This window comes from Phyllobates terribilis, unplaced genomic scaffold, assembly GCF_046119375.1.
Source record: "Phyllobates terribilis strain yellow unplaced genomic scaffold, ASM4611937v1 Scaffold_106__1_contigs__length_5700502, whole genome shotgun sequence".
Lineage (NCBI taxonomy): Eukaryota > Metazoa > Chordata > Amphibia > Anura > Dendrobatidae > Phyllobates > Phyllobates terribilis.
Genome location: NW_027362866.1, coordinates 468198 through 612376, shown reverse-complemented (window position 1 = coordinate 612376; position 144179 = coordinate 468198).

Sequence of the window (144179 nt, the reverse complement as noted above, 5' to 3'; positions counted from 1 at the left end):
GCGTATCGCTCTGGAACTGAAATCGAAACGCTCACTGACATTTTCCCTATCTGAAAGTCTGATAAACGCCGGAAAAATGACTAAGTACAAAAAAAATTTTTTTTCAACTTTTTTCAATTTTACCCCCGTGGGATATATATTCTACCCACACACATTTGGAACTCTCCTGGGGTACCCTCACACATATTATTCCCTCATTTAGTGGATATTTTCACAAAAAAGTGAAATTTTCAAAAATCCCGAAAATTGGCTGAAAACGACTATATATCAAGGACTCATTGGGCGAATCGCTCTGGAACTGAAATCGGAATGCTGACTGACATTTGCCCTATCTGAAAGTCTAATAAACGCTGGAAAAATGACTAAGTCCAAAAAAAAAATTTTTTCAACTTTTTTCAATTTTACCCCCGTGGGATATATGTTCTACCCACACACATTTGGAACTCTCCTGAGGTACTCTCACACATATTATTCCCTCATTTAGTGGATATTTTCACAAAAAAGTGAAATTTTCAAAAATCCAAAATATTTGCTAAAAACGACTAAATATCAAGGACTCATTGGGCGTATTGCTCTGGAACTGAAATCGGAACGCTCACTGACATTTTCCCTATCTGAAAGTCTAATAAACGCCGGAAAAATGACTAAGTCAAAAAAAAAAAATTTTTCAACTTTTTTCAATTTTACCCCCGTGGGATATATATTCTACCCACACACATTTGGAACTCTCTTGGGGTACCCTCACACATATTATTCCCTCATTTAGTGGATATTTTCACAAAAATGTGAAATTTTCAAAAATCCAAAATATTTGCTGAAAACGACTAAATATCAAGGACTCATTGGGCGTATTGTTCTGGAACTGAAATCGGAACGCTCACTGACATTTTCCCTATCTGAAAGTCTAATAAACGCCGGAAAAATGACTAAGTCCAAAAAAAATTTTTTTTCAACTGTTTTCAATTTTACCCCCGTGGGATATATATTCTACCCGCACACATTTGGAACTCTCCTGGGGTACCCTCACACATATTATTCCCTCATTTAGTGGATATTTTCACAAAAAAGTGAAATTTTCAAAAATCCAGAAAATTGGCTGAAAACGCCTAAATATCAATGCCTCATTGGGCGAATCGCTCTGGAACTGATATCGGAATGCTCACTGACATTTGCCCTATCTGAAAGTCTGATAAACACCAGAAAAATTACAAAGTCCAAAAAAAAATTTTTTTCAACTTTTTACAATTTTACCCCCGTGGGATATATATTCTACCCACGCACATTTGGAACTCTCCTGGGGTACCCTCACACATATTATTCCCTCATTTAGTGGATATTTTCACAAAAAAGTGAAATTTTCAAAAATCCAGAAAATTGGCTGAAAACGACGAAATATCAAGGCCTCATTGGGCGAATCGCTCTGGACCTGAAAACGGAATGCTCACTAACATTTCCCCTATCTGAAAGTCTGATAAACGACGAAAAATGACTAAGCACAAAAAAAAAATGTTTTCAACTTTTTTCAATTTTACCCCCGTGGGATATATATTTTACCCACACACATTTGGAACTCTCCTGGGGTACTCTCACACATATTATTCCCTCATTTAGTGGATATTTTCACAAAAATGTGAAATTTTCAAAAATCCAAAATATTTGCTGAAATCGACTAAATATCAAGGACTCATTGGGCGTATCGCTCTGGAACTGAAATCGAAACGCTCACTGACATTTTCCCTATCTGAAAGTCTGATAAACGCCGGAAAAATGACTAAGTACAAAAAAAATTTTTTTTCAACTTTTTTCAATTTTACCCCCGTGGGATATATATTCTACCCACACACATTTGGAACTCTCCTGGGGTACCCTCACACATATTATTCCCTCATTTAGTGGATATTTTCACAAAAAAGTGAAATTTTCAAAAATCCAAAATATTTCCTGAAAACGACTAAATATCAAAGACTCATTGGGCGTATCGCTTTGGAACTGAAATCGGAACGCTCACTGACATTTTCCCTATCTGAAAGTCTAATAAACGCCGGAAAAATGACTAAGTCCAAAAAAAAAATGTTTTCAACTTTTTTCAATTTTACCCCCGTGGGATATATATTCTACCCACACACATTTGGAACTCTCCTGGGGTACCTTCACACATATTTTTCCCTCATTTGGTGGATATTTTCACAAAAAAGTGAAATTTTCAAAAATTCAGAAAATTGCCTGAAAACAACGAAATATCAAGGACTCATTGGACGAATCGCTCTGGAACTGAAATCGGAGCGCTCACTGACATTTCCCCTATCTGAAAGTCTGATAGACGCCGGAAAAATGACTAAGTCCAAAAAAAAAAATGTTTTCAACTTTTTTCAATTTTACCCCCGTGGGATATATATTCTATCCACACACATTTGGAACTCTCCTGGGGTACTCTCACACATATTATTCCCTCATTTAGTGAATATTTTCACAAAAAAGTGAAATTTTCAAAAATCCAGAAAATTGGCTGAAAACGACGAAATATCAAGGACTCATTGGGAGAATCGCTCTGGAACTGAAATCGGAGCGCTCACTGACATTTCCCCTATCTGAAAGTCTGATAAAGGCCAGAAAAATAACTAAGTCCAAAAAAAAATTTTTTCAACTTTTTTCAATTTTACCCCGTGGGATATATATTCTACCCACACACATTTGGAACTCTACTGGGGTACTCTCACACATATTATTCCCTCATTTAGTGAATATTTTCACAAAAAAGTGAAATTTTCAAAAATCCAGAAAATTGGCTGAAAACGACGAAATATCAAAGACTCATTGGTAGAATCGCTCTGGAACTGAAATCGAAGCGCTCACTGACATTTCCCCTATCTGAAAGTCTGATAAACGCCGGAAAAATGACTAAGTCCAAAAAAAAAATGTTTTCAACTTTTTTCAATTTTACCCCCGTGGGATATATATTCTACCCACACACATTTGGAACTCTCCTGGGGTACCTTCACACATATTATTCCCTCATTTGGTGGATATTTTCACAAAAAAGTGAAATTTTCAAAAATTCAGAAAATTGCCTGAAAACAACGAAATATCAAGGACTCATTGGACGAATCGCTCTGGAACTGAAATCGGAGCGCTCACTGACATTTCCCCTATCTGAAAGTCTGATAGACGCCGGAAAAATGACTAAGTCCAATAAAAAAAATGTTTTCAACTTTTTTCAATTTTACCCCCGTGGGATATATATTCTACCCACACACATTTGGAACTCTCCTGGGGTACTCTCACACATATTATTCCCTCATTTAGTGAATATTTTCACAAAAAAGTGAAATTTTCAAAAATCCAGAAAATTGGCTGAAAACGACGAAATATCATGGACTCATTGGGAGAATCGCTCTGGAACTGAAATCGGAGCGCTCACTGACATTTCCCCTATCTGAAAGTCTGATAAAGGCCAGAAAAATAACTAAGTCCAAAAAAAATTTTTTTCAACTTTTTTCAATTTTACCCCCGTGGGATATATATTCTACCCACACACATTTGGAACTCTCCTGGGGTACCTTCACACATATTATTCCCTCATTTGGTGGATATTTTCACAAAAAAGTGAAATTTTCAAAAATTCTGAAAATTGGCTGAAAACGACGAAATATCAAGGCCTCATTGGGCGAATCGCTCTGGACCTGAAAACGGAATGCTCATTAACATTTCCCCTATCTGAAAGTCTGATAAACGACGAAAAATGACTAAGCACAAAAAAAAAATGTTTTCAACTTTTTTCAATTTTACCCCCGTGGGATATATATTCTACCCACACACACTTGGAACTCTCCTGGGGTACCCTCACACATATTATTCCCTCATTTAGTGGATATTTTCACAAAAAAGTGAAATTTTCAAAAATCCCGAAAATTGGCTGAAAATGACTATATATCAAGGACTCATTGGAAGTATCGCTCTGGAACTGAAATCGAAACGCTCACTGACATTTTCCCTATCTGAAAGTCTGATAAACGCCGGAAAAATGACAGTACAAAAAAAATTTTTTTTAAACTTTTTTCAATTTTACCCCCGTGGGATATATATTCTACCCACACACATTTGGAACTCTCCTGGGGTACCCTCACACATATTATTCCCTCATTTAGTGGATATTTTCACAAAAAAGTGAAATTTTCAAAAATCCCGAAAATTGGCTGAAAACGACTATATATCAAGGACTCATTGGGCGAATCGCTCTGGAACTGAAATCGGAATGCTGACTGACATTTGCCCTATCTGAAAGTCTAATAAACGCTGGAAAAATGACTAAGTACAAAAAAAAATTTTTTTCAACTTTCTTCAATTTTACCCCCGTGGGATATATATTCTACCCACACACATTTGGAACTCTCCTGGGGTACCCTCACACATATTATTCCCTCATTTAGTGGATATTTTCACAAAAAAGTGAAATTTTCAAAAATCCAAAATATTTCCTGAAAACGACTAAATATCAAAGACTCATTGGGCGTATCGCTTTGGAACTGAAATCGGAACGCTCACTGACATTTTCCCTATCTGAAAGTCTAATAAACGCCGGAAAAATGACTAAGTCCAAAAAAAAATGTTTTCAACTTTTTTCAATTTTACCCCCGTGGGATATATATTCTACCCACACACATTTGGAACTCTCCTGGGGTACCTTCACACATATTATTCCCTCATTTGGTGGATATTTTCACAAAAAAGTGAAATTTTCAAAAATTCAGAAAATTGCCTGAAAACAACGAAATATCAAGGACTCATTGGACGAATCGCTCTGGAACTGAAATCGGAGCGCTCACTGACATTTCCCCTATCTGAAAGTCTGATAGACGCCGGAAAAATGACTAAGTCCAAAAAAAAAAATGTTTTCAACTTTTTTCAATTTTACCCCCGTGGGATATATATTCTATCCACACACATTTGGAACTCTCCTGGGGTACTCTCACACATATTATTCCCTCATTTAGTGAATATTTTCACAAAAAAGTGAAATTTTCAAAAATCCAGAAAATTGGCTGAAAACGACGAAATATCAAGGACTCATTGGTAGAATCGCTCTGGAACTGAAATCGAAGCGCTCACTGACATTTCCCCTATCTGAAAGTCTGATAAACGCCGGAAAAATGACTAAGTCCAAAAAAAAAATGTTTTCAACTTTTTTCAATTTTACCCCCGTGGGATATATATTCTACCCACACACATTTGGAACTCTCCTGGGGTACCTTCGCACATATTATTCCCTCATTTGGTGGATATTTTCACAAAAAAGTGAAATTTTCAAAAATTCAGAAAATTGCCTGAAAACAGCGAAATATCAAGGACTCATTGGACGAATCGCTCTGGAACTGAAATCGGAGCGCTCACTGACATTTCCCCTATCTGAAAGTCTGATAGACGCCGGAAAAATGACTAAGTCCAAAAAAAAAAATGTTTTCAACTTTTTTCAATTTTACCCCCGTGGGATATATATTCTACCCACACACATTTGGAACTCTCCTGGGGTACTCTCACACATATTATTCCCTCATTTAGTGAATATTTTCACAAAAAAGTGAAATTTTCAAAAATCCAGAAAATTGGCTGAAAACGACGAAATATCATGGACTCATTGGGAGAATCGCTCTGGAACTGAAATCGGAGCGCTCACTGACATTTCCCCTATCTGAAAGTCTGATAAAGGCCAGAAAAATAACTAAGCACAAAAAAAAAATGTTTTCAACTTTTTTCAATTTTACCCCCGTGGGATATATATTCTACCCACACACACTTGGAACACTCCTGGGGTACCCTCACACATATTATTCCCTCATTTAGTGGATATTTTCACAAAAAAGTGAAATTTTCAAAAATCCCGAAAATTGGCTGAAAATGACTATATATCAAGGACTCATTGGGCGTATCGCTCTGGAACTGAAATCGAAACGCTCACTGACATTTTCCCTATCTGAAAGTCTGATAAACGCCGGAAAAATGACAGTACAAAAAAAATTTTTTTTCAACTTTTTTCAATTTTACCCCCGTGGGATATATATTCTACCCACACACATTTGGAACTCTCCTGGGGTACCCTCACACATATTATTCCCTCATTTAGTGGATATTTTCACAAAAAAGTGAAATTTTCAAAAATCCCGAAAATTGGCTGAAAACGACTATATATCAAGGACTCATTGGGCGAATCGCTCTGGAACTGAAATCGGAATGCTGACTGACATTTGCCCTATCTGAAAGTCTAATAAACGCTGGAAAAATGACTAAGTCCAAAAAAAAAATTTTTTCAACTTTTTTCAATTTTACCCCCGTGGGATATATATTCTACCCACACACATTTGGAACTCTCCTGAGGTACTCTCACACATATTATTCCCTCATTTAGTGGATATTTTCACAAAAAAGTGAAATTTTCAAAAATCCAGAAAATTGGCTGAAAACGACGAAATATCAAGGACTCATTGGGAGAATCGCTCTGGAACTGAAATCGGAGCGCTCACTGACATTTCCCCTATCTGAAAGTCTGATAAAGGCCAGAAAAATAACTAAGTCCAAAAAAAAATTTTTTCAACTTTTTTCAATTTTACCCCGTGGGATATATATTCTACCCACACACATTTGGAACTCTACTGGGGTACTCTCACACATATTATTCCCTCATTTAGTGAATATTTTCACAAAAAAGTGAAATTTTCAAAAATCCAGAAAATTGGCTGAAAACGACGAAATATCAAGGACTCATTGGTAGAATCGCTCTGGAACTGAAATCGAAGCGCTCACTGACATTTCCCCTATCTGAAAGTCTGATAAATGCCGGAAAAATGACTAAGTCCAAAAAAAAAATGTTTTCAACTTTTTTCAATTTTACCCCCGTGGGATATATATTCTACCCACACACATTTGGAACTCTCCTGGGGTACCTTCACACATATTATTCCCTCATTTGGTGGATATTTTCACAAAAAAGTGAAATTTTCAAAAATTCAGAAAATTGCCTGAAAACAACGAAATATCAAGGACTCATTGGACGAATCGCTCTGGAACTGAAATCGGAGCGCTCACTGACATTTCCCCTATCTGAAAGTCTGATAGACGCCGGAAAAATGACTAAGTCCAAAAAAAAAAATGTTTTCAACTTTTTTCAATTTTACCCCCGTGGGATATATATTCTACCCACACACATTTGGAACTCTCCTGGGGTACTCTCACACATATTATTCCCTCATTTAGTGAATATTTTCACAAAAAAGTGAAATTTTCAAAAATCCAGAAAATTGGCTGAAAACGACGAAATATCATGGACTCATTGGGAGAATCGCTCTGGAACTGAAATCGGAGCGCTCACTGACATTTCCCCTATCTGAAAGTCTGATAAAGGCCAGAAAAATAACTAAGTCCAAAAAAAAATTTTTTCAACTTTTTTCAATTTTACCCCCGTGGGATATATATTCTACCCACACACATTTGGAACTCTCCTGGGGTACCTTCACACATATTATTCCCTCATTTGGTGGATATTTTCACAAAAAAGTGAAATTTTCAAAAATTCTGAAAATTGGCTGAAAACGACGAAATATCAAGGCCTCATTGGGCGAATCGCTCTGGACCTGAAAACGGAATGCTCACTAACATTTCCCCTATCTGAAAGTCTGATAAACGACGAAAAATGACTAAGCACAAAAAAAAAATGTTTTCAACTTTTTTCAATTTTACCCCCGTGGGATATATATTCTACCCACACACACTTGGAACTCTCCTGGGGTACCCTCACACATATTATTCCCTCATTTAGTGGATATTTTCACAAAAAAGTGAAATTTTCAAAAATCCCGAAAATTGGCTGAAAATGACTATATATCAAGGACTCATTGGGCGAATCGCTCTGGAACTGAAATCGGAATGCTGACTGACATTTGCCCTATCTGAAAGTCTAATAAACGCTGGAAAAATGACTAAGTCCAAAAAAAAAATTTTTTCAACTTTTTTCAATTTTACCCCCGTGGGATATATATTCTACCCACACACATTTGGAACTCTCTTGGGGTACCCTCACACATATTATTCCCTCATTTAGTGGATATTTTCACAAAAATGTGAAATTTTCAAAAATCCAAAATATTTGCTGAAATCGACTAAATATCAAGGACTCATTGGGCGTATCTCTCTGGAACTGAAATCGAAACGCTCACTGACATTTTCCCTATCTGAAAGTCTGATAAACGCCGGAAAAATGACTAAGTACAAAAAAAAATTTTTTTCAACTTTCTTCAATTTTACCCCCGTGGGATATATATTCTACCCACACACATTTGGAACTCTCCTGGGGTACCCTCACACATATTATTCCCTCATTTAGTGGATATTTTCACAAAAAAGTGAAATTTTCAAAAATCCAAAATATTTCCTGAAAACGACTAAATATCAAAGACTCATTGGGCGTATCGCTTTGGAACTGAAATCGGAACGCTCACTGACATTTTCCCTATCTGAAAGTCTAATAAACGCCGGAAAAATGACTAAGTCCAAAAAAAAAAATGTTTTCAACTTTTTTCAATTTTACCCCCGTGGGATATATATTCTACCCACACACATTTGGAACTCTCCTGGGGTACTCTCACACATATTATTCCCTCATTTAGTGAATATTTTCACAAAAAAGTGAAATTTTCAAAAATCCAGAAAATTGGCTGAAAACGACGAAATATCATGGACTCATTGGGAGAATCGCTCTGGAACTGAAATCGGAGCGCTCACTGACATTTCCCCTATCTGAAAGTCTGATAAAGGCCAGAAAAATAACTAAGTCCAAAAAAAAATTTTTTCAACTTTTTTCAATTTTACCCCCGTGGGATATATATTCTACCCACACACATTTGGAACTCTCCTGGGGTACCTTCACACATATTATTCCCTCATTTGGTGGATATTTTCACAAAAAAGTGAAATTTTCAAAAATTCAGAAAATTGCCTGAAAACAACGAAATATCAAGGACTCATTGGACGAATCGCTCTGGAACTGAAATCGGAGCGCTCACTGACATTTCCCCTATCTGAAAGTCTGATAGACGCCGGAAAAATGACTAAGTCCAAAAAAAAAAATGTTTTCAACTTTTTTCAATTTTACCCCCGTGGGATATATATTCTATCCACACACATTTGGAACTCTCCTGGGGTACTCTCACACATATTATTCCCTCATTTAGTGAATATTTTCACAAAAAAGTGAAATTTTCAAAAATCCAGAAAATTGGCTGAAAACGACGAAATATCAAGGACTCATTGGGAGAATCGCTCTGGAACTGAAATCGGAGCGCTCACTGACATTTCCCCTATCTGAAAGTCTGATAAAGGCCAGAAAAATAACTAAGTCCAAAAAAAAATTTTTTCAACTTTTTTCAATTTTACCCCGTGGGATATATATTCTACCCACACACATTTGGAACTCTACTGGGGTACTCTCACACATATTATTCCCTCATTTAGTGAATATTTTCACAAAAAAGTGAAATTTTCAAAAATCCAGAAAATTGGCTGAAAACGACGAAATATCAAAGACTCATTGGTAGAATCGCTCTGGAACTGAAATCGAAGCGCTCACTGACATTTCCCCTATCTGAAAGTCTGATAAACGCCGGAAAAATGACTAAGTCCAAAAAAAAATGTTTTCAACTTTTTTCAATTTTACCCCCGTGGGATATATATTCTACCCACACACATTTGGAACTCTCCTGGGGTACCTTCACACATATTATTCCCTCATTTGGTGGATATTTTCACAAAAAAGTGAAATTTTCAAAAATTCAGAAAATTGCCTGAAAACAACGAAATATCAAGGACTCATTGGACGAATCGCTCTGGAACTGAAATCGGAGCGCTCACTGACATTTCCCCTATCTGAAAGTCTGATAGACGCCGGAAAAATGACTAAGTCCAATAAAAAAAATGTTTTCAACTTTTTTCAATTTTACCCCCGTGGGATATATATTCTACCCACACACATTTGGAACTCTCCTGGGGTACTCTCACACATATTATTCCCTCATTTAGTGAATATTTTCACAAAAAAGTGAAATTTTCAAAAATCCAGAAAATTGGCTGAAAACGACGAAATATCATGGACTCATTGGGAGAATCGCTCTGGAACTGAAATCGGAGCGCTCACTGACATTTCCCCTATCTGAAAGTCTGATAAAGGCCAGAAAAATAACTAAGTCCAAAAAAAATTTTTTTCAACTTTTTTCAATTTTACCCCCGTGGGATATATATTCTACCCACACACATTTGGAACTCTCCTGGGGTACCTTCACACATATTATTCCCTCATTTGGTGGATATTTTCACAAAAAAGTGAAATTTTCAAAAATTCTGAAAATTGGCTGAAAACGACGAAATATCAAGGCCTCATTGGGCGAATCGCTCTGGACCTGAAAACGGAATGCTCATTAACATTTCCCCTATCTGAAAGTCTGATAAACGACGAAAAATGACTAAGCACAAAAAAAAAATGTTTTCAACTTTTTTCAATTTTACCCCCGTGGGATATATATTCTACCCACACACACTTGGAACTCTCCTGGGGTACCCTCACACATATTATTCCCTCATTTAGTGGATATTTTCACAAAAAAGTGAAATTTTCAAAAATCCCGAAAATTGGCTGAAAATGACTATATATCAAGGACTCATTGGAAGTATCGCTCTGGAACTGAAATCGAAACGCTCACTGACATTTTCCCTATCTGAAAGTCTGATAAACGCCGGAAAAATGACAGTACAAAAAAAATTTTTTTTAAACTTTTTTCAATTTTACCCCCGTGGGATATATATTCTACCCACACACATTTGGAACTCTCCTGGGGTACCCTCACACATATTATTCCCTCATTTAGTGGATATTTTCACAAAAAAGTGAAATTTTCAAAAATCCCGAAAATTGGCTGAAAACGACTATATATCAAGGACTCATTGGGCGAATCGCTCTGGAACTGAAATCGGAATGCTGACTGACATTTGCCCTATCTGAAAGTCTAATAAACGCTGGAAAAATGACTAAGTACAAAAAAAAATTTTTTTCAACTTTCTTCAATTTTACCCCCGTGGGATATATATTCTACCCACACACATTTGGAACTCTCCTGGGGTACCCTCACACATATTATTCCCTCATTTAGTGGATATTTTCACAAAAAAGTGAAATTTTCAAAAATCCAAAATATTTCCTGAAAACGACTAAATATCAAAGACTCATTGGGCGTATCGCTTTGGAACTGAAATCGGAACGCTCACTGACATTTTCCCTATCTGAAAGTCTAATAAACGCCGGAAAAATGACTAAGTCCAAAAAAAAATGTTTTCAACTTTTTTCAATTTTACCCCCGTGGGATATATATTCTACCCACACACATTTGGAACTCTCCTGGGGTACCTTCACACATATTATTCCCTCATTTGGTGGATATTTTCACAAAAAAGTGAAATTTTCAAAAATTCAGAAAATTGCCTGAAAACAACGAAATATCAAGGACTCATTGGACGAATCGCTCTGGAACTGAAATCGGAGCGCTCACTGACATTTCCCCTATCTGAAAGTCTGATAGACGCCGGAAAAATGACTAAGTCCAAAAAAAAAAATGTTTTCAACTTTTTTCAATTTTACCCCCGTGGGATATATATTCTATCCACACACATTTGGAACTCTCCTGGGGTACTCTCACACATATTATTCCCTCATTTAGTGAATATTTTCACAAAAAAGTGAAATTTTCAAAAATCCAGAAAATTGGCTGAAAACGACGAAATATCAAGGACTCATTGGTAGAATCGCTCTGGAACTGAAATCGAAGCGCTCACTGACATTTCCCCTATCTGAAAGTCTGATAAACGCCGGAAAAATGACTAAGTCCAAAAAAAAAATGTTTTCAACTTTTTTCAATTTTACCCCCGTGGGATATATATTCTACCCACACACATTTGGAACTCTCCTGGGGTACCTTCGCACATATTATTCCCTCATTTGGTGGATATTTTCACAAAAAAGTGAAATTTTCAAAAATTCAGAAAATTGCCTGAAAACAGCGAAATATCAAGGACTCATTGGACGAATCGCTCTGGAACTGAAATCGGAGCGCTCACTGACATTTCCCCTATCTGAAAGTCTGATAGACGCCGGAAAAATGACTAAGTCCAAAAAAAAAAATGTTTTCAACTTTTTTCAATTTTACCCCCGTGGGATATATATTCTACCCACACACATTTGGAACTCTCCTGGGGTACTCTCACACATATTATTCCCTCATTTAGTGAATATTTTCACAAAAAAGTGAAATTTTCAAAAATCCAGAAAATTGGCTGAAAACGACGAAATATCATGGACTCATTGGGAGAATCGCTCTGGAACTGAAATCGGAGCGCTCACTGACATTTCCCCTATCTGAAAGTCTGATAAAGGCCAGAAAAATAACTAAGCACAAAAAAAAAATGTTTTCAACTTTTTTCAATTTTACCCCCGTGGGATATATATTCTACCCACACACACTTGGAACACTCCTGGGGTACCCTCACACATATTATTCCCTCATTTAGTGGATATTTTCACAAAAAAGTGAAATTTTCAAAAATCCCGAAAATTGGCTGAAAATGACTATATATCAAGGACTCATTGGGCGTATCGCTCTGGAACTGAAATCGAAACGCTCACTGACATTTTCCCTATCTGAAAGTCTGATAAACGCCGGAAAAATGACAGTACAAAAAAAATTTTTTTTCAACTTTTTTCAATTTTACCCCCGTGGGATATATATTCTACCCACACACATTTGGAACTCTCCTGGGGTACCCTCACACATATTATTCCCTCATTTAGTGGATATTTTCACAAAAAAGTGAAATTTTCAAAAATCCCGAAAATTGGCTGAAAACGACTATATATCAAGGACTCATTGGGCGAATCGCTCTGGAACTGAAATCGGAATGCTGACTGACATTTGCCCTATCTGAAAGTCTAATAAACGCTGGAAAAATGACTAAGTCCAAAAAAAAAATTTTTTCAACTTTTTTCAATTTTACCCCCGTGGGATATATATTCTACCCACACACATTTGGAACTCTCCTGAGGTACTCTCACACATATTATTCCCTCATTTAGTGGATATTTTCACAAAAAAGTGAAATTTTCAAAAATCCAGAAAATTGGCTGAAAACGACGAAATATCAAGGACTCATTGGGAGAATCGCTCTGGAACTGAAATCGGAGCGCTCACTGACATTTCCCCTATCTGAAAGTCTGATAAAGGCCAGAAAAATAACTAAGTCCAAAAAAAAATTTTTTCAACTTTTTTCAATTTTACCCCGTGGGATATATATTCTACCCACACACATTTGGAACTCTACTGGGGTACTCTCACACATATTATTCCCTCATTTAGTGAATATTTTCACAAAAAAGTGAAATTTTCAAAAATCCAGAAAATTGGCTGAAAACGACGAAATATCAAGGACTCATTGGTAGAATCGCTCTGGAACTGAAATCGAAGCGCTCACTGACATTTCCCCTATCTGAAAGTCTGATAAACGCCGGAAAAATGACTAAGTCCAAAAAAAAAATGTTTTCAACTTTTTTCAATTTTACCCCCGTGGGATATATATTCTACCCACACACATTTGGAACTCTCCTGGGGTACCTTCACACATATTATTCCCTCATTTGGTGGATATTTTCACAAAAAAGTGAAATTTTCAAAAATTCAGAAAATTGCCTGAAAACAACGAAATATCAAGGACTCATTGGACGAATCGCTCTGGAACTGAAATCGGAGCGCTCACTGACATTTCCCCTATCTGAAAGTCTGATAGACGCCGGAAAAATGACTAAGTCCAAAAAAAAAAATGTTTTCAACTTTTTTCAATTTTACCCCCGTGGGATATATATTCTACCCACACACATTTGGAACTCTCCTGGGGTACTCTCACACATATTATTCCCTCATTTAGTGAATATTTTCACAAAAAAGTGAAATTTTCAAAAATCCAGAAAATTGGCTGAAAACGACGAAATATCATGGACTCATTGGGAGAATCGCTCTGGAACTGAAATCGGAGCGCTCACTGACATTTCCCCTATCTGAAAGTCTGATAAAGGCCAGAAAAATAACTAAGTCCAAAAAAAAATTTTTTCAACTTTTTTCAATTTTACCCCCGTGGGATATATATTCTACCCACACACATTTGGAACTCTCCTGGGGTACCTTCACACATATTATTCCCTCATTTGGTGGATATTTTCACAAAAAAGTGAAATTTTCAAAAATTCTGAAAATTGGCTGAAAACGACGAAATATCAAGGCCTCATTGGGCGAATCGCTCTGGACCTGAAAACGGAATGCTCACTAACATTTCCCCTATCTGAAAGTCTGATAAACGACGAAAAATGACTAAGCACAAAAAAAAAATGTTTTCAACTTTTTTCAATTTTACCCCCGTGGGATATATATTCTACCCACACACACTTGGAACTCTCCTGGGGTACCCTCACACATATTATTCCCTCATTTAGTGGATATTTTCACAAAAAAGTGAAATTTTCAAAAATCCCGAAAATTGGCTGAAAATGACTATATATCAAGGACTCATTGGGCGAATCGCTCTGGAACTGAAATCGGAATGCTGACTGACATTTGCCCTATCTGAAAGTCTAATAAACGCTGGAAAAATGACTAAGTCCAAAAAAAAAATTTTTTCAACTTTTTTCAATTTTACCCCCGTGGGATATATATTCTACCCACACACATTTGGAACTCTCTTGGGGTACCCTCACACATATTATTCCCTCATTTAGTGGATATTTTCACAAAAATGTGAAATTTTCAAAAATCCAAAATATTTGCTGAAATCGACTAAATATCAAGGACTCATTGGGCGTATCTCTCTGGAACTGAAATCGAAACGCTCACTGACATTTTCCCTATCTGAAAGTCTGATAAACGCCGGAAAAATGACTAAGTACAAAAAAAAATTTTTTTCAACTTTCTTCAATTTTACCCCCGTGGGATATATATTCTACCCACACACATTTGGAACTCTCCTGGGGTACCCTCACACATATTATTCCCTCATTTAGTGGATATTTTCACAAAAAAGTGAAATTTTCAAAAATCCAAAATATTTCCTGAAAACGACTAAATATCAAAGACTCATTGGGCGTATCGCTTTGGAACTGAAATCGGAACGCTCACTGACATTTTCCCTATCTGAAAGTCTAATAAACGCCGGAAAAATGACTAAGTCCAAAAAAAAAAATGTTTTCAACTTTTTTCAATTTTACCCCCGTGGGATATATATTCTACCCACACACATTTGGAACTCTCCTGGGGTACTCTCACACATATTATTCCCTCATTTAGTGAATATTTTCACAAAAAAGTGAAATTTTCAAAAATCCAGAAAATTGGCTGAAAACGACGAAATATCATGGACTCATTGGGAGAATCGCTCTGGAACTGAAATCGGAGCGCTCACTGACATTTCCCCTATCTGAAAGTCTGATAAAGGCCAGAAAAATAACTAAGTCCAAAAAAAAATTTTTTCAACTTTTTTCAATTTTACCCCCGTGGGATATATATTCTACCCACACACATTTGGAACTCTCCTGGGGTACCTTCACACATATTATTCCCTCATTTGGTGGATATTTTCACAAAAAAGTGAAATTTTCAAAAATTCTGAAAATTGGCTGAAAACGACGAAATATCAAGGCCTCATTGGGCGAATCGCTCTGGACCTGAAAACGGAATGCTCACTAACATTTCCCCTATCTGAAAGTCTGATAAACGACGAAAAATGACTAAGCACAAAAAAAAAATGTTTTCAACTTTTTTCAATTTTACCCCCGTGGGATATATATTCTACCCACACACACTTGGAACTCTCCTGGGGTACCCTCACACATATTATTCCCTCATTTAGTGGATATTTTCACAAAAAAGTGAAATTTTCAAAAATCCCGAAAATTGGCTGAAAATGACTATATATCAAGGACTCATTGGGCGAATCGCTCTGGAACTGAAATCGGAATGCTGACTGACATTTGCCCTATCTGAAAGTCTAATAAACGCTGGAAAAATGACTAAGTCCAAAAAAAAAATTTTTTCAACTTTTTTCAATTTTACCCCCGTGGGATATATATTCTACCCACACACATTTGGAACTCTCTTGGGGTACCCTCACACATATTATTCCCTCATTTAGTGGATATTTTCACAAAAATGTGAAATTTTCAAAAATCCAAAATATTTGCTGAAATCGACTAAATATCAAGGACTCATTGGGCGTATCTCTCTGGAACTGAAATCGAAACGCTCACTGACATTTTCCCTATCTGAAAGTCTGATAAACGCCGGAAAAATGACTAAGTACAAAAAAAAATTTTTTTCAACTTTCTTCAATTTTACCCCCGTGGGATATATATTCTACCCACACACATTTGGAACTCTCCTGGGGTACCCTCACACATATTATTCCCTCATTTAGTGGATATTTTCACAAAAAAGTGAAATTTTCAAAAATCCAAAATATTTCCTGAAAACGACTAAATATCAAAGACTCATTGGGCGTATCGCTTTGGAACTGAAATCGGAACGCTCACTGACATTTTCCCTATCTGAAAGTCTAATAAACGCCGGAAAAATGACTAAGTCCAAAAAAAAATGTTTTCAACTTTTTTCAATTTTACCCCCGTGGGATATATATTCTACCCACACACATTTGGAACTCTCCTGGGGTACCTTCACACATATTATTCCCTCATTTGGTGGATATTTTCACAAAAAAGTGAAATTTTCAAAAATTCAGAAAATTGCCTGAAAACAACGAAATATCAAGGACTCATTGGACGAATCGCTCTGGAACTGAAATCGGAGCGCTCACTGACATTTCCCCTATCTGAAAGTCTGATAGACGCCGGAAAAATGACTAAGTCCAAAAAAAAAAATGTTTTCAACTTTTTTCAATTTTACCCCCGTGGGATATATATTCTATCCACACACATTTGGAACTCTCCTGGGGTACTCTCACACATATTATTCCCTCATTTAGTGAATATTTTCACAAAAAAGTGAAATTTTCAAAAATCCAGAAAATTGGCTGAAAACGACGAAATATCAAGGACTCATTGGTAGAATCGCTCTGGAACTGAAATCGAAGCGCTCACTGACATTTCCCCTATCTGAAAGTCTGATAAACGCCGGAAAAATGACTAAGTCCAAAAAAAAAATGTTTTCAACTTTTTTCAATTTTACCCCCGTGGGATATATATTCTACCCACACACATTTGGAACTCTCCTGGGGTACCTTCACACATATTATTCCCTCATTTGGTGGATATTTTCACAAAAAAGTGAAATTTTCAAAAATTCAGAAAATTGCCTGAAAACAACGAAATATCAAGGACTCATTGGACGAATCGCTCTGGAACTGAAATCGGAGCGCTCACTGACATTTCCCCTATCTGAAAGTCTGATAGACGCCGGAAAAATGACTAAGTCCAAAAAAAAAAATGTTTTCAACTTTTTTCAATTTTACCCCCGTGGGATATATATTCTACCCACACACATTTGGAACTCTCCTGGGGTACTCTCACACATATTATTCCCTCATTTAGTGAATATTTTCACAAAAAAGTGAAATTTTCAAAAATCCAGAAAATTGGCTGAAAACGACGAAATATCATGGACTCATTGGGAGAATCGCTCTGGAACTGAAATCGGAGCGCTCACTGACATTTCCGCTATCTGAAAGTCTGATAAAGGCCAGAAAAATGACTAAGCACAAAAAAAAAATGTTTTCAACTTTTTTCAATTTTACCCCCGTGGGATATATATTCTACCCACACACACTTGGAACTCTCCTGGGGTACCCTCACACATATTATTCCCTCATTTAGTGGATATTTTCACAAAAAAGTGAAATTTTCAAAAATCCCGAAAATTGGCTGAAAATGACTATATATCAAGGACTCATTGGGCGTATCGCTCTGGAACTGAAATCGAAACGCTCACTGACATTTTCCCTATCTGAAAGTCTGATAAACGCCGGAAAAATGACAGTACAAAAAAAATTTTTTTTCAACTTTTTTCAATTTTACCCCCGTGGGATATATATTCTACCCACACACATTTGGAACTCTCCTGGAGTACCCTCACACATATTATTCCCTCATTTAGTGGATATTTTCACAAAAAAGTGAAATTTTCAAAAATCCCGAAAATTGGCTGAAAACGACTATATATCAAGGACTCATTGGGCGAATCGCTCTGGAACTGAAATCGGAATGCTGACTGACATTTGCCCTATCTGAAAGTCTAATAAACGCTGGAAAAATGACTAAGTCCAAAAAAAAAATTTTTTCAACTTTTTTCAATTTTACCCCCGTGGGATATATATTCTACCCACACACATTTGGAACTCTCCTGAGGTACTCTCACACATATTATTCCCTCATTTAGTGGATATTTTCACAAAAAAGTGAAATTTTCAAAAATCCAAAATATTTGCTGAAAACGACTAAATATCAAGGACTCATTGGGCGTATTGCTCTGGAACTGAAATCGGAACTCTCACTGACATTTTCCCTATCTGAAAGTCTAATAAACGCCGGAAAAATGACTAAGTCCAAAAAAAAAAATTTTTCAACTTTTTTCAATTTTACCCCCGTGGGATATATATTCTACCCACACACATTTGGAACTCTCTTGGGGTACCCTCACACATATTATTCCCTCATTTAGTGGATATTTTCACAAAAATGTGAAATTTTCAAAAATCCAAAATATTTGCTGAAAACGACTAAATATCAAGGACTCATTGGGCGTATTGTTCTGGAACTGAAATCGGAACGCTCACTGACATTTTCCCTATCTGAAAGTCTAATAAACGCCGGAAAAATGACTAAGTCCAAAAAAAATTTTTTTTCAACTGTTTTCAATTTTACCCCCGTGGGATATATATTCTACCCGCACACATTTGGAACTCTCCTGGGGTACCCTCACACATATTATTCCCTCATTTAGTGGATATTTTCACAAAAAAGTGAAATTTTCAAAAATCCAGAAAATTGGCTGAAAACGCCTAAATATCAATGCCTCATTGGGCGAATCGCTCTGGAACTGATATCGGAATGCTCACTGACATTTGCCCTATCTGAAAGTCTGATAAACACCAGAAAAATTACAAAGTCCAAAAAAAAATTTTTTTCAACTTTTTACAATTTTACCCCCGTGGGATATATATTCTACCCACGCACATTTGGAACTCTCCTGGGGTACCCTCACACATATTATTCCCTCATTTAGTGGATATTTTCACAAAAAAGTGAAATTTTCAAAAATCCAGAAAATTGGCTGAAAACGACGAAATATCATGGACTCATTGGGAGAATCGCTCTGGAACTGAAATCGGAGCGCTCACTGACATTTCCCCTATCTGAAAGTCTGATAAAGGCCAGAAAAATAACTAAGTCCAAAAAAAAATTTTTTCAACTTTTTTCAATTTTACCCCCGTGGGATATATATTCTACCCACACACATTTGGAAGTCTCCTGGGGTACCTTCACACATATTATTCCCTCATTTGGTGGATATTTTCACAAAAAAGTGAAATTTTCAAAAATTCTGAAAATTGGCTGAAAACGACGAAATATCAAGGCCTCATTGGGCGAATCGCTCTGGACCTGAAAACGGAATGCTCACTAACATTTCCCCTATCTGAAAGTCTGATAAACGACGAAAAATGACTAAGCACAAAAAAAAAATGTTTTCAACTTTTTTCAATTTTACCCCCGTGGGATATATATTCTACCCACACACACTTGGAACTCTCCTGGGGTACCCTCACACATATTATTCCCTCATTTAGTGGATATTTTCACAAAAAAGTGAAATTTTCAAAAATCCCGAAAATTGGCTGAAAATGACTATATATCAAGGACTCATTGGGCGTATCGCTCTGGAACTGAAATCGAAACGCTCACTGACATTTTCCCTATCTGAAAGTCTGATAAACGCCGGAAAAATGACAGTACAAAAAAAAATTTTTTTCAACTTTTTTCAATTTTACCCCCGTGGGATATATATTCTACCCACACACATTTGGAACTCTCCTGGGGTACCCTCACACATATTATTCCCTCATTTAGTGGATATTTTCACAAAAAAGTGAAATTTTCAAAAATCCCGAAAATTGGCTGAAAACGACTATATATCAAGGACTCATTGGGCGAATCGCTCTGGAACTGAAATCGGAATGCTGACTGACATTTGCCCTATCTGAAAGTCTAATAAACGCTGGAAAAATGACTAAGTCCAAAAAAAAAATTTTTTCAACTTTTTTCAATTTTACCCCCGTGGGATATATATTCTACCCACACACATTTGGAACTCTCCTGAGGTACTCTCACACATATTATTCCCTCATTTAGTGGATATTTTCACAAAAAAGTGAAATTTTCAAAAATCCAAAATATTTGCTGAAAACGACTAAATATCAAGGACTCATTGGGCGTATTGCTCTGGAACTGAAATCGGAACTCTCACTGACATTTTCCCTATCTGAAAGTCTAATAAACGCCGGAAAAATGACTAAGTCCAAAAAAAAAAATGTTTCAACTTTTTTCAATTTTACCCCCGTGGGATATATATTCTACCCACACACATTTGGAACTCTCTTGGGGTACCCTCACACATATTATTCCCTCATTTAGTGGATATTTTCACAAAAATGTGAAATTTTCAAAAATCCAAAATATTTGCTGAAAACGACTAAATATCAAGGACTCATTGGGCGTATTGTTCTGGAACTGAAATCGGAACGCTCACTGACATTTTCCCTATCTGAAAGTCTAATAAACGCCGGAAAAATGACTAAGTCCAAAAAAAATTTTTTTTCAACTGTTTTCAATTTTACCCCCGTGGGATATATATTCTACCCGCACACATTTGGAACTCTCCTGGGGTACCCTCACACATATTATTCCCTCATTTAGTGGATATTTTCACAAAAAAGTGAAATTTTCAAAAATCCAGAAAATTGGCTGAAAACGCCTAAATATCAATGCCTCATTGGGCGAATCGCTCTGGAACTGATATCGGAATGCTCACTGACATTTGCCCTATCTGAAAGTCTGATAAACACCAGAAAAATTACAAAGTCCAAAAAAAAATTTTTTTCAACTTTTTACAATTTTACCCCCGTGGGATATATATTCTACCCACGCACATTTGGAACTCTCCTGGGGTACCCTCACACATATTATTCCCTCATTTAGTGGATATTTTCACAAAAAAGTGAAATTTTCAAAAATCCAGAAAATTGGCTGAAAACGACGAAATATCATGGACTCATTGGGAGAATCGCTCTGGAACTGAAATCGGAGCGCTCACTGACATTTCCCCTATCTGAAAGTCTGATAAAGGCCAGAAAAATAACTAAGTCCAAAAAAAAATTTTTTCAACTTTTTTCAATTTTACCCCCGTGGGATATATATTCTACCCACACACATTTGGAAGTCTCCTGGGGTACCTTCACACATATTATTCCCTCATTTGGTGGATATTTTCACAAAAAAGTGAAATTTTCAAAAATTCTGAAAATTGGCTGAAAACGACGAAATATCAAGGCCTCATTGGGCGAATCGCTCTGGACCTGAAAACGGAATGCTCACTAACATTTCCCCTATCTGAAAGTCTGATAAACGACGAAAAATGACTAAGCACAAAAAAAAAATGTTTTCAACTTTTTTCAATTTTACCCCCGTGGGATATATATTCTACCCACACACACTTGGAACTCTCCTGGGGTACCCTCACACATATTATTCCCTCATTTAGTGGATATTTTCACAAAAAAGTGAAATTTTCAAAAATCCCGAAAATTGGCTGAAAATGACTATATATCAAGGACTCATTGGGCGTATCGCTCTGGAACTGAAATCGAAACGCTCACTGACATTTTCCCTATCTGAAAGTCTGATAAACGCCGGAAAAATGACAGTACAAAAAAAAATTTTTTTCAACTTTTTTCAATTTTACCCCCGTGGGATATATATTCTACCCACACACATTTGGAACTCTCCTGGGGTACCCTCACACATATTATTCCCTCATTTAGTGGATATTTTCACAAAAAAGTGAAATTTTCAAAAATCCCGAAAATTGGCTGAAAACGACTATATATCAAGGACTCATTGGGCGAATCGCTCTGGAACTGAAATCGGAATGCTGACTGACATTTGCCCTATCTGAAAGTCTAATAAACGCTGGAAAAATGACTAAGTCCAAAAAAAAAATTTTTTCAACTTTTTTCAATTTTACCCCCGTGGGATATATATTCTACCCACACACATTTGGAACTCTCCTGAGGTACTCTCACACATATTATTCCCTCATTTAGTGGATATTTTCACAAAAAAGTGAAATTTTCAAAAATCCAAAATATTTGCTGAAAACGACTAAATATCAAGGACTCATTGGGCGTATTGCTCTGGAACTGAAATCGGAACTCTCACTGACATTTTCCCTATCTGAAAGTCTAATAAACGCCGGAAAAATGACTAAGTCCAAAAAAAAAAATTTTTCAACTTTTTTCAATTTTACCCCCGTGGGATATATATTCTACCCACACACATTTGGAACTCTCTTGGGGTACCCTCACACATATTATTCCCTCATTTAGTGGATATTTTCACAAAAATGTGAAATTTTCAAAAATCCAAAATATTTGCTGAAAACGACTAAATATCAAGGACTCATTGGGCGTATTGTTCTGGAACTGAAATCGGAACGCTCACTGACATTTTCCCTATCTGAAAGTCTAATAAACGCCGGAAAAATGACTAAGTCCAAAAAAAATTTTTTTTCAACTGTTTTCAATTTTACCCCCGTGGGATATATATTCTACCCGCACACATTTGGAACTCTCCTGGGGTACCCTCACACATATTATTCCCTCATTTAGTGGATATTTTCACAAAAAAGTGAAATTTTCAAAAATCCAGAAAATTGGCTGAAAACGCCTAAATATCAATGCCTCATTGGGCGAATCGCTCTGGAACTGATATCGGAATGCTCACTGACATTTGCCCTATCTGAAAGTCTGATAAACACCAGAAAAATTACAAAGTCCAAAAAAAAATTTTTTTCAACTTTTTACAATTTTACCCCCGTGGGATATATATTCTACCCACGCACATTTGGAACTCTCCTGGGGTACCCTCACACATATTATTCCCTCATTTAGTGGATATTTTCACAAAAAAGTGAAATTTTCAAAAATCCAGAAAATTGGCTGAAAACGACGAAATATCATGGACTCATTGGGAGAATCGCTCTGGAACTGAAATCGGAGCGCTCACTGACATTTCCCCTATCTGAAAGTCTGATAAAGGCCAGAAAAATAACTAAGTCCAAAAAAAAATTTTTTCAACTTTTTTCAATTTTACCCCCGTGGGATATATATTCTACCCACACACATTTGGAAGTCTCCTGGGGTACCTTCACACATATTATTCCCTCATTTGGTGGATATTTTCACAAAAAAGTGAAATTTTCAAAAATTCTGAAAATTGGCTGAAAACGACGAAATATCAAGGCCTCATTGGGCGAATCGCTCTGGACCTGAAAACGGAATGCTCACTAACATTTCCCCTATCTGAAAGTCTGATAAACGACGAAAAATGACTAAGCACAAAAAAAAAATGTTTTCAACTTTTTTCAATTTTACCCCCGTGGGATATATATTCTACCCACACACACTTGGAACTCTCCTGGGGTACCCTCACACATATTATTCCCTCATTTAGTGGATATTTTCACAAAAAAGTGAAATTTTCAAAAATCCCGAAAATTGGCTGAAAATGACTATATATCAAGGACTCATTGGGCGTATCGCTCTGGAACTGAAATCGAAACGCTCACTGACATTTTCCCTATCTGAAAGTCTGATAAACGCCGGAAAAATGACAGTACAAAAAAAATTTTTTTTCAACTTTTTTCAATTTTACCCCCGTGGGATATATATTCTACCCACACACATTTGGAACTCTCCTGGGGTACCCTCACACATATTATTCCCTCATTTAGTGGATATTTTCACAAAAAAGTGAAATTTTCAAAAATCCCGAAAATTGGCTGAAAACGACTATATATCAAGGACTCATTGGGCGAATCGCTCTGGAACTGAAATCGGAATGCTGACTGACATTTGCCCTATCTGAAAGTCTAATAAACGCTGGAAAAATGACTAAGTCCAAAAAAAAAATTTTTTCAACTTTTTTCAATTTTACCCCCGTGGGATATATATTCTACCCACACACATTTGGAACTCTCCTGAGGTACTCTCACACATATTATTCCCTCATTTAGTGGATATTTTCACAAAAAAGTGAAATTTTCAAAAATCCAAAATATTTGCTGAAAACGACTAAATATCAAGGACTCATTGGGCGTATTGCTCTGGAACTGAAATCGGAACTCTCACTGACATTTTCCCTATCTGAAAGTCTAATAAACGCCGGAAAAATGACTAAGTCCAAAAAAAAAAATTTTTCAACTTTTTTCAATTTTACCCCCGTGGGATATATATTCTACCCACACACATTTGGAACTCTCTTGGGGTACCCTCACACATATTATTCCCTCATTTAGTGGATATTTTCACAAAAATGTGAAATTTTCAAAAATCCAAAATATTTGCTGAAAACGACTAAATATCAAGGACTCATTGGGCGTATTGTTCTGGAACTGAAATCGGAACGCTCACTGACATTTTCCCTATCTGAAAGTCTAATAAACGCCGGAAAAATGACTAAGTCCAAAAAAAATTTTTTTTCAACTGTTTTCAATTTTACCCCCGTGGGATATATATTCTACCCGCACACATTTGGAACTCTCCTGGGGTACCCTCACACATATTATTCCCTCATTTAGTGGATATTTTCACAAAAAAGTGAAATTTTCAAAAATCCAGAAAATTGGCTGAAAACGCCTAAATATCAATGCCTCATTGGGCGAATCGCTCTGGAACTGATATCGGAATGCTCACTGACATTTGCCCTATCTGAAAGTCTGATAAACACCAGAAAAATTACAAAGTCCAAAAAAAATTTTTTTTCAACTTTTTACAATTTTACCCCCGTGGGATATATATTCTACCCACGCACATTTGGAACTCTCCTGGGGTACCCTCACACATATTATTCCCTCATTTAGTGGATATTTTCACAAAAAAGTGAAATTTTCAAAAATCCAGAAAATTGGCTGAAAACGACGAAATATCAAGGCCTCATTGGGCGAATCGCTCTGGACCTGAAAACGGAATGCTCACTAACATTTCCCCTATCTGAAAGTCTGATAAACGACGAAAAATGACTAAGCATAAAAAAAAAATGTTTTCAACTTTTTTCAATTTTACCCCCGTGGGATATATATTCTACCCACACACATTTGGAACTCTCCTGGGGTACTCTCACACATATTATTCCCTCATTTAGTGGATATTTTCACAAAAAAGTGAAATTTTCAAAAATCCCGAAAATTGGCTGAAAACGACTATATATCAAGGACTCATTGGGCGAATCGCTCTGGAACTGAAATCGGAATGCTGACTGACATTTGCCCTATCTGAAAGTCTAATAAACGCTGGAAAAATGACTAAGTCTAAAAAAAAAATTTTTTCAACTTTTTTCAATTTTACCCCCGTGGGATATATATTCTACCCACACACATTTGGAACTCTCTTGGGGTACCCTCACACATATTATTCCCTCATTTAGTGGATATTTTCACAAAAATGTGAAGTTTTCAAAAATCCAAAATATTTGCTGAAATCGACTAAATATCAAGGACTCATTGGGCGTATCGCTCTGGAACTGAAATCGAAACGCTCACTGACATTTTCCCTATCTGAAAGTCTGATAAACGCCGGAAAAATGACTAAGTACAAAAAAAATTTTTTTTCAACTTTTTTCAATTTTACCCCCGTGGGATATATATTCTACCCACACACATTTGGAACTCTCCTGGGGTACCCTCACACATATTATTCCCTCATTTAGTGGATATTTTCACAAAAAAGTGAAATTTTCAAAAATCCAAAATATTTCCTGAAAACGACTAAATATCAAAGACTCATTGGGCGTATCGCTTTGGAACTGAAATCGGAACGCTCACTGACATTTTCCCTATCTGAAAGTCTAATAAACGCCGGAAAAATCACTAAGTCCAAAAAAAAAATTTTTTCAACTTTTTTCAATTTTACCCCCGTGGGATATATATTCTACCCACACACATTTGGAACTCTCCTGAGGTACTCTCACACATATTATTCCCTCATTTAGTGGATATTTTCACAAAAAAGTGAAATTTTCAAAAATCCAAAATATTTGCTGAAAACGACTAAATATCAAGGACTCATTGGGCGTATTGTTCTGGAACTGAAATCGGAACGCTCACTGACATTTGCCCTATCTGAAAGTCTGATAAACACCAGAAAAATTACAAAGTCCAAAAAAAATTTTTTTCAACTTTTTACAATTTTACCCCCGTGGGATATATATTCTACCCACGCACATTTGGAACTCTCCTGGGGTACCCTCACACATATTATTCCCTCATTTAGTGGATATTTTCACAAAAAAGTGAAATTTTCAAAAATCCAGAAAATTGGCTGAAAACGACGAAATATCAAGGCCTCATTGGGCGAATCGCTCTGGACCTGAAAACGGAATGCTCACTAACATTTCCCCTATCTGAAAGTCTGATAAACGACGAAAAATGACTAAGCACAAAAAAAAAATGTTTTCAACTTTTTTCAATTTTACCCCCGTGGGATATATATTCTACCCACACACATTTGGAACTCTCCTGGGGTACTCTCACACATATTATTCCCTCATTTAGTGGATATTTTCACAAAAAAGTGAAATTTTCAAAAATCCCGAAAATTGGCTGAAAACGACTATATATCAAGGACTCATTGGGCGAATCGCTCTGGAACTGAAATCGGAATGCTGACTGACATTTGCCCTATCTGAAAGTCTAATAAACGCTGGAAAAATGACTAAGTCCAAAAAAAAAATTTTTTCAACTTTTTTCAATTTTACCCCCGTGGGATATATATTCTACCCACACACATTTGGAACTCTCCTGAGGTACTCTCACACATATTATTCCCTCATTTAGTGGATATTTTCACAAATAAGTGAAATTTTCAAAAATCCAAAATATTTGCTGAAAACGACTAAATATCAAGGACTCATTGGGCGTATTGCTCTGGAACTGAAATCGGAACGCTCACTGACATTTTCCCTATCTGAAAGTCTAATAAACGCCGGAAAAATGACTAAGTCCAAAAAAAAAAATTTTTCAACTTTTTTCAATTTTACCCCCGTGGGATATATATTCTACCCACACACATTTGGAACTCTCTTGGGGTACCCTCACACATATTATTCCCTCATTTAGTGGATATTTTCACAAAAATGTGAAATTTTCAAAAATCCAAAATATTTGCTGAAATCGACTAAATATCAAGGACTCATTGGGCGTATTGTTCTGGAACTGAAATCGGAACGCTCACTGACATTTTCCCTATCTGAAAGTCTAAGAAACGCCGGAAAAATGACTAAGTCCAAAAAAAATTTTTTTTCAACTGTTTTCAATTTTACCCCCGTGGGATATATATTCTACCCGCACACATTTGGAACTCTCCTGGGGTACCCTCACACATAATTTTCCCTCATTTAGTGGATATTTTCACAAAAAAGTGAAATTTTCAAAAATCCAGAAAATTGGCTGAAAACGCCTAAATATCAATGCCTCATTGGGCGAATCGCTCTGGAACTGATATCGGAATGCTCACTGACATTTGCCGTATCTGAAAGTCTGATAAACACCAGAAAAATTACAAAGTCCAAAAAAAAATTTTTTTCAACTTTTTACAATTTTACCCCCGTGGGATATATATTCTACCCACGCACATTTGGAACTCTCCTGGGGTACCCTCACACATATTATTCCCTCATTTAGTGGATATTTTCACAAAAAACTGAAATTTTCAAAAATCCAGAAAATTGGCTGAAAACGACGAAATATCAAGACCTCATTGGGCGAATCGCTCTGGACCTGAAAACGGAATGCTCACTAACATTTCCCCTATCTGAAAGTCTGATAAACGACGAAAAATGACTAAGCACAAAAAAAAAAATGTTTTCAACTTTTTTCAATTTTACCCCCGTGGGATATATATTCTACCCACACACATTTGGAACTCTCCTGGGGTACTCTCACACATATTATTCCCTCATTTAGTGGATATTTTCACAAAAAAGTGAAATTTTCAAAAATCCCGAAAATTGGCTGAAAACGACTAAATATCAAGGACTCATTGGGCGTATTGCTCTGGAACTGAAATCGGAACGCTCACTGACATTTTCCCTATCTGAAAGTCTGATAAACGCCGGAAAAATGACTAAGTACAAAAAAAATTTTTTTTCAACTTTTTTCAATTTTACCCCCGTGGGATATATATTCTACCCACACACATTTGAAACTCTCCTGGGGTACCCTCACACATATTATTCCCTCATTTAGTGGATATTTTCACAAAAAAGTGAAATTTTCAAAAATCTAAAATATTGGCTAAAAACGACTAAATATCAAGGACTTATTGGGCGAATCGCTCTGGAACTGAAATCGGAATGATCACTGACATTTGCCCTATCTGAAAGTCTGATAAAAGCCGGAAAAATGACTAAGTCCAAAAAAAAATGTTTTTCAACTTTTTTCAATTTTACCCGCGTGGGATATATATTCTACCCACACAAATTTGGAACTCTCCTGGGGTACCCTCACACATATTATTCCCTCATTTAGTGGTTATTTTCACAAAAAAGTGAAATTTTCAAAAATCCAAAATATTTGCTGAAAACGACTAAATATCAAGGACTCATTGGGCGTATTGCTCTGGAACTGAAATCGGAACGCTCACTGACATTTTCCCTATCTGAAAGTCTAATAAACGCCGGAAAAATGACTAAGTCCAAAAAAAAAAATTTTTCAACTTTTTTCAATTTTACCCCCGTGGGATATGTATTCTACCCACACACATTTGGAACTCTCCTGGGGAACCCTCACACATATTATTCCCTCATTTAGTGGATATTTTCACAAAAAAAGTGAAATTTTCAAAAATTCAGAAAATTGGCTGAAAACGACCATATATCAAGGACTCATTGGGCGAATCGCTCTGGAACTGAAATTGGAACGCTCACTGACATTTGCCCTATCTGAAAGTCTAATAAACGCCGGAAAAATGACTAAGTCCAAAAAAAAAAATTTTTCAACTTTTTTCAATTTTACCCCGTGGGATATATATTCTACCGTCACACATTTGGAACTCTCCTGGGGTACCCTCACACATATTATTCCCTCATTTAGTGAATATTTTCACAAAAAAGTGACATTTTCAAAAATCTAAAATTTTGGCTGAAAACGAATAAATATCAAGGACTTATTGGGCGAATCGCTCTGGAACTGAAATCGGAATGATCACTGACATTTGCCCTATCTGAAAGTCTGATAAACGCCGGAAAAATGACTGAGTCCAAAAAAAAATGTTTTTCAACTTTTTTCAATTTTACCCGCGTGGGACATATATTCTACCCACACAAATTTGGAACTCTCCTGGGGTTCCCTCACACATATTATTCCCTCATTTGGTGGTTATTTTCACAAAAAAGTGAAATTTTCAAAAATCCAGAAAATTGGCTGAAAATGACTAAATATCAAGGACTCATTGGGAGAATCGCTCTGGAACTGAAATTGGAACGCTCACTGACATTTGCCCTATCTAAAAGTCTGATAAACGCAGGAAAAATGACTAAGTCCAAAAAAAAAATTTTTTCAACTTTTTTCAATTTTACCCCCGTGGGATATATATTCTACCCACACACATTTGGAACTCTCCTGGGGTACTCTCACACATATTATTCCCTCATTTAGTGGATATTTTCACAAAAAAGTGAAATTTTCAAAAATCCAAAATATTTGCTGAAAACGACTAAATATTAAAGACTCATTGGGCGTATCGCTCTGGAACTGAAATCGGAACGCTCACTGACATTTTCCCTATCTGAAAGTCTAAAAAACGCCAGAAAAATGACTAAGTCCAAAAAAAAATGTTTTTCAACTTTTTTCAATTTTACCCCCGTGGGATATATATTCTACCCACACACATTTGGAACTCTCCTGGGGCACCCTCACACATATTATTCCCTCATTTAGTGGATATTTTCACAAAAAAGTGAAATTTTCAAAAATCTAAAATATTGGCTAAAAACGACTAAATATCAAGGACTTATTGGGCGAATCGCTCTGGAACTGAAATCGGAATGATCACTGACATTTGCCCTATCTGAAAGTCTGATAAAAGCCGGAAAAATGACTAAGTCCAAAAAAAAATGTTTTTCAACTTTTTTCAATTTTACCCGCGTGGGATATATATTCTACCCACACAAATTTGGAACTCTCCTGGGGTACCCTCACACATATTATTCCCTCATTTAGTGGTTATTTTCACAAAAAAGTGAAATTTTCAAAAATCCAAAATATTTGCTGAAAACGACTAAATATCAAGGACTCATTGGGCGTATTGCTCTGGAACTGAAATCGGAACGCTCACTGACATTTTCCCTATCTGAAAGTCTAATAAACGCCGGAAAAATGACTAAGTCCAAAAAAAAAAATTTTTCAACTTTTTTCAATTTTACCCCCGTGGGATATGTATTCTACCCACACACATTTGGAACTCTCCTGGGGAACCCTCACACATATTATTCCCTCATTTAGTGGATATTTTCACAAAAAAAGTGAAATTTTCAAAAATTCAGAAAATTGGCTGAAAACGACCATATATCAAGGACTCATTGGGCGAATCGCTCTGGAACTGAAATTGGAACGCTCACTGACATTTGCCCTATCTGAAAGTCTAATAAACGCCGGAAAAATGACTAAGTCCAAAAAAAAAAATTTTTCAACTTTTTTCAATTTTACCCCGTGGGATATATATTCTACCGTCACACATTTGGAACTCTCCTGGGGTACCCTCACACATATTATTCCCTCATTTAGTGAATATTTTCACAAAAAAGTGACATTTTCAAAAATCTAAAATTTTGGCTGAAAACGAATAAATATCAAGGACTTATTGGGCGAATCGCTCTGGAACTGAAATCGGAATGATCACTGACATTTGCCCTATCTGAAAGTCTGATAAACGCCGGAAAAATGACTGAGTCCAAAAAAAAATGTTTTTCAACTTTTTTCAATTTTACCCGCGTGGGACATATATTCTACCCACACAAATTTGGAACTCTCCTGGGGTTCCCTCACACATATTATTCCCTCATTTGGTGGTTATTTTCACAAAAAAGTGAAATTTTCAAAATTCCAGAAAATTGGCTGAAAATGACTAAATATCAAGGACTCATTGGGAGAATCGCTCTGGAACTGAAATTGGAACGCTCACTGACATTTGCCCTATCTAAAAGTCTGATAAACGCAGGAAAAATGACTAAGTCCAAAAAAAAAATTTTTTCAACTTTTTTCAATTTTACCCCCGTGGGATATATATTCTACCCACACACATTTGGAACTCTCCTGGGGTACTCTCACACATATTATTCCCTCATTTAGTGGATATTTTCACAAAAAAGTGAAATTTTCAAAAATCCAAAATATTTGCTGAAAACGACTAAATATCAAGGACTCATTGGGCGTATTGCTCTGGAACTGAAATCGGAACGCTCACTGACATTTTCCCTATCTGAAAGTCTGATGAACGCCGGAAAAATGACTAAGTCCAAAAAAATTTTTTTTTAAACTTTTTTCAATTTTACCCCCGTGGGATATATATTCTACCCACACACATTTGGAACTCTCCTGGGGTACCCTCACACATATTATTCCCTCATTTAGTGGATATTTTCACAAAAAAGTGAAATTTTCAAAAATCCAAAATATTTGCTGAAAACGACTAAATATTAAAGACTCATTGGGCGTATCGCTCTGGAACTGAAATCGGAACGCTCACTGACATTTTCCCTATCTGAAAGTCTAAAAAACGCCAGAAAAATGACTAAGTCCAAAAAAAAAATTTTTTCAACTTTTTTCAATTTTACCCCCGTGGGATATATATTCTACCCACACACATTTGGAACTCTCCTGGGGCACCCTCACACATATTATTCCCTCATTTAGTGGATATTTTCACAAAAAAGTGAAATTTTCAAAAATCCCGAAAATTGGCTGAAAACGACTAAATATCAAGGACTCATTGGGCGAATCGCTCTGGTACTGAAATTGGAATGCTGACTGACATTTGCCCCTATCTGAAAGTCTAATAAACGCTGGAAAAATGACTAAGTCCAAAAAAAAAATTTTTCATCTTTTTTCAATTTTACCCACGTGGGATATATTCTCTACCCACATACATTTGGAACTCTCCTGGGGTACCCTCACACATATTATTCCCTCATTTAGTGGATATTTTCACAAAAAAGTGAAATTTTCAAAAATCTAAAATATTGGCTGAAAACGACTAAATATCAAGGACTTATTGGGCGAATCGCTCTGGAACTGAAATCAGAATGATCACTGACATTTGCCCTATCTGAAAGTCTGATAAACGCCGGAAAAATGACTAAGTCCAAAAAAAAATGTTTTTCAACTTTTTTCAATTTTACCCGCGTGGGATATATATTCTACCCACACACATTTGGAACTCTCCTGGGGTACCCTCACACATATTATTCCCTCATTTAGTGGTTATTTTCACAAAAAAAGTGAAATTTTCAAAAATCCAGAAAATTGGCTGAAAACGACTAAATATCAAGGACTCATTGGGCGAATCGCTCTGGAACTGAAATCGGAATGCTTACTGACATTTCCCCTATCTGAAAGTCTGATAAACGCAGGAAAAATGACTAAGTCCAAAAAAAAATTTTTTTCAACTTTTTTCAATTTTACCCACGTGGGATATATATTCTACCCACACACATTTGGAACTCTCCTGGGGTAGCCTCACACATATTATTCCCTCATTTAGTGGATATTTTCACAAAAAAAGTGAAATTTTCAAAAATTCAGAAAATTGGCTGAAAACGACTAAATATAAAGTACTCATTGGGAGAATCGCTCTGGAACTGAAATTGGAACGCTCACTAACATTTTCCCTATCTGAAAGTCTAATAAACGCAGGAAAAATGACTAAGTCCAAAAAAAAAAATTTTTCAACTTTTTTCAATTTTACCCCTGTGGGATATATATTCTACCCACACACATTTGGAACTCTCCTGGGGTACTCTCACACATATTATTCCCTCATTTAGTGGATATTTTCACAAAAAAGTGAAATTTTCAAAAATTCAGAAAATTGGCTGAAAACGACTAAATATAAAGTACTCATTGGGAGAATCGCTCTGGAACTGAAATTGGAACGCTCACTGACATTTGCCCTATCTAAAAGTCTGATAAACGCCGGAAAAATGACTAAGTCCAAAAAAAATTTTTTTTCCACTTTTTTCAATTTTACCCCCGTGGGACATATATTTTACCCACACACATTTGGAACTCTCCTGGGGTACCCTCACACATATTATTCCCTCATTTAGTGGATATTTTCACAAAAAAGTGAAATTTTCAAAAATCCAAAATATTTGCTGAAAACGACTAAATATCAAAGACTCATTGGGCGCATCGCTCTGGAACTGAAATTGGAACGCTCACTGACATTTTCCCTATCTGAAAGTCTAATAAACGCCAGAAAAATGACTAAGTCCAAAAAAAAAAATTTTTCAACTTTTTTCAATTTTACCCGCGTGGGATATATATTCTACCCACACACATTTGGAACTCTCCTGGGGTACTCTCACACATATTATTCCCTCATTTAGTGGATATTTTCACAAAAAAGTGAAATTTTCAAAAATCCAGAAAATTGGCTGAAAACGACTAAATATCAAGGACTCATTCGGCGAATCGCTCTGGTACTGAAATTGGAATGTTGACTGACATTTGCCCCTATCTGAAAGTCTGATAAACGCTGGAAAAATGACTAAGTCCAAAAAAAAATTTTTTCATCTTTTTTCAATTTTACCCACGTGGGATATATACTCTACCCACACACATTTGGAACTCTCCTGGGGTACCCTCACACATAATATTCCCTCATTTAGTGGATATTTTCACAAAAAAAGTGAAATTTTCAAAAATTCAGAAAATTGGCTGAAAACGACTAAACATCAAGGACTCATTGGGCGAATCGCTCTGGAACTGAAATCAGAATGCTCACTGACATTTGCCCTATCTGAAAGTCTGATAAACGCCGGAAAAATGACCAAGTCCAAAAAAAAATTTTTTTCAACTTTTTTCAATTTTACCCCCGTGGGATATATATTCTACCCACACACATTTGGAACTCTCCTGGGGTACCCTCACCCATATTATTCCCTCATTTAGTGGATATTTTCACAAAAAAGAGAAATTTTCAAAAATCCGGAATATTGGCTGAAAACGACTAAACATCAAGGACTCATTGGGCGAATCGCTCTGGAACTGAAATCGGAATGATCACTGTCATTTGCCCTATCTGAAAGTCTGATAAACGCCGGAAAAATGACTAAGTCCAAAAAAAAATGCTTTTCATCTTTTTTCAATTTTACCCACGTGGGATATATACTCTACCCACACACATTTGGAACTCTCCTGGGGTACCCTCACACATAATATTCCCTCATTTAGTGGATATTTTCACAAAAAAAGTGAAATTTTCAAAAATTCAGAAAATTGGCTGAAAACGACTAAACATCAAGGACTCATTGGGCGAATCGCTCTGGAACTGAAATCAGAATGCTCACTGACATTTGCCCTATCTGAAAGTCTGATAAACGCCGGAAAAATGACCAAGTCCAAAAAAAAATTTTTTTCAACTTTTTTCAATTTTACCCCCGTGGGATATATATTCTACCCACACACATTTGGAACTCTCCTGGGGTACCCTCACCCATATTATTCCCTCATTTAGTGGATATTTTCACAAAAAAGAGAAATTTTCAAAAATCCGGAATATTGGCTGAAAACGACTAAACATCAAGGACTCATTGGGCGAATCGCTCTGGAACTGAAATCGGAATGATCACTGTCATTTGCCCTATCTGAAAGTCTGATAAACGCCGGAAAAATGACTAAGTCCAAAAAAAAATGCTTTTCAACTTTTTTCAATTTTACCCGCGTGGGATATATATTCTACCCACACACATTTGGAACTCTCCTGGGGTACCCTCACACATATTATTCCCTCATTTAGTGGATATTTTCACAAAAAAAGTGAAATTTTCAAAAATTCTGAAAATTGGCTGAAAACGACTAAACATCAAGGACTCATTGGGCGAATCGCTCTGGAACTGAAATCAGAATGCTCACTGACATTTGCCCTATCTGAAAGTCTGATAAACGCCGGAAAAATGACCAAGTCCAAAAAAAAATTTTTTTCAACTTTTTTCAATTTTACCCCCGTGGGATATATATTCTACCCACACACATTTGGAACTCTCCTGGGGTACCCTCACCCATATTATTCCCTCATTTAGTGGATATTTTCACAAAAAAGAGAAATTTTCAAAAATCCGGAATATTGGCTGAAAACGACTAAACATCAAGGACTCATTGGGCGAATCGCTCTGGAACTGAAATCGGAATGCTTACTGACATATCCCCTATCTGAAAGTCTGATAAACGCAGGAAAAATGACTAAGTCCAAAAAAAAATTTTTTTCAACTTTTTTTAATTTTACCCCCGTGGGATATATATTCTACCCACACACATTTGGAACTCTCCTGGGGTACCCTCACCCATATTATTCCCTCATTTAGTGGATATTTTCACAAAAAAGAGAAATTTTAAAAAATCCGGAATATTGGCTGAAAACGACTAAACATCAAGGACTCATTGGGCGAATCGCTCTGGAACTGAAATTGGAACGCTCACTGACATTTGCCCTATCTAAAAGTCTGATAAACGCCGGAAAAATGACAGTCCAAAAAAAATTTTTTTTCAACTTTTTTCAATTTTACCCCCGTGGGACATATATTTCACCCACACACATTTGGCACTCTCCTGGGGTACCCTCACACATATTATTCCCTCATTTAGAGGATATTTTCACAAAAAAGTGAAATTTTCAAAAATCCAAAATATTTGCTGAAAACGACTAAATATCAAAGACTCATTGGGCGCATCGCTCTGGAACTGAAATCGGAACGCTCACTGACATTTGCCCTATCTGAAAGTCTGATAACCGCCGGAAAAATGACCAAGTCCAAAAAAAAATTTTTTTCAACTTTTTTCAATTTTACCCCCGTGGGATATATATTCTACACACACACATTTGGAACCCTCCTGGGGTACCCTCACCCATATTATTCCCTCATTTAGTGGATATTTTCACAAAAAAGAGAAATTTTCAAAAATCCGGAATATTGGCTGAAAACGACTAAACATCAAGGACTCATTGGGCGAATCGCTCTGGTACTGAAATTGGAATGTTGACTGACATTTGCCCCTATCTGAAAGTCTGATAAACGCTGGAAAAATGACTAAGTCCAAAAAAAAATTTTTTCATCTTTTTTCAATTTTACCCACGTGGGATATATACTCTACCCACACACATTTCGAACTCTCCTGGGGTACCCTCACACATATTATTCCCTCATTTAGTGGATATTTTCACATAAAAAGTGAAATTTTCAAAAATTCAGAAAATTGGCTGAAAACAACTAAACATCAAGGACTCATTGGGCGAATCGCTCTGGAACTGAAATTGGAACGCTCACTGACATTTGCCCTATCTAAAAGTCTGATAAACGCCGGAAAAATGACTAAGTCCAAAAAAAATTTTTTTTCAACTTTTTTCAATTTTACCCCGTGGGATATATATTCTACCCACACACATTTGGAACTCTCCTGGGGTACCCTCACACATATTATTCCCTCATTTAGTGGATATTTTCACAAAAAAAGTGAAATTATCAAAAATCCCGAAAATTGGCTGAAAACGACTAAATATCAAGGACTCATTGGGAGAATCGCTCTGGAACTGAAATCAGAATGCTGACTGACATTTGTCCTATCTGAAAGTCTAATAAACGCCAAAAAAATGACTAAGTCCATAAAAAAAAATTTTTCAACTTTTTTCGATTTTACCCGTGTGGGATATATATTCTACCCACACACATTTGGAACTCTCCTGGGGTACCCTCACACATATTATTCCCTCATTTAGTGGATATTTTCACAAAAATGTGAAATTTTCAAAAATCCAAAATATTTGCTGAAAACGACTAAATATCAAGGACTCATTGGGCGTATTGCTCTGGAACTGAAATCGGAACGCTCACTGACATTTTCCCTATCTGAAAGTCTAATAAACGCGGGAAAAATGACTAAGTCCAAAAAAAAAATTTTTTCAACTTTTTTCAATTTTACCCCCTTGGGATATATATTCTACCCACACACATTTGGAACTCTCCTGGGGTACCCTCACACATATTATTCCCTCATTTAGTGGATATTTTCACAAAAAAAGTGAAATTATCAAAAATCCCGAAAATTGGCTGAAAACGACTAAATATCAAGGACTCATTGGGCGAATCGCTCTGGTACTGAAATCAGAACGCTCACTGACATTTGCCCTATCTGAAAGTCTGATAAACGCCGGAAAAATGACCAAGTCCAAAAAAAAATTTTTTTCAACTTTTTTCAATTTTACCCCCGTGGGATATATATTCTACCCACACACATTTGGAACTCTCCTGGGGTACCCTCAGACATATTATTCCATCATTTAGTGGATATTTTCACAAAAAAGTGAAATTTTCAAAAATCCCGAAAATTGGCTGAAAACGACTAAATATCAAGGACTCATTGGGCGAATCGCTCTGGTACTGAAATTGGAATGCTGACTGACATTTGCCCCTATCTGAAAGTCTAATAAACGCTGGAAAAATGACTAAGTCCAAAAAAAAAATTTTTCATCTTTTTTCAATTTTACCCACGTGGGATATATACTCTACCCACACACATTTGGAACTCTTCTGGGGTACCCTCACACATATTATTCCCTTATTTAGTGGATATTTTCACAAAAAAAGTGAAATTTTCAAAAATTCAGAAAATTGGCTGAAAACGACTAAACATCAAGGACTCATTGGGCGAATCGCTCTGGAACTGAAATCAGAACGCTCACTGACATTTGCCCTATCTGAAAGGCTGATAAACGCCGGAAAAATGACCAAGTCCAAAAAAAAATTTTTTTCAACTTTTTTCAATTTTACCCACGTGGGATATATACTCTACCCACACACATTTCGAACTCTCCTGGGGTACCCTCACACATATTATTCCCTCATTTAGTGGATGTTTTCACAAAAATAGTGAAATTTTCAAAAATTCAGAAAATTGGCTGAAAACGACTAAACATCAAGGACTCATTGGGCGAATCGCTCTGGAACTGAAATCAGAACGCTCACTGACATTTGCCCTATCTGAAAGTCTGATAAACGCCGGAAAAATGACCAAGTCCAAAAAAAAATTTTTTTCAACTTTTTTCAATTTTACCCCCGTGGGATATATATTCTACCCACACACATTTGGAACTCTCCTGGGGTACCCTCACCCATATTATTCCCTCATTTAGTGGATATTTTCACAAAAAAGAGAAATTTTCAAAAACCCGGAATATTGGCTGAAAACGACTAAACATCAAGGACTCATTGGGCGAATCGCTCTGGAACTGAAATCGGAATGATCACTGACATTTGCCCTATCTGAAAGTCTGATAAACGCCGGAAAAATGACTAAGTCCAAAAAAAAATGTTTTTCAACTTTTTTCAATTTTACCCGCGTGGGATATATATTCTACCCACACACATTTGGAACTCTCCTGGGGTACCCTCACACATATTATTCCCTCATTTAGTGGATATTTACACAAAAAAGTGAAATTTTCAAAAATCCAAAATATTGGCTGAAAACGACTAAATATCAAAGACTCATTGGGCGTATCGCTCTGGAACTGAAATCGGAATGCTGACTGACATTTGCCCTATCTGAAAGTCTAATAAACGCCAGAAAAATGACTAAGTCCAAAAAAAAAATTTTTTCAACTTTTTTCAATTTTACCCCCGTGGGATATATATTCTACCCACACACATTTGGAACTCTCCTGGGGTACCCTCACACATATTATTCCCTCATTTAGTGGATATTTTCACAAAAAAGTGAAATTATCAAAAATCCCGAAAATTGGCTGAAAACGACTAAATATCAAGGACTCATTGGGCGAATCGCTCTGGTACTGAAATCAGAACGCTCACTGACATTTGCCCTTTCTGAAAGTCTGATAAACGCCGGAAAAATGACCAAGTCCAAAAAAAAATTTTTTTCAACTTTTTTCAATTTTACCCCCGTGGGATATATATTCTACCCACACACATTTGGAACTCTCCTGGGGTACCCTCACACATATTATTCCATCATTTAGTGGATATTTTCACAAAAAAGTGAAATTTTCAAAAATCCTGAAAATTGGCTGAAAACGACTAAATATCAAGGACTCATTGGGCGAATCGCTCTGGAACTGAAATCGGAATGCTGACTGACATTTGCCCTATCTGAAAGTCTAATAAACGCTGGAAAAATGACTAAGGCTGAGTTCACACGATGCGTATTTCATGCGTTTCCGCGGCGTTTTTGCAGTTGCGGAAACGCTGCGGAAACGCATGAAAAACGCATGGTAGTAGTGAAGCAATGTTCCCCAATGGAAATCCGCATGTGCTGTGGCCATGATGCTGATTTTTCCGCAGCGTGAACGTTGCGGTCAAAAATCCGCATCATGTCAATTAATTTTGCGGAAACGCGGCGATTTCGCCGCCATTGACTTGCATTAGAACGCGCCAATTCCGCAAGACAGCATCTGTACTTGCGCTATTGGCGCATTCTAATATGCGGATGGTACCCGAGTGTGGAGGAGAGGAGAGTCTCATCCACACCCAGGTACCATTAAAAAAGCTGTAAAAAAAGAATAAAATAAAAAATAAATGTATTCTTACCTTCTGTCGGCCCGCGCACCGCTCCCGCTTGGTTCCCGGCACTTGCAGTGAGTTGTAGGACCTGCGCTGACGTCAGAGTCATGTGACGGGTCACGTGACGCTGACGTCGGCAGGTCTTTCAATTCAAAGTTGCCGGCAGCCGGGAACTTTGTAAAGTAGGACAGCGCGGGCCATCGGAGGTAAGTATATACACTCTCTCGGGTCACACTATATAAATCCATGCTGTTTGCATGGATTTATATAGTGTGACCTAGTTGTCAAGCACTTTCCAACTGATGCTAAAATCGCCTGGAAAGCGCTTGTCAATCTGCATGCGGAAACGCATGTGAATCTGCATGTGGATCCACATGTATTATGCAGGAAAAACGCATGCACAATCTGCATGCGTTTTTTCTGCCAGGGAGATGCAGAAATGATGCAGAAATTTTCTGCTTCATTTCTGCATCGTGTGCACATACCCTGAGTCCAAAAAAAAAATTTTTCAACTTTTTTCAATTTTACCCCCGTGGGATATATATTCTACCCACACACATTTGGAACTCTCCTGGGGTACCCTCACACATATTATTCCCTCATTTAGTGGATATTTTCACAAAAAAAGTGAAATTTTCAAAAATTCAGAAAATTGGCTGAAAACGACTAAATATAAAGTACTCATTGGGAGAATCGCTCTGGAACTGAAATTGGAACGCTCACTGACATTTGCCCTATCTAAAAGTCTGATAAACGCCGGAAAAATGACTAAGTCCAAAAAAAAATTTTTTTCAACTTTTTTCAATTTTATCCCCGTGGAATATATATTCTACCCACACACATTTGGAACTCTCCTGGGGTACCCTCACACATATTATTCCCTCATTTAGTGGATATTTTCACAAAAAAGTGAAATTTTCAAAAATCCAGAAAATTGGCTGAAAATGACTAAATATCAAGGACTCATTGGTCGAATCGCTCTGGTACTGAAATCGGAATGCTGACTGGCATTTGCCCTATCTGAAAGTCTAATAAACGCCGGAAAAATGACTAAGTCCATAAAAAAAAATTTTTCAACTTTTTTCAATTTTACCCGCGTGGGATATATATTCTACCCACACATTTGGAACTCTCCTGGGGTACCCTATGTAACGGGTCTGGGAGGCGGAACCTCTGAGCTGCTATACAAGGGGGCGGTCCTTGTAAGGGAGCAGGTGGCGACCAGGGAAGACGGGCAGGCAGTCACAGCAGGTGACCGGGACAGTCTCTGAGTGAACGGGCTGGAGGTCACGGCAAGTGACCAGGGCAGTCTCTGGATGAACGGGCCGGAGGTCACGGCAAGTGACCGGGGCAGTCTCTGGATGAACGGGCAGGAGGTCACGGCAAGTGACCGGGGCAGTCTCTGGATGAACGGGCAGGAGGTCACGGCAAGTGACCGGGGCAGTCTCTGGGTAAAGGGTAGGTACGACCTGTGATACCAGAGCCTCCAGGTAGGCTAGCAGGCAGATGGTAGATGTGTGTTCCCAGGTGAGCAAGCGAGAGTCTCTGGAATGGCAGGTGGTCACAGCACGTGACGGCGGAGCCTCCAGGTAGGCTAGCAGGCAGGTAGCAGGTGTGCGCTCCCAGGTGAGCGGGCAGGAGTCTCTGGAATGGCAGGTGGTCACAGCACGTGATGGCGGAGCCTCCAGGTAGGCTAGCAGGCAGGTAGCTGATGTGCGCTCCCAGGTGAGCGGGCAAGCTGGTCCTTAGACAGACTGACAGGAGTCGGTAGGCAGACCGTCGGACCTCAGGCTAGCAGGTAAGCAGAATATCAGGCATTAATCAGACAGCAAACTGGCAGGAATCTGGCAGGTAACTGGCAACGGGACCTGAGCGCTGAAGCAGAGTAGTGAACAGTGCAACAACATTGCTCGGGCACCTCCATTTTGGAGGAGGTGCCTTATATATGGTGAAGTCCTCCGGCCATTGGCCGGGGACTCCTTAGGACGGCGCGCGTGGCCCCTTTAAGAGGGAGGGAGCGCGCGCCCGCGCGCCCTAAGCACAGTGACCGGGAAGGAGCGCGCGCTGCCAGCAGAGCGGGAGGAGGACGCCGGGCTCGGAGCAGAGGGGTGAGGGGAACAGCGTCCCTGTCTAGCAGAGGGCAGGGACGCCGGCGCTACAGTACCCCCCCTTTAGCCCCCCCTTTTTTAGGCCAGAGAGAAATTTAGCTAGGATGAGAGGGGCATGGATGTTCTCCAGGGGCTCCCACGTTCTCTCTTCAGGACCAAACCCCTTCCAATCTACTAGAAAAAAGGTCCTCCCTCTTACCCTTTTGGTTGCCAGAATGTTCTCTACCTCAAATTCGTTTTCAGCGGAAACCGGAGCAGGAGGCGTACCTGTAGACTTGGAAAAAGAGTTAAGTACCACAGGTTTGAGGAGAGATACATGGAAGGAGTTAGGGATCCGCAAGTTGGCCGGGAGTTTCAATTTATAGGCCACCGGGTTGATCTGACTGATGAACTCCAGAGGACCGATGAACCGAGGCCCTAACTTATAGGAAGGAATCTTGAGCCGGACATACTTTACGAGAGCCAGACCTTATCCCCTGGATGGAATTGAGGAGGAACCAGACGTTTTTTGTCAGCATGTCTTTTCATACGCTCGGATGACAGAAGGAGTGCGGATCGGGTACTCTCCCATATGGAGGAAAATTTGTTAACAAGAGATTCCGCAGCCGGATTGTCCACCGAGGTGGAGACGGGAAATGGGATCCGAGGATGCTGACCGAAGACAACAAAAAACGGGGATTTGGAGGAAGATTCGCTCTCGTGATTGTTGTAAGAAAATTCAGCCCATGGCAGGAGATCCACCCAGTCTGAATGGTGGGCATTAACGAAGTGCCGGAGGTAACTGGTCAGGTTCTGATTGATCCGCTCCACTTGACCATTAGACTGTGGGTGGTAAGCGGAGGAGAAGTCCAGGGTGACGTCTAGCAGCTTACAAGTGGCTCTCCAGAAGCGTGAGGTGAACTGTACCCCACGATCCGACACGATGTGGAGGGGCAGGCCATGAAGACGGAAGATGTGGCGGATAAAGTCTTTAGCCAGCTTGGGTGCAGACGGGAGGCCTGGCAGGGGAACGAAATGAGCCATCTTGGAAAAGCGGTCAGCGACCACCCAAATGACCGTACAACCGGCAGAGACGGGGAGATCAGTTATAAAGTCCATTGCTATGTGCTGCCAGGGGGCAGCAGGTACTGGGAGCGGAAGGAGGCGACCGGCTGGCAGATGTCTCGGAACCTTGTTGCGGGCGCAGGACACACAGGCAGAAACAAAGTCTATTACGTCCTTGTGCAGGGTAGGCCTCCAGTGGTGCCGGGTAATAAGCTGGAGGGTCTTTTTCTGACCGGCGTGGCCAGCTAGTTTAGACGAGTGACCCCAGTGTAGGATCTTCTCCCGATCAGGTACTGATACGAACGTCTTACCGGGAAGGAGACGATTTAGACTCACGGGAGCCACCTGCATTACTCTGGCGGGATCGATAATGTGTTTCGGTTCCTCCTCGAGATCAGACACCAGAAAGGATCGGGACAAGGCGTCCGCCTTGATGTTTTTGTCAGCCGGGCGAAAATGAAGAATAAAATCAAAACGAGCTAAAAACAAGGACCACCGAGCTTGGCGCGGGTTAAGTCTCTGGGCATGCTGGAGGTAAGCCAGGTTCTTGTGGTCAGTGTAAATTATTACCGGGTGAAGAGCCCCTTCGAGCAGGTAACGCCACTCCTCCAATGCCAGCTTGATGGCCAATAACTCTCGATCTCCTATGGAATAGTTGCGCTCAGAAGAGGAGAAGAGTTTGGAGAAGAAGCCACAAGTTACCATTCTCCCGGAAGATGATTTTTGGGTAAGTACCACTCCGGCTCCAGAGGAGGAGGCGTCAACCTCCAGGAAGAACTGCTTGTTGCCATCTGGGCGATGCAGCACCGGGGCGGACGAGAAGGCCTGTTTTAAGGAAAGAAAGGCCTCCTCTGCTTCGGGCGGCCACTCTCTGGGATTAGTGCCCTTACGGGTGAGCGCGGAAATTGGGGCAGTCCGGGAAGAGAAATGCGGTATGAAGAGGCGGAAGTAGTTGTCGAAGCCCAGGAACCGCTGAATGGCCTTCAACCCCTCCGGTCGGGGCCATTTCTCGATGGCAGACAGTTTCTCTGGATCCATTCGAAGGCCGGTCTGAGAAATAATGTAGCCCAAAAACGGAAGCGAGGTCTGCTCAAAGAGGCACTTCTCATATTTAGCGAAGAGGTGATTCTGCCTGAGCCTGAGCAGGACCTGACGAACGTCTCTCCGGTGAGTCTTGAGATCCGGAGAGAAGACCAAGATGTCGTCCAGGTACACCACTACGCAGGAGTAGAGAAGGTCCCGGAAGATGTCATTGACCAACTCTTGAAAGACGGCAGGAGCGTTACAGAGACCAAAGGGCATTACCAGATATTCATAGTGGCCGTCCCGGGTGTTGAATGCAGTCTTCCATTCATCCCCTTGACGGATATGGACCAGGTTGTACGCCCCACGGAGGTCCAGTTTGGTGAAGATTCTAGCCCCCCTCAGACGATCAAATAATTCTGGAATGAGCGGAAGGGGGTACTTATTCTTCACCGTGATCTGGTTAAGGCCTCTATAGTCTATACAGGGACGGAGAGAGCCGTCCTTCTTTTTTACGAAAAGAAGCCTGCTCCCACCGGGGAGGTAGACTTCCGGATGAATCCCCTGGCCAAATTCTCCTCAATATATTCGGACATCGACCGGGTCTCAGCTGCGGACAATGGGTAAATACGCCCATGGGGAGGCGTAGTACCGGGTAACAGGTCGATAGGACAGTCGTATGGTCTATGAGGGGGTAATGTCTCTGCCTCCTTTTTATTAAAGACATCAGCAAATGACCAATAGGGAATCGGAAGTCCAGGTAGATTAGTTGGGGTAGGAGAAGGACGGGCGGGATGAACAGGAACCAAACAAGTCTTATGACAGTCCTGTCCCCAGCGAAGGACTTCTCCGGTCTGCCAGTCAAGCACGGGTGCATGTCTCTGGAGCCAAGGTAGACCTAGTAAGAGTGCGTGAGAGAGTCCAGGCAGAACATGAAAAGAGATGCTCTCAGAATGCAGCATTCCCACCTGCAGAGTTACGGATTCGGTGATGAGTTGGATGGGACGTGGTAAGAGGCCCCCATCCACAGCAGCGACAGATAATGGTATAGCCAGAGGTTTGGTGGGAATGCGGTATTTTTCTACCAGGGCCTGTGAAATAAGATTCCCGGCCGCTCCAGAGTCAAGTTGGGCTAGTTCGAAATAACGATTCTCCCCGCAGATAATTGAGACTGACAGCAGCAGAGATGGAGAGGATTTATTCTTGTCTAGGTCGACCTCTCTGAGCGAACCTAGACACAGGCGTTTCCCGACCTCTCCGGGCAGGTACGGATCCGGTGCTCCTTACTGCCACAGTAGAAGCAGCTCCCCTCGGCATGGCGTAAATCCTGACGGGTTTTGACCATCTTGGTCTGGTCGACCTGCATAGGCTCAGGAGAGTGTACCTGGGGAGAAACGGAGGGAGTGACGGATCTCTGAAAAGTAGGAGCTAGACGTGGAAACCTCCTCTCACGGGTGACTTCTTTGGCACGCTCCTGGAACCGTAGGTCAATCCGGGTGGCAAGAGTTATTAGGTCATCGAGAGTGGTAGGAATGTCTCGACCAGCAAGTTCATCTTTAATACGGCCAGACAGACCCTCCCAGAAGACAGATACCAGAGCGTCGTTATCCCAGGCCAGCTCCGAGGCAAGGGTACGGAACCGTGTGGCATATTGGCCCACGGTGAGACTTCCCTGACAGAGGCGTAGCAGAGATGATGCGGATGAGGTCTTCCGTTCAGGTTCATCGAAGACTTTCCGGAAAGACGTGAGAAAGGCAGGCAAGTTGGACACCAGGGGGTCTCCTCTCTCCCATAGAGGATTTAGCCAGGCCAGGGCCTCCCCGGTGAGATGGGACATGATGAAGGCAATTTTGGCCCGGTCGGAGTTAAACTGGTGGGACAGGAGTTCAAAGTGCAGGGTGCACTGATTTATAAAGCACCGAGCCTGAGCGGAGTCGCCTCCGAAGCGAGGAGGTGCAGAAAGCCGGGGTCCGGGGTAGGATACCATAGTATTGGTGGGCAACGGAGCTGCCGGATTGCGAGACATGGCTCTGGCGGTGGTTGCTGGTGGAGCAGTCAGAGTGTCCAGGCGAGTATTGACATTCCGCAGGTGACCCAGGATGGACTCCTGTTGGGACCTCTGACGGGACAGTTCATGACACAGGTCCGAGAGTGAGGGAGCTTGGGTGCCACTGGGTTCCATGGCCCGAGCAAACTGTAACGGGTCTGGGAGGCGGAACCTCTGAGCTACTATACAAGGAGGCGGTCCTTGTAAGGGAGCGGGTGGCGACCAGGGAAGACGGGCAGGCAGTCACAGCAGGTGACCGGGACAGTCTCTGAGTGAACGGGCTGGTGGTCACGGCAAGTGACCGGGGCAGTCTCTGGATGAACGGGCAGGAGGTCACGGCAAGTGACCGGGGCAGTCTCTGGGTAAAGGGTAGGTACGACCTGTGATGGCAGAGCCTCCAGGTAGGCTAGCAGGCAGATGGTAGATGTGTGCTCCCAGGTGAGCAAGCGAGAGTCTCTGGAATGGCAGGTGGTCACAGCACGTGACGGCGGAGCCTCCAGGTAGGCTAGCAGGCAGGTAGCAGGTGTGCGCTCCCAGGTGAGCGGGCAGGAGTCTCTGGAATGGCAGGTGGTCACAGCACGTGACGGCGGAGCCTCCAGGTAGGCTAGCAGGCAGGTAGCAGATGTGCGCTCCCAGGTGAGCGGGCAAGCTGGTCCATAGACAGACTGACAGGAGTTGGAGGGCAGACCGTCGGACCTCAGGCTAGCAGGCAGGTAGCAGAGGAGTGCTCCCAGGTGAGCGGGCAAGCTGGTCCTTAGACAGACTGACAGGAGTCGGTAGGCAGACCGTCAGACCTCAGGCTAGCAGGCAGGAATCAGACAGCAAACTGGCAGGAATCTGGCAGGTAACTGGCAACGGGACCTGAGCGCTGAAGCAGAGTAGTGAACAGTGCAACAACATTGCTCGGGCACCTCCATTTTGGAGGAGGTGCCTTATATATGGTGAAGTCTCCTTAGGACGGCGCGCGCGGCCCCTTTAAGAGGAAGGGAGCGCGCGCGCGCCCTAAGCACAGTGACCGGGAAGGAGCGCGCGCTGCCAGCAGAGCGGGAGGAGGACGCCGGGCTCGGAGCAGAGGGGTGAGGGGAACAGCGTCCCTGCCTAGCAGAGGGCAGGGACGCCGCCGCTACACCCTCACACATATTATTCCCTCATTTAGTGGAAATTTTCACAAAAAAAGTGAAATTTTCAAAAATCCGGAAAATTGGCTGAAAACGACTAAATATCAAGGACTCATTGGGCGAATCGCTCTGGATCTGAAATCGGAATGCTGACTGACATTTGCCCTGTCTGAAAGTCTAATAAACGCTGGAAAAATGACTAAGTCCAAAAAAAAAATTTTTTCAACTTTTTTCAATTTTACCCCCGTGGGATATATATTCTACCCACACACATTTGGAACTCTCCTGGGGTACCCTCACACATATTATTCCCTCATTTAGTGGATATTTTTACAAAAAAGTGAAATTTTCAAAAAAACAGAAAATTACCTGAAAACGACTAAATATCAAGGACTCATTGGGCGAATCGCTCTGGAACTGAAATCGGAACGCTCAATGACATTTGCCCTATCTGAAAGTCTGATAAACGCCAGAAAAATGACTAAGTCCAAAAAAATTTTTTCAACTTTTTTCAATTTTACCCCCGTGGGATATATATTCTACCCACACACATTTGGAACTCTCCTGGGGTACCCTCACACATATTATTCCCTCATTTAGTGGATATTTTCACAAAAAAGTGAAATTTTCAAAAAAACTGAAAATTACCTGAAAACGACTAAATATCAAGGACTCATTGGGCGAATCGCTCTGGAACTGAAATCGGAACGCTCACTGACATTTCCCTTATCTGAAAGAATGATAAACGCCGGAAAAATGACTTAGTCCCCCAAAAAAAATTTTTCAATTTTACCCACGTGGGATATATATTCTACCCACACACATTTGGAACTCTCCTGGGGTACCCTCACACATATTATTCCCTCATTTAGTGGATATTTTCATAAAAAAGTGAAATTTTCAAAAATCCAAAATATTGGCTGAAAACGACTAAATATTACGGACTCATTAGGCGAATCGCTCTGGAACTGAAATCGAAACGCTCACTGACATTTGCCCCCTCTGAAAGTCTGATAAACGCCGGAAAAATGACTAAATCCAAAAAAAAAAATTTTTCAACTTTTTTCAATTTTACCCACGTGGGATATATATTCTACCCACACACATTTGGAACTCTCCTGGGGTACCCTCACACATATTATTCCCTCATTTAGTGAGTATTTTCACAAAAAAGTGAAATTTTCAAAAATCGAGAAAATTGGCTGAAAACTACTAAATATCAAGGACTCATTGGGCAAATCACTCTGGAACTGAAATCGGAACGCTCACTGACATTTGACCTATCTGAAAGTCTGATAAACGCCGGAAAAATGACTAAGTAGAAAAAAAAAATGTTTTCAACTTTTTTCAATTCTACCCCCGTGGGATATTTATTCTACCTACACACATTTGGAACTCTCCTGGGGTACCATCACACATATTATTCCCTCATTTAGTGGATATTTTCACAAAAAAATGAAATTTTCAAAAATCCAGAAAATTGGCTGAAAACGACTAAATATCAAGGAATCATTGGGCGAATTGCTCTGGAACTGAAATCGGAACGCTCACTGACATTTTCCCTATCTGAAATTCTGATAAACGCCGGAAAAATGACTAAGTACAAAAAAAAAAAGTTTCAACTTTTTTCAATTTTACCCCCGTGGGATATATATTCTACCCACACACATTTGGAACTCTCCTGGGGTACCCTCACACATATTATTCCCTCATTTAGTGGATATTTTCACAAAAAAAGTGAAATTTTCAAAAATCCAGAAAAATACCTGAAAACGGCTAAATATCAAGGACTCATTGGGCGAATCGCTCTGGAACTGAAATCGGAACGCTCACTGAGATTTCCCCTATCTGAAAGTCTGATAAACGTCGGAAAAATGACTAAGTACAAAAAAAAAAATTTTTCCACTTTTTTCAATTTTACCCCCGTGGGATATATATTCTACCCACACACATTTGGAACTCTCCTGGGGTACCCTCACACATATTATTCCCTCATTTAGTGGATATTTTCATAAAAAAGTGAAATTTTCAAAAATCCAAAATATTGGCTGAAAACGACTAAATATTACGGACTCATTGGGCGAATCGCTCTGGAACTGAAATCGGAACGCTCACTGACATTTGCCCCCTCTGAAAGTCTGATAAACGCCGGAAAAATGACTAAATCCAAAAAAAAAAAATTTTTCAACTTTTTTCAATTTTACCCACGTGGGATATATATTCTACCCACACACATTTGGAACTCTCCTGGGGTACCCTCACACATATTATTCCCTCATTTAGTGGATATTTTCACAAAAAAGTGAAATTTTCAAAAATCCAGAAAATTGGCTGGAAATGACTAAATATCAAGGACTCATTGGGCGAATGGCTCTGGAACTGAAATCGGAACGCTCACTGACATTTCCCTTATCTGAAAGAATGATAAACGCCGGAAAAATGACTAAATCCCCCAAAAAATTTTTTTCAATTTTAACCACGTGGGATATATATTCTACCCACACACATTTGGAACTCTCCTGGGGTACCCTCACACATATAATTCCCTCAATTAATGGATATTTTCACAAAAAAGTGAAATTTTCAAAAATCCAAAATATTGGCTGAAAACGACTAAATATAAAGGACTCATTGGGCGAATCGCTCTGGAACTGAAATCTGAATGCTCACTGATATTTGCCCTATCTGAAAGTCTGATAAACGCCGGAAAAATGACTAAGTCCAAGAAAAAAAATTTTTCAACTTTTTTCAATTTTACCCCCGTGGGATATATTCTACCCACACACATTTGGTACTCTTCTGGGGTACCCTCACACATATTATTCTCTCATTTAGTGGATATTTTCACAAAAAAGTGTAATTTTCAAAAATCCAGAAAATTACCTGAAAACGACTAAATATCAAGAACTCATTGGTCGAATCGCTCTGGAACTGAAATCGGAATGCTCACTGACATTTCCCCTATCTGAAAGTCTGATAAACGTCGGAAAAATGACTAAGTAGAAAAAAAAAATGTTTTCAACTTTTTCAATTCTACCCCTGTGGGATATTTATTCTACCTACACACAATTGGAACTCTCCTGGGGTACCCTCACACATATTATTCCCTCATTTAGTGGATATTTTCACAAAAAAATGAAATTTTCAAAAATCCAGAAAATTGGCTGAAAACGACTAAATATCAAGGAATCATTGGGCGAATTGCTCTGGAACTGAAATCGGAACGCTCACTGACATTTTCCCTATCTGAAATTCTGATAAACGCCGGAAAAATGACTAAGTACAAAAAAAAAAAGTTTCAACTTTTTTCAATTTTACCCCCGTGGGATATATATTCTACCCACACACATTTGGAACTCTCCTGGGATACCCTCACACATGTTATTCCCTCATTTAGTGGATATTTTCACAAAAAAGTGAAATTTTCAAAAATCCAAAATATTGGCTGAAAACGACTAAATATTACGGACTCATTGGGCGAATCGCTCTGGAACTGAAATCGGAACGCTCACTGACATTTGCCCCCTCTGAAAGTCTGATAAACGCCGGAAAAATGACTAAATCCAAAAAAAAAAATTTTTCAACTTTTTTCAATTTTACCCACGTGGGATATATATTCTACCCACACACATTTGGAACTCTCCTGGGGTACCCTCACACATATTATTCCCTCATTTAGTGGATATTTTCACAAAAAAGTGAAATTTTCAAAAATCCAGAAAATTGGCTGGAAACGACTAAATATCAAGGACTCATTGGGCGAATGGCTTTGGAACTGAAATCTGAACGCTCACTGACATTTCCCTTATCTGAAAGAATGATAAACGCCGGAAAAATGACTAAATCCCCCAAAAAAATTTTTTCAATTTTACCCACGTGGGATATATATTCTACCCACACACATTTGGAACTCTCCTGGGGTACACTCACACATATTATACTCTCATTTAGTGGATATTTTCACAAAAAAGTGTAATTTTCAAAAATCCAGAAAATTACCTGAAAACGACTAAATATCAAGAACTCATTGGTCGAATCGCTCTGGAACTGAAATCGGAATGCTCACTGACATTTCCCCTATCTGAAAGTCTGATAAACGTCGGAAAAATGACTAAGTAGAAAAAAAAAAATGTTTTCAACTTTTTTCAATTCTACCCCCGTGGGATATTTATTCTACCTACACACATTTGGAACTCTCCTGGGGTACCCTCACACATATTATTCCCTCATTTAGTGGATATTTTCACAAAAAAATGAAATTTTCAAAAATCCAGAAAATTGGCTGAAAACGACTAAATATCAAGGAATCATTGGGCGAATTGCTCTGGAACTGAAATCGGAACGCTCACTGACATTTTCCCTATCTGAAATTCTGATAAACGCCGGAAAAATGACTAAGTACAAAAAAAAAAGTTTCAACTTTTTTCAATTTTACCCCCGTGGGATATATATTCTACCCACACACATTTGGAACTCTCCTGGGGTACCCTCACACATATTATTCCCTCATTTAGTGGATATTTTCACAAAAAAGTGAAATTTTCAAAAATCCAGAAAAATACCTGAAAACGACTAAATATCAAGGACTCATTGGGTGAATCGCTCTGGAACTGAAATCGGAACGCTCACTGACATTTGCCCTATCTGAAAGTCTGATAAACGCCGGAAAAATGACTAAATCCAAAAAAAAAAATTTTTCAACTTTTTTCAATTTTACCCACGTGGGATATATATTCTACCCACACACATTTGGAACTCTCCTGGGGTACCCTCACACATATTATTCCCTCATTTAGTGGATATTTTCACAAAAAAGTGAAATTTTCAAAAATCCAAAATATTGGCTGAAAACGACTAAATATCAAGGACTCATTGGGCGAATCACTCTGGAACTGAAATCGGAACACTCACTGACATTTGCCCTATCTGAAAGTCTGATAAACACCGGAAAAATGACTAAGTCCAAAAAAAATTTTTTTTCAACTTTTTTCAATTTTACCCCCGTGGGATATATATTCTACCCAAACACATTTGGAACTCTCCTGGGTCACCCTCACACATATTATTCCCTCATTTAGTGGATATTTTCACAAAAAAGTGAAATTTTCAAAAATCCAGAAAATTGGCTGAAAACGACTAAATATCAAGGACTCATTGGGCGAATCACTCTGGAACTGAAATCGGAACGCTCATTGACATTTGCCCTATTTGAAAGTCTGATAAACACCGGAAAAATGACTAAGTCCAAAAAAATTTTTTTTTAAACTTTTTTAAATTTTACCACCGTGGGATATATATTCTATTCACACACATTTGGAACTCTCCTGGGGTACCCTCACACATATTATTCCCTCATTTAGTATTTTCCCAAAAGTGAAATTTTCAAAAATCCAGAAAATTACCTGAAAACGACTAAATGTCAAGGACTCATTGGGCGAATTGCTCTGGAACTGAAATCGGAATGCTCACTGACATTTGCCCTATCTGAAAGTCTGATAAACGGCGGAAAAATGACTAAGTCCAAGAAAAAATTTTTTTAAACTTTTTTCAATTTTACCCCCGTGGGATATATATTCTACCCAGACACTTTTGAAACTCTCCTGGGGTACCCTCACACATATTATTCCCTCATTTAGTGGATATTTTCACAAAAAAGTGTAATTTTCAAAAATCCAGAAAATTACCTGAAAACGACTAAATATCAAGGACTCATTGGGCGAATCGCTCTGGAACTGAAATCGGAACGCTCACTGACATTTCCCCTATCTGAAAGTCTGATAAACGTCGGAAAAATGACTAAGTCCAAAAAAAAATTTTTTTTCAATTTTACCCCCGTGGGATGTATATTCTACCCACACACTTTTGGAACTCTCCTGGGGTAACCTCACACATATTATACCCTCATTTAGTGGATATTTTCACAAAAAAGTGAAATTTTCAAAAATCCAGAAAATTGGCTGAAAACGACTAAATATCAAGGACTCATTGGGCGAATCACTCTGGAACTGAAATCGGAATGCTCACTGACATTTCCCCTATCTGAAAGTCTGATAAACGCTGGAAAAATGACTAAGTCCAAAAAAAAAATGTTTTCAACTTTTTTCAATTTTACCCCCGTGGGATATATGTTCTACCCACACACATTTGGAACTCTCCTGGGGTACCCTCACACATATTATTCCCTCATTTAGTGAAAATTTTCAAAAAAAGTGTAATTTTCAAAAATCCAGAAAATTACCTGAAAACGACAAAATATCAAGGACTCAATGGGCGAATCGCTCTGGAACTGAAATAGTAACGCTCACTGACATTTCCCCTATCTGAAAGTCTGATAAACGTCGGAAAAATGACTAAGTAGAAAAAAAAAAAAATTTTTCAACTTTTTTCAATTTTACCCCCAGGGAATATGTATTCTACCCACACACATTTGGAACTCTCCTGGGGTGCCCTCACACATATTATTCCCTCATTTAGTGGATATTTTCACAAAAAAGTGACATTTTCAAAAATCCAGAAAATTACCTGAAAACGACTAAATATCAAGTACTCATTGGGCGAATCGCTCTGGAACTGAAATCGGAACGCTCACTGACATTTGCCCTATCTGAAAGTCTGATAAACGCCGGAAAAATGACTAAGTTCAAAAAAAAATTTTTTTCAACTTTTTTCAATTTTACCCCCGTGGGATATATATTCTACCCACACACATTTGGAACTCTCCTGTGGTACCTTCACTCATATTATTCCCTCATTTAGTGGATATTTTCACAAAAAAATGAAATTTTCAAAAATCCAGAAAATTGGCTGAAAACGACTAAATATCAAGGACTCATTGGGCGAATCACTCTGGAACTGAAATCGGAATGCTCACTGACATTTGCCCTATCTGAAACTGTGATAAACGCTGGAAAAATGACTAAGTCAAAAAAAAAAATTTTTTCAACTTTTTTCAATTTTACCCCCGTGGGATATATATTCTACCCACACATATTTGGAACTCTCCTGGGGTACCCTCACATATATTATTCCCTCATTTAGTGGATATTTTCACAAAAAAGTGAAATTTTCAAAAATCCAAAATATTGGCTGAAAACAACTAAATATCACGGACTCATTGGGCGAATCGCTCTGGAACTGAAATCGGAACGCTCACTGATATTTGCCCTATCTGAAACTCTGATAGACGTCGGATAAATGACTAAGTACAAAAAAAAATATTTTTCAACTTTTTTCAATTTTACCCCCGTGGGATATGTATTCTACCCACACACATTTGGAACTCTCCTGTGGTACACTCACACATATTATTCCCTCATTTAGTGGATATTTTCACAAAAAAATGAAATTTTCAAAAATCCAGAAAATTGGCTGAAAACGACTAAATATCAAGGACTCATTGGGCGAATCGCTCTGGAACTGAAATCGGAACGCTCACTGACATTTGCCCTATCTGAAAGCCTGATAAATACTGGAAAAATTACTAAGTCCAAAAAAAAATTTTTTTCAACTTTTTTCAATTTTACCTCCGTGGTATATATATTCTACTCACACACATTTGGAACTCTCCTGGGGTACCCTCACACATATTATTCCCTCATTTAGTGGATATTTTCACAAAAAAGTGAAATTTTCAAAAATCCAGAAAATTGGCTGAAAACGACTAAATATCAAGGACTCATTGGGCGAATCACTCTGGAACTGAAATCGGAACGCTCACTGACATTTCCCCTATCTGAAAGTCTGATAAACGCTGGAAAAATGACTAAGTACAAAAAAAAAATTTTTTCAACTTATTTCAATTTTACCCCCGTGGGATATATATTCTACCCACACATATTTGGAACTCTCCTGGGGTACCCTCACATATATTATTCCCTCATTTAGTGGATATTTTCACAAAAAAGTGAAATTTTCAAAAATCCAAAATATTGGCTGAAAACTACTAAATATCACGGACTCATTGGGCGAATCGCTCTGGAACTGAAATCGGAACGCTCACTGATATTTGCCCTATCTGAAAGTCTGATAGACGTCGGATAAATGACTAAGTACAAAAAAAAATATTTTTCAACTTTTTTCAATTTTACCCCCGTGGGGTATATATTCTACCCACACACATTTGGAACTCTCCTGGGGTACCCTCACACATATTATTCCCTCATTTAGTGGATATTTTCACAAAAAAGTGAAATTTTCAAAAATCCAGAAAATTGGCTGAAAACGACTAAATATCAAGGACTCATTGGGCGAATCACTCTGGAACTGAAATCGGAACGCTCACTGACATTTCCCCTATCTGAAAGTCTGATAAACGCTGGAAAAATGACTAAGTCCAAAAAAAATTGTTTTCAACTTTTTTCAATTTTACCCCCGTGGGATATATATTCTACCCACACACATTTGGAACTCTCCTGGGGTACCCTCACACATGTTATTCCCTCATTTAGTGGATATTTTCACAAAAAAGTCAAATTTTCAAAAATCCAAAATATTGGCTGAAAACGACTAAATATCACGGACTCATTGGGCGAATCGCTCTGGAACTGAAATCGGAACGCTCACTGACATTTGCCCTATCTGAAAGTCTGATAAACGCCGGAAAAATGACTATGTACAAAAAAAAAAATTTTTTCAACCTTTTTCAATTTTACCCCCGTGGGATATATATTCTACCCAAACTCATTTGGAACTCTCCTGGGGTACCATCACACATATTATTCCCTCATTTAGTGGATATTTTCACAAAAAAGTTAAATTTTCAAAAATCCAAAATTTTGGCTGAAAACGACTAAATATCAAGGACTCATTCGGCGAATCGCTCTGGAACTGAAATCGGAACGCTCACTGACATTTGCCCTATCTGAAACTGTGATAAACGCTGGAAAAATGACTAAGTCAAAAAAAAAAATTTTTCAACTTTTTTCAATTTTACCCCCGTGGGATATATATTCTACCCACACATATTTGGAACTCTCCTGGGGTACCCTCACATATATTATTCCCTCATTTAGTGGATATTTTCACAAAAAAGTGAAATTTTCAAAAATCCAAAATATTGGCTGAAAACGACTAAATATCACGGACTCATTGGGCGAATCGCTCTGGAACTGAAATCGGAACGCTCACTGATATGTGCCCTATCTGAAAGTCTGATAGACGTCGGATAAATGACTAAGTACAAAAAAAAATATTTTTCAACTTTTTTCAATTTTACCCCCGTGGGACATATATTCTACACACACACATTTGGAACTTTCCTGGGGTACCCTCACACATATTATTCCCTCATTTAGTGGATATTTAAACAAAAAAATTTAATTTTCAAAAATCCAGAAAATTGGCTGAAAACGACTAAATATCAAGGACTCATTGGGCGAATCGCTCTGGAACTGAAATCGGAACGCTCACTGACATTTGCCCTATCTGAAAGTCTGATAAACGTCGGAAAAATGACTAAGTACAAAAAAAAAAAAATTGTTTTCAACTTTTTTCAATTTTACCCCCGTGGGATATATATCCTACCCACACACATTTGGAACTCTCCTGGGGTACCCTCACACACATTATTCCCTCATTTAGTGGATATTTTCACAAAAAAATGAAATTTTCAAAAATCCAGAAAATTGGCTGAAAACGACTAAATATCAAGGACTCATTGGGCGAATCGCTCTGGAACTGAAATTGGAATGCTCACTGACATTTCCCCTATCTGAAAGTCTGATAAACGTCGGAAAAATGACTAAGTAGAAAAAAAAAATTTTTTCAACTTTTTTCAATTTTACCCCCGTGGGATATATATACTACCCACACACATTTGGAACTCTCCTGTGGTACCTTCACACATATTATTCCCTCATTTAGTGGATATTTTCACAAAAAAATGAAATTTTCAAAAATCCAGAAAATTGGCTGAAAATGACTAAATATCACGGACTCATTGGGCGAATCGCTCTGGAACTGAAATCGGAACACTCACTGACATTTGCCCTATCTGAAAGTCTGATAAACGCCGGAAAAATGACTAAGTCCAAAAAAGATTTTTTTTCAACTTTTTTCAATTTTACCCCCGTGGGATATATATTCTACCCACACACATTTGGAACTCTCCTGGGGTACCCTCACACATATTATTCCCTCATTTAGTGGATATTTTCACAAAAAAGTGAAATTTTCAAAAATCCAAAATATTGGCTGAAAACGACTAAATATCACGGACTCATTGGGCGAATCGCTCTGGAACTGAAATCGGAACGCTCACTGATATTTGCCCTATCTGAAAGTCTGATAGACGTCGGAAAAATGACTAAGTACAAAAAAAAATATTTTTCAACTTTTTTCAATTTTACCCCCGTGGGATATATATTCTTCCCACACACATTTGGAACTCTCCTAGGGTACCCTCACACATATTATTCCCTCATTTAGTGGATATTTTCACAAAAAAGTGAAATTTTCAAAAATCCAGAAAATTGGCTGAAAACGAATAAATATCAAGGACTCATTGGGCGAATCGCTCTGGAACTGAAATCGGAACGCTCACTGACATTTGCCCTATCTGAAAGTTTGATAAACACCGGAAAAATGACTAAGTCCAAAAAAAAATGTTTTCAACTTTTTTCAATTTTACCCCCGTGGGATATATATTCTACCCACACACATTTGGAACTCTCCTGGGGTACCCTCACACATATTATTCCCTCATTTAGTGGATATTTTCATAAAAAAGTGAAATTTTCAAAAATTCAGAAAATTACCTGAAAACGACTAAATATCAAGGACTCATAGGGCGAATTGCTCTGGAACTGAAATCGGAATGCTCACTGACATTTCCCCTATCTGAAAGTCTGCTAAACGTCGGAAAAATGACAAAGTACAAAAAAAAATAATTTTCATCTTTTTTCAATTTTACCCCCGTGGGATATATATTCTACCCACAAACATTTGGAACTCTCCTGGGGTACCCTCACACATATTATTCCCTCATTTAGTGGATATTTTCACAAAAAAGTGAAATTTTCAAAAATCCAAAATATTGGCTGAAAACGACTAAATAGCAAGGACTCATTGGGCGAATCGCTCTGGAACTGAAATTGGAATGCTCACTGACATTTCCCCTATCTGAAAGTCTGATAAACGTCGGAAAAATGACTAAGTCCAAAAAAAAATAGTTTTCAACTTTTTTCAATTTTACCCCCGTGGGATATATATTCTACCCACACACATTTGGAACTCTCCTGGGGTACCCTCACACATATTATTCCCTCATTTAGTGGATATTTTCACAAAAAAGTGAAATTTTCAAAAATCCAAAATATTGTCTGAAAACGACTAAATAGCAAGGACTCATTGGGCGAATCGCTCTGGAATTGAAATCGGAACGCTCACTGACATTTGCCCTATCTGAAAGTCTGATAAACGCCGGAAAAATGACTAAGTCCAAAAAAATTTTTTTTTCAATTTTACCCCCGTGTGATATATATTCTACCCAAACACATTTGGAACTATCCTGGGGTACCATCACACATATTATTCCCTCATTTAGTGGATATTTTCACAAAAAAGTGAAATTTTCAAAAATCCAGAAAATTACCTGAAAACGACTAAATATCAAGGACTCATTGGGCGAATCGCTCTGGAACTGAAATCGGAACGCTCACTGACATTTCCCCTATCTGAAAGTCTGATAAACATTGGAAAAATGAGTAAGTACCAAAAAAAAATTGTTTCAACTTTTTTCAATTTTACCCTCGTGGGATATATATTCTACCCACACACATTTGGAACTCTCCTGGGGTACCCTCACACATATTATTCCCTCATTTAGTGGATATTTTCACAAAAAGGTGAAATTTTCAAAAATCCAGAAAATTGGCTGAAAACGACTAAATATCAAGGACTCATTGGGCGAATCGCTCTGGAACTGAAATCTGAACGCTCAATGACATTTGCCCTATCTGAAAGTCTGATAAACGTCGGAAAAATGACTAAATACAAAAAAAAAAAAAATTCAACTTTTTTCAATTTTACCCCCGTGGGATATATATTCTACGCACACACATTTGGAACTCTCCTGGGGTACCCTCACACATATTATTCCCTCATTTAGTGGATATTTCCACAAAAAAGTGAAATTTTCAAAAATCCAAAATTTTGGCTGAAAACGACTAAATATCACTGACTCATTGGGCGAATCGCTCTGGAACTGAAATCGGAACGCCCACTGATATTTGCCCTATCTGAAAGTCTGATAGACGTCGGAAAAATGACTAAGTACAAAAAAAAAATGTTTTCAACTTTTTTCAATTTTACCCCCCGTGGGGTATACAGTACAGACCAAAAGTTTGGACACACCTTCTCATATAAAGATTTTCCTGTGTTTTCATGACTATGAAAATTGTACATTCACACTGAAGGCATCAAAACTATGAGTTAACACATGTGGAATTATATACTTAACAAAAAAGTGTGAAACAACTGAAAATATGTCTTATATTCTAGGTTCTTCAAAGTAGCCACCTTTTGCTTTGATGACTGCTTTGCACACTCTTGGCATTCTCTTGATGAGTTTCAAGAGGTAGTCACCGGAAATGGTTTTCACTTCACAGGTGTGCCCTGTCAGGTTTAATAAGTGGGATTTCTTGCCTTTTAAATGGGGTTGGGACCATCAGTTGTGTTGTGCAGAAGTCTGGTGGATGCACAGCTGATAGTCCTACTGAATAGACTGTTAGAATTTGTATTATGGCAAGAAAAAAGCAGCTAAGTAAAGAAAAACGAGTGCCCATCATTACTTTAAGAAATGAAGGTCAGTCAGTCCGAAAAATTGGGCAAACTTTGAAAGTGTCCCCAAGTGCAGTTGCAAAAACCATCAAGCGCTACAAACATACTGGCTCACATGAGGACCGCCCCAGGAAAGGAAGACCAAGAGTCACCTCTGCTTCTGAGGATAAGTTTATCCGAGTCACCAGGCTCAGAAATCGTAGGTTAACAGCAGCTCAGATTAGAGACCAGGTCAATGCCACACAGAGTTCTAGCAGCAGACACATCTCTTCAACAACTGTTAAGAGGAGACTTTGTGCAGCAGGCCTTCATGGTAAAATAGCTGCTAGGAAACCACTGCTAAGGACAGGCAACAAGCAGAAGGGACTTGTTTGGGCTAAAGAACACAAGGAATGGACATTAGACCAGTGGAAATCTGTGCTTTGTTCTGATGAGTCCAAATTTGAGATCTTTGGTTCCAACCACCGTGTCTTTGTGCGACGCAGAAAAGGTGAACGGATGGACTCTACATGTCTGGTTCCCACCGTGAAGCATGGAGGAGGAGGTGTGATGGTGTGGGGTGCTTTGCTGGTGACACTGTTGGGGATTTATTCAAAATTGAAGGCATACTGAACCAGCATGGCTACCACAGCATCTTGCAGCGGCATGCTATTCTATCCGGTTTGCGTTTAGTTGGGCCATCATTTATTTTTCAACAGGACAATGACCCCAAACACACCTCCAGGCTGTGTAAGGGCTATTTGACCAAGATGGAGAGTGATGGGGTGCTACGCCAGATGACCTGGCTTCCACAGTCACCAGACCTGAACCCAATCAAGATGGTTTGGGGAGAGCTGGACCGCAGAGTGAAGGCAAAAGGGCCAACAAGTGCTAAGCATCTCTGGGAACTCCTTCAAGATTGTTGGAAGACCATTTCCGGTGACTACCTCTTGAAGCTCATCAAGAGAATGCCAAGAGTGTGCAAAGCAGTCATCAAAGCAAAAGGTGGCTACTTTGAAGAACCTAGAATATAAGACTTATTTTCAGTTGTTTCACACTTTTTTTTTAAGTATATAATTCCACATGTGTTAATTCATAGTTTTGATGCTTTCAGTGTGAATGTAGAATTTTCATAGTCATAAAAACACAGGAAAATCTTTATATGAGAAGGCGTGTCCAAACTTTTGGTCTGTACTGTATATTCTACCCACACACATTTGGAACTCTCCTGGGGTACCCTCACACATATTATTCCCTCATTTAGTGGATATTTTCACAAAAAAGTGAAATTTTCAAAAATCCAAAATATTGGCTGAAAATCACTAAATATCAAGGACTCATTGGGCGAATTGCTCTGGAACTGAAATCGGAATGCTCACTGACATTTCCCCTATCTGAAAGTCTGATAAACGTCGGAAAAATGACTAAGTCCAAAAAAAAATAGTTTTCAACTTTTTTCAATTTTACCCCCGTGGGATATATATTCTACCCACACACATTTGGAACTCTCCTGGGGTACCCTCACATATATTATTCCCTCGTTTAGTGGATATTTTCACAAAAAAGTGAAATTTTCAAAAATCCAAAATATTGGCTGAAAACGACTAAATATCACGGACTCATTGGGCGAATAGCTCTGGAACTGAAATCGGAACGCTCACTGACATTTGCCCTATCTGAAAGTCTGATAAACGTCGGAAAAATGACTAAGTACCAAAAAAAAATTTTTCAACTTTTTTCAATTTTACCCCCGTGGGGTATATATTCTACCCACACACATTTGGAACTCTCCTGGGGTACCCTCACACATATTATTCCCTCATTTTGTGGATATTTTCACAAAAAAGTGAAATTTTCAAAAATCCAAAATATTGGCTGAAAACGACTAAATATCAAGGACTCATTGGGCGAATCGCTCTGGAACTGAAAGCGGAACGCTCACTGACATTTGCCCTATCTGAAAGTCTGATAAACAACGGAAAAATGACTAAGTCCAAAAAAAAATTTTTTTCAACTTTTTTCAATTTTACCCCCGTGGGATATATATTCTACCCACACACATTTGGAACTATCCTGGGGTACCCTCACACATATTATTCCCTCATTTAGTGGATATTTTCACAAAAAAGTGAAATTTTCAAAAATCCAGAAAATTACCTGAAAACGACTAAATATCAAGGACTCATTGGGCGAATCGCTCTGGAACTGAAATCGGAACGCTCACTGACATTTCCCCTATCTGAAAGTCTGATAAACATCGGAAAAATGAGTAAGAACCAAAAAAAAATTGTTTTCAACTTTTTTCAATTTTACCCCCGTGGGATATATATTCTACCCACACACATTTGGAACTCTCCTGGGGTACCCTCACACATATTATTCCCTCATTTAGTGGATATTTTCACAAAAAAGTGAAATTTTCAAAAATCCAAAATATTGGCTGAAAACGACTAAATAGCAAGGACTCATTGGGCGAATCGCTCTGGAACTGAAATCGGAACGCTCACTGACATTTGCCCTATCTGAAAGTCTGATAAACGCCGGAAAAATGACTAAGTCCAAAAAAAAATTTTTTTCAACTTTTTTCAATTTTACCCCCGTGTGATATATATTCTACCCAAACACATTTGGAACTATCCTGGGGTACCATCACACATATTATTCCCTCATTTAGTGGATACTTTCACAAAAAAGTGAAATTTTCAAAAATCCAGAAAATTACCTGAAAACGAATAAATATCAAGGACTCATCGGGCGAATCGCTCTGGAACTGAAATCGGAACGCTCACTGACATTTCCCCTATCTGAAAGTCTGATAAACATCGGAAAAATAACTAAGTACCAAAAAAAAATAGTTTTCAACTTTTTTCAATTTTACCCCCGTGGGATATATATTCTACCCACACACATTTGGACCTCTCCTGGGGTACCCTCACACATATTATTCCCTCATTTAGTGGATATTTTCACAAAAAAATGAAATTTTCAAAAATCCAGAAAATTGGCTGAAAACGACTAAATATCAAGGACTCATTGGGCGAATCGCTCTGGAACTGAAATGGGAATGCTCACTGACATTTCCCCTATCTGAAAGTCTGATAAACGTCGGAAAAATGACTAAGTCCAAAAAAAAAATTTTTTCAACTTTTTTCAATTTTACCCCCGTGTGATATATATTCTACCCAAACACATTTGGAACTATCCTGGGGTACCATCACACATATTATTCCCTCATTTAGTGGATATTTTCACAAAAAAGTGAAATTTTCAAAAATCCAGAAAATTACCTGAAAACGACTAAATATCAAGGACTCATTGGGCGAATCGCTCTGGAACTGAAATCAGAACGCTCTCTGACATTTCCCCTATCTGAAAGTCTGATAAACATCGGAAAAATAACTAAGTACCAAAAAAAAATTGTTTCAACTTTTTTTTAATTTTACCCCTGTGGGATATATATTCTACCCACACACATTTGGAACTCTCCTGGGGTACCCTCACACATATTATTCCCTCATTTAGTGGATATTTTCACAAAAAAGTGAAATTTTCAAAAATCCAGAAAATTACCTGAAAACGACTAAATATCAAGGACTCATTGGGCGAGTCACTCTGGAACAGGAATCGGAACGCTCACTGACATTTCCCCTATCTGAAAGTCTGATAAATAGTGTTGAGCCACCCCCGTAGTGTTCGAGTTCGGTTCGGTTCGTCGAACACCCGTGTGTTCGCCGAACTGTTCGTCGAACTGTTCGTCGAACACCTTCGAACACCGTTAAAACCAATGGCAGGCAAACAAAAACACATAGAAACACATAGAAAACACCTTCAAAGGTGTCCAAAAGCTGACAAACTGCTCAGAAGACACAACTAACACATGGAAAAGTGACAAGTACATATAGTCATGCGAAAAGAAAAGAGGTGGAGGAGTAAAAGGAGGGGGAGACACAGATATAGGCATGTCATGCCCTTCTAAAATCCAAAAAGTGAGAAGCCGAGACGGCCAGTCCGCTCCTGCCCGTGCCACCTCCGTGTCGCCGGGTTTGTGCCAGAGCCGCGGTGAACCCTGACGGCCAGCCCCCCTCTCCCAATACTGGTGCCTGTCCGCTGGTGGGTCGAGAGAGCCCCCCTGTGGTGGAGGCAGCTCTAATCTTTTTAATTTAAATTGTCCCTCTAATTTGAATGAATACACTTTAAATCCATTTACAAGGATCTATTGGAGGGCAAGTCTCATGCCAGCAGCCGCGTAATTCCAGCTCCAGTAGCGTCCACTAAAGCTGCTGCAGTTAAAAAGCTTTTATAAGGATCGAGCTCGGCTGTCCACCGCAAGGCATCCTAGTGCCAGTCCCAGCCCCTATGCCTTGGGGTGCCTCCTGATGCTCTTCACTGAGTATCCCGTGGTCCCGAAGCATTTCCTTTGAAAAAATTAAGTGTCCAAACTACAGGTGGTGTAGCTTGCTTAACAGCCGGGATTATCCGCTGACTAGCAGACACTGCTACTAGGCACAAAGTATTTCCTGGGCTAGATGCAGTTAAAAATTTGTAAGTAGATACTCTCGTTGGATGCTGAGAAAGCATTCCATAGAGTCTCCTGGCACGCCATATATGATTCTCTTAAAAAGCTTGGGGTAGGGGTCTAGGGGACCCTTTTATAGCCAAAATCACGGCCCTGTATCACAATACGTCACCTAGGCTGAAGATAAATGGAACTGTAGCACCGAGGGCTCGGTTGCTACAGACGTATTGCACCTCACCCAGAGGTGTGATATCTCACTCTCAGATAAGGATGGAGTGTGGATCAGGACCCGACACCTGCATGCATTACACCACATTGCCATGGGGCAGGGCGACCAATATGCCCCTGAGATGGGCACGACAGTCCCTGTGCCTGGCTGGAGTGGGGGGAGGGAACACTGAGGAAGGGGAACCCTGCAGTGCAGGAGCAGGGAGGAAGCAGTTTCTGGGTGCATTGAGAAGGGAGTATAAAAGGTGGGCACCATCTTAGTTCAGTGCAGAGAAGTCTGAGCAGAAGTGGCAGGGAGCAGGGGCTCTGCATGAGCTCTGCTCCGGAGGCGGGCCTAGTAACAGAGGCCCAGGCCTGCAAGAGGGAGAAGGAAGGAAGAGGAGCGGAGAAGGCTCCAGGAACGAGGAATGAAGGGATCCCAGGGGTGCGGACGGGCGAGTCGCCACCGCACGCCCGAATCCACCTGCGTGGAGGGGTCAGGCCAAAGGGGGAGACCGGTCCCCGAACTAGTGGAGGCAGGAAACGACCCTCAGCTAGAAACCGGAGGCTCTAACATTTTATGTGGCGCAGCCCCTTGCTCCACCCGCTAGGAAGGCACCACATAGGGTCAGGGAAACTGGCGCCAAGTTTACCAAGAGGAGGCCCGAGGCAGCCGGACAGAAGTGTTGGTAAGAAAGGCCAGACAAAGGACACACAAAGGGGGTCCTGTGAAGCGCTCCAAAGTTATCTGGGAGTTGTCTGAGCCCCTCACCTGGTGAGCACAGTACGACGTGGGCAGCCGTTACCTGCAGACGTGGTCTGGATAATAAGAACTGTGAGTAAAGGCCCTGAACTGCATCACTGACTCCGTGTCGTTACTGCTGCTGCCCTGCACCATCACCCCCATCCTCCGCATACACTGCCCTGAGGCTATACTCCTCCCGTGGGGAGTTATGCTACGCTCTGCTGCACCCACAACACCAGCCTTAGCGGTCTGCCCTGTGGCGCGGTTCACTCTGACCGCAATCCACGGGTGGCGTAGTCGGACATTTAAACATCAAAACCACATAAATAGTTCCGCCACTGGTTTGACCGCCCTGAGCCACGGAACCGGATCGCCGCCACGAAGACTACAACCACCAGCATCCACCAAAAAGGGTCCGGCTCCGGGTGTCCCAAGGCCCAGGGGGTGCGTCAGAACATTTTCATCACCTTTCACAATCACCAATGGGACAAGGCAGGGATGTCCTCTGTCCCCTCTCTTATACATCCTAGTGACGGAGCACCTGCTCTCATCAATTCGCCATAACCCCAATATTAGGTGGATTGAGGTGGGAGGCACCGAGTACAAGTGCTCTCTATTTGCTGATGATGTCCTAGTATATATCACTCAATCACATATATCCATCCCTGCTGTTATGGCTGAAATAGATCACTTTGTTACATGGTAAAATTTTAAAATCAATGCAGCGAAGTCTGAGGCCCTCGATGTCTCCCTCCCTAAATCCATATAGGATTCCATCCAGTCCAACTTTCCCTTTGCCTGGCCCTCACAGGGTATCAAATACTTAGGAATTCCTATTCATAGAGACCTCTCCCATCTATGTTATCTTAATTTTGGGCCCTTTATTGAACAATTCCATACAGACCACGGTTGGCAAGTTAGAACTGTAAGATTCACTACGTGAACCACTGGTGCTTTGTGGAAAAGCACATGTACACCGCGTTCCAAATTATTATGCAAAAAGTGTTTAGGAGTGATAAGGGAAGAATTTGTTTGTTTGTCAGTTAAACTCATTGATGGTGATGTGTGTCAGGGCTCTTTATATCACTGTAAGCAATTGCAGACACCTGTGCTAATTAGTTTGGCAGGTGTGTCCAATGAAAGGCAAGACTACTTAAGAAGGCTCTCTCACATTATTAAGCAGCCTACATTTTCTGCCAAAATGGGAAAGAAAAAGGATGTGTCGGCTGCTGAGAAGCAACAAATTGTGGAGTGTTTAGGTCAAGGCATGACTACAATCAACATTGTGCGATGATCAGGATGAAGTGTCTTGGCAATCAAGAAGTATGTAGCTGATTCACAGTACACAAGTGTGCGTGCTGATAAGGGCAAATTGAGGACTCTTTCCTACAGGCAATTACGTCAGGTTGAAAGAGCAGCGGCAAAAAAGCCTTGTCATAGCAGCAGACAAGTTTTTGAAGCTGCTTGTGCCTCCAACGTCCCCCGAGCAACAAGATGCAGGGTCCTTCAGAGGTTTGCAGCTGTGCATACGCCATCCTGTCGACCTCCTCTATCCACTTCACACAAGCAGAAACGGCTCCAGTGGGCCAAACATTACATGAAGACTGATTTCAAAACTGTTTTGTTCACGGATGAGTGCCGTGCAGCGCTCGATGGTCCAGATGAATGGAGTGGAGGATGGCTGGTTGATGGACACCCCACGCAAACACGGCTACAGCGCCAACAAGGAGGAGGTGGAGTAATGTTTTGGGCTGGAATCATGGGGAGAGAGATTGTCGGCCCCTTTAGGATCCCTGAAGGCGCTAAAGATGAACTCCATAATGTATGTGGATTTTCTCAAACAGCACTTCCTGCCATGGTTCAAGAAGAAGAACCGTGTATTTCACAGCAAGATCATTTTTCTGCATGATAATGCACCATCTCATGCTGCACATAAAACATCTGCATCTCTGGCTGATATGGGCATAAAAGGGGACAAACTTATGGTGTGACCCCCATGCTCCCCTGACCTCTACCCCATTCAGAACCTTTGGAGCATCATTAAAAGGAGTGTCTATGATGGCGGGAGGCAGTTCACATCTAAGCAACAGCTCTGGGAGGGTATTCTGTCCTCATGCAAAACAATTGAAGCAGAAACCATCCAAAACCTGACAAATTCAATGGACGAGAGAGTTCAGAAGCTCCTTTCGAACAAGGGGTCCTATGGGAAAATGTAACATCACCTAGAATAAAGTTTTGAGTTGAAAACTGTTTGATTTCAGTTTCTAACAACCTGCTAATGCTTATAATTTCAAAAATGACCATTTTTTTGGTCTTTATTAAAATGAAAAGGTTGATCGAAAAGTTTGGGGGATCTAAGAGTGTGGCAACCCAGTAGTCATGAATACTTCGAATTCTGACAATATGAGGGTCATGCTGCAGGTAGTGCAGCAAGAAGGCACTTATGTGTCTTGCGCATCTCGGAGCCCCAAAATTATTTTCCGGGCTAGATGCAGCTAAAAATTATTTTTAATTTTAAATCTGGTGAAGCTTATTATAGATGGCCTAATAGGATCAGTGCTGCACACTGCTACAAAGCCCAAATTATTTTCCAGTCAAGATACAGATAAACATGATTAGTAATTTGAAAGCTTAAAACGGTCGGTAGGGTGATTTTAACCAATCATCAAGCTTTTACTCTCCCCAGGATGACACAGGGGTAGAAAAGTCGTTTTGGATCCATGATTTGTTCATCTTTATGAACGTGAGTCTGTCTACATTATCAGTGGAGAGCCGCGTGCGCTTATCTGTCAGCACACCACCAGCAGCGCTGAACACACGTTCAGACAGAACGCTGGCTGCGGGGCATGACAAGATCTCCAAGGCGTAAGTGGCTAGCTCCGGCCATTTATCCAGATTGGAAGCCCAAAAAGAGCAAGGGTCCAGTGACACAGTCGTGGCTTCAATGTTTACTTGGAGATACTCCTGTACCATCGTCTCTAGGCGTTGACTATGTGTCAGACTTCTTGTCTCCTGTGGCCTTGCAAAGGATGGGCTAAAAAAGTGGTGAAATGATTCCGCAAAATTGATGTTACCAGCAGATACTGTGGTTCTGTTACGGTTTGAGTGCTGAACACTTGACGGTCCCACGGTTGGCAAGTTGGAACTGTGAGATTCACTACGTGCACCACTGGTATTTTGTGGAAAAGCACATGTAAGATTCTGCAACAGTCTCTGCTGATACTCCTGCATGCGTGCATCCCTTTCTATGGCAGGAATAATTTCTGCAAATTTACTTTTGTACCGGGGATCTAACAGTGTGGCAACCCAGTAGTCAGGATTATTTCTAATTCTCACAATTCGAGGGTCATGTTGCAGGTAGTGCAGCAAGAAGGCAGTCATGTGTGTTGCGCATCCAGGAGCACCAAGTCCCTGTTGTGTTGGTGGCGAGGTAACAATCATGCTTCCTTCCTCTGTCCTCTCCCCCCAACCTCGCACAACAGAAATGTGATCAAGGTCTCCCTCATCTGATGAGTCTTCCATCAGTTCGTCCTCCACTTCTTCCTGGGCTCCTGCACCTTCCTCACTAGTTTGGCTGCTACCATGCGCCCTGGTAAAATCATGTCCCCCAACCTCACATGCCTGCCGCCTTGGTGCTGACGACCATCTGGACCTTGCAGATGTTAGCCCTTCCGCATACAACTCCTCCTCCTCTACTTCCTCCACCTCCTCTTGTGCCACCACCTGACTCCGAATTCTGTTTAACATGTGCTCCAGCATGTAAATCACCGGAATAGTCATGCTGATAATGGCATCGTCAGCACTAAACATCTTCGTCGCCATTTCAAAACTGTGCAGAAGGGTGCATAGGTCCCTGATCTGAGACCACTCCTCCAGCGTGATTTGCCCCACCTCTGAATCTCGTTGGCCCAGGCTATACGTCACAACGTATTGCACCAGGGCTTGTCGGTGCTGCCACAGTCGCTGCAACATGTGCAGAGTTGAATTCCACCGGGTAGGCACATCGCATTTTAGCCGGTGAAGTGGCAGGCCCAACGACTTCTGTAGAGATGTAAGTCGCTGAGCTGCGGGATGCGAACGGCGGAAGTGAGCACACAGCGACCGTGCCCTCTGCAGAAGGCCATCTAGTCTGGGATAGTGGGCTAAAAATTGCTGGACAACCAGGTTCAACACGTGAGCCATACAAGGCACGTGTGTGACATTGCCCCGGCGAAGGGCCGCACCCAGGTTTGCAGCATTGTCGCACACGGCCTTCCCTGGTTTCAGGTCCAGTGGAGACAACCATTCATGAAATTGGTTCTCCAGAGCTGACCACAACTCCTCAGCTGTGTGACTCACATTTCCCAGACATTTCAATGTAAAAACCGCCTGATGACGTTGAGCCCTACTGCCAGCATAGTAAGGAGGTGTGCAGGATCCCTTCTGCGCAGTTAGAAAGCTTGTGGCATGACCAGACAGGCTTTGGGTGCAGGTGGAAGACCGAGAGGAGGTTGAGGAGGCAGAAGCAGTGGAGGAACTTTGACATAAAGAGGATTGACGCACAACTCGTGGGGACGGCAAGACTTGGACAGCAGCCCCTTGTCCTGCTGTCACCATAGTTACCCAGTGCCCAGTCAGCGACATGTAACGCCCCTGTCCATGCCTACTCGTCCAAGTGTCTGTGGTGAAATGCACCCTGTCACACACAGAGTTTCTCAAAGAAGCGGTGATGTTGTGTGCGACATGCTGGTGGAGCGCAGGCACACCTTTCTTTGAGAAGTAGTGCCGACTGGGCATCTGGTACTGGGGCACTGCGACGGACATAAGGTCTCGAAAATCCTCTGTGTCCACCAGGCGGAAAGGCAGCATTTCTGTAGCCAAGAGCTTGCAGATGGTGAAATTCAACCTCTTAGCTTTCTCATGGCTAGGAGGAAATGGTCTTTTACTTGTCCACATCTGAGGGACCGAGGGCTGGCTATTGTGCTTAGACGGGGTTGATAAGGGTGTCCCCGGCAAACTGCCGGTCTGTGAGGAAGATGCAGGCGGACATGTTAGGTTGCCTTGATCCAAAGGTGGTGCTATCGATGTCGGACAGCGCTCAAGACCAGCTGGTGTTACCACCTCCAAAGAAAATGATGACCTGCCAATCACGCTGGCTGTTGCGGGTAAAGAGGTGGCAGGTCTGCGCCCCAAAACAGGTGTGACTGCTGTCCCCCCAGTCACAGAGGATGAAGAGGCCGCGGATGCACAAAATATGGCAGACGGTGGTTGGCCCGGCTGGCTAGGCCGCATTGTAGCACACTGAGCTTCCCACTGCAACTTATGCTTCATGTCCATGTGCCGGTTCATGCATGAAGTACTCAAACTATGTATTTTTTGGCCTCTACTTAGCTTTTGCTGACAAATGTTACAGATAACACGAGTTGGGTCATCTTTATCGATCTGAAAAAATGCCCAGGCTATGCAAGGCTTAGCACCCATGCGACCTGAAGAGCCACCACGACTTGTGGTGAGAGGCAGAGTTGTGTTTGAGGATGCAGTTGTTGACGTGCTTCCAGTACTACGTCTCTGTCCAGGAAGGCGCAACCTGACCTCGTCGTCACTAGCATCTTCCTCCACCTCCTCTGCTGACCTCATCTCTTGGCTGACTGTGGGTTGACAGTAAGTGGGATCTCCGACCTCATCATCATCACCCTGTGCGTTATCACACCCGTCGTCCTCAGAGCCAACCTGTTCCTGCCCTGACAAAAAACTAAAGTTGTCGCTCCAATCAGGTATTTGAGTCTTATCATCGTCTTCCTCATTGTCTCCACCAACAGGAGTTACAGTTTGGGAATGAGGGTCTACATTATGGTCAGAACCTTCTGCGTCTGGTCCTGGATCCGACTCATAAAGATTCTGGGCATCAGTGCAGATCATTTCCTCGTCTGGATTCACAGAAGCGCTGGAGTCGACCTCTGATTCCCAGGCTATAGTATGAGTAAACAGCTCTGCAGACTCAACCATCTGTTCTACCTCATACTCAGACGGGCAGCTGGAGATTTGGGAGCTGTGAGGAAGCAAGTGCGATTTGGGTGACACCTTTGAGGACTGGAGTATTTGTGATGTTGAAGTTGATGTGGAGGAGAGCCCACTTAAAGGAGCACTTGATATCCGTTGAAGCACCTGCTGTTTTTGTGCCTCATCTGGAATTTGTAGCGATTGGCGTGGCCGTAAGAAAGGGATCTTATCACATTGTCCGCTAAAAGAAGTAGACATTTTAATTTGGCTGGAAGATGGTCTTTCTTCTGCACCTACCCCACGGACACAACCTTTTTTCCCCTTCCCAACACGCCTATTCCCCTTTCCACCAGCAGCAGGCCTTTTTCCACTCATTTTGGTGGTTAACTAATTCACAACTCTGGAGTTGTTTGCACAAAAAAACAATGGATGGTAACCGAGCAGAGCTGAGTGGCCAAACTGTGGTATTAGGCCAAAACTATTGGCTGGGTTAGATGCAGAAAAAAATTATTTTTAATTTGCAACCTGATGGAGGTCAGTATAGATGGACTAATAGACCAAGTCCCACACACCGCTAGAAGCCCAAATATTTTTTCAGAGCTAGATGCAGAAAATTTTTTTATTCAATTTGCAACCTGATGGAGGTCAGTATAGATGGACTAATAGACCAAGTCCCACACACTGCTAGAAGCCCAAATATTTTTTCAGAGCTAGATGCAGAAAAAAATTATTTTTAATTTGCAACCTGATGGAGGTCAGTATAGATGGACTAATAGACCAAGTCCCACACACCGCTAGAAGCCCAAATATTTTTTCAGAGCTAGATGCAGAAAAAAATTATATTCAATTTGCAACCTGCTGGAGGTCAGTATAGAAGGACTAATAGAACAAGTCCCACACACTGCTAGAAGCCCAAATATTTTTTCAGAGCTAGATGCAGAAAAAAATTATTTTTAATTTGCAACCTGATGGAGGTCAGTATAGATGGACTAATAGACCAAGTCCCACACACTGCTAGAAGCCCAACTATTTTTTCAGAGCTAGATGCAGAAAAAAATTATTTTTAATTTGCAACCTGATGGAGGTCAGTATAGATGGACTAATAGAACAAGTCCCACACGCTGCTAGAAGCCCAAATATTTTTTCAGAGATAAAGGAAGAAAAAAATTATTTTTAATTTGCAACCTGATGGAGGTCAGTATAGATGGACTAATAGACCAAGTCCCACACACTGCTAGAAGCCCAAATATTTTTTCAGAGCTAGATGCAGAAAAAAATTATTTTTAATTTGCAACCTGATGGAGGTCAGTATAGATGGACTAATAGACCAAGTCCCACACACCGCCAGAAGCCCAAATATTTTTTCAGAGCTAGATGCAGAAAAAAATTATATTCAATTTGCAACCTGCTGGAGGTCAGTATAGAAGGACTAATAGAACAAGTCCCACACACTGCTAGAAGCCCAAATATTTTTTCAGAGCTAAATGAAGAAAAAAATTATTTTTAATTTGCAACCTGATGGAGGTCAGTATAGATGGACTAATAGACCAAGTCCCACACACTGCTAGAAGCCCAAATATTTTTTCAGAGCTAGATGCAGAAAAAAATTATTTTTAATTTGCAACCTGATGGAGGTCAGTATAGATGGACTAATAGACCAAGTCCCACACACCGCTAGAAGCCCAAATATTTTTTCAGAGCTAGATGCAGAAAATTTTTTTATTCAATTTGCAACCTGATGGAGGTCAGTATAGATGGACTAATAGACCAAGTCCCACACACTGCTAGAAGCCCAAATATTTTTTCAGAGCTAGATGCAGAAAAAAATTATTTTTAATTTGCAACCTGATGGAGGTCAGTATAGATGGACTAATAGACCAAGTCCCACACACTGCTAGAAGCCCAAATATTTTTTCAGAGCTAGATGCAGAAAAAAATTATTTTTAATTTGCAACCTGATGGAGGTCAGTATAGATGGACTAATAGAACAAGTCCCACACGCTGCTAGAAGCCCAAATATTTTTTCAGAGATAAATGAAGAAAAAAATTATTTTTAATTTGCAACCTGATGGAGGTCAGTATAGATGGACTAATAGACCAAGTCCCACACACTGCTAGAAGCCCAAATATTTTTTCAGAGCTAGATGCGGAAAAAAATTATTTTTAATTTGCAACCTGATGGAGGTCAGTATAGATGGACTAAAAGAATGATGCTATGCCCAAAAGATTTTACTTCACTAGGTGCAGTAAAAAAATTGGTATTCTATACACAGGTGGTATATCTTGCAACACAGATAGGCTACTCCACTGACTAACACACTCTGCAATAGGCCAAAAAGGATTAGCTTTGCTAGATTCAGCCAAATGCTGTGAAAAAAACTTGCACAGCACTGGCACAGACCTGCCTGGCAAAAACTGATAGGAACTGATGTAACCTAGTCCTGAAAAGGACTCCAATTACAATTAGTCTTTACTCCCACAATCTATCTATTTAAGAGCACAGACGTGCTTGATAAAAGTCGTAGGAAATTCTGTAACCTAGTCCTTAAAAGGACTGCAATCACAACTATTCCCTACTCCCAAGCTATCTGTATATTTGTGCGAAAATTGGCTTGAAATTAACAAGGTATAGCGCACACAGCAACAGCGGTGCCGTCTAACACGCAGCTGCAGCAGTGAGAAAATGGTGGCGACGGGGAAAATGGCTTGGTCTTATAGGGCAAGGACATGTGACATACACTGCCAATCACACATGCCCTTGCTTGTGTGAAAAAAAGCACTTCGCTCCGTGTGTGCGCTGCTGATAGGCTGACAGATTGCACCTCCCCACTGCAAATGCGGGAAAGAGAAAAAAAAATGGAGATCTTCATTGTTCCTGCAGAGATCCATCCCCTGCCCCTCCCCCCGCCCCGCTGTACACTCAAACTGCGTATTAACATTAATTTTCATCATTACTGAGAAAAAATCCAGTTATGATTTTGGTGCACGAACAGTTATCGAACATAACCTCGAACAGCCGAATTTTTCTCAAATTGTTCGTGTTCGCCGACCGGCTCGAACACCGCCCAAAACAGCTCGAATTTGAGATTGGCGAACAGTTCGAGTAGAACAACGCTCATCTCTACTGATAAACGTCGGAAAAATGACTAAGTCCAAAAAAAAATTGTTTTCAACTTTTTTCAATTTTACCCCCGTGGGATATATATTCTACCCACACACATTTGGAACTCTCCTGCGGTACCCTCACACACATTATTCCCTCATTTAGTGGATATTTTCACAAAAAAGTGAAATTTTCAAAAATCCAGAAAATTGGCTGAAAACGACTAAATATCAAGGACTAATTGGGCGAATCGCTCTGGAACTGAAATCGGAACGCTCACTGACATTTCTCCTATCTGAAAGTCTGATAAACATCGGAAAAATGACTAAGTACCAAAAAAAATAGTTTCAACTTTTTTCAATTTTACCCCCGTGGGATATATATTCTACCCACACACATTTGGAACTCTCCTGGGGTACCCTCACACATATTATTCCCTCATTTAGTGGATATTTAAACAAAAAAATGAAATTTTCAAAAATCCAGAAAATTGGCTGAAAACGACTTAATATCAAGGACTCATTGGGCGAATCGCTCTGGAACTGAAATCGGAATGCTCACTGACATTTCCCCTATCTGAAAGTCTGATAAACGTCGGAAAAATGACTAAGTACAAAAAAAAATTTTTTTCAACTTTTTTCAATTTTACCCCCGTGGGATATATATTCTACCCACACATATTTGGAACTCTCCTGGGGTACCCTCACATATATTATTCCCTCATTTAGTGGATATTTTCACAAAAAAGTGAAATTTTCAAAAATCCAAAATATTGGCTGAAAACGACTAAATATCACGGACTCATTGGGCGAATCGCTCTGGAACTGAAATCGGAATGCTCACTGACATTTCCCCTATCTGAAAGTCTGATAAACGTCGGAAAAATGACTAAGTACAAAAAAAAATTTTTTTTCAATTTTACCCCCGTGGGATATATATTCTACCCACACACATTTGGAACTCTCCTGTGGTACCCTCACACATATTCTTCCCTCATTTAGTGGATATTTTCATAAAAAAGTGAAATTTTCAAAAATCCAAAATATTGGCTGAAAACGACTAAATATCACGGACTCATTGGGCGAATCGCTCTGGAACTGAAATCGGAACGCTCACTGACATTTGCCCTATCTGAAAGTCTGATAAACACCGGAAAAATGACTAAGTCCAAAAAAAAATTTTTTCAACTTTTTTCAATTTTACCCCCGTGGGATATATATTCTACCCACACACATTTGGAACTCTCCTGGGGTACCCTCACACATATTATTCCCTCATTTAGTGGATATTTTCACAAAAAAGTGAGATTTTGAAAAATCCAGAAAATTACCTGAAAACGACTAAATATCAAGGACTCATTGGGCGAATTGCTCAGGAACTGAAATCGAAACGCTCACTGACATTTCCCCTATCTGAAAGTCTGATAAACGTCAGAAAAATGACTAAGTACAAAAAAAAAAAATGTTCAACTTTTTTCAATTTTACCCCCGTGGGATATATATTCTACCCACACACATTTGGAACTCTCCTGTAGTACCCTCACACATATTCTTCCCTCATTTAGTGGATATTTTCACAAAAAAGAGAAATTTTCAAAAATCCAAAATATTGGCTGAAAACGACTAAATATCACGGACTCATTTGGCGAATCGCTCTGGAACTGAAATCGGAACGCTCACTGACATTTGCCCTATCTGAAAGTCTGATAAACACCGGAAAAATGACGAAGTACAAAAAAAAAATTTTTTTCAATTTTACCCCCGTGGGATATATATTCTAACCACACACATTTGGAACTCTCCTGTGGTACCCTCACACATATTCTTCCCTCATTTAGTGGATATTTTCACAAAAAAATGAAATTTTCAAAAATCCAGAAAATTGGCTGAAAACGACTAAATATCAAGGACTCATTGGGCGAATTGCTCTGGAACTGAAATTGAAACGCTCACTGACATTTCCCCTATCTGAAAGTCTGATAAACGTCGGAAAAATGACTAAGTATAAAAAAAAAAAATTTTTTCAACTTTTTTCAATTTTTACCCCCGGGGGATATATATTCTACCCACACACATTTGGAACTCTCCTGGGGTACCCTCACATATATTATTCCCTCATTTAGTGGATATTTTCACAAAAAAGTGAAATTTTCAAAAAATCCAAAATATTGGCTGAATACGACTAAATATCACGGACTCATTGGGCGATTCGATCTGGAACTGAAATCGGAAAGCTCACTGACATTTGCCCTATCTGAAAGTCTGATAAACGCCGGAAAAATGACTAAGTCCAAAAAAGATTTTTTTTCAACTTTTTTCAATTTTTCCCCGGTGGGACATATATTCTACCCAAACACATTTGGAACTCTCCTAGGGTACCCTCACACATATTATTCCCTCATTTAGTGGATATTTTCACAAAAAAATGAAATTTTCAAAAATCCAGAAAATTGGCTGAAAACGACTAAATATCAAGGACTCATTGGGCGAATTGCTCTGGAACTGAAATCGAAACGCTCACTGACATTTCCCCTATCTGAAAGTCTGATAAACATCGGAAAAATGACTAAGTACAAAAAAAAAAAATTTTCAACTTTTTTCAATTTTACCCCCGTGGGATATATATTCTACCCACACACATTTGGAACTCTCCTGTAGTACCCTCACACATATTATTCCCTCATTTAGTGGATATTTTCACAAAAAAGTGAAATTTTCAAAAATCCAAAATATTGGCTGAATACGACTAAATATCACGGACTCATTGGGCGAAACGATCTGGAACTGAAATCGGAAAGCTCACTGACATTTGCCCTATCTGAAAGTCTGATAAACATCGGAAAAATGACTAAGTACAAAAAAAAAAATTTTTCAACTTTTTTCAATTTTACCCCCGTGGGATATATATTTTACCCACGCACATTTGGAACTCTCCTAGGGTACCCTCACACATATTAATCCCTCATTTAGTGGATATTTTCACAAAAAAATGAAATTTTCAAAAATCCTAAATATTGGCTGAAAACGACTAAATATCACGGACTCATTGGGCGAATCGATCTGGAACTGAAATCGGAAAGCTCACTGACATTTGCCCTATCTGAAAGTCTGATAAACATCGGAAAAATGACTAAGTACAAAAAAAATAATTTTTCAACTTTTTTCAATTTTACCCCCGTGGGATATATATTCTACCCACACACATTTGGAACTCTCCTGGGGTACCCTCACACATATTATTCCCTCATTTAGTGGATATTTTCACAAAAAAGTGAAATTTTCAAAAATCCAGAAAATTGGCTGAAAACGACTAAATATCACGGACTCATTGGGCGAATCGCTCTGGAACTGAAATCGGAACGCTCACTGACATTTCCCCTATCTGAAAGTCTGATAAACGTCAAAAAAATGACTAAGTACAAAAAAAAAAATTTTCAAATATTTTCAATTTTACCCCCGTGGGATATATATTCTACCCACACACATTTGGAACTCTCCTGGGTACCCTCACACATATTATTCCCTCATTTAGTGGATATTTTCACAAAAAAGTGAAACTTTCAAAAATCCAAAATATTGGCTGAAAACGACTAAATATCACGGACTCATTAGGCGAATCGCTCTGGAACTGAAATCGGAACGCTCACTGTCATTTGCCCTATCTGAAAGTCTGATAAACGTCTGAAAAATGACTAAGTACAAAAAAAAATTTTTTTCAACTTTTTTCAATTTTACACCCGTGGGATATATATTATACACATTTAGAACTCTCCTGGGGTACCCTCACACATATTATTCCCTCATTTAGTGGATATTTTCACAAAAAAGTAAAATTTTCAAAAATCCAGAAAATTTCCTGAAAACGACTAAATATCAAGTACTCATTGGGCGAATTGCTCTGGAACTGAAATCGGAATGCTCACTGACATTTCCCCTATCTGAAAGTCTGATAAACATCGGAAAAATGACTAAGTACAAAAAAAAAATTTTTTTCAACTTTTTTCAATTTTACCCCCTTGGGATATATATTCTACCCACACACATTTGGAACTCTCCTGGGGTACCCTCACACATATTATTCCCTCATTTAGTGGATATTTTCACAAAAAAGTGAAATTTTCAAAAATCCAAAATATTGGCTGAAAACAACTAAATAGCGAGGAATCATTGGGCGAATCGCTCTGGAACTGAAATCGGAACGCTCACTGACATTTGCCCTACCTGAAAGTCTGATAAACACCGGAAAAATTACTAAGTCCAAAAAAATAAATTTTTTCAAATGTTTTCAATTTTACCCTCGTGGGATATATATTCTACCCACACACATTTGGAACTCTCCTGGGTACCCTCACACATATTATTCCCTCATTTAGTGGATATTTTCACAAAAAAGTGAAATTTTCAAAAATCCAAAATATTGGCTGAAAACGACTAAATATCACGGACTCATTAGGCGAATCGCTCTGGAGCTGAAATCGGAATGCTCACTGACATTTGCCCTATCTGAAAGTCTGATAAACACCGGAAAAATGACTAAGTCCAAAAAAAATTTTTTTCAACTTTTTTCAATTTTACCCCCGTGGGATATATATTCTACCCTCACACATTTGGAACTCTCCTGGGGTACCCTCACACATATTATTCCTTCATTTAGTGGATATTTTCAAAAAAAAGTGAAATTTTCAAAAATCCAGAAAATTGGCTGAAAACGACTAAATATCACGGACTCATTGGGCGAATCGCTCTGGAACTGAAATCGGAACGCTCACTGACATTCCCCCTATCTGAAAGTCTGATAAACGTCGAAAAAATGACTAAGTACAAAAAAAAAAATTTTTCAACTTTTTTCAATTTTACCCCCGTGGGATATATATTCTACCCACACACATTTGGAACTCTCCTGGGGTACCCTCACACATATTATTCCCTCATTTAGTGGATATTTTCACAAAAAAGTGAAATTTTCAAAAATCCAAAATATTGGCTGAAATCGACTAAATATCACGGACTCATTGGGCGAATCGCTCTGGAACTGAAATCGGAATGCTCACTGACATTTGCCCTATCTGAAAGTCTGATAAAAGCCGGAAAAATGACTAAGTCCAAAAAAAATTTTTTTTCAACTTTTTTCAATTTTACCCCCGTGGGATATATATTCTACCCACACACATTTGGAACTCTCCTGGGGTACCCTCACACATATTATTCCCTCATTTAGTGGATATTTTCACAAAAAAGTGAAATTTTCAAAAATCCAAAATATTGGCTGAAAACAACTAAATAGCGAGGACTCATTGGGTGAATCGCTCTGGAACTGAAATCTGAACGCTCACTGACATTTGCCCTATCTGAAAGTCTGATAAACACCGGAAAAATGACTAAGTCCAAAAAAATAAATTTTTTCAAATGTTTTCAATTTTACCCCCGTGGGATATATATTCTACCCACACACATTTGGAACTCTCCTGGGTACCCTCACACATATTATTCCCTCATTTAGTGGATATTTTCACAAAAAAGTGAAATTTTCAAAAATCCAAAATATTGGCTGAAAACGACTAAATATCACGGACTCATTAGGCGAATCGCTCTGGAACTGAAATCGGAACGCTCACTGACATTTGCCCTATCTGAAAGTCTGATAAACGCCGGAAAAATGACTAAGTCCAAAAAAAATTTTTTTTCAACTTTTCTCAATTTTACCCCCGTGGGATATATATTCTACCCACACACATTTGGAACTCTCCTGGGGTACCCTCACACATATTATTCCCTCATTTAGTGGATATTTTCACAAAAAAGTGAAATTTTCAAAAATCCAAAATATTGGCTGAAAACGACTAAATATCACGGACTCATTAGGCGAATCGCTCTGGAACTGAAATCGGAACCCTCACTGACATTTGCCCTATCTGAAAGTCTGATAAACGCCGGAAAAATGACTAAGTCCAAAAAAAATTTTTTTTCAACTTTTCTCAATTTTACCCCCGTGGGATATATATTCTACCCACACACATTTGGAACTCTCCTGGGGTACCCTCACACATATTATTCCCTCATTTAGTGGATATTTTCACAAAAAAGTGAAATTTTCAAAAATCCAAAATATTGGCTGAAAACGACTAAATAGCAAGGACTCATTGGTCGAATCGCTCTGGAACTGAAATCGGAACGCTCACTGACATTTGCCCTATCTGAAAGTCTGATAAACGCCGGAAAAATGACTAAGTCCAAAAAAAAATTGTTTTCAACTTTTTTCAATTTTACCCCCGTGGGATATATATTCTACCCACACACATTTGGAACTCTCCTGGGGTACTCTCGCACATATTATTCCCTCATTTAGTGGATATTTTCACAAAAAAGTGAAATTTTCAAAAATCCAAAATATTGGCTGAAAAAGACTAAATAGCAAGGACTCATTGGGCGAATCGCTCTGGAACTGAAATCGGAACGCTCACTGACATTTGCCCTATCTGAAAGTCTGATAAACGTCTGAAAAATGACTAAGTACAAAAAAAAATTTTTTTCAACTTTTTTCAATTTTACACCCGTGGGATATATATTATACCCATACACATTTTTAACTCTCCTGGGGTACCCTCACACATATTATTCCCTCATTTAGTGGATATTTTCACAAAAAAGTGAAATTTTCAAAAATCCAGAATATTTCCTGAAAACGACTAAATATCAAGTACTCATTGGGCGAATTGCTCTGGAACTGAAATCGGAATGCTCACTGACATTTCCCCTATCTGAAAGTCTGATAAACATCGGAAAAATGACTAAGTACAAAAAAAAAATTTTTTTCAACTTTTTTCAATTTTACCCCCGTGGGATATATATTCTACCCACACACATTTGGAACTCTCCTGGGGTACCCTCACACATATTATTCCCTCATTTAGTGGATATTTTCACAAAAAAGTGAAATTTTCAAAAATCCAAAATATTGGCTGAAAACGACTAAATAGCAAGGACTCATTGGTCGAATCGCTCTGGAACTGAAATCGGAACGCTCACTGACATTTGCCCTATCTGAAAGTCTGATAAACGCCGGAAAAATGACTAAGTCCAAAAAAAAATTGTTTTCAACTTTTTTCAATTTTACCCCCGTGGGATATATATTCTACCCACACACATTTGGAACTCTCCTGGGGTACTCTCGCACATATTATTCCCTCATTTAGTGGATATTTTCACAAAAAAGTGAAATTTTCAAAAATCCAAAATATTGGCTGAAAAAGACTAAATAGCAAGGACTCATTGGGCGAATCGCTCTGGAACTGAAATCGGAACGCTCACTGACATTTGCCCTATCTGAAAGTCTGATAAACGTCTGAAAAATGACTAAGTACAAAAAAAAATTTTTTTCAACTTTTTTCAATTTTACACCCGTGGGATATATATTATACCCATACACATTTTTAACTCTCCTGGGGTACCCTCACACATATTATTCCCTCATTTAGTGGATATTTTCACAAAAAAGTGAAATTTTCAAAAATCCAGAAAATTTCCTGAAAACGACTAAATATCAAGTACTCATTGGGCGAATTGCTCTGGAACTGAAATCGGAATGCTCACTGACATTTCCCCTATCTGAAAGTCTGATAAACATCGGAAAAATGACTAAGTACAAAAAAAAAATTTTTTTCAACTTTTTTCAATTTTACCCCCGTGGGATATATATTCTACCCACACACATTTGGAACTCTCCTGGGGTACCCTCACACATATTATTCCCTCATTTAGTGGATATTTTCACAAAAAAGTGAAATTTTCAAAAATCCAAAATATTGGCTGAAAACAACTAAATAGCGAGGACTCATTGGGCGAATCGCTCTGGAACTGAAATCGGAACGCTCACTGACATTTGCCCTACCTGAAAGTCTGATAAACACCGGAAAAATTACTAAGTCCAAAAAAATAATTTTTTTCAAATGTTTTCAATTTTACCCCCGTGGGATATATATTCTACCCACACACATTTGGAACTCTCCTGGGTACCCTCACACATATTATTCCCTCATTTAGTGGATATTTTCACAAAAAAGTGAAATTTTCCAAAATATTGGCTGAAAGCGACTAAATATCACGGACTCATTGGGCGAATCGCTCTGGAACCGAAATCGGAACGCTCACTGACATTTGCCCTATCTGAGAGTCTGATAAACACCGGAAAAATGACTAAGTCCAAAAAAAAAATTTTTTTCAACTTTTTTCAATTTTACCCCCTTGGAATATATATTCTACCCACACACATTTGGAACTCTCCTGGGGTACCCTCACACATATTATTCCTTCATTTAGTGGATATTTTCACAAAAAAATTGAAATTTTCAAAAATCCAGAAAATTGGCTGAAAACGACTAAATATCAAGGACTCATTGGGCGAATCGCTCTGGAACTGAAATCGGAACGCTCACTGACATTTCCCCTATCTGAAAGTCTGATAAACGTCTGAAAAATGACTAAGTACAAAAAAAAAATTTTTTCAACTTTTTTGAATTTTACCCCCGTGGGATATATATTCTACCCACACACATTTGGAACTCTCCTGGGGTACTCTCACACATATTATTCCCTCATTTAGTGGATATTTTCACAAAAAAGTGAAATTTTCAAAAATCCAAAATATTGGCTGAAAACGACTAAATAGCAAGGACTCATTGGGCGAATCGCTCTGGAACCGAAATCGGAACGCTCGCTGACATTTGCCCTATCTGAAAGTCTGATAAACACCGGAACAATGACTAAGTCCAAAAAAAAAATTTTTTTCAACTTTTTTCAATTTTACCCCCGTGGGATATATATTCTACCCACACACATTTGGAACTCTCCTGGGGTACCCTCACACATATTATTCCCTCATTTAGTGGATATTTTCACAAAAAAGTGAAATTTTCAAAAATCCAAAATATTGGCTGTAAATGATTAAATATCACGGACTCATTGGGCGAATCACTCTGGAACTGAAATCGGAACGCTCACTGCCATTTGCCCTATCTGAAAGTCTGATAAACACCGGAAAAATTACTAAGTCCAAAAAAAAAATTTTTTTCAACTTTTTTCAATTTTACCCCGGTGGAATATATATTCTACCCACACACATTTGGAACTCTCCTGGGGTACCCTCACACATATTATTCCCTCATTTAGTGGATATTTTCACAAAAAAGTGAAATTTTCCAAAATATTGGCTGAAAGCGACTAAATATCACGGACTCATTGGGCGAATCGCTCTGGAACCGAAATCGGAACGCTCACTGACATTTGCCCTATCTGAGAGTCTGATAAACACCGGAAAAATGACTAAGTCCAAAAAAAAAATTTTTTTCAACTTTTTTCAATTTTACCCCCTTGGAATATATATTCTACCCACACACATTTGGAACTCTCCTGGGGTACCCTCACACATATTATTCCCTCATTTAGTGGATATTTTCACAAAAAAATTGAAATTTTCAAAAATCCAGAAAATTGGCTGAAAACGACTAAATATCAAGGATTCATTGGGCGAATCGCTCTGGAACTGAAATCGGAACGCTCACTGACATTTCCCCTATCTGAAAGTCTGATAAACGTCTGAAAAATGACTAAGTACAAAAAAAAAATTTTTTCAACTTTTTTGAATTTTACCCCCGTGGGATATATATTCTACCCACACACATTTGGAACTCTCCTGGGGTACTCTCACACATATTATTCCCTCATTTAGTGGATATTTTCACAAAAAAGTGAAATTTTCAAAAATCCAAAATATTGGCTGAAAAAGACTAAATAGCAAGGACTCATTGGGCGAATCGCTCTGGAACTGAAATCGGAACGCTCACTGACATTTGCCCTATCTGAAAGTCTGATAAACGCCGGAAAAATGACTAAGTCCAAAAAAGATTTTTTTTCAACTTTTTTCAATTTTACCCCCGTGGGATATATATTCTACCCACACACATTTGGAACTCTCCTGGGGTACCCTCACACATATTATTCCCTCATTTAGTGCATATTTTCGCAAAAAAGTGAAATTTTCAAAAATCCAAAATATTGGCTGAAAACGACTAAATATCACGGACTCATTGGGCGAATCACTCTGGAACTGAAATCGGAACGCTCACTGACATTTGCCCTATCTGAAAGTCTGATAAACGCCGGAAAAATGACTAAGTACAAAAAAAAATTTTTTTCAACTTTTTTCAATTTTACCCCCGTGGGATATATATTCTACCCACACACATTTGGAACTCTCCTGGGGTAACCGCACACATATTATTCCCAGATTTAGTGGATATTTTCACAAAAAAATGAAATTTTCAAAAATCCCGAAAATTGGCTGAAAACGACTAAATATCAAGGACTCATTGGGCGAATCGCTCTGGAACAGAAATCGGAATGCTCACTGACAATTCCCCTATCTGAAAGTCTCATAAACGTCGGAAAAATGACTAAGTACAAAAAAAAAAAAGTTTCAACTTTTTTCAATTTTACCCCCGTGGGATATATATTCTACCCACACACATTTGGAACTCTCCTGGGGTACCCTCACACATATTATTCCCTCATTTAGTGGATATTTTCACAAAAAAGTGAAATTTTCAAAAATCCAAAATATTGGCTGAAAACGACTAAATAGCAAGGACTCATTGGGCGAATCGCTCTGGAACAGAAATCGGAATGCTCACAGACAATTCCCCTATCTGAAAGTCTCATAAACGTCGGAAAAATGACTAAGTCCAAAAAAAAATTTTTTTCAACTTTTTTGAATTTTACCCCCGTGGGATATATATTCTACCCACACACATTTGGAACTCTCCTGGGGTACTCTCGCACATATTATTCCCTCATTTAGTGGATATTTTCACAAAAAAGTGAAATTTTCAAAAATCCAAAATATTGGCTGAAAAAGACTAAATAGCAAGTACTCATTGGGCGAATCGCTCTGGAACTGAAATCGGAACGCTCACTGACATTTGCCCTATCTGAAAGTCTGATAAACGCCGGAAAAATGACTAAGTCCAAAAAAGATTTTTTTTCAACTTTTTTCAATTTTACCCCCGTGGGATATATATTCTACCCACACACATTTGGAACTCTCCTGGGGTACCCTCACACATATTATTCCCTCATTTAGTGGATATTTTCACAAAAAAGTGAAATTTTCCAAAATATTGGCTGAACGCGACTAAATATCACGGACTCATTGGGCGAATCGCTCTGGAACCGAAATCGGAACGCTCACTGACATTTGCCCTATCTGAGAGTCTGATAAACACCGGAAAAATGACTAAGTCCAAAAAAAAAATTTTTTCAACTTTTTTCAATTTTACTCCCGTGGGATATATATTCTACCCACACACATTTGGAACTCTCCTGGGGTACCCTCACACATATTATTCCCTCATTTAGTGCATATTTTCGCAAAAAAGTGAAATTTTCAAAAATCCAAAATATTGGCTGAAAACGACTAAATATCACGGACTCATTGGGCGAATCACTCTGGAACTGAAATCGGAACGCTCACTGACATTTGCCCTATCTGAAAGTCTGATAAACGCCCGAAAAATGATGAAGTCCAAAAAAAAATATTTTTTCAACTGTTTTCAATTTTACCCCCGTGGGATATATATTCTACCCACACACATTTGGAACTCTCCTGGGGTACCCTCACACATATTATTCCCTCATTTAGTGGATATTATCACAAAAAAATGAAATTTTCAAAAATCCAGAAAATTGGCTGAAAACGACTAAATATCAAGGACTCATTGGGCGAATCGCTCTGGAACTGAAATCGGAATGCTCACTGACATTTCCCCTATCTGAAAGTCTGATAAACGTCTGAAAAATGACTAAGTACAAAAAAAAAATTTTTTCAACTTTTTTCAATTTTACCCCCGTGGGATATATATTCTACCCACACACATTTGGAACTCTCCTGGGGTACCCTTACATATATTATTCCCCCATTTAGTGGATGTTTTCACAAAAAAGTGAAATTTTCAAAAATCCAAAATATTGGCTGAAAACGACTAAATAGCAAGGACTCATTGGGCGAATCGCTCTGGAACTGAAATCGGAACGCTCACTGACATTTGCCCTATCTGAAAGTCTGATAAACGCCGGAAAAATGACTAAGTCCAAAAAAGATTTTTTTTCAACTTTTTTCAATTTTACCCCCGTGGGATATATATTCTACCCACACACATTTGGAACTCTCCTGGGGTACCCTCACACATATTATTCCCTCATTTAGTGGATATTTTCACAAAAAAAGTGAAATTTTCAAAAATCCAGAAAATTGGCTGAAAACGACTAAATATCAAGGACTCATTCGGCGAATCACTCTGGAACAGAAATCGGAACGCTCACTGACATTTCCCCTATCTGAAAGTCTGATAAATGTCGGAAAAATGACTAAGTACAAAAAAAAAATTTTTTCAACTTTTTTCAATTTTACCCCCGTGGGATATATATTCTACCCACACACATTTGGAACTCTCCTGGGGTACCCTCACACATATTATTCCCTCATTTAGTGGATATTTTCAAAAAAAGTGAAATTTTCAAAAATCCAAAATATTGGCTGAAAACGACTAAATATCACGGACTCATTGGGCGAATCACTCTGGAACTGAAATCGGAACGCTCACTGACATTTGCCCTATCTGAAAGTCTGATAAACGCCGGAAAAATGACTAAGTCTAAAAAAGATTTTTTTTCAACTTTTTTCAATTTTACCCCCGTGGGATATATATTCTACCCACACACATTTGGAACTCTCCTGGGGTACCCTCACACATATTATTCCCTCATTTAGTGGATATTTTCACAAAAAAGTGAAATTTTCAAAAATCCAAAATATTGGCTGAAAGCGACTAAATATCACGGACTCATTGGGCGAATCGCTCTGGAACCGAAATCGGAACGCTCACTGACATTTGCCCTATCTGAAAGTCTGATAAACGCCGGAAAAATGACTAAGTACAAAAAAAAATTTTTTTCAACTTTTTTCAATTTTACCCCCGTGGGATATATATTCTACCCACACACATTTGGAACTCTCCTGGGGTAACCTCACACATATTATTCCCTCATTTAGTGGATATTTTCACAAAAAAATGAAATTTTCAAAAATCCCGAAAATTGGCTGAAAACGACTAAATATCAAGGACTCATTGGGCGAATCGCTCTGGAACAGAAATCGGAATGCTCAATGACAATTCCCCTATCTGAAAATCTCATAAACGTCGGAAAAATGACTAAGTACAAAAAAAAAATGTTTCAACTTTTTTCAATTTTACCCCCGTGGGATATATATTCTACCCACACACATTTGGAACTCTCCTGGGGTACCCTCACACATATTATTCCCTCATTTAGTGGATATTTTCACAAAAAAGTGAAATTTTCAAAAATCCAAAATATTGGCTGAAAACGACTAAATAGCAAGGACTCATTGGGCGAATCGCTCTGGAACTGAAATCGGAACGCTCACTGACATTTCCCCTATCTGAAAGTCTGATAAACGCCGGAAAAATGACTAAGTCCAAAAAAGATTTTTTTTCAACTTTTTTCAATTTTACCCCCGTGGGATATATATTCTACCCACACACATTTGGAACTCTCCTGGGGTACCCTCACACATATTATTCCCTCATTTAGTGGATATTTTCACAAAAAAGTGAAATTTTCAAAAATCCAAAATATTGGCTGAAAGCGACTAAATATCACGGACTCATTGGGCGAATCGCTCTGGAACCGAAATCGGAACGCTCAATGACATTTGCCCTATCTGAAAGTCTGATAAACACCGGAAAAATGACTAAGTCCAAAAAAAAAATTTTTTTCAACTTTTTTCAATTTTACCCCCGTGGAATATATATTCTACCCACACACATTTGGAACTCTCCTGGGGTACCCTTACATATATTATTCCCCCATTTAGTGGATGTTTTCACAAAAAAGTGAAATTTTCAAAAATCCAAAATATTGGCTGAAAACGACTAAATATCACGGATTCATTGGGCGAATCGCTCTGGAACTGAAATCGGAATGCTCACTGACATTTGCCCTATCTGAAAGTCTGATAAACGCCGGAAAAATGACTAAGTACAAAAAAAAATTTTTTTCAACTTTTTTCAATTTTACCCCCGTGGGATATATATTCTACCCACACACATTTGGAACTCTCCTGGGGTAACCTCACACATATTATTCCCTCATTTAGTGGATATTTTCACAAAAAAATGAAATTTTCAAAAATCCCGAAAATTGGCTGAAAACGACTAAATATCAAGGACTCATTGGGCGAATCGCTCTGGAACAGAAATCGGAATGCTCACTGACAATTCCCCTATCTGAAAATCTCATAAACGTCGGAAAAATGACTAAGTACAAAAAAAAATGTTTCAACTTTTTTCAATTTTACCCCCGTGGGATATATATTCTACCCACACACATTTGGAACTCTCCTGGGGTACCCTCACACATATTATTCCCTCATTTAGTGGATATTTTCACAAAAAAGTGAAATTTTCAAAAATCCAAAATATTGGCTGAAAACGACTAAATAGCAATTACTCATTGGGAGAATCGCTCTGGAACTGAAATCGGAACGCTCACTGACATTTCCACTATCTGAAAGTCTGATAAACGTCTGAAAAATGACTAAGTACAAAAAAAAAATTTTTTAAACTTTTTTCAATTTTACCCCCGTGGGATATATATTCTACCCACACACATTTGGAACTCTCCTGGGGTACCCTCACACATATTATTCCCTCATTTAGTGGATATTTTCACAAAAAAGTGAAATTTTCAAAAATCCAAAATATTGGCTGAAAGCGACTAAATATCACGGACTCATTGGGCGAATCGCTCTGGAACCGAAATCGGAACGCTCACTGACATTTGCCCTATCTGAAAGTCTGATAAACACCGGAAAAATGACTAAGTCCAAAAAAAAAATTTTTTTCAACTTTTTTCAATTTTACCCCCGTGGAATATATATTCTACCCACACACATTTGGATCTCTCCTGGGGTACCCTCACACATATTATTCCCCCATTTAGTGGATGTTTTCACAAAAAAGTGAAATTTTCAAAAATCCAAAATATTGGCTGAAAACGACTAAATATCACGGATTCATTGGGCGAATCGCTCTGGAACTGAAATCGGAACGCTCACTGACATTTGCCCTATCTGAAAGTCTGATAAACGCCGGAAAATTGACTAAGTACAAAAAAAAATTTTTTTCAACTTTTTTCAATTTTACCCCCGTGGGATATATATTCTACCCACACACATTTGGAACTCTCCTGGGGTAACCTCACACATATTATTCCCTCATTTAGTGGATATTTTCACAAAAAAATGAAATTTTCAAAAATCCCGAAAATTGGCTGAAAACGACTAAATATCAAGGACTCATTCGGCGAATCGCTCTGGACCTGAAATCGGAACGCTCACTGACATTTCCCCTATCTGAAAGTCTGATAAATGTCGGAAAAATGACTAAGTACAAAAAAAAAATTTTTTCTACTTTTTTCAATTTTACCCCCGTGGGATATATATTCTACCCACACACATTTGGAACTCTCCTGGGGTACCCTTACATATATTATTCCCCCATTTAGTGGATGTTTTCACAAAAAAGTGAAATTTTCAAAAATCCAAAATATTGGCTGAAAACGACTAAATATCAGGGATTCATTGGGCGAATCGCTCTGGAACCGAAATCCGAACGCTCACTGACATTTGCCCTATCTGAAAGTCTGATAAACACCGGAAAAATGACTAAGTCCAAATAAAAAATTTTTTTCAACTTTTTTCAATTTTACCCCCGTGGAATATATATTCTACCCACACACATTTGGAACTCTCCTGGGGTACCCTTACATATATTATTCCCCCATTTAGTGGATGTTTTCACAAAAAAGTGAAATTTTCAAAAATCCAAAATATTGGCTGAAAACGACTAAATATCACGGATTCATTGGGCGAATCGCTCTGGAACTGAAATCGGAACGCTCACTGACATTTGCCCTATCTGAAAGTCTGATAAACGCCGGAAAAATGACTAAGTACAAAAAAAAAATTTTTTCAACTTTTTTCATTTTTACCCCCGTGGGATATACATTCTACCCACACACATTTGGAACTCTCCTGGGGTAACCTCACACATATTATTCCCTCATTTAGTGGATATTTTCACAAAAAAATGAAATTTTCAAAAATCCCGAAAATTGGCTGAAAACGACTAAATATCAAGGACTCATTGGGCGAATCGCTCTGGAACAGAAATCGGAATGCTCACTGACAATTCCCCTATCTGAAAATCTCATAAACGTCGGAAAAATGACTAAGTACAAAAAAAAAATGTTTCAACTTTTTTCAATTTTACCCCCGTGGGATATATATTCTACCCACACACATTTGGAACTCTCCTGGGGTACCCTCACACATATTATTCCCTCATTTAGTGGATATTTTCACAAAAAAGTGAAATTTTCAAAAATCCAAAATATTGGCTGAAAACGACTAAATATCACGGACTCATTGGGCGAATCGCTCTGGAACTGAAATCGGAATGCTCACTGACATTTGCCCTATCTGAAAGTCTGATAAACGCCGGAAAAATGACTAAGTCCAAAATAAAAAATTTTTCAACTTTTTTCAATTTTACCACCGTGGGATATATATTCTACCCACACACATTTGGAACTCTCCTGGGGTACCCTCACACATATTATTCCCTCATTTAGTGGATATTTTCACAAAAAAGTGAAATTTTCAAAAATCCAAAATATTGGCTGAAAACGACTAAATAGCAAGGACTCATTGGGCGAATCGCTGTGGAACTGAAATCGGAACGCTCACTGACATTTGCAATATCTGAAAGTCTGATAAACGCCGGAAAAATGACTAAGTCCAAAAAAGATTTTTTTTCAACTTTTTTCAATTTTACCCCCGTGGGATATATATTCTACCCACACACATTTGGAACTCTCCTGGGGTACCCTCACACATATTATTCCCTCATTTAGTGGATATTTTCACAAAAAAGTGAAATTTTCAAAAATCCAAAATATTGGCTGAAAGCGACTAAATATCACGGACTCATTGGGCGAATCGCTCTGGAATCGAAATCCGAACGCACACTGACATTTGCCCTATCTGAAAGTCTGATAAACACCGGAAAAATGACTAAGTCCAAAAAAAAAAATTTTTTCAACTTTTTTCAATTTTACCCCCGTGGAATATATATTCTACCCACACACATTTGGAACTCTCCTGGGGTACCCTCACACATATTATTCCATCATTTAGTGGATATTTTCACAAAAAAAGTGAAATTTTCAAAAATCCAGAAAATTGGCTGAAAACGACTAAATATCAAGGACTCATTGGGCGAATCACTCTGGAACTGAAATCGGAACGCTCACTGACATTTCCCCTATCTGAAAGTCTGATAAACCCTGGAAAAATGACTAAGTCCAAAATAAAAAATTTTTCAACTTTTTTCAATTTTACCCCCGTGGGATATATATTCTACCCACACACATTTGGAACTCTCCTGGGGTACCCTCACACATATTATTCCCTCATTTAGTGGATATTTTCACAAAAAAGTGAAATTTTCAAAAATCCAGAAAATTGGCTGAAAACGACTAAATATCAAGGACTCATTGGGCGAATCACTCTGGAACTGAAATCGGAATGCTCACTGACATTTCCCCTATCTGAAAGTCTGATAAACGTAGGAAAAATGACTAAGTACAAAAAAATTTTTTTTTAACTTTTTTCAATTTTACCCCCGTGGGATATATATTCTACCCACACACATTTGGTACTCTCCTGGGGTACCCTCACACATATTATTCCCTCATTTAGTGGATATTTTCACAAAAAAGTGAAATTTTCAAAAATCCAGAAAATTACCTGAAAACGACTAAATATCAAGGACTCATTGGGCGAATTGCTCTGGAACTGAAATCGGAACGCTCACTGACATTTCCCCTATCTGAAAGTCTGATAAACGCCGGAAAAATGACTAAGTCCAAAAAAAAATTGTTTTCAACTTTTTTCAATTTTACCCCCGTGGGATATATATTCTACCCACACACATTTGGAACTCTCCTGGGGTACCCTCACACATATTATTCCCTCATTTAGTGGATATTTTCACAAAAAAGTGAAATTTTCAAAAATCCAAAATATTGGCTGAAAACGACTAAATAGCAAGGACTCATTGGGCGAATCGCTCTGGAACTGAAATCGGAACGCTCACTGACATTTCCCCTATCTGAAAGTCTGATAAACGCCAGAAAAATGACTAAGTCCAAAATAAAATTGTTTTCAACTTTTTTCAATTTTACCCCCGTGGAATATATATTCTACCCACACACATTTGGAACTCTCCTGAGGTACCCTCACACATATTATTCCCTCATTTAGTGGATATTTTCACAAAAAAATGAAATTTTCAAAAATCCAAAATATTGGCTGAAAACGACTAAATAGCAAGGACTCATTGGGTGAATCGCTCTGGAACTGAAATCGGAACGCTCACTGACATTTCCCCTATCTGAAAGTCTGATAAACCCTGGAAAAATGACTAAGTCCAAAAAAAAATTGTTTTCAACTTTTTTCAATTTTACCACCGTGGAATATATATTCTACCCACACACATTTCGAACTTTCCTGGGGTACCCTCACACATATTATTCCCTCATTTAGTGGATATTTTCACAAAAAAGTGAAATTTTCAAAAATCCAAAATATTGGCTGAAAACGACTAAATAGCAAGGACTCATTGAGCGAATCGCTCTGGAACTGAAATCGGAACGCTCACTGACATTTGCCTGTCTGAAAGTCTGATAAACGTCGGAAAAATGACTAAGTCCAAAATAAAAAATTTTTCAACTTTTTTCAATTTTACCCCCGTGGGATATATATTCTACCCACACACATTTGGAACTCTCCTGGGGTACCCTCACACATATTATTCCCTCATTTAGTGGATATTTTCACAAAAAAGTGAAATTTTCAAAAATCCAGAAAATTGGCTGAAAACGACTAAATATCAAGGACTCATTGGGCGAATCACTCTGGAACTGAAATCGGAACGCTCACTGACATTTCCCCTATCTGAAAGTCTGATAAACGTAGGAAAAATGACTAAGTACAAAAAAAATTTTTTTTAACTTTTTTCAATTTTACCCCCGTGGGATATATATTCTACCCACACACATTTGGAACTCTCCTGGGGTACCCTCACACATATTATTCCCTCATTTAGTGGATATTTTCACAAAAAAGTGAAATTTTCAAAAATCCAGTAAATTGACTGAAAACGACTAAATATCAAGGACTCATTGGGCGAATCACTCTGGAACTGAAATCGGAACGCTCACTGACATTTCCCCTATCTGAAAGTCTGATAAACGTCGGAAAAATGACTAAGTACAAAAAAAAAAAAATTTTTAACTTTTTTCAATTTTACCCCCGTGGGATATATATTCTACCCACACACATTTGGAACTCTCCTGGGGTACCCTCACACATATTATTCCCTCATTTAGTGGATATTTTCACAAAAAAGTGAAATTTTCAAAAATCCAGAAAATTACCTGAAAACGACTAAATATCAAGGACTCATTGGGCGAATTGCTCTGGAACTGAAATCGGAACGCTCACTGACATTTCCCCTATCTGAAAGTCTGATAAACGTCGGAAAAATTACTAAGTACACAAAAAAAATTTGTTTTAACCTTTTTCAATTTTACCCCCGTGGGATATATATTTTACCCACACACATTTGGAACTCTCCTGAGGTACCCTCACACATATTATTCCCTCATTTAGTGGATATTTTCACAAAAAAGTGAAATTTTCAAAAATCCAAAATATTGGCTGAAAACGACTAAATAGCAAGGACTCATTGGGTGAATCGCTCTGGAACTGAAATCGGAACGCTCACTGACATTTGCCCTATCTGAAAGTCTGATAAACCCTGGAAAAATGACTAAGTACAAAAAAAAAATTTTTTAACTTTTTTCAATTTTACCCCCGTGGGATATATATTCTACCCACACACATTTGGAACTCTCCTGGGGTACCCTCACACATATTATTCCCTCATTTAGTGGATATTTTCACAAAAAAGTGAAATTTTCAAAAATCCAGAAAATTACCTGAAAACGACTAAATGTCAAGGACTCATTGGGCGAATCGCTCTCGAACTGAAATCGGAACGCTCACTGACATTTGCCCTATCTGAAAGTCTGATAAACACCGGAAAAATGACTAAGTCCAAAAAAAAAAATTTTTTCAACTGTTTTCAATTTTACCCCCGTGGGATATATATTCTACCCACACACATTTGGAACTCTCCTGGGGTACCCTCACACATATTATTCCCTCATTTAGTGGATATTTTCACAAAAAAGTGAAATTTTCAAAAATCCAAAATATTGGCTGAAAACGACTAAATAGCAAGGACTCATTGGGTGAATCGCTCTGGAACTGAAATCGGAATGCTCACTGACATTTGCCCTATCTGAAAGTCTGATAAACCCTGGAAAAATGACTAAGTCCAAAATAAAATTGTTTTCAACTTATTTCAATTTTACCCCCGTGGGATATATATTCTACCCACACACATTTGGAACTCTCCTGGGGTACCCTCACACATATTATTCCCTCATTTAGTGGATATTTTCACAAAAAAGTGAAATTTTCAAAAATCCAGAAAATTGGCTGAAAACGACTAAATATCAAGGACTCATTGGGCGAATCACTCTGGAACTGAAATCGGAACGCTCACTGACATTTCCCCTATCTGAAAGTCTGATAAACGTAGGAAAAATGACTAAGTACAAAAAAAAAAATTTTTTAACTTTTTTCAATTTTACCCCCGTGGGATATATATTCTACCCACACACATTTGGAACTCTCCTGGGGTACCCTCACACATATTATTCCCTCATTTAGTGGATATTTTCACAAAAAAGTGAAATTTTCAAAAATCCAGAAAATTACCTGAAAACGACTAAATGTCAAGGACTCATTGGGCGAATCGCTCTCGAACTGAAATCGGAACGCTCACTGACATATGCCCTATCTGAAAGTCTGATAAACACCGGAAAAATGACTAAGTCCAAAAAAAAAAATTTTTTTCAACTGTTTTCAATTTTAGCCCCGTGGGATATATATTCTACCCACACACATTTGGAACTCTCCTGGGGTACCCTCACACATATTATTCCCTCATTTAGTGGATATTTTCACAAAAAAGTGAAATTTTCAAAAATCCAAAATATTGGCTGAAAACGACTAAATAGCTAGGACTCATTGGGCGAATCGCTCTGGAACTGAAATCGGAACGCTCACTGAAATTTGCCCTATCTGAAAGTCTGATAAACACCGGAAAAATGACTAAGTCCAAAAAAAAAAATTTTTTCAACTGTTTTCAATTTTACCCCCGTGGGATATATATTCTACCCACACACATTTGGAACTCTCCTGGGGTACCCTCACACATATTATTCCCTCATTTAGTGGATATTTTCACAAAAAAGTGAAATTTTCAAAAATCCAAAATATTGGCTGAAAACGACTAAATAGCAAGGACTCATTGGGTGAATCGCTCTGGAACTGAAATCGGAATGCTCACTGACATTTGCCCTATCTGAAAGTCTGATAAACCCTGGAAAAATGACTAAGTCCAAAATAAAATTGTTTTCAACTTTTTTCAATTTTACCCCCGTGGAATATATATTCTACCCACACACATTTGGAACTCTCCTGAGGTACCCTCACACATATTATTCCCTCATTTAGTGGATATTTTCACAAAAAAGTGAAATTTTCAAAAATCCAAAATATTGGCTGAAAACGACTAAATAGCAAGGACTCATTGGGTGAATTGCTCTGGAACTGAAATCGGAACGCTCACTGACATTTGCCCTATCTGAAAGTCTGATAAACCCTGGAAAAATGACTAAGTCCAAAAAAAAAAATTTTTTCAACTGTTTTCAATTTTACCCCTGTGGGATATAGATTCTGCCCACACACATTTGGAACTCTCCTGGGGTACCCTCACACATATTATTCCCTCATTTAGTGGATATTTTCACAAAAAAGTGAAATTTTCAAAAATCCAAAATATTGGCTGAAAACGACTAAATATCACGGACTCATTGGGCGAATCGCTCTGGAACTGAAATCGGAACGCTCACTGACATTTGCCCTATCTGAAAGTCTGATAAACGCCGGAAAAATGACTAAGTCCAAAAAAAAATTGTTTTCAACCTTTTTCAATTTTACCCCCGTGGGATATATATTCTACCCACACACATTTGGAACTCTCCTGGGGTACCCTCATACATATTATTCCCTCATTTAGTGGATAATTTCACAAAAAAGTGAATTTTTCAAAAATTCAAAATATTGGCTGAAAACCACTAAATAGCAAGGACTCATTGGGCGAATCGCTCTGGAACTGAAATCGGAACGCTCACTGACATTTGCCCTATCTGAAAGTCTGATAAACGCCGGAAAAATGACTTAAGTCCAAATAAAAATTGTTTTCAACTTTTTTCAATTTTACCCCCGTGGGATATATATTCTACCCACACACATTTGGAACTCTCCTGAGGTACCCTCTCACATATTATTCCCTCATTTAGTGGATATTTTCACAAAAAAGTGAAATTTTCAAAAATCCAAAATATTGGCTGAAAACGACTAAATAGCAAGGACTCATTGGGCGAATCGCTGTGGAACTGAAATCGGAACGCTCACTGACATTTGCCCTATCTGAAAGTCTGATAAAAACTGGAAAAATGACTAAGTCCAAAAAAAAAAATTTTTTCAACTGTTTTCAATTTTACCCCTGTGGGATATATATTCTACCCACACACTTTTGGAACTCTCCTGGGTACCCTCACACATATTATTCCCTCATTTAGTGGATATTTTCACAAAAAAGTGAAATTTTCAAAAATCCAAAATATTGGCTGAAAACGACTAAATATCACGGACTCATTGGGCGCATCGCTCTGGAACTGAAATCGGAATGCTCACTGACATTTGCCCTATCTGAAAGTCTGATAAACGCCGGAAAAATGACTAAGTCCAAAATAAAAAATTTTTCAACTTTTTTCAATTTTACCCCCGTGGGATATATATTCTACCCACACACATTTGGAACTCTCCTGGGGTACCCTCACACATATTATTCCCTCATTTAGTGGATATTTTCACAAAAAAGTGAAATTTTCAAAAATCCAAAATATTGGCTGAAAACGACTAAATATCACGGACTCATTAGGCGAATCGCTCTGGAACTGAAATCGAAACGCTCACTGACATTTGCCCTATCTGAAAGTCTGATATACGCCGGAAAAATGACTAAGTCCAAAAAAAAAATTTTTTTCAACTTTTTTCAATTTTACCCCCGTGGGACATATATTCTACCCACACACATTTGGAACTCTCCTGGGGTACCCTCACACATATTATTCCCTCATTTAGTGGATATTTTCACAAAAAAGTGAAATTTTCAAAAATCCAGAAAATTACCTGAAAACGACTAAATATCAAGAACTCATTGGGCGAATCGCTCTGGAACTGAAATCGAAATGCTCACTGACATTTCCCCTATCTGAAAGTCTGATAAACGTCGGAAAAATGACTAAGTACAAAAAAAAATTTTTTTCAACTTTTTCAATTTTACCCCCGTGGAATATATATTCTACCCACACACATTTGGAACTCTCCTGGGGTACCCTCACACATATTAATCCCTCATTTAGTGGATATTTTCACAAAAAAGTGAAATTTTCTAAAATCCAAAATATTGGCTGAAAACGACTAAATATCAAGGACTCATTGGGCGAATCGCTGTGGAACTGAAATTGGAACGCTCACTGACATTTGCCCTATCTGAAAGTCTGAAAAACGCCGGAAAAGTGACTAAGTCCAAAAAAAAATTGTTTTCAACTTTTTTCAATTTTACCCCCGTGGGACATATATTCTACCCACACACATTTAGAACTCTCCTGGGGTACCCTCACACATATTATTCCCTCATTTAGTGGATATTTTCACAAAAAAGTGAAATTTTCAAAAATCCAAAATATTGGCTGAAAACGACTAAATAGCAAGGACTCATTGGGCGAAACGCTCTGGAACTGAAATCGGAACGCTCACTGACATTTGCCCTATCTGAAAGTCTGATAAACGCCGGAAAAATGACTAAGTCCAAAAAAAAAATTTTTTTCAACTTTTTTCAATTTTACCCCCGTGGGACATATATTCTACCCACACACATTTGGAACTCTCCTGGGGTACCCTCACACATATTATTCCCTCATTTAGTGGATATTTTCACAAAAAAGTGAAATTTTCAAAAATCCAAAATATTGGCTGAAAACGACTAAATAGCAAGGACTCATTGGGCGAATCGCTCTGGAACTGAAATCGGAAGGCTCACTGACATTTGCCCTATCTGAAAGTCTGATAAATGCCGGAAAAATGACTAAGTCCAAAAAAAAATTGTTTTCAACTTTTTTCAATTTTAACCCCGTGGGATGTATATTCTACCCACACACATTTGGAACTCTCCTGGGGTACCCTCACACATATTATTCCATCATTTAGTGGATATTTTCACAAAAAAGTGAAATTTTCAAAAATCCAAAATATTGGCTGAAAACGACTAAATAGCAAGGACTCATTGGGCGAATCGCTCTGGAACTGAAATCGGAACGCTCACTGACATTTGCCCTATCTGAAAGTCTGATAAACGCCGGAAAAATGACTGAGTCCAAAAAAAAATTGTTTTCAACTTTTTTCAATTTTACCCCCGTGGGATATATATTCTACCCACACACGTTTGGAACTCTCCTGGGGTACCCTCACACATATTATTCCCTCATTTAGTGGATATTTTCACAAAAAAGTGAAATTTTCAAAAATCCAAAATATTGGCTGAAAACGACTAAATAGCAAGGACTCATTGGGCGAATCGCTCTGGAACTGAAATCGGAACGCTCACTGACATTTGCCCTATCTGAAAGTCTGATAAACGCCGGAAAAATGACTAAGTACAAAAAAAAATTTTTTTCAACTTTTTCAATTTTACCCCCGTGGAATATATATTCTACCCACACACATTTGGAACTCTCCTGGGGTACCCTCACACATATTAATCCCTCATTTAGTGGATATTTTCACAAAAAAGTGAAATTTTCTAAAATCCAAAATATTGGCTGAAAACGACTAAATATCAAGGACTCATTGGGCGAATCGCTGTGGAACTGAAATTGGAACGCTCACTGACATTTGCCCTATCTGAAAGTCTGAAAAACGCCGGAAAAGTGACTAAGTCCAAAAAAAAATTGTTTTCAACTTTTTTCAATTTTACCCCCGTGGGACATATATTCTACCCACACACATTTAGAACTCTCCTGGGGTACCCTCACACATATTATTCCCTCATTTAGTGGATATTTTCACAAAAAAGTGAAATTTTCAAAAATCCAAAATATTGGCTGAAAACGACTAAATAGCAAGGACTCATTGGGCGAAACGCTCTGGAACTGAAATCGGAACGCTCACTGACATTTGCCCTATCTGAAAGTCTGATAAACGCCGGAAAAATGACTAAGTCCAAAAAAAAAATTTTTTTCAACTTTTTTCAATTTTACCCCCGTGGGACATATATTCTACCCACACACATTTGGAACTCTCCTGGGGTACCCTCACACATATTATTCCCTCATTTAGTGGATATTTTCACAAAAAAGTGAAATTTTCAAAAATCCAAAATATTGGCTGAAAACGACTAAATAGCAAGGACTCATTGGGCGAATCGCTCTGGAACTGAAATCGGAAGGCTCACTGACATTTGCCCTATCTGAAAGTCTGATAAACGCCGGAAAAATGACTAAGTCCAAAAAAAAATTGTTTTCAACTTTTTTCAATTTTAACCCCGTGGGATGTATATTCTACCCACACACATTTGGAACTCTCCTGGGGTACCCTCACACATATTATTCCATCATTTAGTGGATATTTTCACAAAAAAGTGAAATTTTCAAAAATCCAAAATATTGGCTGAAAACGACTAAATAGCAAGGACTCATTGGGCGAATCGCTCTGGAACTGAAATCGGAACGCTCACTGACATTTGCCCTATCTGAAAGTCTGATAAACGCCGGAAAAATGACTGAGTCCAAAAAAAAATTGTTTTCAACTTTTTCAATTTTACCCCCGGGGGATATATATTCTACCCACACACATTTGGAACTCTCCTGGGGTACCCTCAGACATATTATTCCCTCATTTAGTGGATATTTTCACAAAAAAGTGAAATTTTCAAAAATCCAAAATATTGGCTGAAAACGACTAAATATCACGGACTCATTGGGCGAATTGCTCTGGAACTGAAATCGGAACGCTCACTGATATTTCCCCTATGTGAAAGTCTGATAAACGCCGGAAAAATGACTAAGTCCAAAATAAAAAAATTTTCAACTTTTTTCAATTTTACCCCCGTGGGATATATATTCTACCCACACACATTTGGAACTCTCCTGGGGTACCCTCACACATATTATTCCCTCATTTAGTGGATATTTTCACAAAAAAGTGAAATTTTCAAAAATACTAAATATTGGCTGAAAACGACTAAATAGCAAGGAGTCATTGGGCGATTCGCTCTGGAACTGAAATCGGAACGCTCACTGACATTTGCCCTATCTGAAAGTCTGATAAACACCGGAAAAATGACTAAGTCCAAAAAAAAACATTTTTTCAACTGTTTTCAATTTTACCCCCGTGGGATATATATTCTACCCACACATATTTGGAACTCTCCTGGGGTACCCTCACACATATTATTCCCTCATTTAGTGGATATTTTCACAAAAAAGTGAAATTTTCAAAAATCCAAAATATTGGCTGAAAACGACTAAATATCACGGACTCATTGGGCGAATCGCTCTGGAACTGAAATCGGAACGCTCACTGATATTTCCCCTATCTGAAAGTCTGATAAACGCCGGAAAAATGACTAAGTCCAAAATAAAAAAATTTTAAACTTTTTTCAATTTTACCCCCGTGGGATATATATTCTGCCCACACACATTTGGAACTCTCCTGGGGTACCCTCACACATATTATTCCCTCATTTAGTGGATATTTTCACAAAAAAGTGAAATTTTCAAAAATCCAAAATATTGGCTGAAAACGACTAAATAGCAAGGACTCATTGGACGAATCGCTCTGGAACTGAAATCGGAACGCTCACTGACTTTTGCCCTATCTGAAAGTCTGATAAACGCCGGAAAAATGACTAATTCTAATAAAGATTTTTTTTCAACTTTTTCAATTTTTCCCCCGTGGGACATATATTCTACCCACACACATTTGGAACTCTCCTGGGGTACCCTCACACATATTATTCCCTCATTTAGTGGATATTTTCACAAAAAAGTGAAATTTTCAAAAATCCAAAAAATTACCTGAATACGACTAAATATCAAGGACTCATTGGGCGAATTGCTCTGGAACTGAAATCGGAATGCTCACTGACATTTCCCCTATCTGAAAGTCTGATAAACGTCGGAAATATGTCTAAGTACCAAAAAATAAATTTTTCAACTTTTTTCAATTTTTCCCCCGTGGGATATATATTCTACCCACACACATTTGGAACTCTCCTGGGGTACCCTCACACATATTATTCCCTCATTTAGTGGATATTTTCACAAAAAAGTGAAATTTTCAAAAATCCAAAATATTGGCTGAAAACGACTAAATAGCAAGGACTCATTGGGCGAATCGCTGTGGAACTGAAATCGGAACGCTCACTGACATTTGCCCTATCTGAAAGTCTGATAAACACCGGAAAAATGACTAAGTCCAAAAAAAATTTTTTTTCAACTTTTTTCAATTTTACCCCCGTGGAATATATATTCTACCCACACACATTTGGAACTCTCCTGTGGTACTCTCACACATATTATTCCCTCATTTAGTGGATATTTTCACAAAAAAGTGAAATTTTCAAAAATCCAGAATATTACCTGAAAAAGACTAAATATCAAGGACTCATTGGGCGAATTGCTCTGGATCTGAAATGGGAAGGCTCACTGATATTTCCCCTATCTGAAAGACTGATAAACGCCGGAAAAATGACTAAGTCCAAAATAAAAAAATTTTCAACTTTTTTCAATTTTACCCCCGTGGGATATATATTCTACCCACACACATTTGGAACTCTCCTGGGGTACCCTCACACATATTATTCCCTCATTTAGTGGATATTTTCACAAAAAAGTGAAATTTTCAAAAATCCAAAATATTGGCTGAAAACGACTAAATAGCAAGGACTCATTGGGCGAATCGCTCTGGAACTGAAATCGGAACGCTCACTGACATTTGCCCTATCTGAAAGTCTGATAAACGCCGGAAAAATGACTGAGTCCAAAAAAAAATTGTTTTCAACTTTTTTCAATTTTACCCCCGTGGGATATATATTCTACCCACACACATTTGGAACTCTCCTGGGGTACCCTCACACATATTATTCCCTCATTTAGTGGATATTTTCACAAAAAAGTGAAATTTTCAAAAATCCAAAATATTGGCTGAAAACGACTAAATATCAAGGACTCATTGGGCGAATCGCTCTGGAACTGAAATTGGAACGCTCACTGACATTTGCCCTATCTGAAAGTCTGATAAACACCGGAAAAATGACTAAGTCCAAAAAAAAACATTTTTTCAACTGTTTTCAATTTTACCCGCGTGGGATATATATTCTACCCACACACATTTGGAACTGTCCTGGGGTACCCTCACACATATTATTCCCTCATTTAGTGGATATTTTCACAAAAAAGTGAAATTTTCAAAAATCCAAAATATTGGCTGAAAACGACTAAATATCACGGACTCATTGTGCGAATCGCTCTGGAACTGAAATCGGAACGCTCACTGACATTTGCCCTATCTGAAAGTCTGATAAACACCGGAAAAATGACTAAGTCCAAAAAAAAACATTTTTTCAACTGTTTTCAATTTTACCCCCGTGGGATATATATTCTACCCACACACATTTGGAACTCTCCTGGGGTACCCTCACACATATTATTCCCTCATTTAGTGGATATTTTCACAAAAAAGTGAAATTTTCAAAAATCCAAAATATTGGCTGAAAACGACTAAATATCACGGACTCATTGGGCGAATTGCTCTGGAACTGAAATCGGAACGCTCACTGATATTTCCCCTATCTGAAAGTCTGATAAACGCCGGAAAAATGACTAAGTCCAAAATAAAAAAATTTTCAACTTTTTTCAATTTTACCCCCGTGGGATATATATTCTACCCACACACATTTGGAACTCTCCTGGGGTACCCTCACACATATTATTCCCTCATTTAGTGGATATTTTCACAAAAAAGTGAAATTTTCAAAAATCCAAAATATTGGCTGAAAACGACTAAATAGCAAGGACTCATTGGACGAATCGCTCTGGAACTGAAATCGGAACGCTCACTGACATTTGCCCTCTCTGAAAGTCTGATAAACGCTGGAAAAATAACTAAGTCCAAAAAAAAATTGTTTTTAACTTTTTTCAATTTTACCCCCGTGGGATATATATTCTACCCACACACATTTGGAACTCTCCTGGGGTACCCTCACACATATTATTCCCTCATTTAGTGGATATTTTCACAAAAAAGTGAAATTTTCAAAAATACTAAATATTGGCTGAAAACGACTAAATAGCAAGGAGTCATTGGGCGAATCGCTCTGGAACTGAAATCGGAACGCTCACTGACATTTGCCCTATCTGAAAGTCTGATAAACACCGGAAAAATGACTAAGTCCAAAAAAAAACATTTTTTCAACTGTTTTCAATTTTACCCCCGTGGGATATATATTCTACCCACACATATTTGGAACTCTCCTGGGGTACCCTCACACATATTATTCCCTCATTTAGTGGATATTTTCACAAAAAAGTGAAATTTTCAAAAATCCAAAATATTGGCTGAAAACGACTAAATATCACGGACTCATTGGGCGAATCGCTCTGGAACTGAAATCGGAACGCTCACTGATATTTCCCCTATCTGAAAGTCTGATAAACGCCGGAAAAATGACTAAGTCCAAAATAAAAAAATTTTAAACTTTTTTCAATTTTACCCCCGTGGGATATATATTCTGCCCACACACATTTGGAACTCTCCTGGGGTACCCTCACACATATTATTCCCTCATTTAGTGGATATTTTCACAAAAAAGTGAAATTTTCAAAAATCCAAAATATTGGCTGAAAACGACTAAATAGCAAGGACTCATTGGACGAATCGCTCTGGAACTGAAATCGGAACGCTGACTGACATTTGCCCTATCTGAAAGTCTGATAAACGCCGGAAAAATGACTAATTCTAATAAAGATTTTTTTTCAACTTTTTCAATTTTTCCCCCGTGGGACATATATTCTACCCACACACATTTGGAACTCTCCTGGGGTACCCTCACACATATTATTCCATCATTTAGTGGATATTTTCACAAAAAAGTGAAATTTTCAAAAATCCAGAAAATTACCTGAAAACGACTAAATATCAAGGACTCATTGGGCGAATCGCTGTGGAACTGAAATTGGAACGCTCACTGACATTTGCCCTATCTGAAAGTCTGATAAACGCCGGAAAAATGACTAAGTCCAAAAAAAAATTGTTTTCAACTTTTTTCAATTTTACCCCCGTGGGATATATATTCTGCCCACACACATTTGGAACTCTCCTGGGGTACCCTCACACATATTATTCCCTCATTTAGTGGATATTTTCACAAAAAAGTGAAATTTTCAAAAATCCAAAATATTGGCTGAAAACGACTAAATAGCAAGGACTCATTGGGCGAATCGCTCTGGAACTGAAATCGGAACGCTCACTGACATTTGCCCTATCTGAAAGTCTGATAAACGCCGGAAAAATGACTGAGTCCAAAAAAAAATTGTTTTCAACTTTTTCAATTTTACCCCCGTGGGATATATATTCTACCCACACACATTTGGAACTCTCCTGGGGTACCCTCACACATATTATTCCCTCATTTAGTGGATATTTTCACAAAAAAGTGAAATTTTCAAAAATACTAAATATTGGCTGAAAACGACTAAATAGCAAGGAGTCATTGGGCGATTCGCTCTGGAACTGAAATCGGAACGCTCACTGACATTTGCCCTATCTGAAAGTCTGATAAACACCGGAAAAATGACTAAGTCCAAAAAAAAACATTTTTTCAACTGTTTTCAATTTTACCCCCGTGGGATATATATTCTACCCACACATATTTGGAACTCTCCTGGGGTACCCTCACACATATTATTCCCTCATTTAGTGGATATTTTCACAAAAAAGTGAAATTTTCAAAAATCCAAAATATTGGCTGAAAACGACTAAATATCACGGACTCATTGGGCGAATCGCTCTGGAACTGAAATCGGAACGCTCACTGATATTTCCCCTATCTGAAAGTCTGATAAACGCCGGAAAAATGACTAAGTCCAAAATAAAAAAATTTTAAACTTTTTTCAATTTTACCCCCGTGGGATATATATTCTGCCCACACACATTTGGAACTCTCCTGGGGTACCCTCACACATATTATTCCCTCATTTAGTGGATATTTTCACAAAAAAGTGAAATTTTCAAAAATCCAAAATATTGGCTGAAAACGACTAAATAGCAAGGACTCATTGGACGAATCGCTCTGGAACTGAAATCGGAATGCTCACTGACTTTTGCCCTATCTGAAAGTCTGATAAACGCCGGAAAAATGACTAATTCTAATAAAGATTTTTTTTCAACTTTTTCAATTTTTCCCCCGTGGGACATATATTCTACCCACACACATTTGGAACTCTCCTGGGGTACCCTCACACATATTATTCCCTCATTTAGTGGATATTTTCACAAAAAAGTGAAATTTTCAAAAATCCAAAATATTGGCTGAAAACGACTAAATATCACGGACTCATTGGGCGAATCGCTGTTGAACTGAAATCGGAACGCTGACTGAAATTTGCCCTATCTGAAAGTCTGATAAACGCCGGAAAAATGACTAAGTCCAAAAAAAAATTGTTTTCAACTTTTTTCAATTTTACCCCCGTGGGATATATATTTTACCCACACACATTTGGAACTCTCCTGGGGTACCCTCACACATATTATTCCCTCATTTAGTGGATATTTTCACAAAAAAGTGAAATTTTCAAAAATCCAAAATATTGGCTGAAAACGACTAAATAGCAAGGACTCATTGGGCGAATCGCTGTGGAACTGAAATCGTAACGCTCACTGACATTTGCCCTATCTGAAAGTCTGATAAACGCCGGAAAAATGACTAAGTAAAAAAAAAATTTTTTTTCAACTTTTTTCAATTTTACCCCTTTGGGATATATATTCTACCCACACACATTTGGAACTCTCCTGGGGTACCCTCACACATATTATTCCCTCATTTAGTGGATATTTTCACAAAAAAGTGAAATTTTCAAAAATCCAAAAAATTACCTGAATACGACTAAATATCAAGGACTCATTGGGCGAATTGCTCTGGAACTGAAATCGGAATGCTCACTGACATTTCCCCTATCTGAAAGTCTGATAAACGTCGGAAATATGTCTAAGTACCAAAAAATAAATTTTTCAACTTTTTTCAATTTTTCCCCCGTGGGATATATATTCTACCCACACACATTTGGAACTCTCCTGGGGTACCCTCACACATATTATTCCCTCATTTAGTGGATATTTTCACAAAAAAGTGAAATTTTCAAAAATCCAAAATATTGGCTGAAAACGACTAAATAGCAAGGACTCATTGGGCGAATCGCTGTGGAACTGAAATCGGAACGCTCACTGACATTTGCCCTATCTGAAAGTCTGATAAACACCGGAAAAATGACTAAGTCCAAAAAAAATTTTTTTTCAACTTTTTTCAATTTTACCCCCGTGGAATATATATTCTACCCACACACATTTGGAACTCTCCTGTGGTACTCTCACACATATTATTCCCTCATTTAGTGGATATTTTCACAAAAAAGTGAAATTTTCAAAAATCCAGAATATTACCTGAAAAAGACTAAATATCAAGGACTCATTGGGCGAATTGCTCTGGATCTGAAATGGGAAGGCTCACTGCTATTTCCCCTATCTGAAAGACTGATAAACGCCGGAAAAATGACTAAGTCCAAAATAAAAAAATTTTCAACTTTTTTCAATTTTACCCCCGTGGGATATATATTCTACCCACACACATTTGGAACTCTCCTGGGGTACCCTCACACATATTATTCCCTCATTTAGTGGATATTTTCACAAAAAAGTGAAATTTTCAAAAATCCAAAATATTGGCTGAAAACGACTAAATAGCAAGGACTCATTGGGCGAATCGCTCTGGAACTGAAATCGGAACGCTCACTGACATTTGCCCTATCTGAAAGTCTGATAAACGCCGGAAAAATGACTGAGTCCAAAAAAAAATTGTTTTCAACTTTTTTCAATTTTACCCCCGTGGGATATATATTCTACCCACACACATTTGGAACTCTCCTGGGGTACCCTCACACATATTATTCCCTCATTTAGTGGATATTTTCACAAAAAAGTGAAATTTTCAAAAATCCAAAATATTGGCTGAAAACGACTAAATAGCAAGGACTCATTGGGCGAATCGCTGTGGAACTGAAATCGTAACGCTCACTGACATTTGCCCTATCTGAAAGTCTGATAAACGCCGGAAAAATGACTAAGTAAAAAAAAAATTTTTTTTCAACTTTTTTCAATTTTACCCCTTTGGGATATATATTTTACCCACACACATTTGGAACTCTCCTGGGGTACCCTCACACATATTATTCCCTCATTTAGTGGATATTTTCACAAAAAAGTGAAATTTTCAAAAATCCAAAAAATTACCTGAATACGACTAAATATCAAGGACTCATTGGGCGAATTGCTCTGGAACTGAAATCGGAATGCTCACTGACATTTCCCCTATCTGAAAGTCTGATAAACGTCGGAAATATGTCTAAGTACCAAAAAATAAATTTTTCAACTTTTTTCAATTTTTCCCCCGTGGGATATATATTCTACCCACACACATTTGGAACTCTCCTGGGGTACCCTCACACATATTATTCCCTCAATTAGTGGATATTTTCACAAAAAAGTGAAATTTTCAAAAATCCAAAATATTGGCTGAAAACGACTAAATAGCAAGGACTCATTGGGCGAATCGCTGTGGAACTGAAATCGGAACGCTCACTGACATTTGCCCTATCTGAAAGTCTGATAAACACCGGAAAAATGACTAAGTCCAAAAAAAATTTTTTTTCAACTTTTTTCAATTTTACCCCCGTGGGATATATATTCTACCCACACACATTTGGAACTCTCCTGTGGTACTCTCACACATATTATTCCCTCATTTAGTGGATATTTTCACAAAAAAGTGAAATTTTCAAAAATCCAGAATATTACCTGAAAAAGACTAAATATCAAGGACTCATTGGGCGAATTGCTCTGGATCTGAAATGGGAAGGCTCACTGATATTTCCCCTATCTGAAAGTCTGATAAACGCCGGAAAAATGACTAAGTCCAAAATAAAAAAATTTTCAACTTTTTTCAATTTTACCCCCGTGGGATATATATTCTACCCACACACATTTGGAACTCTCCTGGGGTACCCTCACACATATTATTCCCTCATTTAGTGGATATTTTCACAAAAAAGTGAAATTTTCAAAAATCCAAAATATTGGCTGAAAACGACTAAATAGCAAGGACTCATTGGACGAATCGCTCTGGAACTGAAATCGGAACGCTCACTGACATTTGCCCTATCTGAAAGTCTGATAAACGCCGGAAAAATGACTAATTCTAATAAAGATTTTTTTTCAACTTTTTCAATTTTTCCCCCGTGGGACATATATTCTACTCACACACATTTGGAACTCTCCTGGGGTACCCTCACACATATTATTCCCTCATTTAGTGGATATTTTCACAAAAAAGTGAAATTTTCAAAAATCCAAAATATTGGCTGAAAACGACTAAATATCACGGACTCATTGGGCGAATCGCTGTGGAACTGAAATCGGAACGCTGACTGACATTTGCCCTATCTGAAAGTCTGATAAACGCCGGAAAAATGACTAAGTCCAAAAAAAAATTGTTTTCAACTTTTTTCAATTTTACCCCCGTGGGATATATATTCTACCCACACACATTTGGAACTCTCCTGGGGCACCCTCACACATATTATTCCCTCATTTAGTGGATATTTTCACAAAAAAGTGAAATTTTCAAAAATCCAAAATATTAGCTGAAAACGACTAAATAGCAAGGACTCATTGGGCGAATCACTCTGGAACTGAAATCGGAATGCTCACTGACATTTGCCCAATCTGAAAGTCTGATAAACACCGGAAAAATGACTAAGTCCAAAAAAAAAAATTTTTTCAACTGTTTTCAATTTTACCCCTGTGGGATATATATTCTACCCACACACATTTGGAACTCTCCTGGGGTACCCTCACACATATTATTCCCTCATTTAGTGGATATTTTCACAAAAAAGTGAAATTTTCAAAAATCCAAAATATTGGCTGAAAACGACTAAATAGCAAGGACTCATTGTGCGAATCGCTGTGGAACTGAAATCCTAACGCTCACTGACATTTGCCCTATCTGAAAGTCTGATAAACGCCGGAAAAATGACTAAGTAAAAAAAAAATTTTTTTTCAACTTTTTTCGATTTTACCCCTTTGGGATATATATTCTACCCACACACATTTGGAACTCTCCTGGGGTACCCTCACACATATTATTCCCTCATTTAGTGGATATTTTCACAAAAAAGTGAAATTTTCAAAAATCCAAAAAATTACCTGAATACGACTAAATATCAAGGACTCATTGGGCGAATTGCTCTGGAACTGAATTCGGAATGCTCACTGACATTTCCCCTATCTGAAAGTCTGATAAACGTCGGAAATATGTCTAAGTACCAAAAAATAAATTTTTCAACTTTTTTCAATTTTACCCCCGTGGGATATATATTCTACCCACACACATTTGGAACTCTCCTGGGGTACCCTCACACATATTATTCCCTCATTTAGTGGATATTTTCACAAAAAAGTGAAATTTTCAAAAATCCAAAATATTGGCTGAAAACGACTAAATAGCAAGGACTCATTGGGCGAATCGCTGTGGAACTGAAATCGGAATGCTCACTGACATTTGCCCTATCTGAAAGTCTGATAAACACCGGAAAAATGACTAAGTCCAAAAAAAAATTTTTTTCAACTTTTTTCAATTTTACCCCCGTGGAATATATATTCTACCCACACACATTGGGAACTCTCCTGTGGTACTCTCACACATATTATTCCCTCATTTAGTGGATATTTTCACAAAAAAGTGAAATTTTCAAAAATCCAGAATATTACCTGAAAAAGACTAAATATCAGGGACTCATTGGGCGAATTGCTCTGGATCTGAAAACGGAACGCTCACTGACATTTCCCCTATGTGAAAGTCTGATAAACGTCGTAAAAATGACTAAGTCCAAAAAAAAATTTTTTTCAGCTTTTTTCAATTTTACCCCCTTGGGATATATATTCTACCCACACACATTTGGAACTCTCCTGGGATACCCTCACACATATTATTCCCTCATTTAGTGGATATTTTCACAAAAAAGTGAAATTTTCAAAAATCCAGAAAATTGGCTGAAAACGACTGAATATAAAGGACTCATTGGGCGAATCGCTCTGGAACTGAAATCAGAATGCTCACTGACATTTGCCCTATCTGAAAGTCTGATAAACACCGGAAAAATGACTAAGTCCAAAAAAAAATTTTTTCAACTTTTTTCAATTTTACCCCCGTGGAATATATATTCTACCCACACACATTTGGAACTCTCCTGTGGTACTCTCACACATATTATTCCCTCATTTAGTGGATATTTTCACAAAAAAGTGAAATTTTCAAAAATCCAGAATATTACCTGAAAAAGACTAAATATCAAGGACTCATTGGGCGAATTGCTCTGGATCTGAAATGGGAACGCTCACTGACATTTCCCCTATGTGAAAGTCTGATAAACTTCGTAAAAATGACGAAGTACAAAAAAAAATTTTTTTCAACTTTTTTCAATTTTACCCCCGTGGGATATATATTCTACCCACACACATTTGGAACTCTCCTGGGGTACCCTCACACATATTATTCCCTCATTTAGTGGATATTTTCACAAAAAAGTGAAATTTTCAAAAATCCAAAATATTGGTTGAAAACAACTAAATAGCAAGGATTCATTGGGCGAATCGCTCTGGAACTGAAATCGGAACGCTCACTGACATTTGCCCTATCTGAAAGTCTGATAAACGCCGGAAAAATGACTAAGTCCAAAAAAATTTTTTTTTCAATTTTACCCCCGTGGGATATATATTCTAGCCACACACAGTTGGAACTCTCCTGGGGTACCCTCACACATATTATTCCCTCATTTAGTGGATATTTTCACAAAAAAGTGAAATTTTCAAAAATCCAGAAAATTGGCTGAAAACGACTAAATATAAAAGACTCATTGGGCGAATCACTCTGGAACTGAAATCGGAATGCTCACTGACATTTCCCCTATCTGAAAGTCTGATAAACGTCGGAAAAATGACTAAGTACAAAAAAAAAAATGTTTCAACTTTTTTAAATTTTACCCCTGTGGGATATATATTCTACCCACACACATTTGGAACTCTCCTGGGGTACCCTCACACATATTATTCCCTCATTTAGTGGATATTTTCACAAAAAAGTGAAATTTTCAAAAATCCAAAATATTGGCTGAAAATGACTAAATATCACGGACTCATTGGTAGTGTTGAGCCACCCCCGTAGTGTTCGAGTTCGGTTCGGTTCGTCGAACACCCGTGTGTTCGCCGAACTGTTCGTCGAACTGTTCGTCGAACACCTTCGAACACCGTTAAAACGAATGGCAGGCAAACAAAAACACATAGAAACACATAGAAAACACCTTCAAAGGTGTCCAAAAGCTGACAAACTGCTCAGAAGACACAACTAACACATGGAAAAGTGACAAGTACATATAGTCATGCGAAAAGAAAAGAGGTGGAGGAGTAAAAGGAGGGGGAGACACAGATATAGGCATGTCATGCCCTTCTAAAATCCAAAAAGTGAGAAGCCGACACGTTCAGTCCGCTCCTGCCCGTGCCACCTCCGTGTCGCCGGGTTTGTGCCAGAGCCGCGGTGAACCCTGACGGCCAGCCCCCCTCTCCCAATACTGGTGCCTGTCCGCTGGTGGGTCGAGCGAGCCCCCCTGTGGTGGAGGCAGCTCTAAGCTTTTTAATTTAAATTTTCTCTCTAATTTGAATGAATACACTTTAAATCCATTTATAAGGATCTATTGGAGGGCAAGTCTCATGCCAGCAGCCGCGTAATTCCAGCTCCAGTAGCGTCCACTAAAGCTGCTGCAGTTAAAAAGTTTTTATAAGGATCGAGCTCGGCTGTCCACCGCAAGGCATCCTACTGCCAGTCCCAGCCCCTATGCCTTGGGGTGCCTCCTGATGCTCTTCACTGAGTATCCCGTGGTCCCGAAGCATTTCCTTTGAAAAAATTAAGTGTCCAAACTACAGGTGGTGTAGCTTGCTTAACAGCCGGGATAATCCGCTGACTAGCAGACACTGCTACTAGGCACAAAGTATTTCCTGGGCTAGATGCAGTTAAAAATTTGTAATTAGATACTCTCGTTGGATGCTGAGAAAGCATTCCATAGAGTCTCCTGGCACGCCATATATGATTCTCTTAAAAAGCTTGGGGTAGGGGTCTAGGGGACCCTTTTATAGCCAAAATCACGGCCCTGTATCACAATACGTCACCTAGGCTGAAGATAAATGGAACTGTAGCACCCTCAGGGCTCGGTTGCTACAGAGGTATTGCACCTCACCCAGAGGTGTGATATCTCACTCTCAGGTAAGGATGGAGTGTGGATCAGGACCCGACACCTGCATGCATTACACCACATTGCCGTGGGGCAGGGCGAATAAATATGCCTCTGAGATGGGCACGACAGTCCCTGTCCCTGGCTGGAGTGGGGGGAGGGAACACTGAGGAAGGGGAACCCTGTAGTGCAGGAGCAAGGAGGAAGCAGTTCCTGGGTGCATTGAGAAGGGAGTATAAAAGGTGGGCACCATCTTAGTTCAGTGCAGAGAAGTCTGAGCAGAAGTGGCAGGGAGCAGGGGCTCTGCATGAGCTCTGCTCCGGAGGTGGGCCTAGTAACAGAGGCCCAGGCCTGGAAGAGGGAGAAGGAAGGAAGAGGAGCGGAGAAGGCTCCAGGAACGAGGAATGAAGGGATCCCAGGGGTGCGGACGGGCTAGTCGCCACCGCACGCCCGAATCCACCTGCGTGGAGGGGTCAGGCCAAAGGGGGAGACCGGTCCCCGAAACTAGTGGAGGCAGGAAACGACCCTCAGCTAGAAACCGGAGGCTGTGACATTTTATGTGGCGCAGCCCCTCGCTACACCCGCTAGGAAGGCACCACATAGGGTCAGGGAAACTGGCGCCAAGTTTACCAAGAGGAGGCCCGAGGCAGCCGGACAGAAGGGTTGGTAAGAAAGGCCAGACAAAGGACACACAAAGGGGGTCCTGTGAAGCGCTCCAAAGTTATCTGGGAGTTGTCTGAGCCCCTCACCTGGTGAGCACAGTACGACGTGGGCAGCCGTTACCTGCAGACGTGGTCTGGATAATAAGAACTGTGAGTAAAGGCCCTGGACTGCATCACTGACTCCGTGTCGTTACTGCTGCTGCCCTGCACCATCACCCCCATCCTCCGCATACACTGCCCTGAGGCTATACTCCTCCCGTGGGGAGTTATGCTATGCTCTGCTGCACCCACAACACCAGCCTCAGCGGTCTGCCCTGCAGCGGCGGTTCACTCTGACCGCAATCCACGGGTGGCGTAGTCGGACATTTAAACATCAAAACCACATAAATAGTTCCGACACTGGTTTGACCACCCTGAGCCACGGAACCGGGTCGCCGCCACGAAGACTACAACCACCAGCATCCACCAAAAAGGGTCCGGCTCCGGGTGTCCCAAGGCCCAGGGGGTGCATCAGAACATTTTCATCACCTTTCACAATCACCAATGGGACAAGGCAGGGATGTCCTCTGTCCCCTCTCTTATACATCCTAGTGACGGAGCACCTGCTCTCATCAATTCGCCATAACCCCAATATTAGGTGGATTGAGGTGGGAGGCACCGAGTACAAGTGCTCTCTATTTGCTGATGATGTCCTAGTATATATCACTCAATCACATATATCCATCCATGCTGTTATGGCTGAAATAGATCACTTTGTTACATGGTCAAATTTTAAAATCAATGCAGCGAAGTCTGAGGCCCTTGATGTCTCCCTCCCCAAATCCATATAGGATTCCATCCAGTCCAACTTTCCCTTTGCCTGGCCCTCACAGGGTATCAAATACTTAGGAATTCCTATTCATAGAGACCGCTCCCATCTATGTTATCTTAATTTTGGGCCCTTTATTGAACAACTCCATACAGACCACGGTTGGCAAGTTAGAACTGTAAGATTCACTACGTGAACCACTGGTGTTTTGTGGAAAAGCACATGTACACTGTGTTCCAAATTATTATGCAAAAAGTGTTTAGGAGTGATAAGGGAAGAATTTGTTTGTTTGTCAGTTAAACTCATTGATGGTGATGTGTGTCAGGGCTCTTTATATCACTGTAAGCAATTGCAGACACCTGTGCTAATTAGTTTGGCAGGTGTGTCCAATGAAAGGCAAGACTACTTAAGAAGGCTGTCTCACATTATTAAGCAGCCTACATTTTCTGCCAAAATGGGAAAGAAAAAGGATGTGTCGGCTGCTGAGAAGCAACAAATTGTGGAGTGTTTAGGTCAAGGCATGACTACAATCAACATTGTGCGATGATCAGGATGAAGTGTCTTGGCAATCAAGAAGTATGTAGCTGATTCACAGTACACACGTGTGCGTGCTGATAAGGGCAAATTGAGGACTCTTTCCTACAGGCAATTACGTCAGGTTAAAAGAGCAGCGGCAAAAAAGCCTTGTCATAGCAGCAGACAAGTTTTTGAAGCTGCTGGTGCCTCCAACGTCCCCCGAACAACAAAATGCAGGGTCCTTCAGAGGTTTGCAGCTGTGCATACGCCATCCTGTCGACCTCCTCTATCCACTTCACACAAGCAGAAACTGCTCCAGTGGGCTAAACATTACATGAAGACTGATTTCAAAACTGTTTTGTTCACGGATGAGTGCCGTGCAGCGCTCGATGGTCCAGATGGATGGAGTGGAGGATGGCTGGTTGATGGACACCCCACGCAAACACGGCTACAGCGCCAACAAGGAGGAGGTGGAGTAATGTTTTGGGCTGGAATCATGGGGAGAGAGATTGTCGGCCCCTTTAGGATCCCTGAAGGCGCTAAAGATGAACTCCATAATGTATGTGGATTTTCTCAAACAGCACTTCCTGCCATGGTTCAAGAAGAAGAGCCGTGTATTTCACAGCAAGATCATTTTTTTGCATGATAATGCACCATCTCATGCTGCACATAAAACATCTGCATCTCTGGCTGATATGGGCATAAAAGGGGACAAACTTATGGTGTGACCCCCATGCTCCCCTGACCTCTACCCCATTCAGAACCTCTGGAGCATCATCAAAAGGAGTGTCTATGATGGCGGGAGGCAGTTCACATCTAAGCAACAGCTCTGGGAGGGTATTCTGTCCTCATGCAAAACAATTGAAGCAGAAACCATCCAAAACCTGACAAATTCAATGGTCGAGAGAGTTCAGAAGCTCCTTTCGAACAAGGGGTCCTATGCGAAAATGTAACATCACCTAGAATAAAGTTTTGAGTTGAAAACTGTTTGATTTCAGTTTCTAATAACCTGCTAATGCTTATAATTTCAAAAATGACCATTTTTTTGGTCTTTATTAAAATGAAAAGGTTGATCGAAAAGTTTGGGGGATCTAAGAGTGTGGCAACTCAGTAGTCATGATTACTTCGAATTCTGACAATATGAGGGTCATGTTGCAGGTAGTGCAGCAAGAAGGCACTTATGTGTCTTGCGCATCTCGGAGCCCCAAAATAATTTTCCGGGCTAGATGCAGCTAAAAATTATTATTAATTTTAAATCTGGTGGAGCTTAGTATAGATGGCCTAATAGGATCAGTGCTGCACACTGCTACAAAGCCCAAATTATTTTCCAGTCAAGATACAGATAAACATGATTAGTAATTTTAAATCTGGTGGAGCTTATTATAGATGGCCTAATAGAATCAGTGATGCACACTGCTACAAAGCCCAAATTATTTTCCAGCCAAGATACAGATAAACATGATTAGTAATTTGAAAGCTTAAAATGGTTGGTAGGGTGATTTTAACCAATCATCAAGCTTTTACTCTCCCCAGGATGACACAGGGGTAGAAAAGTCATTTCGGATCCATGATTTGTTCATCTTTATGAACGTGAGTCTGTCTACATTATCAGTGGAGAGCCGCGTGCGCTTATCTGTCAGCACACCACCAGCAGCGCTGAACACACATTCAGACAGAAGGCTGGCTGCGGGGCATGACAAGATCTCCAAGGCGTAAGTGGCTAGCTCCGGCCATTTATCCAGATTGGAAGCCCAAAAAGAGCAAGGGTCCAGTGACACAGTCATGGCTTCAATGTTTACTTGGAGATACTCTTGTACCATCGTCTCTAGGCGTTGACTATGTGTCAGACTTCTTGTCTCCTGTGGCCTTGCAAAGGATGGGCTAAAAAAGTGGTGAAATGATTCGGCAAAATTGATGTTACCAGCAGATACTGTGGTTCTGTTACGGTTTGAGTGCTGAACACTTGACGGTCCCACGGTTGGCAAGTTGGAACTGTGAGATTCACTACGTGCACCACTGGTGTTTTGTGGAAAAGCACATGTAAGATTCTGCAACAGTCTCTGCTGATACTCCTGCATGCGTGCATCCCTTTCTATGGCAGGAATAATTTCTGCAAATTTACTTTTGTACCGGGGATCTAACAGTGTGGCAACCCAGTAGTCAGGATTATTTCTAATTCTCACAATTCGAGGGTCATGTTGCAGGTAGTGCAGCAAGAAGGCAGTCATGTGTGTTGCGCATCCAGGAGCACCAAGTCCCTGTTGTGTTGGTGGCGAGGTAACAATCATGCTTCCTTCCTCTGTCCTCTCCCCCCAACCTCGCACAACAGAAATGTGATCAAGGTCTCCCTCATCTGATGAGTCTTCCATCAGTTCGTCCTCCACTTCTTCCTGGGCTCCTGCACCTTCCTCACTAGTTTGGCTGCTACCATGCGCCCTGGTAAAACCATCTCCCCCACCCTCACATGCCTGCCGCCTTGGTGCTGCCGACCGTCTGGACCTTGCAGATGTTAGCCCTTCCGCATACAACTCCTCCTCCTCTACTTCCTCCACCTCCTCTTGTGCCACCACCTGACTCCGAATTCTATTTAACATGTGCTCCAGCATGTAAATCACCGGAATAGTCATGCTGATAATGGCATCGTCAGCACTAAACATCTTTGTCACCATTTCAAAACTGTGCAGAAGGGTGCATAGGTCCCTGATCTGAGACCACTCCTCCAGCGTGATTTGCCCCACCTCTGGATCTCGTTGGCCCAGGCTATACGTCAGAACGTATTGCACCAGGGCTTGTCGGTGCTGCCACAGTCGCTGCAACATGTGCAGAGTTGAATTCCACTGGGTAGGCACATCGCATTTTAGCCGGTGAAGTGGCAGGCCCAACGACTTCTGTAGAGATGTAAGTCGCTTAGCTGCGGGATGCGAATGGCGGAAGTGAGCACACAGCGACCGTGCCCTCTGCAGAAGGCCATCTAGTCTGGGATAGTGGGCTAAAAATTGCTGGACAACCAGGTTCAACACGTGAGCCATACAAGGCACGTGTGTGACATTGCCTCGGCGAAGGGCCGCACCCAGGTTTGCAGCATTGTCGCACACGGCCTTCCCTGGTTTCAGGTCCAGTGGAGACAACCATTCATGAAATTGGTTCTCCAGAGCTGACCACAACTCCTCAGCTGTGTGACTCACATTTCCCAGACATTTCAAAGTAAAAATCGCCTGATGACGTTGAGCCCTACTGCCAGCATAGTAAGGAGGTGTGCAGGATCCCTTCTGCACAGTTAGAAAGCTTGTGGCATGACCAGACAGGCTTTGGGTGCAGGTGGAAGACCGAGAGGAGGTTGAGGAGGCAGAAGCAGTGGAGACATAAAGAGGATTGACGCACAACTCGTGGGGACGGCAAGACTTGGACAGCAGCCCCTTGTCCTGCTGTCACCATAGTTACCCAGTGCCCAGTCAGCGACATGTAACGCCCCTGTCCATGCCTACTCGTCCAAGTGTCTGTGGTGAAATGCACCCTGTCACACACAGAGTTTCTCAAAGAAGCGGTGATGTTGTGTGCGACATGCTGGTGGAGCGCAGGCACACCTTTCTTTGAGAAGTAGTGCCGACTGGGCATCTGGTACTGGGGCACTGCGACGGACATAAGGTCTCGAAAATCCTCTGTGTCCACCAGGCGGAAAGGCAGCATTTCTGTAGCCAAGAGCTTGCAGATGGTGAAATTCAACCTCTTAGCTTTCTCATGGCTAGGAGGAAATGGTCTTTTACTTGTCCACATCTGAGGGACCGAGGGCTGGCTATTGTGCTTAGACGGGGTTGATAAGGGTGTCCCCGGCAAACTGCCGGTCTGTGAGGAAGATGCAGCGGACATGTTAGGTTGCCTTGATCCAAAGGTGGTGCTATCGATGTCGGACAGCGCTCAACACCAGCTGGTGTTACCACCTCCAAAGAAAATGATGACCTGCCAATCACGCTGGCTGTTGCGGGTAAAGAGGTGGCAGGTCTGCGCCCCAAAACAGGTGTGACTGCTGTCCCCCCAGTCACAGAGGATGAAGAGGCCGCGGATGCACAAGATATGGCAGACAGTGGTTGGCCCGGCCGGCTAGGCCGCATTGTAGCACACTGAGCTTCCCACTGCAACTTATGCTTCATGTCCATGTGCCGGTTCATGCATGAAGTACTCAAACTATGTATTTTTTGGCCTCTACTTAGCTTTTGCTGACAAATGTTACAGATAACACGAGTTGGGTCATCTTTATCGATCTGAAAAAATGCCCAGGCTATGCAAGGCTTAGCACCCATGCGACCTGAAGAGCCACCACGACTTGTGGTGAGAGGCAGAGTTGTGTTTGAGGATGCAGTTGTTGATGTGCTTCTAGTACTACGTCTCTGTCCAGGAAGGCGCAACCCGACCTCGTCGTCACTAGCATCTTCCTCCACCTCCTCTGCTGACCTCATCTCTTGGCTGACTGTGGGTTGACAGTAAGTGGGATCTCCAACCTCATCATCATCACCCTGTGCATTATCACACCCGTCGTCCTCAGAGCCAACCTGTTCCTGCCCTGACAAAAAACTAAAGTTGTCGCTCCAATCAGGTATTTGAGTCTCATCATCGTCTTCCTCATTGTCTCCACCAACAGGAGTTACAGTTTGGGAATGAGGGTCTACATTATGGTCAGAACCTTCTGCGTCTGGTCCTGGATCTGACTCATAAAGATTCTGGGCATCAGTGCAGATCATTTCCTCGTCTGGATTCACAGAAGCGCTGGAGTCGACCTCTGATTCCCAGGCTATAGTATGAGTAAACAGCTCTGCAGACTCAACCATCTGTTCTACCTCATACTCAGACGGGCAGCTGGAGATTTGGGAGCTGTGAGGAAGCAAGTGCGATTGGGGTGACACCTTTGAGGACTGGAGTATTTGTGATGTTGAAGTTGATGTGGAGGAGAGCCCACTTAAAGGAGCACTTGATATCCGTTGAAGCACCTGCTGTTTTTGTGCCTCATCTGGAATTTGTAGCGATTGGCGTGGCCTTAAGAAAGGGATCTTATCACATTGTCCGCTAAAAGAAGTAGACATTTTAGTTTGGCTGAAAGATGGTCTTTCTTCTGCAGATGTTACTGTTTCTTTAACACCTACCCCACGGACACAACCTTTTTTCCCCTTCCCAACACGCCTATTCCCCTTTCCACCAGCAGCAGGCCTTTTTCCACTCATTTTGGTGGTTAACTAATTCACAACTCTGGAGTTGTTTGCACAAAAAAACAATGGATGGGAACCGAGCAGAGCTGAGTGGCCAAACTGTGGTATTAGGCCAAAACTATTGGCTGGGTTAGATGCAGAAAAAAATTATATTCAATTTGCAACCTGATGGAGGTCAGTATAGATGGACTAATAGAGAAAGTCCCACACACTACTAGAAGGCCAAATATTTTTTCAGAGCTAGATGCAGAAAACAATTATATTCAGTTTGCAACCTGATGGAGGTCAGTATAGAAGGACTAATAGAACAAGTCCCACACACAGCTAGAAGCCCAAATATTTTTTCAGAGGTAGATGCAGATAAAAATTATTTTTAATTTGCAACCTGATGGAGGTCAGTATAGATGGACTAATAGAGAAAGTCCCACACACTGCTAGAAGGCCAAATATTTTTTCAGAGCTAGATGCAGATAAAAATTATTTTTAATTTGCAACCTGATGGAGGTCAGTATAGATGGACTAATAGAGAAAGTCCCACACACTGCTAGAAGGCCAAATATTTTTTCAGAGCTAGATGCAGAAAAAAATTATATTCAGTTTGCAACCTGATGGAGGTCAGTATAGATGGACTAATAGAACAAGTCCCACACACAGCTAGAAGCCCAAATATTTTTTCAGAGGTAGATGCAGATAAAAATTATTTTTAATTTGCAACCTGATGGAGGTCAGTATAGATGGACTAATAGAGAAAGTCCCACACACTGCTAGTGTTATGTTCTGCTACCAAAGCTAAGGAAAGAGAGGAGATCTGTCCCTACTATAAGACTCAGCTGAATCCCTACGATGTAACAGGGAACCTGATCCTGCGATCAGACCTGCTAAAGTCCTAATCTAGTCTGTACGGAGACCTATAGATTTGGGGAGGGAATCCCTACAAGTACTAAGGACTGGGAGGAATATGGGACACCTCCTAACAGAAATAGCAGCAGACAGACGAACAAACAAAATAGAAAGAACCTAGAGGTCCGTAGACCAAGCAAACTAACAGAGTTAGATACAGAGCACAGGCTAGCTAGAAAGTAGATATACAATGAAGTCCAGCAAAGCCAGAAGGGCGGAGCAGGATTAAATAGGCCAACAAGGTCATGTGACCAGCAAAGGAAAAAAAAACCTAACAGCAAGGTTCTAACAGTACCCCCCCTTCTAAGAGGATCCTCCGGATCCCCTAGGACCAGGCTTATCAGGAAATCTCCTGTGAAACGCTCTGATAAGTCTGGACGCGGAAACATCATCTGACCTCACCCAAGAGTTATCCTCGGGTCCGAAACCTTTCCAGGCCACAAGATACTGCAAACTACCTCTATACCGTCTAGAGTCAAGGATGCGAGAAATTTCATATTCCCCGTCCTCCACCACCGGAGGAACAGAGGCAGAGGCGTCACCATCCGACACAACAGCTTTTTTTAACAGAGAGACATGAAAGACCGGATTAATTCTCCAGGAGGTAGGAACCTCCAACCTAACAGCAGATTGGTTGACAACCTGAAGCACCTTAAAGGGCCCTACAAACTTGGGACCCAATTTCTTAGAAGGAATCCTCAACCGCAGATTCCTAGAGGACAACCAAACCATGTCACTAACAGCGAACAAAACCTCCTGTCGTTTCCTATCAAAGTAGTCTTTAGATTTTCTGTTGGCCTCCTGAAGATTACCACGCACATCCGTCCAAACTCTTTCCAAATCACCGGAAAAACTCTCCTCCTCAGGCACGGCAGATCCCAACTTGGAGAACGACCCAAACGACGGATGTCTCCCAGAACAACAAAAAAAAGGCGAACAACCAGCAGAAGAAGATGTATGATTGTTCAGAGCAAATTCGGCAAGTGGCAGAAACTCAGACCACCCCTCTTGATTGTCTGCCACAAAACAACGCAAGAACTGCTCAACATCCTGGTTTTTCCTTTCTGTCTGGCCATTAGATTCAGGATGATATCCGGACGAAAACGACAAATGAATTCCCAACCTGTCACAAAAGGCACGCCAAAAACGAGCCACGAACTGAGGACCCCTATCAGAAACAATGTCAGTAGGAACGCCATGAAGTCTGACAATTTCCTTGACAAAGGCCTTAGCGAGAGTTTTAGCGCAGGGCAGTTTGACGAAGGGAACCAAGTGACACATCTTGCTAAAACGGTCCACGACCACCCAGATGACAGTAAAACCCTCAGAGGGGGGAAGGTCAGTTATAAAGTCCATAGCCAAATGTGTCCAAGGAGCACTGGGGACCTCCAAAGGACAAAGCAACCCCGCAGCAGGAGTATGTGAGGACTTAGATCTAGCACATATAGTACATTGGCGCACCCACTTAATGACTTCCTTCTGCCATCCAGGCCACCAAAAACTGCGACCCACCAGTCTCTTGGTCTCAGAGATTCCGGGATGACCTGCCAACCGAGATTCGTGACACTCAACAAACAAATCTCTCCTAAAGGTCCCAGGCACAAACAACCTCCCATGAGGAGTGTTAGATGGGGCATTCTCCTGAGCTTTAAGAATCTCATCTTCCAAAACGGAGTCTAAAGCAGCTATCACAACACCTTCTTGTAAAATGTTTTCCTCTTTCTCAGCACCGACTATGGGAGAAAAACTGCGAGACAAGGCATCCGCCTTAACATTCTTAGTACCAGGGATGTAAGTAACGGAGAAATTAAACCGCGAGAAAAACAGTGCCCACCTAGCCTGACGGGCATTCAGGCGCTTGGCAGCGTCAAGATATATCAGATTTTTATGATCCGTAAGAACCTGAACGGGAAATTCCGCACCTTCCAAGAAGTGGCGCCAGTGTTCAAATGCGAGTTTAATAGCCAATAATTCCCGATTACCAATATCGTAATTCAATTCAGTCTCCGAAAATTTTTTTGAAAAAAATGCACAGGGATGTAATCCATCCCCGTTATCCTGAGACAATACTGCGCCAACCCCCACAGAGGAAGCATCAACCTCAACCAAAAACGGCCCAGTAACATCAGGCTGCATAAGGATGGGAGCAGAGGTGAACCTCTCCTTGAGATACACAAAAGCTTCAATGGCCTCAGAAGACCACTGAACCGCATCAGCACCTTTCCTGGTGAGATCAGTCAGAGGTTTGACAATACTAGAAAAATTTTTTATGAATTTTCTATAGTAATTGGCGAAACCCAAAAACCTCTGTATTGATTTCAAACCAATAGGCCTAGGCCATTCCTGCACAGCCTGAACCTTAACCGGATCCATCTCAAAACCTTTGCTGGAGATAATGTAGCCCAAAAAACTAATTCTCTGTACAGCGAACTCACATTTCTCCAGCTTAGCAAAAAGCGAATTGTCCATTAATAACTGTAATACCTCACGCACGCTCCGCCAATGAGACTCCAGATCTGGCGAATAAATCAAAATGTCATCCAAATACACAACCACATTTTTACCGATCAAAGGTCTAAGGATGTCATTAATCAGATTCTGAAAAAATGCAGGAGCATTAGTAAGACCAAAAGGCATAACCAGATTCTCAAAATGACCCACAGGAGTGTTAAAAGCAGTCTTCCATTCATCACCCTCCTTCATGCGCAACAGATTGTATGCCCCCTTAAGGTCAATTTTAGAGAACCACTTGGCCCCCAATAACTGGTTAAACAGATCAGGAATCAATGGCAGTGGGTAAGGATTGCGTACCGTAATTTTGTTAATCTCACGAAAATCCAGACAAGGACGTAAACCGCCGTCCTTTTTTTTTACAAAAAAAAAATCCAACCGCCACAGGAGACTTAGAGGGCCTAATGTGACCGGCGGCCAAACTTGTCTGTATGTATTCCTCCAAAGCCTTCCTCTCAGGAATAGTAAGGTTAAATAAACGACTTTTAGGAAGAGTCGCTCCAGGGACAAATTCAATAGAACAATCATAGTCTCTATGGGGAGGCAAAACCTGCGATTCTTTCTCAGAAAAAACTCTCCAAAAATCCTGAATAGGAACAGGCAATTCTCCCCTATCCAAAGCTGCAATACGCCCGTTACAACACTTGTCATAACATTTATGGCTCCAGGATTTAATTTCACTGGTAGACCAATCCAGTACAGGATTGTGAAATTTCAACCAGGGCAAACCCAATATTACTGGAGAAGGCAAGTTATTCAACACTACCAAATCCAATTTCTCATGGTGAACACCATTAATAGTGAGAGGAAATTCACTGACCTTGAGAGTAATATTCTTCAAAGGGGAGCCATCCACAGAAACCACAGCAATGGGGGATGATAAAGGTTCAGGTTTTAAATTGAGTTTTTCCACGAATCCCCCATCAATAACATTCAGTGTAGACCCGCAATCAACAAACACCCGAAATTCCATTAATTTTTCCTGAGCAATCGTGGAAGCAGCTAAAAATATACCCTTGGAATTTAAACAGGCAATACGGGCGTGACTGACCATTTTTTTTTCTTTCTTCATACGAAGCTCACAGCCTTTAATCAAATGACCAGATTTTCCACAATAGAAACACAAGCCTTCTGAAAAACGACGGTGTTTTTCTTGAGAGCGAGGTGCCACCGATCCAATCTCCATCGGTTCACCACTGTTAGTACACACATTATCATAACCAGAAACTGACATAGCAGAGGATTTGCTCTCATTAACCCTAGCACGCAGTCTTCTGTCCACCCGTATAGCTAATTGCATAGCCTGTTGCAAATCCTCAGGTGTAGGATAAGCAATTAGCAGGTCTTTAACCTTTTCACTGAGCCCAGCAAGAAATAGACTTTTCAGAGCAGAATCGTTCCACCCTGTTTGAGTGGACCAACGACGAAAATGTGTACAATATTTTTCCATATTACCTGATCCTTGTTTTAAACGTCTCAACTCAGTCTCAGCTGATGCCACACGGTCAGGATCATCATATAATAGTCCTAAAGCAGAAAAAAAACTATCCACTGATCTGAAGCATGTATCACTAGGTTGCAAAGAAAAGGCCCACTCCTGAGGCTCTTTGCGCAAAAGTGACATTATGAACCCTACGCGCTGGGATTCATCCCCAGAGGACTTGGGTCTCAAACGAAAATACAATAAGCAAGCATTTTTAAATGAAAAAAATTCTCGATGTTCACCAAAAAATAAATCCGGCAAACATACCTTAGGCTCCAAGAAATATGCTCCAGGACAGTTACTCACGTGCTGACGGAGCTCGGCCACTTCCAGAGAGAGTCCCTGCAGGTGTTTAGCCAAATCCTGAACCGACACCATGATGGAACAAAAAAAAATCTTTCCTTAGAGAATTTACAGGCTGGACTTACTGTTATGTTCTGCTACCAAAGCTAAGGAAAGAGAGGAGATCTGTCCCTACTATAAGACTCAGCTGAATCCCTACGATGTAACAGGGAACCTGATCCTGCGATCAGACCTGCTAAAGTCCTAATCTAGTCTGTACGGAGACCTATAGATTTGGGGAGGGAATCCCTACAAGTACTAAGGACTGGGAGGAATATGGGACACCTCCTAACAGAAATAGCAGCAGACAGACGAACAAACAAAATAGAAAGAACCTAGAGGTCCGTAGACCAAGCAAACTAACAGAGTTAGATACAGAGCACAGGCTAGCTAGAAAGTAGATATACAATGAAGTCCAGCAAAGCCAGAAGGGCGGAGCAGGATTAAATAGGCCAACAAGGTCATGTGACCAGCAAAGGAAAAAAAAACCTAACAGCAAGGTTCTAACAGCTAGAAGGCCAAATATTTTTTCAGAGCTAGATGCAGAAAAAAATTATATTCAGTTTGCAACCTGATGGAGGTCAGTATAGATGGACTAATAGAACAAGTCCCACACACTGCTAGAAGCCCAAATATTTTTTCAGAGCTAGATGCAGAAAAAAATTATATTCAATTTGCAACCTGATGGAGGTCAGTATAGATGGACTAATAGAATGATGCTATGCCCAAAAGATTTGACTTCACTAGGTGCAGTAAAAAAATTGGTATTCTATACACAGGTGGTATATCTTGCAACACAGATAGGCTACTCCACTGACTAACACACTCTGCAATAGGCCAAAAAAGATTAGCTTTGCTAGATTCAGCCAAATGCTGTGAAAAAAACTTGCACAGCACTGGCACAGACCTGTCTGGCAAAAACTGATAGGAACTGATGTAACCTAGTCCTGAAAAGGACTGCAATTACAATTATTCTTTACTCCCACAATCTATCTATTTAAGAGCACAGACCTCCCTGATAAAAGTCGTAGGAAATGCTGTAACCTAGTCCTTAAAAGGACTGCAATCACAACTATTCCCTACTCCCAAGCTATCTGTAGATTTGTGCGAAAATTGGCTTGAAATTAACAAGGTATAGCACACACAGCAACAGCGGTGCCGTCTAACATGCAGCTGCAGCAGTGAGAAAATGGTGGCGACGGGGAAAATGGCTTGGTCTAATAGGGCAAGGACATGTGACATACACTGCCAATGACACATGCCCTTGCTTGTGTGAAAAACAGCAGTTCGCTCCGTGTGTGCGCTGCTGATAGGCTGACAGACTACACCTCCCCACTGCAAATGCGGGAAAGAGAAAAAAAAATGGAGATCTTCATTATTCCTGCAGAGATCCATCCCCTGCCCCTCCCCCCACCCTGCTGTACACTCAAACTGCGTATTAACATTAATTTTCATCATTACTGAGAAAAAATCCAGTTATGATTTTGGTGCACGAACAGTTATCGAACATAACCTCGAACAGCCGAATTTTTCTCAAATCGTTCGTGTTCGCCGAACGGCTCGAACACCGCCCAAAACAACTCGAATTTGAGATTGGCGAACAGTTCGAGTAGAACAACGCTCATCTCTACTCATTGGGCGAATCGCTCTGGAACTGAAATCGGAACGCTAACTGACATTTGCCCTATCTGAAAGTCTGATAAACGCCGGAAAAATGACTAAGTCCAAAAAAAAATTTTTTTCAACTTTTTTCAGTTTTACCCCCGTGGAATATATATTCTACCCACACACATTTGGAACTCTCCTGGGGTACCCTCACACATATTATTCCCTCATTTAGTGGATATTTTCACAAAAAAGTGAAATTTTCAAAAATGCTAAATATTGGCTGAAAACGACTAAATAGCAAGGACTCATTGGGCGAATCGCTCTGGAACTGAAATCGGAACGCTCACTGACATTTGCCCTATCTGAAAGTCTAATAAACACCGGAAGAATGACGAAGTCCAAAAAAAATTATTTTCAACTCTTTTCAATTTTACCCCCGTGGAATATATATTCTACCCACACACATTTGGAACTCTCCTAGGGTACCCTCACACATATTACTCCCTCATTTAGTGGATATTTTCACAAAAAAGTGAAATTTTCAAAAATCCAAAATATTGGCTGAAAACAACTAAATATCAAGGACTCATTGGGGGAATTGCTCTGGAACTAAAATCGGAACGCTCACTGACATTTCCCCTATCTGAAAGTCTGATAAACGTCGGAAAAATGACTAAGTACAAAAAAAAAAATTTTTCAACTTTTTTCAATTTTACCCCCGTGGGATATATATTCTACCCACACACATTTGGAACTCTCCTGGGGTACCCTCACACATATTACTCCCTCATTTAGTGGATATTTTCACAAAAAAAGTGAAATTTTCAAAAATAAAGAAAAATTGGCTGAAAACGACTAAATATCAAGGACTCATTGGGCGAATCACTCTGGAACTGAAATCGGAACGCTCACTGACATTTGCCCTATCTGAAAGTCTGATAAACGTCGGAAAAATGACTAAGTACAAAAAAAATTTTTTTTTAACTTTTTTCAAGTTTACCCCCGTGGGATATATATTCTACCCACACACATTTGGAACTCTCCTGGGGTACCCTCACACATATTATTCCCTCACTTAGTGGATATTTTCACAAAATAGTGAAATTTTCAAAAATCCAAAATATTGGCTGAAAACGACTAAATATCACGGACTCATTGGGCGAATCGCTCTGGAACTGAAATCGGAATGCTCACTGACATTTCCCCTATCTGAAAGTCTGATAAACATCGGAAAAATGACTAAGTACAAAAAAAAAATTTTTTCAACTTTTTTCAATTTTACCCCCGTGGGACATATATTCTACCCACACACATTTGGAACTCTCCTGAGGTACCCTCACACATATTATTCCTTCATTTAGTTGATATTTTCACAAAAAAGTGAAATTTTCAAAAATCCAATATATTGGCTGAAAACGACTAAATATCATGGACTCATTGGGCGAATCGCTCTGGAACTGAAATCGGAACGCTCACTGACAATTGCCCTATCTGAAAGTGTGATAAACGCCTGAAAAATGACTAAGTCCAAAAAAAATTTTTTTTCAACTTTTTTCAATTTTACCCCCGTGGGATATACATTCTACCCACACACATTTGGAACTCTCCTGTGGTACCCTCACACATATTATTTCCTCATTTAGTGGATATTTTCACAAAAAAGTGAAATTTTCAAAATATTGGCTGAAAACGACTAAATATCACGGACTCATTGGGCGAATTGCTCTGGAACTGAAATCGGAACGCTCACTGACATTTGCCCTATCTGAAAGTCTGATAAACGCCGGAAAAATGACTAAGTCCAAAAAAAATTTTTTTCAGCTTTTTTCAATTTTACCCCCTTGGGATATATATTCTACCCACACACATTTGGAACTCTCATGGGGTACCCTCACACATATTATTCCCTCAGTTAGTGGATATTTTCACAAAAAAGTGAAATTTTCAAAAATCCAGAAAATTGGCTGAAAATGACTAAATATCAAGGACGCATTGGGCGAATCGCTCTGGAACTGAAATCGGAACACTCACTGACATTTGCCCTATCTGAAAGTCTGATAAACACCGTAAAAATGACAGTCCAAAAAAAATTTTTTTTCAACTTTTTTTAATTTTACCCCCGTGGGATATATATTCTACGCACACACATTTGGAACTCTCCTGGGGTACCCTCACACATATTATTCCCTCATTTAGTGGATATTTTCACAAAAAAGTGAAATTTTCAAAAATCCAGAAAATTGGCTGAAAACGACTAAATAGCAGGGACTCATTGGGGGAATCGCTCTGGAACTGAAATCGGAACGCTCGCTGACATTTGCCCTATCTGAAAGTCTGATAAACACCCCAAAAATGACTAAGTCCAAGAAAAAAATTTTTTCAACTTTTTTCAATTTTACCACCGTGGGATATATATTCTACCCACACACATTTGGAACTCTCCTGGGGTACCCTTACACATATTATTCCCTCATTTAGTGGATATTTTTACAAAAAAGTGACATTTTCAAAAATCCAAAATATTGGCTGAAAACGACTAAATAGCAAGGACTCATTGGGCGAATCGCTCTGGAACTGAAATCGGAACCTTCACTGACATTTGCCCTATCTGAAAGTCTGATAAACGCCGGAAAAATGACTAAGTACAAAAAAAAAAATTTTTCAACTTTTTTCAATTTTACCCCCGTGGGATATATATTCTACCCACACACATTTGGAACTCTCCTGGGGTACCCTCACACATATTACTCCCTCATTTAGTGGATATTTTCACAAAAAAGTGAAATTTTCAAAAATCCAAAATATTGGCTGAAAACAACTAAATAGCAAGGACTCATTGGGCGAATCGCTCTGGAACTGAAATCGGAACGCTCACTGACATTTGCCCTATCTGAAAGTCTGATAAACACCGGAACAATGACTAAGTCCAAAAAAGATTTTTTTTCAACTTTTTTCAATTTTTCCCCCGTGGGACATATATTCTACCCACACACATTTGGAACTCTCCTGGGGTACCCTCACACATATTATTCCCTCATTTAGTGGATATTTTCACAAAAAAATGAAATTTTCAAAAATCCAGAAAATTGGCTGAAAACGACTAAATATCAAGGACTCATTGGGCGAATCGCTCTGTAACTGAAATCGGAATGCTCACTGACATTTCCCCTATCTGAAAGTCTGATAAACATCGGAAAAATGACTAAGTACAAAAAAAAAAATTTTTCAACTTTTTTCAATTTTACCCCCGTGGGACATATATTCTACCCACACACATTTGGAACTCTCCTGAGGTACCCTCACACATATTATTCCTTCATTTAGTTGATATTTTCACAAAAAAGTGAAATTTTCAAAAATCCAAAATATTGGCTGAAAACGACTAAATATCACGGACTCATTGGGCGAATCGCTCTGTAACTGAAATCGGAATGCTCACTGACATTTCCCCTATCTGAAAGTCTGATAAACATCGGAAAAATGACTAAGTACAAAAAAAAAAATTTTTCAACTTTTTTCAATTTTACCCCCGTGGGACATATATTCTACCCACACACATTTGGAACTCTCCTGAGGTACCCTCACACATATTATTCCTTCATTTAGTTGATATTTTCACAAAAAAGTGAAATTTTCAAAAATCCAAAATATTGGCTGAAAACGACTAAATATCACGGACTCATTGGGCGAATCGCTCTGGAACTGAAATCGGAACGCTCACTGACAATTGCCCTATCTGAAAGTCTGATAAACGCCTGAAAAATGACTAAGTCCAAAAAAAATTTTTTTTCAACTTTTTTCAATTTTACCCCCGTGGGATATATATTCTACCCACACACATTTGGAACTCTCCTGTGGTACCCTCACACATGTTATTTCCTCATTTAGTGGATATTTTCACAAAAAAGTGAAATTTTCAAAAATCCAAAATATTGGCTGAAAACGACTAAATATCACGGACTCATTGGGCGAATTGCTCTGGAACTGAAATCGGAACGCTCACTGACATTTCCCCTATCTGAAAGTCTGAAAAACGCTGGAAAAATGAATAAGTCCAAAAAAAAAGTGTCTTCAACTTTTTTCAATCTTACCCCCGTGGGATATATATTCTACCCACACACATTTGGAACTCTCCTGGGATACCCTCACACATATTATTCCTTCATTTAGTTGATATTTTCACAAAAAAGTAAAATTTTCAAAAATCCAATATATTGGCTGAAAACGACTAAATATCATGGACTCATTGGGCGAATCACTCTGGAACTGAAATCGGAACGCTCACTGACAATTGCCCTATCTGAAAGTGTGATAAACGCCTGAAAAATGACTAAGTCCAAAAAAAATTTTTTTTCAACTTTTTTCAATTTTACCCCCGTGGGATATACATTCTACCCACACACATTTGGAACTCTCCTGTGGTACCCTCACACATATTATTTCCTCATTTAGTGGATATTTTCACAAAAAAGTGAAATTTTCAAAATATTGGCTGAAAACGACTAAATATCACGGACTCATTGGGCGAATTGCTCTGGAACTGAAATCGGAACGCTCACTGACATTTGCCCTATCTGAAAGTCTGATAAACGCCGGAAAAATGACTAAGTCCAAAAAAAATTTTTTTCAGCTTTTTTCAATTTTACCCCCTTGGGATATATATTCTACCCACACACATTTGGGACTCTCATGGGGTACCCTCACACATATTATTCCCTCAGTTAGTGGATATTTTCACAAAAAAGTGAAATTTTCAAAAATCCAGAAAATTGGCTGAAAACAACTAAATATCAAGGACGCATTGGGCGAATCGCTCTGGAACTGAAATCGGAACGCTCACTGACATTTGCCCTATCTGAAAGTCTGATAAACACCGTAAAAATGACAGTCCAAGAAAAAAAATTTTTCAACTTTTTTCAATTTTACCACCGTGGGATATATATTCTACCCACACACATTTGGAACTCTCCTGGGGTACCCTTACACATATTATTCCCTCATTTAGTGGATATTTTTACAAAAAAGTGACATTTTCAAAAATCCAAAATATTGGCTGAAAACGACTAAATAGCAAGGACTCATTGGGCGAATCGCTCTGGAACTGAAATCGGAACCTTCACTGACATTTGCCCTATCTGAAAGTCTGATAAACGCCGGAAAAATGACTAAGTACAAAAAAAAAAATTGTTCAACTTTTTTCAATTTTACCACCGTGGGATATATATTCTACCCACACACATTTGGAACTCTCCTGGGGTATCCTCACACATATTATTCCCTCATTTAGTGGATATTTTCACAAAAAAGTGAAATCTTCAAAAATCCAAAAAATTGGCTGAAAACGACTAAATATCAAGGACTCATTGGGCGAATCGCTCTGGAACTGAAATCGGAACGCTCACTGACATTTGCCCTATCTGAAAGTCTGATAAACACCGGAAAAATGAATAAGTCCACAAAAATTTTTTTTTCTACTTTTTTCAATTTTACCCCCGTGGGATATATATTCTACCCACACACATTTGGAACTCTCCTGGGGTACCCTCACAAATATTATTCCCTCATTTAGTGGATATTTTCACAAAAAAGTGAAATTTTCAAAAATCCAGAAAATTTGGCTGAAAACTACTAAATATCAAGGACTCATTGTTACGAATTGCTCTGGAACTGAAATCGGAACGCTCACTGACATTTGCCCTATCTGAAAGTCTGATAAACGCCGGAAAAATGACTAAGTCCAAAAAAAATTTTTTTCAGCTTTTTTCAATTTTACCCCCTTGGGATATATATTCTACCCACACACATTTGGGACTCTCATGGGGTACCCTCACACATATTATTCCCTCAGTTAGTGGATATTTTCACAAAAATGTGAAATTTTCAAAAATCCAGAAAATTGGCTGAAAACGACTAAATATCAAGGACGCATTGGGCGAATCGCTCTGGAACTGAAATCGGAACGCTCACTGACATTTGCCCTATCTGAAAGTCTGATAAACACCGTAAAAATGACAGTCCAAGAAAAAAAATTTTTCAACTTTTTTCAATTTTACCACCGTGGGATATATATTCTACCCACACACATTTGGAACTCTCCTGGGGTACCCTTACACATATTATTCCCTCATTTAGTGGATATTTTTACAAAAAAGTGACATTTTCAAAAATCCAAAATATTGGCTGAAAACGACTAAATAGCAAGGACTCATTGGGCGAATCGCTCTGGAACTGAAATCGGAACCTTCACTGACATTTGCCCTATCTGAAAGTCTGATAAACGCCGGAAAAATGACTAAGTACAAAAAAAAAAATTGTTCAACTTTTTTCAATTTTACCACCGTGGGATATATATTCTACCCACACACATTTGGAACTCTCCTGGGGTACCCTTACACATATTATTCCCTCATTTAGTGGATATTTTCACAAAAAAGTGAAATCTTCAAAAATCCAAAAAATTGGCTGAAAACGACTAAATATCAAGGACTCATTGGGCGAATCGCTCTGGAACTGAAATCGGAACGCTCACTGACATTTGCCCTATCTGAAAGTCTGATAAACACCGGAAAAATGAATAAGTCCACAAAAATTTTTTTTTCTACTTTTTTCAATTTTACCCCCGTGGGATATATATTCTACCCACACACATTTGGAACTCTCCTGGGGTACCCTCACAAATATTATTCCCTCATTTAGTGGATATTTTCACAAAAAAGTGAAATTTTCAAAAATCCAAAAAATTTGGCTGAAAACTACTAAATATCAAGGACTCATTGTTACGAATTGCTCTGGAACTGAAATCGGAACGCTCACTGACATTTCCCCTATCTGAAAGTCTGATAAACGTCGGAAAAATGAATAAGTACAAAAAAAAAAAATTTTTTTTCAACTTTTTTCAATTTTACCCCCGTGGGATATATATTCTACCCACACACATTTGGAACTCTCCTGGGGTACCCTCACACATATTATTCCCTCATTTAGTGGATATTTTCACAAAAAAGTGAAATTTTCAAAAATCCAAAATATTGGCTGAAAACGACTAAATATCAAGGACTCATTGGGCGAATCACTCTGTAACTGAAATCGGAACGCTCACTGTCATTTGCCCTATCTGAAAGTCTGATAAACAACGGAAAACTGACTAAGTCCAAAAAAAAATTTTTTTAAACTTTTTTAAATTTTACCCCGTGGGATATATATTCTACCCACACACATTTGGAACTCTCCTGAGGTACCCTCACACATATTATTCCGTCATTTAGTGGATATTTTCACAAAAAAGTGAAATTTTCAAAAATCCAAAATATTGGCTGAAAACGACTAAATATCAAGGACTCATTGGGGGAATCGCTCTGGAACTGAAATTGCAATGCTCAATGACATTTGCCCTATCTGAAAGTCTGATAAACACCGGAAAAATTATTAAGTCCAAAAAAAAAAAATTTTCAACTTTTTTCAATTTTACCCCCGTGGGATATATATTCTACCCACACACATTTGGAACTCTCCTGGGGTACCCTCACATATATTATTCCCTCATTTAGTGGATATTTTCACAAAAAAGTGAAATTTTCAAAAATCCAAAATATTGGCTGAAAATGACTAAATATCAAGGACTCATTGGGCGACTCACTCTGGAACTGAAATCGGAACGCTCAATGACATTTCCCCTATCTGAAAGTCTGATAAACACCGGAAAAATGAATAAGTCCAAAAAAAAAATGTTTTCAACTTTTTTCAATTTTACCCCTGTGGGATATATATTCTACCCACACACATTTGGAACTCTCCTGGGGTACCCTCACACATATTATTCCCTCATTTAGTGGATATTTTCACAAAAAAGTGAAATTTTCAAAAATCTAGAAAATTGGCTGAAAACGACTAAATATCAAGGACTCATTGGGCGAATCGCTCTGGAACTGAAATCGGAATGCTCACTGACATTTGCCCTATCTGAAAGTCTGATAAACGCTGGAAAAATGACTAAGACCAAAAAAAAAATGCTTTCAACTTTTTTCAATTTTACCCCCGTGGGATATATATTCTACCCACACACATTTGGAACTCTCCTGGGGTACCCTCACACATATTATTCCCTCATTTAGTGGATATTTTCACAAAAAAGTGAAATTTTCAAAAACCAGAAAATTGGCTGAAAATGACTAAATATCAAGGACTCATTGGGCGAATAGCTCTGGAACTGAAATCGGAACGCTCACTGACATTTGCCCTCTCTGAAAGTCTGATAAACACCGGAAAAATGAATAAGTCCAAAAAAAAAATGTTTTCAACTTTTTTCAATTTTACCCCCGTGGGATATATATTCTACCCACACACATTTGGAACTCTCCTAGGGTACCCTCACACATATTATTCCCTCATTTAGTGGATATTTTCACAAAAAAGTGAAATTTTCAAAAACCAGAAAATTGGCTGAAAACGACTAAATATCAAGGACTCATTGGGCGAATAGCTCTGGAACTGAAATCGGAATGCTCACTGACATTTGCCCTCTCTGAAAGTCTGATAAACACCGGAAAAATGAATAAGTTAAAAAAAAAAATTTTTTCAACTTTTTTAAATTTTACCCCTGTGGGATATATATTCTACCCACACACATTTGGAACTCTCCTGGGGTACCCTCACACACATTATTCCCTCATTTAGTGGATATTTTCACAAAAAAGTGAAATTTTCAAAAATTCAGAAAATTGGCTGAAAACGACTAAATATCAAGGACTCATTGGGCAAATCGCTCTGAAACTGAAATCGGAACGCTCACTTACATTTGCCCTATCTGAAAGTCTGATAAACGCTGGAAAAATGACTAAGACCAAAAAAAAAATGCTTTCAACTTTTTTCAATTTTACCCCCGTGGGATATATATTCTACCCACACACATTTGGAACTCTCCTAGGGTACCCTCACACATATTATTCCCTCATTTAGTGGATATTTTCACAAAAAAGTGAAATTTTCAAAAACCAGAAAATTGGCTGAAAACGACTAAATAGCAAGGACTGATTGGGCGAATAGCTCTGGAACTGAAATCGGAACGCTCACTGACATTTGCCCTCTCTGAAAGTCTGATAAACACCGGAAAAATGAATAAGTCGAAAAAAAAAATGTTTTCAACTTTTTTCAATTTTACCCCCGTGGGATATATTTTCTACCCACACACATTTGGAACTCTCCTGGGGTACCCTCACACATATTATTCCCTCATTTAGTGGATATTTTCACAAAAAAGTGAAATTTTCAAAAATCCAGAAAATTGGCTGAAAATGACTAAATATCAAGGACTCATTGGGCGAATCGCTCTGGAACTGAAATCGGAACGCTCACTGACATTTGCCCGATCTGAAAGTCTGATAAACACCGTAAAAATGACTAAGTCCAAAAAAAAATTTTTTTAAACTTTTTTCAATTTTACCCCCGTGGGATATATATTCTACCCACACACATTTGGAACTCTCCTAGGGTACCCTCACACATATTATTCCCTCATTTAGTGGATATTTTCACAAAAAAGTGAAATTTTCAAAAACCAGAAAATTGGCTGAAAACGACTAAATATCAAGGACTCATTGGGCGAATAGCTCTGGAACTGAAATCGGAACGCTCACTGACATTTGCCCTCTCTGAAAGTCTGATAAACACCGGAAAAATGAATAAGTCCAAAAAAAAAATGTTTTCAACTTTTTTCAATTTTACCCCCGTGGGATATATTTTCTACCCACACAGATTTGGAACTCTCCTGGGGTACCCTCACACATATTATTCCCTCATTTAGTGGATATTTTCACAAAAAAGTGAAATTTTCAAAAATCCAGAAAATTGGCTGAAAACGACTAAATATCAAGGACTCATTGGGCGAATCGCTCTGGAACTGAAATCGGAACGCTCACTGACATTTGCCCTATCTGAAAGTCTGATAAACAGCTGAAAAATGAATAAGTCCAAAAATAAATTTCTTTCAACTTTTTTCAATTTTACCCCCGTGGGATATATATTCTACCCACACACATTTGGAACTCTCCTGGGGTACCCTCACACATATTATTCCCTCATTTAGTGGATATTTTCACAAAAAAGTGAAATTTTCAAAAATCCAAAATATTGGCTGAAAACGACTAAATAGCAAGGACTCATTGGGCGAATCGCTCTGGAACTGAAATCGGAACGCTCACTGACATTTGCCCTATCTGAAAGGCTGATAAACAGCTGAAAAATGAATAAGTCAAAAAAAAAAATGTTTTCAACTTTTTTCAATTTTACACCCGTGGGATATATATTCTACCCACACACATTTGGAACTCTCCTGGGGTACCCTCACACATATTATTCCCTCATTTAGTGGATATTTTCACAAAAAAAGTGAAATTTTCAAAAATCCAGAAAATTGGCTGAAAATGACTAAATATCACGGACTCATTGGGCGAATCGCTCTGGAACTGAAATCGGAACGCTCACTGACATTTGCCCGATCTGAAAGTCTGATAAACACCGTAAAAATGACTAAGTCCAAAAAAAAATTTTTTTAAACTTTTTTCAATTTTACCCCCGTGGGATATATATTCTACCCACACACATTTGGAACTCTCCTGGGGTACCCTCACACATAATATTCCCTCATTTAGTGGATATTTTCACAAAAAAGTGAAATTTTCGAAAATCCAGAAAATTGGCTGAAAACGACTAAATATCAAGGACTCATTGGGCGAATCGCTCTGGAACTGAAATCAGAATGCTCACTGACATTTGCCCTATCTGAAAGTCTGATAAACGCTGGAAAAATGACTAAGACCAAAAAAAAAATGCTTTCAACTTTTTTCAATTTTACCCCCGTGGGATATATATTCTACCCACACACATTTGGAACTCTCCTGGGGTACCCTCACACATATTATTCCCTCATTTAGTGGATATTTTCACAAAAAAGTGAAATTTTCAAAAACCAGAAAATTGGCTGAAAATGACTAAATATCAAGGACTCATTGGGCGAATAGCTCTGGAACTGAAATCGGAACGCTCACTGACATTTGCCCTCTCTGAAAGTCTGATAAACACCGGAAAAATGAATAAGTCCAAAAAAAAAATGTTTTCAACTTTTTTCAATTTTACCCCCGTGGGATATATATTCTACCCACACACATTTGGAACTCTCCTAGGGTACCCTCACACATATTATTCCCTCATTTAGTGGATATTTTCACAAAAAAGTGAAATTTTCAAAAACCAGAAAATTGGCTGAAAACGACTAAATATCAAGGACTCATTGGGCGAATAGCTCTGGAACTGAAATCGGAATGCTCACTGACATTTGCCCTCTCTGAAAGTCTGATAAACACCGGAAAAATGAATAAGTTAAAAAAAAAAATTTTTTCAACTTTTTTAAATTTTACCCCTGTGGGATATATATTCTACCCACACACATTTGGAACTCTCCTGGGGTACCCTCACACACATTATTCCCTCATTTAGTGGATATTTTCACAAAAAAGTGAAATTTTCAAAAATTCAGAAAATTGGCTGAAAACGACTAAATATCAAGGACTCATTGGGCAAATCGCTCTGAAACTGAAATCGGAACGCTCACTGACATTTGCCCTATCTGAAAGTCTGATAAACGCTGGAAAAATGACTAAGACCAAAAAAAAAATGCTTTCAACTTTTTTCAATTTTACCCCCGTGGGATATATATTCTACCCACACACATTTGGAACTCTCCTAGGGTACCCTCACACATATTATTCCCTCATTTAGTGGATATTTTCACAAAAAAGTGAAATTTTCAAAAACCAGAAAATTGGCTGAAAACGACTAAATAGCAAGGACTGATTGGGCGAATAGCTCTGGAACTGAAATCGGAACGCTCACTGACATTTGCCCTCTCTGAAAGTCTGATAAACACCGGAAAAATGAATAAGTCGAAAAAAAAAATGTTTTCAACTTTTTTCAATTTTACCCCCGTGGGATATATTTTCTACCCACACACATTTGGAACTCTCCTGGGGTACCCTCACACATATTATTCCCTCATTTAGTGGATATTTTCACAAAAAAGTGAAATTTTCAAAAATCCAGAAAATTGGCTGAAAATGACTAAATATCAAGGACTCATTGGGCGAATCGCTCTGGAACTGAAATCGGAACGCTCACTGACATTTGCCCGATCTGAAAGTCTGATAAACACCGTAAAAATGACTAAGTCCAAAAAAAAATTTTTTTAAACTTTTTTCAATTTTACCCCCGTGGGATATATATTCTACCCACACACATTTGGAACTCTCCTAGGGTACCCTCACACATATTATTCCCTCATTTAGTGGATATTTTCACAAAAAAGTGAAATTTTCAAAAACCAGAAAATTTGGCTGAAAACGACTAAATATCAAGGACTCATTGGGCGAATAGCTCTGGAACTGAAATCGGAACGCTCACTGACATTTGCCCTCTCTGAAAGTCTGATAAACACCGGAAAAATGAATAAGTCCAAAAAAAAAATGTTTTCAACTTTTTTCAATTTTACCCCCGTGGGATATATTTTCTACCCACACACATTTGGAACTCTCCTGGGGTACCCTCACACATATTATTCCCTCATTTAGTGGATATTTTCACAAAAAAGTGAAATTTTCAAAAATCCAGAAAATTGGCTGAAAACGACTAAATATCAAGGACTCATTGGGCGAATCGCTCTGGAACTGAAATCGGAACGCTCACTGACATTTGCCCTATCTGAAAGTCTGATAAACAGCTGAAAAATGAATAAGTCCAAAAATAAATTTCTTTCAACTTTTTTCAATTTTACCCCCGTGGGATATATATTCTACCCACACACATTTGGAACTCTCCTGGGGTACCCTCACACATATTATTCCCTCATTTAGTGGATATTTTCACAAAAAAGTGAAATTTTCAAAAATCCAAAATATTGGCTGAAAACGACTAAATAGCAAGGACTCATTGGGCGAATCGCTCTGGAACTGAAATCGGAACGCTCACTGACATTTGCCCTATCTGAAAGGCTGATAAACAGCTGAAAAATGAATAAGTCAAAAAAAAAAATGTTTTCAACTTTTTTCAATTTTACACCCGTGGGATATATATTCTACCCACACACATTTGGAACTCTCCTGGGGTACCCTCACACATATTATTCCCTCATTTAGTGGATATTTTCACAAAAAAAGTGAAATTTTCAAAAATCCAGAAAATTGGCTGAAAATGACTAAATATCACGGACTCATTGGGCGAATCGCTCTGGAACTGAAATCGGAACGCTCACTGACATTTGCCCGATCTGAAAGTCTGATAAACACCGTAAAAATGTCTAAGTCCAAAAAAAAATTTTTTTAAACTTTTTTCAATTTTACCCCCGTGGGATATATATTCTACCCACACACATTTGGAACTCTCCTGGGGTACCCTCACACATAATATTCCCTCATTTAGTGGATATTTTCACAAAAAAGTGAAATTTTCGAAAATCCAGAAAATTGGCTGAAAACGACTAAATATCAAGGACTCATTGGGCGAATCGCTCTGGAACTGAAATCGGAACGCTCACTGACATTTTCCCTCTCTGAAAGTCTGATAAATACCGGAAAAATGAATAAGTCCAAAAAAAAAATGTTTTCAACTTTTTTCAATTTTACCCCCGTGGGATATATATTCTACCCACACACATTTGGAACTCTCCTAGGGTACCCTCACACATATTATTCCCTCATTTAGTGGATATTTTCACAAAAAAGTGAAATTTTCAAAAACCAGAAAATTGGCTGAAAACGACTAAATATCAAGGACTCATTGGGCGAATAGCTCTGGAACTGAAATCGGAACGCTCACTGACATTTGCCCTCTCTGAAAGTCTGATAAACACCGGAAAAATGAATAAGTCCAAAAAAAAAATGTTTTCAACTTTTTTCAATTTTACCCCCGTGGGATATATATTCTACCCACACACATTTAGAACTCTCCTAGGTTACCCTCACACATATTATTCCCTCATTTAGTGGATATTTTCACAAAAAAGTGAAATTTTCAAAAACCAGAAAATTGGCTGAAAACGACTAAATATCAAGGACTCATTGGGCGAATCGCTCTGGAACTGAAATCGGAACGCTCACTGACATTTGCCCTATCTGAAAGTCTGATAAACAGCTGAAAAATGAATAAGTCCAAAAATTAATTTTTTTCAACTTTTTTCAATTTTACCCCCGTGGGATATATATTCTACCCACACACATTTGGAACTCTCCTGGGGTACCCTCAAACATATTATTCCCCCATTTAGTGGATATTTTCACAAAAAAGTGAAATTTTCAAAAATCCAGAAAATTGGCTTAAAACGACTAAATATCAATGACTCATTGGGCGAATAGCTCTGGAACTGAAATCGGAACGCTCACTGACATTTGACCTCTCTGAAAGTCTGATAAACACCGGAAAAATGAATAAGTCCAAAAAAATAATTTTTTCAACTTTTTTAAATTTTACCCCTGTTGGGATATATATTCTACCCACACACATTTGGAACTCTCCTGGGGTACCCTCACACATATTACTCCCCCATTTAGTGGATATTTTCACAAAAAAAGTGAAATTTTCAAAAATCCAGAAAATTGGCTGAAAATGACAAAATATCAAGGACTCATTGGGCGAATTGCTCTGGAACTGAAATCGGAACGCTCACTTACATTTGCCCTATCTGAAGGTCTGATAAACAGCTGAAAAATGAGGAAGTCCAAAAAAAAATTTTTTTCAAGTTTTTTCAATTTTACCCCCGTGGGATATATATTCTACCCACACACATTTGGAACTCTCCTAGGGTACCCTCACACACATTATTCCCTCATTTAGTGGATATTTTCACAAAAAAGTGAAATTTTCAAAAATTCAGAAAATTGGCTGAAAACGACTAAATATCAAGGACTCATTGGGCGAATCGCTCTGAAACTGAAATCGGAACGCTCACTGACATTTGCCCTATCTGAAAGTCTGATGAACGCTGGAAAATGACTAAGACCAAAAAAAAAATGCTTTCAACTTTTTTCAATTTTACCCCCGTGGGATATATATTCTACCCACACACATTTGGAACTCTCCTGGGGTACCCTCACACATATTATTCCCTCATTTAGTGAATATTTTCACAAAAAAGTGAAATTTTCAAAAACCAGAAAATTGGCTGAAAACGACTAAATATCAAGGACTCATTGGGCGAATAATAGCTCTGGAACTGAAATCGGAATGCTCACTGACATTTGCCCTCTCTGAAAGTCTGATAAACACCGGAAAAATGAGTAAGTCCAAAAAAAAATTTTTTTCAACTTTTTTCGATTTTACCCCCGAGGGATATATATTCTACCCACACACATTTGGAACTCTCCTGGGGTACCCTCACACATATTATTCCCTCATTTAGTGGATATTTTCACAAAAAAGTGAAATTTTCAAAAATCCAGAAAATTGGCTGAAAACGACTAAATATCAAGGACTCATTGGGCGAATCGCTCTGGAACTGAAATTGGAACGCTCACTGACATTTGCCCTATCTGAAAGTCTGATAAACAGCTGAAAAATGAATAAGTCCAAAAATAAATTTCTTTCAACTTTTTTCAATTTTACCCCCGTGGGATATATATTCTACCCACACACATTTGGAACTCTCCTGGGGTACCCTCACACATATTATTCCCTCATTTAGTGGATATTTTCACAAAAAAGTGAAATTTTCAAAAATCCAAAATATTGGCTGAAAACGACTAAATAGCAAGGACTCATTGGGCGAATCGCTCTGGAACTGAAATCGGAACGCTCACTGACATTTGCCCTCTCTGAAAGTCTGATAAACACCGGAAAAATGAATAAGTCCAAAAAAAAAATGTTTTCAACTTTTTTCAATTTTACCCCCGTGGGATATATATTCTACCCACACACATTTGGAACTCTCCTGGGGTACCCTCACACATATTATTCCCTCATTTAGTGGATATTTTCACAAAAAAGTGAAATTTTCAAAAACCAGAAAATTGGCTGAAAATGACTAAATATCAAGGACTCATTGGGCGAATAGCTCTGGAACTGAAATCGGAACGCTCACTGACATTTGCCCTCTCTGAAAGTCTGATAAACACCGGAAAAATGAATAAGTCCAAAAAAAAAAATGTTTTCAACTTTTTTCAATTTTACCCCCGTGGGATATATTTTCTACCCACACAC